The sequence below is a fragment of the Megalops cyprinoides genome, chromosome 3, assembly GCF_013368585.1.
Source record: "Megalops cyprinoides isolate fMegCyp1 chromosome 3, fMegCyp1.pri, whole genome shotgun sequence".
Taxonomy (NCBI): domain Eukaryota; kingdom Metazoa; phylum Chordata; class Actinopteri; order Elopiformes; family Megalopidae; genus Megalops; species Megalops cyprinoides.
Window position 1 is genome coordinate 15,720,973 of NC_050585.1, and position 142,792 is coordinate 15,863,764.

General features: G+C 43.9%; 7 protein-coding genes and 1 long non-coding RNA gene across 10 annotated transcripts in view; 2 read left to right on the forward strand and 6 right to left on the reverse strand.

The window, feature by feature from the left end:
- Positions 1–1,065: 1,065 nt before the first annotated feature.
- LOC118774713 (serine/threonine-protein phosphatase 5) lies at positions 1,066–21,133 on the reverse strand. Its single transcript, XM_036524154.1, has 13 exons — positions 21,033–21,133; positions 17,283–17,524; positions 13,815–13,962; positions 13,432–13,553; positions 13,235–13,300; positions 12,709–12,807; positions 11,352–11,457; positions 10,969–11,111; positions 10,792–10,879; positions 5,300–5,340; positions 4,722–4,900; positions 4,517–4,598; positions 1,066–2,237 (listed from the first exon to the last, which is right to left on the reverse strand). Exons 1-13 carry the CDS (start codon positions 21,124–21,126, stop codon positions 2,175–2,177), a joined length of 1,473 nt encoding a protein of 490 aa, XP_036380047.1. The 5' UTR covers positions 21,127–21,133; the 3' UTR covers positions 1,066–2,174.
- A 286-nt stretch (positions 21,134–21,419) lies between these two features.
- cbr1l (carbonyl reductase 1-like) lies at positions 21,420–27,871 on the forward strand. The gene is made up of 5 exons (XM_036524006.1): positions 21,420–21,494; positions 23,204–23,642; positions 24,864–25,044; positions 26,184–26,307; positions 27,263–27,871. Exons 2-5 carry the CDS (start codon positions 23,357–23,359, stop codon positions 27,500–27,502), a joined length of 831 nt encoding a protein of 276 aa, XP_036379899.1. The 5' UTR covers positions 21,420–21,494; positions 23,204–23,356; the 3' UTR covers positions 27,503–27,871.
- Positions 27,872–44,085: 16,214 nt separating this feature from the next.
- On the reverse strand, positions 44,086–57,989 carry LOC118774687 (transforming growth factor beta-1 proprotein-like). Its single transcript, XM_036524110.1, has 7 exons — positions 56,363–57,989; positions 50,940–51,209; positions 49,808–49,885; positions 49,452–49,599; positions 48,972–49,122; positions 48,083–48,193; positions 44,086–45,345 (listed from the first exon to the last, which is right to left on the reverse strand). The coding sequence occupies exons 1-7, from the start codon at positions 56,703–56,705 to the stop codon at positions 45,298–45,300; spliced, it is 1,149 nt and encodes a 382-aa protein (XP_036380003.1). The 5' UTR covers positions 56,706–57,989; the 3' UTR covers positions 44,086–45,297.
- A 2,009-nt stretch (positions 57,990–59,998) lies between these two features.
- On the reverse strand, positions 59,999–62,918 carry b9d2 (B9 domain containing 2). Of its 2 annotated transcripts, XM_036525481.1 has the most exons (4): positions 62,824–62,905; positions 62,403–62,491; positions 61,685–61,810; positions 59,999–60,696 (listed from the first exon to the last, which is right to left on the reverse strand). In XM_036525481.1, exons 2-4 carry the CDS (start codon positions 62,488–62,490, stop codon positions 60,383–60,385), a joined length of 528 nt encoding a protein of 175 aa, XP_036381374.1. In that variant the 5' UTR covers position 62,491; positions 62,824–62,905; the 3' UTR covers positions 59,999–60,382. The 2 variants fall into 2 exon arrangements, with proteins under 2 accessions (XP_036381374.1, XP_036381376.1); XM_036525483.1 differs by lacking the exon at positions 62,403–62,491 and having other exon boundaries at positions 62,824–62,918.
- A 4,714-nt stretch (positions 62,919–67,632) lies between these two features.
- LOC118774193 lies at positions 67,633–69,841 on the reverse strand. Its single transcript, XM_036523351.1, has 4 exons — positions 69,645–69,841; positions 69,258–69,291; positions 68,902–69,082; positions 67,633–68,481 (listed from the first exon to the last, which is right to left on the reverse strand). Exons 1-4 carry the CDS (start codon positions 69,839–69,841, stop codon positions 68,129–68,131), a joined length of 765 nt encoding a protein of 254 aa, XP_036379244.1. The 3' UTR covers positions 67,633–68,128.
- A 4,191-nt stretch (positions 69,842–74,032) lies between these two features.
- On the reverse strand, positions 74,033–76,958 carry LOC118773926. Its single transcript, XR_005004791.1, has 4 exons — positions 76,701–76,958; positions 76,387–76,554; positions 76,200–76,270; positions 74,033–74,227 (listed from the first exon to the last, which is right to left on the reverse strand). It is a non-coding gene; the product is annotated as an uncharacterized LOC118773926 (long non-coding RNA).
- A 1,316-nt stretch (positions 76,959–78,274) lies between these two features.
- On the forward strand, positions 78,275–108,039 carry LOC118774852 (tyrosine-protein kinase receptor UFO-like). Of its 2 annotated transcripts, XM_036524399.1 has the most exons (20): positions 78,275–79,121; positions 86,309–86,516; positions 86,658–86,758; positions 87,130–87,312; positions 89,226–89,306; positions 89,403–89,518; positions 91,321–91,516; positions 96,379–96,518; positions 96,797–96,935; positions 97,101–97,121; positions 98,171–98,300; positions 98,630–98,721; positions 101,318–101,413; positions 101,540–101,617; positions 102,104–102,196; positions 102,368–102,489; positions 103,870–103,979; positions 104,063–104,222; positions 104,464–104,600; positions 104,926–108,039. In XM_036524399.1, exons 1-20 carry the CDS (start codon positions 79,037–79,039, stop codon positions 105,365–105,367), a joined length of 2,730 nt encoding a protein of 909 aa, XP_036380292.1. In that variant the 5' UTR covers positions 78,275–79,036; the 3' UTR covers positions 105,368–108,039. The 2 variants fall into 2 exon arrangements, with proteins under 2 accessions (XP_036380292.1, XP_036380293.1); XM_036524400.1 differs by lacking the exon at positions 97,101–97,121.
- Positions 108,040–113,661: 5,622 nt separating this feature from the next.
- Positions 113,662–142,792, reverse strand: part of LOC118774323 (ryanodine receptor 1-like) — a 78,055-nt gene continuing 48,924 nt past the window's right edge. The window contains exons 73-106 of the mRNA XM_036523602.1: positions 141,145–141,315; positions 140,852–140,911; positions 140,582–140,716; positions 140,249–140,361; positions 139,996–140,092; positions 139,739–139,845; positions 139,432–139,483; positions 139,223–139,297; positions 136,326–136,425; positions 132,964–133,043; positions 132,708–132,784; positions 132,439–132,512; positions 131,023–131,040; positions 127,539–127,619; positions 127,056–127,144; positions 126,807–126,935; positions 126,299–126,403; positions 120,956–121,037; positions 119,555–120,858; positions 119,203–119,270; positions 118,933–119,101; positions 118,706–118,792; positions 118,039–118,293; positions 117,659–117,789; positions 117,525–117,567; positions 117,265–117,401; positions 117,012–117,072; positions 116,702–116,848; positions 116,191–116,325; positions 115,903–116,059; positions 114,876–114,940; positions 114,496–114,596; positions 114,222–114,273; positions 113,662–113,757 (exon numbers count right to left, since the gene is read on the reverse strand). Coding sequence (XP_036379495.1) covers positions 113,662–113,757; positions 114,222–114,273; positions 114,496–114,596; positions 114,876–114,940; positions 115,903–116,059; positions 116,191–116,325; positions 116,702–116,848; positions 117,012–117,072; positions 117,265–117,401; positions 117,525–117,567; positions 117,659–117,789; positions 118,039–118,293; positions 118,706–118,792; positions 118,933–119,101; positions 119,203–119,270; positions 119,555–120,858; positions 120,956–121,037; positions 126,299–126,403; positions 126,807–126,935; positions 127,056–127,144; positions 127,539–127,619; positions 131,023–131,040; positions 132,439–132,512; positions 132,708–132,784; positions 132,964–133,043; positions 136,326–136,425; positions 139,223–139,297; positions 139,432–139,483; positions 139,739–139,845; positions 139,996–140,092; positions 140,249–140,361; positions 140,582–140,716; positions 140,852–140,911; positions 141,145–141,315 — 4,653 coding nt within the window. The remainder of the gene's footprint in view (positions 113,758–114,221; positions 114,274–114,495; positions 114,597–114,875; positions 114,941–115,902; positions 116,060–116,190; positions 116,326–116,701; positions 116,849–117,011; positions 117,073–117,264; positions 117,402–117,524; positions 117,568–117,658; positions 117,790–118,038; positions 118,294–118,705; positions 118,793–118,932; positions 119,102–119,202; positions 119,271–119,554; positions 120,859–120,955; positions 121,038–126,298; positions 126,404–126,806; positions 126,936–127,055; positions 127,145–127,538; positions 127,620–131,022; positions 131,041–132,438; positions 132,513–132,707; positions 132,785–132,963; positions 133,044–136,325; positions 136,426–139,222; positions 139,298–139,431; positions 139,484–139,738; positions 139,846–139,995; positions 140,093–140,248; positions 140,362–140,581; positions 140,717–140,851; positions 140,912–141,144; positions 141,316–142,792) is intronic.

Below are 142,792 nucleotides of genomic sequence, written 5' to 3' on the forward strand. Positions count from 1 at the left end.
TGCCTATATCACGTAACCTTAACACTTGCCTACTTTAAAAGCACTAGTTTAACAACGTTAAAAGGTTATAGTGAGTTTCGATGAGGAGAGTGACCACTGTGAGATGTGTAGAACTGGTCAATGTTTCATTGGTGTTTGTGTAGTGGTGAATCAGGCGGGCAACCGGGTCAGACAATACAAATGGGGTCCAAAGTCAGAGAAAAGTTTGAAAAGAAAAGAAAAAAAAAATCAACACTTTACAAACCAGTATTATGGCCCCAAATACTACAACACAGAGATGTCACAGCTGTAATTGCTAAACATACTGTAGCTTGTTAATTGTGTAGCAATTGAACTTATGATCCTATGGACCCCAGTCATTTATCTCTCTGTCATGAGCTTGTTTAATGAAGATCTATTTGTGCATGGGCCACATCATTTTTAGTGAGTGACTATCTCACTGAGCAAACATAACATGTGATTTAAATAATTGGACTCGTGATTAAAACCACATCTATGACTGTGCATTCCTGTAATGCAAAATCATCTGTGAGCTCTCTATAGTTTGTCTTTTTTAGAGAAAAACATACACAGTTCTTTCATTTTGTCATTAAAATTTCTCCGTTTAGCACAATCTATACTCCATTGTAAACTGTGTGAAAAGAATCCTTATAGGAGGAACTGATTTGTATACTGTGTGGTTAAGGAATCTTAATGTTCAAACAGATGAAAAAACTATGAAAGGAAAGAAAAAGTCAATCATTCAAACACAACATACATTCTTACTGTATGGCATCATAGAATTAGAAAAAAATCAATTCTTCAACAAGCACAGGATTCTTCAAGGTTTAAAATCACTGAGGACCCATTTATTTTTTTCCCATTTGACATTTTGTTTTTTTCTTTCAAACATGTACACTGGAATCTTAAATGATATACAGTATATATATATACATACACATTTGTATAACATTATCTAAAAAGCTTGGGACAATGCTGCTTTGCGTTTTAGAAACAGGAAGATGAGTTCTAAAGGTCTGTGATGTCATGTCAATGTTGCTGTGCGCTTTAGAAACAGGAAGATGGGTTCTAAAGGTCTGTGATGTCATGTCAATGTTGCTGTGCGCTTTAGAAACAGGAAGATGGGTTCTAAAGGTCTGATGTCATGTCAGTCTGCAAGCAGACAGAGTCGTGGAGCAGACATGTGTGTGCGTGTGTGTGTGTGTGTGTGTTGGAGGGGAGGGTTGTCTGTGCGTTCAAGTGGTTCCCAATGGGCAGCCAGTGCTGGGGGTGTTAATGGAACCAAAATCAAAAAGGACAGTCAGTGATTACTCTCCCAGCACAAAGTCATCAGACCGTGTCATACCATACATAGCGTGGAGCACAGGGAACTGAAAAGCTGAAGCTGTTTGAGTGACCTGTGAGTTTCCTTTTCCACGAGAATGACCTCTGCAAATACTGATGTATGACAATAGAGTCCCAAAAAATACCAATTCCTTTTTCAGTCGATTTGAGTGGAACAGTTTGTCTTCTGAGCACATCTTGGAAGAGGAGGCGGGGATATGTTTACTTAAAAAAAAAAGACAGAGCTTGGCAGATTAACTTGACCATTGTAGTGTCACAGTATCACACGCACACAAACACAGCTCTCACCAGTCAGTACCACTGGCCGAACAGGAATGAATAATGGTACAGTATGCCAATGTAAGTCCCCCGCCCCAAAAGCCAAACTGCAAACAGCCAGACACTCCATTCTATTCTGTTGCAAGTCTTTGGTACAAACCAGCTCCCTGGGTCAAGCAGCTGGAGTAATCATTCATTTACTGAGCCTTTCAAAAACAAGCAGCTCCAAATTTCTGCAACAGAACCATATTTGTCCTGCCTTGAACAGAGGGCAGTGAGGCCCAATTTTAGTTTTCTCTGTGTTATCCTGCTTCAGCGGGTGCAGACCAAGCAACACCTCCTCCAATCAGCACTCTGTCCTGTGGCTAACCGAACTCATAAAAGATGGGACTGGGATGTGGGGTATGAGAAACAGTGGTGGAGTGTGACGGGTACCGTTGGTTGTGATCTGGGAACAAAAAAAGATGTTTGAGAGAACGAAAGAAAGACAAAAGAAGTCTAGCAGACTGACAGACGGGATGAGAGGAAAGGATGGGACGCCATAGCTGCAGACAGACGAGGTCTCCACATTGCTACATCATTCCCAGCTGCAACAGGGTGTTTGCGTACGCCATGGGCTTGACATTCGGATGAGGCTGCGAAAATGAGGGAGACACAGAGAGGGGGAGAGAGAGGTCACACATAGGAAAGTACTGCACCTTAACTTAAAATACTTCAATATAGCACTTGTTTGTTACAGTGGTCACACACACCCACACATCACAATTCTCAGAGAAACAGTAAGTCTGCCATCTGTTTTTTTTTTTTTTTTTTTTTTTAGAAAGACTACTACATTACTGTGTGAGGGTGAAAGGTCCATGCAAGTCAGCTGACTTTTTAACAGCAAGTGAGAACAGAGCACCACCAGAGTAGGCTGTTGAACAGTTTTCCTTACAATGGCTGATGGTGGGTCAGCACCCAGGTGCATTTTCAGCCTTTCCACAGCAACAAAAGCACAATATTTGAATCCTTCAGAATTATCAAAATCTAATCAGAATTCTGTAGTGGATTTTAGTTTAGTCTGTAAGGTTGAATACACATTTGCCAGCTGGACAAGGCTTTCCATAATTTACGATTTGTGGGCAGACTTCACCAGCACACTCGCTTAGGAAAAGAAGGCATAAACAGGGCCATTAACAGCCATGCTATACCCCGGCAATGCATTCATACTAGGTATGTTCCAATCAAACTTTTTTGCCCCCCATCCTGATCCGAGTCATTTAATATTGAGCATCTGCCGATACCGACTCCCGGTCCAATACTTGTATTTTCCTAGATGATACAGTTGCACGGTGCACACTTCAAGTACATTAAAGTTATTAAAATCAATCCAATGTATATGCTCGACAACTGAATAGCTCTGAAATGCATTAAGAAAGAAATTGCCTGCATCCAAGCTGTTCCTCAATGTTTTTTTTTACATAATAACAAAGTAAACAAACTAAAAATATTTTTATATGGCTCTTATCACAATGCCACTTAGTGCAGCCTTGGTTTTCATTTGTTTTTTTAACAAAATAACCATTGCATTGTAGTAGTAAAACTAGAACACTCAAAATGAGTAATATATTCACAATTCCACTTGTGGTGTAATAGCTTAACTTTACCATTCACAGTCACAACAAATAAAAATCACAATTCCGCTTGGACATGTAAAAAACAAAAACAAAATCAGTTTCTACTTATTGGAGTAGCAGCATTACAGTAAAACCTAAATATCAAAATAATAAAATTGCAAGGCACTCTTTTGTTATGAAGGAAGGCCAGTTCTTAAAGTGCTTTTATTGGAGCTGCTACAGGAGTTTTTCCTCTGGTCATCCAAAGCGATGAATTCAATTACCCTCTCTGTAATCTTTTTGGCCTTGTCACTGTCTCCAGGAAATTTCTCTCTCCTTTTAAAAGTATCCTCCAGTGTGTGCTGCTTCAGTGCAGCCTTTGCCTGAGTCATCGGAGTTCGTGCTCGATAAAGCCGATACCGATCAGTTAAAAAATTCCTTGATCGGCCCCGATACCGATCTTTGAGTTCAGATCAGGACATTATTAATTCATACACTTGATAGCTAAAAAAAGCAAATGTGTAATGGGGTCAAATAAAGTGACATGAATGAGAATTTGTAAAATTAGAATATTTTGACAGACTTTAACAAAGACATGAATACATCTGGAGAATACCAGGGTCTTTACTTAGTTTTCTTAAAAGGGGAAATTGTGTTTTTCCAAATGGCCAATACCATTTTTCCACTTCTCACTACATTTTCCGCCTTTTTCCCCCCTCAACCATTTTCAGCTGAATTGTTCTTAATCATATTCTCCCACCTGATGATGCTTTCATAATGACACAATTGTTCAAAATGTCCACTTTGACAGACTTTCAGTAATAAGTGCAAAATTAGGAGAGCCACAATGAGCATCTACAATTACAAATACATAATGTAAAAGTAGCTGTCGTTCAGTAAATTACATGAACATCTGATTACACATTGAGATGCAAAACTGCATTCAAAAACAGAAATTCCACTGCAATGGTCTCCAACAAAATGACAAATGCAACGTTATTCCAGCCCTGCACTTGTGACATCAGTGATGTGCGTACCCATTTTCAGTGCACTACCACCTTTTATTCATGCAAATCTCCACAAATCAAAATGAAGGTGGCCTTAGAGAGCCTGCTCCCAAAAAGTAACATGGGTCGTCAGGCCAGCCCCCATATTCATACTGTGACTAGTTACAACCAGATCAGTCTGGTCATTATACAGTTTTGGAAGGGAGAAAAATGGGCTGAGTGGAAGTGATAAAAACCCATGCGACAAAAATAGGAAGCCTAAGAAATAAAGCAATAGACCTGCATATTCACAATAAGGTGGATTGTACTGACCACAGCAGTGAACTGGTGAAATTCTGGCTTGAGGTCGGATCCCCTGAGGTGGATATACGCTCCTTTGTTACCCATCTGGTCACTAGGGGGAGAGAGAGAGGTGGTCTGTAACATGATACGTCCACTGAGTCCTTATTACTTTAATTGGTTCAGAGAAGCTGTGAAACACAGATATGGAGCAGTAAGGTTACAGCGGATGACATACCAGTAGTTGGGTGCTGAGAAGACGGTGATGCACTTTCCTGAGTGAGAGACCTCGTAGCCTTCGCTCTTCACCTCGTGACTGCGCACAATGTATTGCAGCTTGTTCTGTTCCAGGAAGCGCTCTGTCACGTCCGGACCAAACTGACAGCTCACCCCCCGCTTGCTGATTGACCGGCCATTCTGGGGAAAGGGGAGACAGGAGCAGATTTCATTGGTGAATTACGCCAAGATTATTCACCTGTTCATGGTGACAAGTGTGACGCAGGCTGAGTTTATAACCCAGAGCTGGCTCTGGCAGCTATTTCACTGGGAAGGCCAAATTCCCTTCAAGAACAGCAATATCTTGCCATGGGCTGAAATGCTTAGAGGGTGACAGTGAAAGTTTAAGTAGCCCTTGGCCCATACAGGGGCCCCAAGTAGACCCAAGCCTGTTGTTAATTTAAGAGGAAACTAACACAGCACATTTACACATGGATGAAATATATGACATCAATTGCACATTGCTGGCTGGCTGAAAAGGAGTGAAGACAATATGTTCGCTGCTGCCCTGCCACACAGATCAACAGGGCTGCCACTCACCTGGGGCTGAGGATCCGACCACAGGAGATCACACATGGGACCTGGCAGAGGGAAAGATGCAGAGCGTTGAACACAACCTGTACACCATCGGGTTGCCACCATTTACAACTGCACAGTGTACCAGTGGAACATAAAAAGGCCAATGATCCATTTTAATCCTCAACATAGCTCCATGAATTTAACTGCTCACGGTACGAACAATAAGCTGCTAATCTCCAAGTTGCATAAATGTACACAGTTTTTGCATACAAGATACAGTGAAACATAACTGCTAATATTCAGGAAAATATGGAAAATGTAACACAGCTGCACTTAAGTCATACTAGAAACTAAAACCATAAAACATGAAGCTGGTAACGGCAGAATATGACAAAAGTAATAACATACACCTCAGAAGTAAAGCAATTTAAACAAAAATATACATTCCTATGAGCATATCATGACATCAGGAGAACCACAAACTTCAGCCAGATCTTTCCATAACAATCAACAGCAGCACTAATAATTCATACAATGACAGGTCGCGTTAATTGAATATTTTCTGTCATTGACTGAATTTTTTTAACAATGACCGAAAAATCTGAAGGCCGTCCGTCATTTTGACAGATAAGAACACTGAGGGCGATCTACCGTAACTTTAAGTAATTCACACCCCTGTCCAGTTGGTGGCGAGTGTGCATATTAATTAGCTAATGTCTAGTCTTGACTTTGATCTCACGTGCATGACCTCATTGTCTAGCTGGCTTTAGCCATCGCATTGGTAGGCTATATCGCTACATACCACTGCAAAATGTCACGGCAGCTGAGTGTCCGAAGTTTCTTTAAAAAGCTCAATAATTGTGATGGCGTTGATAAACGAGGTGAAAAAAGAGGGATTGATGCGGTGGAGGATGACGGACGAGCAAGTAGGCCTAATACTAATAACGTTTATCAGCCAGCAGCAGCTAGTGTTACGGGGCAAGTAAGTGGCAGCAAGGAGGTCAAGAGGGAGTACCGAGTTCAATGGGAGCAGGAGTTCATGTGGCTGAGGAGGGAAGATTAGGGTTGGATATCGTTTGGGTTTTTTCCGATACTGGTGCTAAAGCGATACTTTTAAAATGGTACCAGTGCCTAAACGGTGCCTGAACTGATACTTAACTCTTTTGCGCGTACAGTCACACCGGGTGTGTGATTAGCTGTTTAGCGCGTATGCTAGTACCAGTGTGATTAGAACACAAGATTGGAAAAATTCTAGCTAATTCTAGCTTTGAGGAAACCGATTTAACATTAAAAAATATAGCAAATGGCCTCTTATAATCACCGGTATGCACAACCCTTTCAGTAAATAAACACCTGCCTCAAATAAACGCCGGGGAAAATTCTATTTACTTTTCATGACTATGAAACGAAAGAACAGTAGGTTAAAATGCTTACAGTAGTCCTATTTATTTTTTTGTGGCTAAAAACCGAAATAACACTGGTTTTGAAAAGGTAGCCCTGTTTTTCCAGGCTGTGGAAAGGAACGCACATGGGTTAAAAAATAAATAAATAAATAAATAAATAAATAAAGTAGGCTAATTTTAACATTACGGCATAGCACTGACAGCTGAAATGTTAAACAAAATTTGGTTTTTGTAAATTAAATTGTTTTGCAAGCATAATTTTAGCCAGTGTGTTTCCTATGTCTTTTGTTGGGGATGCTTTAGGCCTATTTCTTAATGACGTTACAGCACAAACAAATTATTTTTTACATTAGGCTAAATGAGGTTGTTTTAGTGAATTCAATTTGCCATATGCGTGTTCATCTGTTCCCAAATTAGATTAAACATAAACGAACAAAACAAGCTGTCTTTCGGATCACGGTAGCCTAAATTCACAGTGATACTGCTATTCTTACAGACTGTGCTGTCCCATCATAGGTTGCAATGACAATGTTTAACTTACTTTATTAGTGATTCCTGTTTGAGCTGCTACCAAAGAGAGCTGTATAATGTTTGTTAAGTAAGCTACTTAGGAAAAAAACATGGTGAATTTTCCTGGTCAGTTCAGATACCAATAACTTGCAGGAGCCTGAGGGCTTTAGGTGAAATAAACGCAGATCTCTTATTATCCCTGAGTCTCCAATAAACACCGGTAAAGTTAAGTAATTAAAGCAAATAAACACTGAGGCGTTTATTGGAAGTTTTACGGTAATAACGCTAATGAAAACATAACAAACCATGTAATGTAACACGCACGCTACATACCATAAAATAAGTTACGTGCAAAAGGGTTAATAAAAAAAAGCACAATACGATGGTCAACGACATTAAAGAACGGCTTTTTTTATTGCTAAGGCAAATCTGAAATTGAACAATATATTAGCTGTTAACAGCTTAAAGTATGCTAAAATATATGAATATAAATAAATACAAAACACTTAAATTTATATAACAAATTCACATGATAAATAAAATCTAACCCAACTACAATAATTTAACACTAAATAACACTTACAGTACTGTACCGTCCGTTTCGGAGCACCAGAGGGCAAATATTCCAATCAACAGCGCTCAGGCATTTAAGTGGCACCGAAATGAGGGACCGAAATCTGCGTTGCAATTCGGTCCGGTAGATACCGGTCATACAGGAATTGGGTTTCAGTACCCAACCCTATGAATCGTGTGGTGCTGACATGAAGAGTGACCGCACGGTCGGTGTCTCTGTTCATCTTTTCTCTCCATGCCCTTATAAATGCATAATCTATCAGCTTCTTCTGTATATTAATTATTAAAAAAGAGAAAATGAATGAATGAAAATTACATGCTATTAAATGCCATATTATCATTAAAAAATGAAACTTAAAATGATGGGTAATAACAGATTATGACGGAATTTGTACGACCCTATCCGTCGAAATGACAGACAACGAGAAAGTCTAACGCAACCATTGATACAATGACTATACCATAAAATGGGCTTCAAACCACACTGTCTCCAGAGATGAACTGTGCTGAATAACTATCTGTAACTGTAACTAAAATACGCTCAAACCTTTTAAGTCTATTAGCAGCTGACTCATATAAAACGAAATACTGAAAGGAAGATACAGCACTCTTTACAGACTACAAAAGTGGGATAATAATGGCAAGTATCAGGAACGCCTTCAGGAAATACTACGTTAGCACACTTCCTTTGGGACTGCAAAATGATAAAGTATCTTTGTAAACACCACAGGGATGCACCTCATCATAACACTATCATCTACACCCAATTATATATGGTTCCAAAAAACAAAAAAAAAAAAACTAATCATACAATACTGAATTCATACAGCTGATTTTAAGGACTTAGGGAGTGAGTAAATTAAACACTTAATCTAATTAAGATAAAAACTGGAGAAAAAGTTCCAGGATAAAATTAACCAATTTATTACAATCTTGGACTTCCTTGAAGACTACATACAAAATTTGTGCTTTTACATGCTACTATAGCATAAAATATCAGGGCCACACCTGCACAGTATGCATACGCATGGAGTCAAGAATTAAGGGAACAACTAGATGTGAAACTTGGTGCCCCGAGGATTAGGAAACAATAGGGAATGCACAGACAGAGGTATGAGTATGCCTAAAGGAGTATGAAGAGAGTGCTATATGTACAGATGTAGGGCTACTCTAAAGCTGCTTATGTTAATACAGAATCTGCTTCTCTGGTTCTTATATAATACTTTTCAAATTTCTATCACAATATGCGTATTTCCATATAGTCACAGGTCACTGCCACAATAAAGGAGACGCCAAGATAGAAGTGTCCTAATAAGCATTTGGCCACCATGAGTTGCTAGAACAGCTTCGGTCATATAGACTCTAGTGTCTGAAAGTCCATTAGGGGGATGCTACACCATTCTTTCAAAAGAAATTCCATCATTTAGTGTTTTGTTGATGGTGGTGGAAAAAAGCTGCCTCAGGCACTCCTATAAAATCTCCCATAAGCATTCCATTGAGTTGAGATTTGGTGATTGAGAAGGCCATGGCATATGGTTTACATTATTTTAATGCTCATCAAATCATTCAGTGACCACTCGTGCCCCGTGGTTGGAGTTACTGTCATTTTGAAAGAGACTACTCCCCACATGATAGGAATGCCTCACTGCAGGATGAAGGTGGTCACTCAGAATGAATGTATTTATTGGCATTTACCTTCCCCTCTAAGGGGTTGAGTGGACCTAAGCCATACCAAGAGAATGCACTCCACACCACAACAGAGCCACGAGAACCCTTAAGCATGGCAAACAAGCACTTGGGAATGTAGGTTTCTTTTGACAGGCACTATTCATGCACTCGTCCACTTGTCGAAAACAGGGCGACTCATAGGACCTTACAACTTTTTTCCGTTGTTCAGTAGTAGACCATTGTCTGTGTTCTCTGCACCACTTTAATTGCAAAGCATTAATCAAGTTTATGCACTACAACTCCGAACATGGTAACACTCTCTGTGAAGTTCTCGACAGACTGTTCTGGACTTTATGCTCACACCCTTGATTGATTATTTGCAGTCAAACTGATTCAGTTACTCGTCTGTTTTGTCTTGCATCTCAAACCACTGCACAGACATTATGGTTGAGTAGTTGCCCCTAGGTGATGGTGTCTATAAATCGGACTTCATCACCGTAGGCACTATCCCTCGTGAAACATCAGCAAGTTTAGCAGACATTGAAGCTCCTGCCAAATATGCCCCAGCAATCACCTATTTCTGCAAGTCAATGCAATTGCTTCCTCTAATCATGGTAGCCAAAACAATGGGTAGTTGGGCCTGCCCAGCATTTTTGTACATGACCCTACGCATGAGGGGATGGTAGTTGCTTAATTAACTTAGGACCACACCTGTGTGGACGCACCTGCCTTCAGTATACCTTGTTTGCCTCATTTACTCAAGTGTTTCCTTTATTTTGGCATTTATCTGTATCCATGTATAGGTACTTACACAACTAATTAATCACAGTATAATAATAGCATGAGGAAGGGGATGGGTGTCAGAAACCCTGTGCTAGAAAGAATCTACGGCATAAAATCTATGGCACAGTATTTATGATGAGGAAAGAAACAGAAATGTATGGTGATGTGGGCAGGATTTTCCAAACATCAGTTTTTGCTTTAGGTATTGTTCCTGAAAATTAAGTGTTAAATATTTAATTAAATAATTTTGCAAAATGTTTTGTTCTTGTTTACTAACTCAGCAAAATGCCATTTCAAAAGCTTCAAATGCTTTAAATGTGCTAATCCAAAATGACTTAGAATAAAGTAAGAAAAAAGTAAATGATGTTAAATGAAGATAAAAATTTTCCCAGATGATATTAATGATCTTAAACTTCCGATAGCACCTCAAGTCTAACACACGAGCCATCCTTTGCAAGCTTTCTGCATCCTGAAAAGTGGTAAGACATTTCAGCTTTACCCCGCAGCCCCAGCTGTGGGATTCACTTTGATGTAGTCCACCGCTGAGAGTGAATCAATCAGTGGGGAGGGCCCTACCCGAGTCAGGCGGCTGTCTGTTCCTGTCAATCTTGCGGATGTCATCGAGCGTCACCCCGTCCTCGCTGAAGAGGCCCCCATGCATCACCTGCAGGAGAAAAATCAGCACCTGTCACAACTCAGCTGAGCGAGGGAGCCCGTGGAGGGGTGGAGGGAAGCTGCGAGTGTGTTCCTCACCAGCACTTTGCCGTTGATGCACTGGGCCAGGGGCAGCCACTGGAAGACCTCACTGAAGAGCTGGAACATCTGGGCTGTGTACTTGGCCTTAACTTCACCCTCAAAGCCGTACATTTGGTTCATGTTGTCTGTCTCATGGTTCCCTGCAGAGGTATATCACACACACACACATACACGCATACACACATACACACACCAAAAACAAAAGGAAAAAAAAAAAAAAAAAAAAAAAAACACAGCTGCTCAGGTTTGCTCAGCTTCCAAGGTAACCCCAAATAAACATCGTCCAGGCAACCACGTGTAGCACAGACACAATCAAGTGAGGCTCTGTCACCTCTGGGACTAAACGAACTGGGATTCCAGCAGGGACCCTTGAAACTCACCCCTCAGGAGGTGGAAGTGGTCTGGGTAGAGCAGCTTGAAGCCGAAGAGCGTGAGAATGACCTCCACAGAGAAGGACCCGCGGTCAACAAAGTCGCCATTGAATAGCTGAAGCCTGCAGTTAAGTAGTTTAATTGGCTAAATAATTCCCACCTCCTTCAACTCATCTGATTTGTGGTCAGAATGCCAGCACAAAGTGGCTACCATGAATTACCCAGGTGGGTGCTACACCCTGCTGGTGGCTGAGTCACCTCCATCCCTTCATTGTAAAGTGTTCAATGATACTCAAAAGGCATTATATAAATGCAATCTATTATTATTATAGTCACTATTATTATTATTGCTTCAGTCCATGTGCTTCTGTTTAAAATGATAAAAAATACTGCTGCTGAATATAATGCATTTGTGTGCACTATAAATGTTTAACCTTTAAATGTCACAAAGGTCAGCAGCTTACCTTACAATTGTCATTCAACATGTATAAACTGTACACCAAGTCATAAAACTAAATACTTGCATGACAGACAATTTGTGGAACATGGGACAACTTGATTATAGTATCATACATACAACACATCATCAGTTTAATATCTTCCAGACCCCCCTTTAGCTTACCAATGGAATAACACCTACTAGGCACATTTCTCCACAGCCTGGAAGCATTATTGTAGCAGCATGTTGCACATATAATTTACAGCAATCTGTAAGGGGGTGTTCTAAGGCACTCAATGATGTGTTCAGGTTATATATCGTGGTGGTTCTCAACAGGATCTAAGTCAGGTGATAACCTTAATTCCCTGTTCCTTTTACCAGGCCTTCAACACTGCTGCCACAGTGACAAGCAGCAATATCCTTTTATCCTGTGCCCCAAACATTCACTGCATGCGCTAATCTCAGTAAAGGCTTCACATCAATCGCACAGTTCAGGGAAAAAAAACACCACTATTTATTACTATCCTGATCAGCGTAATTGAGGTGTAAGGTGTGTAATTATTTTTGATTGCCTGACCATTACTTGAGTATCCAGAAGTATTTAAAAACAAACCCCAATAAAGTATTTGATGGCACATACCAAGCCGACACCACGTCAATGTCATCCACATTGTAGGTTTAATAATTCTTGGTATGTTCATCCACACATGCTCCCTGTTTCTTTCCCCGTCATAAGACTACACTTGGTGCCGTTTAAGAGACACAAAATCGCACAACAACTGGGCAGACTGCAGTCAGCTGTGTGTGGCAGCCTCCATACATCGCTTTGCTCATTATGGCAAAGTTTATTTTCGGGCAACATTCTCCAGACGCTCCACCTCGGCCAAAACAAGCCCATTTGTTCACTGGGATTAAATAAAAGGATACATAGGGATTGGTCTCTGAGGGCAAACCATTCAACTGAAATATGTTGAGGAGGTCATAGTACTGGCCATGGGTGTCACCACATATAGTAATCTTCTCTGCCTGTGGGAGAGACACAGAGACAGAGAGAAAGAATGAATGAGGGAGTCAACAAGAGAGGGGAAGGAAAAAAAAAGACAGGAACATATCAGGTAGAATGGGAAATAAAGGGAACATTAAACAGAATAAGCTTTAGACCACACTGTAAGGCTACCTAGGGCTGGTTTCTGAAAATAATCATCAGAAGATCACATTGCAAGTATCATTCATAATACACATATTTTGCACCTTAACCTTAATGATGTTCATGTAATGCACAATATGCAAGGATGCTGATTTGTGTTCAAAAAAGCTAGTGACATACCAAGCACTGACCATATAAAAAGCCTTTGAAGGACCTCTGTCTAACTAAACACCTTCACTGGGTTTTATTTTCTCACGCCACCATTTCTGTTCACCATTCACAAATTCAGCACATGAAGCTTCTTACCTCTTTTAGTGTTATTTCTACAAGACTTGGAAGTTTGGATAAAACCTCTTTGACCTGGACCAAAATCTGAAAAGGAATTTTTGTAGAGAAACACCATAAGCACGTGTAAGTTACAACTAATCCATCCATACAGTGACCTTATAACATTTTAAATATGACAACCAATAAACATGAATATAAAGGTCACTCTGGCCTACCTGGTAGGCACACTTTCTGTGCAGTTTCTTCTGTTCTTTAAACCAGTCCATCATGTCCTTCATGAACTTCAGCGTCACCTTTCCTTCCTCCAGCTTAGGCCCGGTGTAGTCGTCCTCGATCACTGCATGTGAGGAAAGAGCTAAGTTCCGTCTGCATTTAAATCTGTGGATATGCACCTGTGCCTAGGAATACATACCCATGGATACATCTTTGCCTATGGCTGTTGTGCAATTATAAAAATGAACAGGAAATTTATTCATAATCTATATACCTCATGTATTTATTTACTGATTACCTTACAGAAAGGAAAAAAATCTCCATTTGTCAATTTGTCTATATTCCATTTAGTGCCGGTGGCTGTAATCCCAATGGCCAAACTCACTCATATTCTCGATGTCCAGGGAGTCCACCACTGACTTCTTGAGCTCGTCGCTGGCGATGGCTCTCTCGAAGGCCTTCTGCTTCACTATCTTATTGCACTCCTGGTACTTCATCTTGGCGTCCTTGTCATTGGGCCGCACCCTCACTACCTGCCTCCCACGGAGGGGAGAACACAGAGGGACACGGATTCAGAACAATACCCACTTCAGTGTCAAATCTCTTTCCACACACGGTTCCACACAGACGAGCGTACCTAAGAATTCTGGAAAGTACCGAGAATTCTGAGTGCAACGATACCCCGCACTGCATGGGGGGAAAAAACCTCTCTGAGGAACACTGTATTGGCTTATACTTCGATGAACCAAGCTGTTTTGACTCCCGATTTAAGTTCCGCATCCACAATCCCATGCTCTTTCTCTTGGGCTCTACATGTTTTCCATATTGTTTGTGCTACTAAAATGGTGTCATGAAATCGCCAAAGTCCACACTCACTTGACAATGGCAAAGTGATAGTGCCCTCCAGTGAACAATGCAGAACAGTGCCGCCTTTTTGTCCAGAATTGTCCTGCATCAGCCGCCTCCTAGATCATCTGCATCAGCTTCCGAACAATGGGAAAGCCACAACAAAAAAAAAAAAACACACACACACACACACACACACACACAAATCCGCGCGCACGGACAAATGCGCACACACACAGGGAGTCTGTCATCATTGTCATGCCACAGCTGCACCTCTGCTTTCATTGTGCTGAGCTCTGCGGGTATATTTATATTCTCTGCAATGGGGCTGGAATTGAAAGCAAGGAGGTCTAAATTAACTGTGGTATTTGCGGCGGGTGCTGTGCTGAAAAACGCCCTCGGAGTGGATCTAATTGGCATCATCACAGGATTAACGGATTATCTGCGTTCTGGTTCTTTTATAGAAAGTGCATAACTCGTGACAGTGCTGCTCAGAGGAGCGGGCAGTATCCTGATACCTCTCCCTCAGAACATGAGCCGCTAGTGGAGACAAACAGGCAGGAGTTGAACAGGGAAGGAGAGAGAACCGGAGTGACCCTTAATCGCTCGATATTCTACTGTTTTTCAATGCTACTGTTAACGGCCAACATCAGAATCAGAACCAGGCATACCTAGAACCACAAACCAAAAAGCTGGCCTGGCCAAGGCGCCAGTTCGTGCTTATACCACATTCCCCTCTCATGCTAACTGCCAGTCAGGGCAGGGTGAGGCGTTTCTTAAACAAGATGGCAGACATTCTAGCGATACAAACAGTACAATGGTAAATAGTTATCCTTTAAGAAATGTCTGCTGGAAGATTTGCAGATGGTAACCGCTTTTTACAGACTGAAGTAAAACACCATTCTCTGTCAAGTTCCCACTACCAGTAAAAAACTGTCTTCACATTATTCCAGTTACCGATTATGAAAGCAGAGCTGTACTATAATTCAATGAAAAATGTTGCATGCACCGAAAGCTGCCATCGTACGTGGGAATATGTCATCTTAAGTGGGAATATACTAGTCTGAGTGATCCTAATTTGAGGAACAGATCTGAAGAGAGGAAATCTGAAAAAACCCAGAACGCAAGATGACGGATGATCTGTGATGTTAGCATCTGCTGCACATAAAAAGAGAGAGGGCTTCAAAACAGCAGTGCTCTGGAAACAAAAATGCAAAGAACTGAAGAGGCACAGAACCGAGAGGGAAGCTGCTCTTAAGGCTGCTATTTTGATGGTTATCAAACTCTACACATGTTGCTACGCTACTTGTATGCCATCATATTAACAATACATTAAGATTACAAATATATCCATTTTTTAAAAAATATGCATTTCATTTGACCCTTGCTGTCACACAGATTCTGCACTGTGTTATTCTAGACTGCAATGTCTCAGCTGTGACACACTTGGCCACATGTCAACTGGCCATGATGCATATGGTGAATATTCTGTAGACACACATGTTTTTCCAAGTTGACACTTCAGCTAGAATTGACTTACAACCAAGACAAACAACTAAAGGCAAAATTCATCCATGCATTTGTCCCACATGGGCTGGAAGCCTTTCAGAGTGCTTACAACTTTTAGCTTTCCTGCATTTAACTATGCAACGCCCAATCGATAACCTTCATGTATCCATAGCCCACAGCCCACACGACCCAAAACATGTGTTTCTCTCAAATTCAAGAAAAAAGTAGGGAACAAAGGAAAAACGTTTTTTGTGAAACTTTGGGGAATGCTGGAAACGCGTTAACCGAAAGAATATACTTTTCAAAAAAGGGGAAAAAATCATTTTAAAAGTTTTAAAACTAAATAGTTAAAAACATATTTTGTAGCTTGAAGGCAGTCTGATCTGACATCAGATGAGCTGAATAAACAAGGCTGATATTGAAATTTATATTGAATATTGAAACTTTCATGAAATTGGATTTCATTTCAACTTAAACTCTACACATGGGCACAAGAGGGAGGCATTCAAGTAAAGTCAGCAGGCTACAGTAGCAGCCTTCTAAAGAATTCTCAACACTTGTTAGTAAATTTAATTGCTTAATATTCATTTAATTTATGTTTAACATTTTTATGTTTTGCTCAGAAGTTTGTCCTTAAAGGTCCATTTTGCCACATACTGTAGTGCTTCTGCGCTTCCTCATCCACCCCAGAGACAGGCCCACTGGTTTCTGCCATGTTCCTCTGGGCAAAGCCACAACTCCGATTTCGCACCACCGGTTTTGCATACGCGCTATCATTTCAGCTTTGAAACATAGCTGTGGTGGGCGAATTACATGTACTCCCATCAGCACAATGCAGGCACTGTCAAATTAAATTTATAACATTTTTTGCCCAGAAATACACTGCAGGTGTAGTTTTGGTCATATATTATTATTAAATCTTATATTGATCACTAGGCCATGTTCAGGGGTAAGCTTACTATGTACAGGGGCGGCAGTGTAGCATAGTGGTTAAGGAGCAGGTCTCGTAACTGAAAGGTTGCCGGATCGATCCCCGCTGGGACACTGCTGCTGTACCCTTGGGCAAGGTACTTAACCCACAATTGCCTCAGTAAATATCCAGCTGTATAAATGGATAACATTGTAAAGAACTGTAACCTATGTAAGTCACTTTGGATAAAAGCGTCTGCCAAATGAATAAATGTAAATGTACATTTTTATAAATTCACAAAGCACAACTTCTTCATCTTTTGACAAAGCCACATTAAAGTGGGTACTGTTAAATGCTGTCCTCTGAGTAAGAAGTGAGAAAAAAATTTAATTATTTCTTTGCAAATTTTAAAAGATTACATAATAATGCACATTTCTCCTAAAACTGCAAACATTCATTTCCACTGATGAACAACAGAAATGGAGACTGGCGTGAATTTTACACATTTCCTGTACAGAGAAAACAGGCTGGACACAAGTCTCATATCAGCCCGAGTGTGTACTGGGGTCCGGCTTTTACCCCACTCACCGTTTCATAGTCCTTGAGCGCCGCTTTAAACTTGCCCAGTGCCATGTTGGAGGTGGCACGCCGGTAGTAGCCTTTGACGTAATTCTTGTCGATCTCCAGGGCACGCGTGGCGTCGGCCAGTGCGTACCCATAGCACTCAGTGCGTAGGTATGCCAGGCTGCGGTTACTGTAGTAGATGGCATTATCTGGGTTCAGTTCCAGGGCCTCAGTGTAATACTTGATGGCATTCTCATAGTCTTTTTCTGAAACACACAAGCACGGATCATCTTTCAGTGAACCACAATAAACACCTAGCCTCCAGGTTACATCACCAATACATCACAGATCCAATATCACAGCTGTGGGGAAGGTCTCCTTTTTTATTGTACTTTTATTTTGATGGAAATATTTTCCCAGTCACTAACTGTTCAGTAAAGTGTAAACCCACAACATGTACTGAGTAAACTGAATTATACAAAAAACTCCAGTCAACAGTTCCTCCCTAAAAGTAAACATTGCAAGGTACGAGGCACAGCACAGACACCACTTATTCACTGCTGATAAATCATCTGCTGAGTTGCTGGTGCTGTCCTACGCCAAAAAAAAAACGCACATCCTACATGTCCTTTTATTCGTTTGTCCCTCCCAGCTTGGGTGAAATTTTTATTTATTTATTTATTTTATTTTCCTCACTTTCTCTCTTGGACAGGGGTGATGATGTACGCTTTTTCAGGGACTGCTGAGGACATGATCATGCCCAGAGGAAAACACAGCTGAACATCAGCTTGGCTGATACGGAAAGAAACGAATGCATGTTCTGATAGAAAACACCCATTTACATTACTTATATGGTTATGCAGGCCATTGGTGAGCTCAGGTCACACCTGTACCCAGAGGCCTAAAATACTAATATGGCCTTTGGTCATGTATTTCTGGGAGGACTGTTTCAGCTAGCTGCTTATCTTCCTTCACACAGACAAAAAATAGCAGCTGACTTCTGAGCAAAGCTATGAATGCATTACAATGATTACGGTGCATTAAAATAATTAAAACAACAAGAGGATTTGCTCACTGCCTGTGAGCCAGGAGAATTACGCTTCAGTGGAAGTTCACTCCGAAACCCAAAAGCAACAGCTCCAAGGAGCAAGCCGGCATTCTCAGATCTGCTGCCTGAAAATACAAGTACAGCAATGCTCCATCATTTGCTGCTTGTGTCTGGTGGATACCAAAGCCTAGACCCCATGCTCTTTGCCCTGAACTTTGTAGATTTAATGAAGGTAAATTCAGCAGCTGTTTCTTTTTTCCCATTACTTGCGTGTTTTTATGTCACCAAAGTCATAACTTTGATTAAATAACAAAAAAGCAGCGGTGCCTGGAAAAATCATTCAAGGTTAATTTCAAGTCCACTGTAATTACATTAAGTCAAGACCTGATCACTGCGCTGAGACAGCCCCAGAGTCCGAGCAGCAGCGGTGCTCCTCAGGAGAATACCCTCTTTCCTTTGCCTTGTGCCCTTTCATGCAAGTCAAACAATGATGTTCAGATAATATACTCAATCAAATCTACCATGGCCAAAGATGGAATCTGCTGTTCTGCATCATCTTTACCACAGGATATGGTAACACAGGACTCAAAAGAACTAAGACTAAACTCTCCAAAAATCTTTTTTTTTCTTTTTGGACACAGGGTCCCTTGCTGAGGTAACGAGCAATACATCACCAGTAGCAAGCATGCAATCAAAAGCAGTTCACTCCTACAGTTCTACATTGTGATTATTTGAAAGGACAAATAGGCTTTTGAAAAACTACACTACTGATGTGTTCATCTTGACAGGAAGGGGCACGCTGACACAAGTACTAGAGCGCTAGCTCTTCAACTCTCTCTGGCTGCAGAAAGAACTGTATTAAATGATTTCCCTCCTCACAGGCGGTTCCATTTATGCCCATTTCTCTTTTCTTCCTGTCCCACTCTCTACCTGTGCTGTAATTGCTAGGCCAATGGCCTCACCTGCAAGTGCACTGTGACAGAGTGCTGTCACTATGATTGAGTATGCGCTCTGACTGCCATACCAACAAGCCTGGCTCTTTGGCGTTGCGGTCAAGCTGCAGGTTTGCCACCCCATAGACCCGGGTTCGAGGCCGGGTGGGGTGACTGCTCTCGCCCTTCGCTACATGCACAATACACCCTTAAGAGGAATGCAAGAGTGACATTATGACTTATCATAATATGACTAACTCAACTGTCTTCTACTGCTATCTTCTTCAAAATAGGTTCTCCCTGTGGCAAGATAAACAGGCCCCAATAAAGAGGAACTCTGCTCGTCTCAAGAGGGGGGTCCATTTGCCTCTGGTCATGCTAAACCCTAAACTTCTATGCCACATACATCAGCTACATCCACTTGTCACTGGGGAGTGGGGTCACAGGTCAGTGTTATTTTCAAGGCTTGGCACAGATCTGACAACAGAACATACTGTCTATATCTGCTAGCTAGAGGCACTAGATGGGTGTGTCCACTGAAGTAGCAGTGATGTAAAACACTGGCACTTCAGATGTATTTGTAATTGATAAACATGTCACAAAATGCAGCAGTGGATATGCAATGGAGCAGCTGACTCCTGCCACGCTCATCTGCAACCTTTGAGTAAAACCTGAATGGCACATAATGTTAACAGGGGTTAACAGCTACTCTCCCTGGTCAACCACAGTCGGCCATAAAATTTATGAAAGACGGGAAAATAAGTTGTTACAGGCTGACAGACAACAAGTGCTAAACTGACTAGGGCAGGCTGATGTAACAAAAGCTTTGTCACCATGAGCTAATGAGCCTCTAGCCTATATACTGCGACTGTCTGAACCCACATTCACCGGTCACATTCTTAGCGGGAATAAATGTGCTGTCTTCATCGAGGGAAAGAGACATACGGGGAATCTTTCCGCCGTCCCATTTTGTTCAAATTAACCGTATAGTTACATTTTTAAACCGGTGGTTGTCTAGTATCCACATGGCCGGGAGCACAGTTGTTGAGTGACACTCCGCCAGCTATACTCTGCAGTTCTTACTTTTGTAACGACAGCTAATCTCTCTTAATTTATTCACGTCATAGCCATCTAACAAGACTGAGGTCTTAAATATGGTAGTCAGCGAGAATAACAAGTTAAGGTTCCTACTGCATACAGCCACCTAGGTACCGAATTTACAGCAGTATCTGGAACACGCCAAACCTAGCTAGCCAGCTAGCCAAGCTCTCTAAAATGTCAGGGGGATTTGTATGAGCATGAGCTAGACTCCATCGTGAGGTCATACAGCCAAGAGTAATTTCTGATGACAGGTGGCTCGCTAGTTGGTTTGGTAGCTAATCGCATCAAGGCATAAAATAATCTAAAAAAAAATAAATAACTCAGTCGTGACATCTAGCTGCCTTCCTAGCTAGCTACTGTGATGCACGCGCTGACGTTAATATTCTTTCCTGATGGGAGATCACCTAAACATAGGCTGAGTATTTTATACACATCTTCTCCATTCATTGCTAAATACGAAACGGAACCACTGATTGACATGCAAGAAGGCAGCTAGCAAACAAACGGCACTCCGTACACTGCAGGCTTTCCTCCCAGACACGCTTTCTCCAGTGCTACCGGCTTCAAAGGAGATTCACCAAGCAAGCTTGCTGGTTCTCCGTTGCCGTTGCACTTCTGTAGTCTCACACAATTCTCCTGCATCTTAACCACGTGCACAATCCATACTGAGAACTGGTAGCAGATTTATTCTACCTTTAAAGTATTTATTTGCCTTCTCCTTGAGTTCCTCGGCACTCCGCTCCCCCTCCGCCATCTTCACGCTGTCGTTATTCGTTACGTCCGCCATGCCTGTTTAGTGCACGGTCGCAAATCCTGAGTTGGTTTCACTTTAGCAAACGCTGCCGCAAACCGGCGCCTTTCTGACAAGGCCGATGCCATTACGGCTCAAATGTGAAGTTACCTCTGCCTGCGATGTGGGCATTGAAGCCATTTCATTGGTTTACTCACAGATATTTTAATTTCATTGGTTCTTTCTCAGCGGGCCCAGCTGAGTTATTGGTTATCAACCTGATTAGGCGGGACATGGATGCGTCATAAGAGCAGCAGAGTGACTTATTTCAGTCACAGTGCAACGCTATTGACTTCTTTTAAGTCCACGTTCCCGGTTCGTTTGACTGTGATTCCAATAGAAGCGCGGTTTAAAGTCGTTTGGAAGTATGTATGAAAACCTGGTAGTGACACGGTCGTATTCGTACGAAAATGCTAATTAAAACAAACAGATGGGCAAGAGAAGGATAGTTTTGTACTGTTCTGACGTGGACTTGGCTCTGCTGTGTTTGCGATTTTGGTGCACCAAAATGTATACAGCACACAAGTGAGCAGATTCATTTTTAATTGAGAACGAACTGCTCTAAAAGGGCACTAGACTGAATGCAATGTCTGCTTTAAGTGGCATGTTTATTTTTCGTAAGCCACCTGATGCTCTCCAGATGTCGCTTTTGAATCATTTACGAAATGAGTGTCTTCCAAAGACAGAAACACTCTTAAGAAGCCTATATTATGTTTCTGCTGCACAAGATTTGTGAATGCATTTGACAACACAGAGAAAACAGGTGCAGCATGCTGGGTGTCTATACCTGTGTACTCTATTGCGAATTTTAATTTTAAAGTACACAGCAGCTGCTATGAGAAACCAATAGAAACTGATTCAGAAGTGGGCCAAACAGACTTGTGTTTGTTTGCAGATGAATTTGTATTTTTCATATAGTTTAAGCTATCCTTTGGCTTAAACTAAAAGATACCAGTTTATTACCTTTGTTGTCAATCTGAGCACAGTGCCCGAAAACAAACTAATGTGAAAGCACCTTTGAGGATTAATTAAAACGTCGGTCTTACACTGTCCATACAGGGACCTGGATTTAAGCACTGGCCTGATACATAAAGTATAAGGGTTACCTTAACCGGTCTACTCATGGTTATTTCAAGGCACTTCGGGTGGTTCAACTTTAACTAATGCTAATTTTTAAATAGACCTTCTTACTGACAATACAGTTAAAGATTGATGCCAGTCTTCAGTTCATTCATGCATAAATGATAGCTGAGACGAGTAGAACGAGGATAAATGATTACAGATTCAGATCACATGATTTATTAACATGGTTTATTTCGCTCTTAACACGGGTTTTCCAACAGATGGTTACCTTCAGCTCCCAGTACGTTGGGACGCTGGTTCCCACGTATTTTACGTCGTTCTTTCTACTACCCTTACCAAACTGTCCTCCAGCCTAACATAACACCTAATCTTAACCTTAATGTTAACCCAAGGGGAACTCAACCTTGTGAAATGCATTTGACAACACAGAGAAAAAAGTAAAGTGAAAACAGCACAAAGTTCATTACTATTCGCAATGTCGTCTTGTACCAATTGTTACTTGTGCTGTAATAGGCCTGTCGTCAGCCAAAGTAATTTATGACAAAAATGACAAATAGTTTTGATGGTGATAAACGCATGTTGTCTCGCAAAACATAGCTGCGTGATCCCAGCACTGCGCTGTCAGAACTCAAGAATTAAAACATTGTTGTGGTATTACTAACTATACTGTACTTGGTTTGTCACAGTTTGTTTTAACACTTTTGCGATTTGATTCCCTGGCTCAAGTTTTACCTCGCTTAACGTTAGCAGTATAGCCTACATATAAGTGTAATGGCAAATTTATTGAAGGTCACTGTAACTTTTCAAGTATCAACTGAATCACTTTCGAGTGATACATTAACAGATTTGTCAAAATGCTATGAGGAAGTGAGTGTCCTTGGCTACAGGATTGCGCAAGATAGATTAAATACCAAACGTTATGCTAAATTAACTTTGATACGTGATTATGTAACTGCTGATTATGACTTTGCACATTCTTTGTTTTCCAAAGTTGCCATAGCCAATGACTGAAAGAGGAGGGATCCCCTTTCAACAGATGAGAACGGTTGGACGCGCGCACCACACGGTTGTCACACACAGTTCTCTGTGTAACACACGGGTATACTCTTAATTTTTCTGCTTTACGTCTGACTAAAAACTCAAAATGTCTAAAAAAGTGGCAGTGGTTACCGGCGCCAACAAAGGCATAGGGCTGGCGATCGTTCGGGGGCTTTGCAGAGCTGGCTTTCCCGGTGATGTGGTCCTCACTGCCAGAAATGAGAAGCTTGGAAGAGAAGCGGTCGAGATGCTGAAAGAGGAGGGATTTGAGACGGTGTTCCACCAACTGGATATCTGCGACCAGAGCAGTGCTGAGCGACTGAGGGACTTCTTGCAAAACAAATATGGGGGACTGGACGTACTCATCAACAACGCGGGAATTGCTTACAAAAGTTAGTTACTGCTTCATTTCCGCGTTTACTACAGGGTGCAACACTGTATGGCCTTGTGGGGTTGCGTGAGCAATGTTTATCAGAGTATTATATTATATTATATTTATTATATTATATTAGGGTCTGTGTACTGCGAGTGTTCCGATGTGTGTCTATTGGTAGATCAGATCAGATAGTTAGCAGCACCCGGACAGCGTCCGGCGCAGGTTCACTAGTACGACGTGGGTCAGCAATGCTATGAGCAGTGAATTAAATGCGCCACCTAGCATCAGCGCTGCAAACTATTTTAAAAAGGCGTAGGCCTGCTTTTGACCACACGTTCCACGGGTGATGAGATTACCTTTCATTTCGCCTGGGGTTTGTCTTCCATGATTTTGACCGTTTAAAAGATTTGTAAAACCTTGACCTGGATACAGTCGTGGGTCATGAAGGTAAGGATTATGGTGTTAGCAATAATACTTAGAGTACAGGTGTGGCAAGAAATGCATCATCATCCATGGGCGACCGGGAAGGTTTGACATTGCTTCTTTCCATGATCTTCGTGGAGTTTCGAGGTCAACATTGGCTATTGAAGTGGAAGATGTTGGAGGACAGTTTTGGAGGTTTTAAGTGAGGAGGTGTTCAAGATAGAATTTCTCCTTCGTTTAGTTATTTACAGAACACATGCTTAATTAAACGATGTCTTGCGCATCTTATAGCAGGTAGTTAAAATGCTATTGTCCGTATGATGTCTAATGTTACAGAGAAAAACAATCGAAAAAAATATCCAGTTGCTGTTCTTATTTCAGATGTGGAAGCTCATCTAAGAATGCATCACATAAACAGGGTCATTACTTTAAATTAAGCACTCTGATGTACGATTGATTTTGTAATTATCATCCATTTTTTAAGGCAATCAAAAATACTGGAAATGTTGGTCTGTAAATGCTCTACAGAGAAGGATGTTTTGTTTGTAAAAAAAAAAAAAATCATTTATTAACACAAGAAAACACAAGGAACCAACAGCTATTAAGCTCTTGTTGAATCAAGTGTGGTGAAGAAGTGATTTCACAATTAATTATGTTTTGATCTGAGCCTAGTTAGCAGAATGGCATTCTCCCTCTTTCCTACATGATATAACCCCTGTTCACTGTGTACACAGTGATATTGCAGCATATGCAAACCACCATTGTGTTCCTCTGTTGCAGAATGCACAAACACTTGTCTGTTTTTTTTCCCTAGAGGATGCAGTTGAACCCTTTGGAGAGCAGGCAGAGGTGACCATGCGCACCAACTTCTGGGGCACGCTGTATGTGAGCCGTGCACTGCTGCCCCTGCTGCGGCCCCATGCACGGGTGGTCAATGTGTCCAGCTTTGTAAGCCAGCGGGCGCTCGGACAGTGCAGCCCACAACTGCAGGCCAAGTACAACCCTCCAGCACTCTCTGCCATAGTACATGTCCAGGGGTGAACAAGGCACTCCCATTGAAATGCAGTTTAAGCCACTATAAGCCTTGCCAGAATCAGGTTAGGCTGAGGAAGCCACTAACAGGTGGACACAAACCTATTTCTTGGCCCAGACTGCCATGCATTGGGAGGGTCATTTCCACCCTTGATGTCTCTCACCAGTTTCTGTTTGTGCGCTGGTGCACATGATGACCTGCATCTCTGTTTTCATTTATGTTATGTTTGCATTATAGATTTTGTTGTGTGGATGTGGAGGGTCTAACTGTAATAAAATGAACTTTAAATTCAAGCTGCAATGTAGAAAAGCAGGGGGCTGCCCCATTATGAATCCTGAGTGGAATTCAAAATTAGGATCACTCCCCCTAGTGCAGCCTAAATGCCATGACCCCATGACCATCACAGACCTCAGCTTTATTTGGACAAAATGAGGGGAGCAGTGGTAGATTACTGAATGGAAAAAAGATATTTCTTGGAAGTCATACTTAACTGTGCCCAGACTTTATCATTCAGATTAACAGACAAAAGACGACCATGACAAAGGGAAAGTAAAATGGGACCAGCATATAGCTTTTTTGTTTAATACATTCACTGATGTTACATGTGACATGTTTCGAAATGGATTATAGACATGACTGCATGTTATAATTTAAAAATGTACAAAAAATCTTAACATCCTTCAGTGCGTACTTGCGGGACTAAGAGACCCTTTTTGCTTTAAATAAATCTGGTGACCTCAGCAGTTCCTGGAAGACTAAAAAAATAAACAAACAGCAATTGGATAAACATGGGACTGACCAGTGATAAGATGGTCTCCAGGGCTGATGTCTTTCAAGGTCTGTGTTCTTCATGAACTCCCATCCTCTCTCTCTCTCTCTCTCTCTCTCTCTCTCTCTCTCTCTCTCTCTCTCTCTCTCTCTCTCTCTCTCTCTCTTTCTCTCTCTCTCTCTCCTTTTCTCTCAGTCTTTCTTTCTCTTTGTGCACCTGTATGTTAATACGTTTCCCTCTGAGTTGACAGTTTGTGTGTGTGGATTTGTGTCTCTGCGCGTGGATCTTGCATTCCCTGTACAGATGCGTATCAGTGTGTTGGTGCTTCCCAGGTTCCGTGACACTGAGATTTCTGAGGAAGAGCTGTGCTCCCTGATGGAGGACTTTGTGAAGGCTGCCCAGCGGGGGGACCACCAGGCAGAGGGGTGGCCCAACACTGCATACGGCACCACAAAGGTACCTGCAGTGTGGTCTCTGCTCTAAGAGAAACTCTAGCAAAGTACAGGTTCACATTAGTTTTTGGACAGAAAAATAAGAACAAAAGTGGTCTTGATTGTAGATTTCTCTCACATACAGCACACTGTTGTGTGTGAGCTGTGCATGGCCTGGTGTAATTGTAACTTTGTGATTAAATTTGCATGATTTATTTACATGCACTGGTCGAGGCCAACTTAAATAGCATACTTTGTACTCTATTGTTCATTTATTCTGCTGGATATTTTATGAAGCAATTTGATGCAACGCGGCTACCTAAGCACCTTGATCAAGGGTACAACAACTGCGCCACAGCCTCATCTAATTAAACCTCCAAACTACTGGTTACTACTCAAATTTCTGATTCAAATCTTCTGCCACACAAACAGCTCAGATTTGAATCAGTGGACTCTTCTAAATGGTATGGATGAACACACTTTTGCCTTACTTACTCATCCCAACCTTCTTAATGTTTGCTTTTTCCAAAATCACTTGTAATTCATCATCAGATTTAGTATTTGACTTTTTTAACATCACCAGGAAACCCGTTTATTGAAAGTAGTCAATTATAGCTTTAGCTCTTTGTGTCTAGTTTTAAATCAGTTTTGTCATCCAGTAATACTGTGCTTAGCTGTAAAACATTGTGAAAAGTGGAGTGGTGTTGTCGAGGAACACTCATTATCAACCAACACAAGTTAGCAAATTTTGATTTTTGCCAACTGCACAGTTAAAAAATCACAGTGCTTTATTCTCCCACATGGTGGCGTCATTGAATAATATTCAAACCCTCTTATAAAATGGCATGCCAATGAATGTAATACATTTGCTTTGCACCGCTGAGGGGATATGAAGCAGGTTATACTATATGTCAGTAGAAAGACCTGCACAAGCAGCTGCGCCAGCCTGCAAGAAGTTGATGCCTGTGTGTCTCTTGCAGATTGGCGTCACGGTGCTGTCCAGGATCCAGGCTCGCGTTCTGTCCCAGACCCGGCCAGATGATGGCATCCTGCTCAATGCCTGCTGTCCTGGCTGGGTCCGCACTGACATGGCAGGGCCCAACGCTCCCAAGAGCCCAGAGGAAGGGGCGGAGACGCCCGTCTACCTGGCCCTGCTGCCCCAGGGGGCGAAAGAGCCACATGGACAGCTTGTCCAGGACAAGACTATCCAGGAATGGTAGCAAGGTGTCAGCTTTAGGGAGAGCTGATGTGCATTTTGTGTCTGTATTGCCCATCTTTTGAGCAAGTCTGGCAAACTCGGTGCTATTAATCATGTCTAAAAGGGTGTCTGGAAGGGAAACCTTACTTTACACCTTTCATGAATTTGGTTTAAAGGTATTCCATACAGAAAGTAATAATTAATATCTCCATGCTTCATTCTTGAATCAGATGTCTTAGATGTGAATTGACAAAATCTGTATTTTTATTTTTTTTTTTTTACTGTGCTGCTGCATCTATTGAATTGCTTTTCTATTGAATTGACTTAACCTGCTTGTCCTGTTTGTGTGAGGGTAGTAGAGGCTGTATTTCTGGTGGGAATGAACACAATCACACAGATATTGATTAATTGAATCAATAAACGATATTTCGTAAAGCATATTCTGTGATAGCTAATATTGTGAGGAAATTTCCTTTCATCCACTGTGCTGTAATATCCAAAGGGGGGCGCCAAAGATCCACTGAAGGCCTGCACCATTAATAACTTAAAAGTGATAACAATATTGCATTGCGTAACCGTTTGTGAGAAGACCTTGACTGCTGTTATATGGTGCTGCAGGCCTCTGTCAGGGAGCATTCTAATAGATATTAGCAGATTTTACTTTTTAGATGGGTAAAGAGGGGGGTGATTTTACGAGCTGCAGCTGGCAGTTATCCTGCTGCCCATAAGCCACATGTTTACCCTACGGCAGGAGTGAGCAGCCATGAAAGAGAGCCATGACCCCCCCCACCACCCCCACCACCACTCCCCTGTCCCCACCCTCACCCCCATCGTCTCCTCTCTCTCCCCCCACCGTTTGAAGTGGCTGTAAGCTTCCTGCCAGCTGGACTCACTCGGTGGACTTCTGGGAAGCCAGAGGGGAGGGCAGGGAGGAAGAAAAGAGGGCCGCAGGTGTCTCCATAAACTGGCGCATGCACGCAGGCTGACACACTCACCCCTCATTCACTGTCACTCACCGTGCCTCGGAAACCACACCGGCCCTTTGATGCACATCGCCGTCGCTGCCGATGACTGAATTGAGCTGACTCCACCTGGCCAGAACATGGGTCAGCCAGGCAAACCGGGTGTGGCTACGTTCATTCAGATCCCTGCCATCTGCGTGACACGTGTGTCACGCATGGAAGGCATGTTATTGTTTTGTTGGCCTGCAGCACGCAATCACGTGAAATCATCAGTTAACAGCCCTAGGGTCAGGACCCCAAGTCACAAAATGAATCACAAAGCCATAAAGATGAGTCTTTTTATGAATATGCTTTCCTTCATTTCTCTAGGTCTGGGTAGAGTATTTTTCATACAGATGCAGCCAAATATTTTCTACCTGATATACCAGGATATCCCTGAGCCAGCCAACAGTGTTGGTTATTGACTCATGATTGTCCATCCATTATCTTTTTGCTTCCGTGACTGTGTAGGGAAATAAGTAGAGAAACATAACTTTGGCATGTTAATTCTATAATGATTCCTTGGGATTTAAGCACATTCCTTCGGTGACTTCCTGCAGTCACCCCAGAGACTAAGTGACGATTGTGCTGCTGGATCTGTATGTCCTTCAAGTGGATTACTGTAGCTGAATCCATTTCAAATGCTGGAATTTTGATAACTGAACATCTTCAACATCATCACAAAGTAAACAGTACTGAAATGGAAAAATGTACTTTCCATGAAAAAATGCAGGAAGAGCAGAGTTTGATGCTCAGATCTAATAAAGAGATATACCAGTAACTTTATATTATTAGATTACAGATAGATAGATAGATAGATAGATAGATAGAGTACTTTATTTATCCCCAAGGGGAAATTCCAGTGTTACAGTAGCAATTCACAAAATGACAAAAGACACACAACTTACAGAAACACACACAATGAGGTAGATACACATACAATGAGGTAGATATGAATTTGTCTTTCAGAGTAACTTTCTTATCTTACACAATACACATCCATATATGCAGCTGGACCTTCAGCTGGAATTCAGGTGAATATCCATGCTCCATGCACTTGCGACTCAAATGTACAGTCTTTTGTTATAGGTAGTACTATCTATGCCATACTATACAGGTGGTCCCTGTTTTAACAACAAATTGCACTTCTGGAAACCACGGTGTTAACTGGCTCTTCAGTTATAAATTATTATTTTCCCACAGTTGCAATGCTATATGCAAGAGTTCCTCAACATTGGCCATAAATTACAATTTTCACCAAAATCACCTGATAAAAGGAGAAAAAGTCAAATAGTTAATGCTTTGTAAATATTTTTACATTGAGACACACATAAACATGAATTACAATATAATAAGTCTTATAATGTGTGCTGTAACAATTTGGAAATGTCAGGATAAGGAGAAAAAGCAGACAAATCATAGTCATCAAACAGGTGTTTATTTGCAGGGTGAGCAGAGACATCACACGCTCTCGAAGGATAAAATAAATAAATCTCCTTCAGCTCCCCCTCACTAGTTCACTGAACAAAAACAAACTAAAATAAGGAACACAAAAAAAAACTAAAATACGGACTCCTAATGGGAAAAAAAAACTTTCTTGCCTTTTCAAAATTGGTTTTCACGTTGTTACTTTCACTGACTTTTCCTCTCTCGTTTTCTCTCCCTGGCCTCCCATAGTAAATCAGTTTATTTGCATCATAAGTGTTCAATGGCACCATTTTTAAAACTTCATAAATGCAGGCGGGTGTAAACTGGATCATCATGAAACCAGAACTGCCTCTATTTTACATTTGTAAATCAATTGACAATTGACTTATTTTCCTCTGTCCTGCCAACAAGGAAAATGGCATTTGAGAAGTGGAGATAGAGACGGAGGTGATGAGACAGACAGACAGACGGACACAGGGCTGTCCTGTCTGGTGTAGCCTGACTCACGGGATTTCCCACATGCCTGATATGGGGTAAAAGGATGGCGTGACTCGCCCCGCGTATGTTACACTGAACGACTGAGTGAGAGTGTGTGAGTGAACTTTCACTCATCAAAGTCTACCCCCTGGATGACATCAGTCCTCATGTTTTATCTGTGTTTCATAGTGAGTTGCCCCAGGGGCTGAGCTCCTGTCCGATTGACCCCTTTGAACCAGGTACTGCGATTCCATATGTGGCGTCGCTGTGTGGTTTTGGGAGGCTAGCGCTCCAAGGGGGAAAAGTGGGAGAACTTATGAAAAAGGGGAATAGATTGTGAAAGACGAGGCAAGAGGAGCCAAAGACAAAGACCGAGAGGGAAGGCGAGTGGGTGTATGGTTGACAGGAAGCCTGGGGAGTAGGAGAGACGAAGTGGGAGGCAGACAGTGCGATGGGCTGCTATTCTCCTGGGTGTCAGATGCGTGGGCCGGAGGTCCTGAGAAAGTTTAAACAATCAGAGGATGAGGATCACAGATATATGACAGACTCAAGGAAAAAGAGCGAGATGAGCAGACAGACATGGGTCAAGGGTTCAATGGGGAAACACTGGCATGCCAAGACTGTGAACCGCTAAAGGGGGGGAGTGGATAGATCTGATCATGTCCCCGTCTGATCCACCTCATAACCACGCACACTCACTACCCAACTCCCTCACACACTGATCAATCCACACAGTGAGCATTACATGAGTGCCACCCACACAGTAGCTCCTTGGACCTTGTGTGCATGTGTGTCAGGCATGTGTCAACCCCCCTTGGGGGTTATGCCTTTACCACTAATGCTACCCTCATCTTTTCCTGGCCCCCAGAGTGCCGCCCCCCATGGAGGGATGTTGACGGACAAAAGTTCATAGCAACCAAATAGCACGAGCGTAGAGTCATCTAGTAAACACTTGCACCATATCTCTGTCTTTCTCCCCTAGTCCTCATTAATGTGAGGAGAGAGTTACGCAGGGGTTCTGGCACGGGAAACACATGTTTGTTTGAGTGCAACTGTTTCAAACAACATTTTCATTGCCCCAGTCCCTTAGCCACCGCTTTTCTCTCACTCTCACCTTCTCCCTGTCCATACCTCTTTATCTATGTCACAGTCTGTCTCTCACCTCTCTGTTTTCTTGTAGTCACCCCTTTCATGTTGGCGAGGATGTCTGATGTGGGGAGAAGCTTGCATTGTTCCTAATGGTTTTATGCAATGCTTTTTTTCCCGGTGATCACCTCCCTGACTCACCGTGGGAGACTTGTGCGCATTCGTGCCTGAACGCTCAGGGCCAGGATCCAGGTCTTACGGTGTGTCAAAGTGGAATTTCTTGCACTGAGTGGACTGCATCTTTAAAAATGTGGTATGGGACTGTTTGCTTGTTCAGGGAGGAGGAGGTGGAAATTCCAAGTCTGAGAAAAAAAGGAGAGTAATTCATACCTGACTAAATCTGTGACCTCTCTCTGCCCCTGCCCTCACCCTTCGATGTGGGCACTGTCAGAATGTACCCCTGTCCCCCTCCCCCATCTCCTGTCTCTCCCCCTCATTCCCCATCTGCACTTTGTCTATCAGAGAGGAGAGAGGGAAAAGAGTGTTTATATTATAAGGAGAAGCTGTTTATATTTCTTGTGGAACCGTTTCAAATATAGATGAAGGTATTTACCCCCAGTTACACCAATCCTCTTCAATAGTTAAACCCTGGAGCATCAAATAATGTGTCAACCATCTCGGCCCCTGACCAACAGACACGTGGACTGACTAGCTGACTAACTCTGTCAGTGGCTGTTGCTGCCAGATGCAAAAAGGTGCTCTGTGAAAGCATGTAGATATTTCTTTTTTCAAAGAAGACTTCAGCTGTGCAACATGACAAACAACTGTCCTGTGCCAACGAGCATCAATAATGGTGAACTTTTGAGCAAAAACTAAACAAGGCTTAAACATCCTTCCTTAACCCCAAAAGCCACTTAATGGAGGCTCTTTCCACAAATAAAGAATTCTTTCTGGTCTTGGCCAATCTCACCTCTGGCGCCATGGCTTAATTACATCGGCTGAGCATCGGTCTAAGTGTACAACCCCAGGTCTGACAGTGATGCCCCGAGCAACTATTCTGAGGGCACAGACCTATGGAGAATGTTATGGGTGAGTGACCAGACTTGGCTGGTCAGAAACGTTTGACTGATTGAGTTTTACAGGCCTAAACACCATAACCTTCTTCAAGGTAAACTGGCACCACAACCTCGTTAAATGGGATTAAGACAATCATTGTGTAAATGCATAATTGACTTAAATAAAATAACTTGAGTGGAAAAAAACAACCTTCGTTCCCGAAACCCAGCAAGGGAGTGAACCCGACCTCGTCATTACAGAGGGATTATACTGCATGATTTTCCTCCCAGTGTTTAAAGGAGCTATTTACACCAGCAGTCCACATGGAGAGAAAATGCACTGCAAAAATGATTCAGACCCCATCATCCCTGTGTCTGCTTTCTTTTTCTGTCCTTCTGTTCTCCCCCTCTTTCTCTTTCAGTTATTCCTGCATTCTTGCCCCTCCGAACCTCTGATAGCTTCCTGCTGTCATTGTACTCCCTATCTTTTCTCACTCTCAGAGCCAGGGCTCTTTTCTCATCCCTTTTGATGTGTGTTGGGCAAAAGAACAAGGGAATCAAATACACACCCTAAACAGGAAATGAGAAATTTAAGAAAATAGACCCATGTCTGTATGTGTACGAGCGTGTGTGTGTGTGTGTGAGAAAGACAGTGACTGAGACAGAGACAGAGAGAGAGGGAGAGAGCGATGGTATAAAGGAGAAAGAGATGGAAGAAAGGAGTGTAGCACAGACCCAGAAGAGGAAACAGAGGAGAAGTTGACCAGAAAGTTGACCAGTGGATGTGACCTACATAAACACAGACAGAATGAGGAAACCTCCCTCTCATCCCGAAAACTTTGCCCTCTGTTCCCTGGTGATGTCAGCCTTTGAACTGAGCTCACCACCACAGAACTACACACTCCCTATCTCACACTCTTCCAGCATGTTCCTTTTTGAACCTGCCTTTCTATTGATTCCCCCATCAGTCAACACAGTTTCCCTCATCATTTCTCAACAGATACATCTTGTGTGACTGTTTGCGGATACGACCCCTTGTGTGGGACTATATGTGCTGTCTAAGTCGTTGGGCAGTGCCTACACCCTGCCAAGCCGAGATCCCTCACCACAGGCTGACAGTAGCGGCCGTGCGTTCGCCTGTGGCCCACAGTGGTTTAAACAAAGCTAATAAAAACTCAGCCTCTGCTTTTCAGAAGTCACTGCGGGGCATAAAAATAAATAAATAATCGTGGGCCCGTGCATACCCTTTCATCTGGCTGTGTGGGCCACTGTTTGATGCTGGCTGAACAGGAGCAGCAATGCGCCTTCGTGGGCAATGTATTTACACAGCGGGCACTGCGCCTCGTGTTTATGAGCTATTAACTGTGGTATACATCGCATATGGAGGAAACCACATCGAGGTTCCTTTGTTGAGTGATTCAAGGTGTCTTTGTGCGCTATAATCTAACTTGGCGATGATTTCACACCAATACAAGGTCCAATGAGCAGCAGGGGTCAAGATAATTGTGACAGAAGAGCAAGCCCACCTTTAGGCAATCTGGAAATAGCCCTGTACTTTTTCTGGCATACATAGGACTGCACAGAAAAAGAGAGAGGCGGAATGGTCGGGACTGACACAGAATAACAGCAGAGGTAAAGAACACAAGATTAAGCCCTGAGGAGCCATCGGGACGTCAATTATAAAAGAGTGCAACACACACATGCATACACACGCACACACGCACGTTCCCAGAACAAGTCAGGTTACAGCACACAAACAGAGGCACTGCTCTGAATCAATGCAGCTGATGACACGCGCACAGACGCAAACAGGATGCTGTGTCAGAGTACCTTCACCTTCTGTTTCTTCTGCTGATTGGTCTCACCGTCATTACACTTTAAATCAAGTTATGTCTTCCCTAGTCTCCTTCAAGGAAGTCAGGACAGTGATAGCGTGGTTCGACATTGTGTGCAGCCATAGGTCAAGTGAATACGCTTTACTCTTTATTCAGTGTAGTGTTATATTTGATTTCTTCTTCATCTGAGTTCCCCATTACACTGCAACTTGGTACATCCTGCAAAAGTTCTCTTGCCTTAGCGATGCATGAGGTGAGGCGCAGATTTAGATTGGTTCTAAAGGGCTCAGCTCTAATTCTTACCAGAGCTGCGGTGAACCGAACAAACTGTCAAAGCGAACCATGTCGTCTTGAAACAATAGTAATTAAATGGTTTTGCTTGGTGAGCAAAGAGTCCAAATTATCTTCTCAGGAACAGTTATGGTTTGGCGTTCACAGCGCACTGCCTTTTCAAACCCTTAGCCTTTGCTGGCAACCAACTGTTTGGCAAATCTTTGTGAATGGTCTCATAAGTGAGCGTACCTTAGGTGTCCAACTGGTATAACCTTACAGCTCCATTACATTGCTCTTATTTAATGATAGGATACTGTCCCTCATTTTGTCGATCCACTTCCACCCCTGAAGTTCAATTCACTATGTGTTCATTCCCTATGTGGTTCTCCGTAATCAATGGAAACACACCTTCCTGTTCCTGCTGTAAATTAATGTGGGTCTCAAGTTTGTTTCCTCCATTTTATGGAACCCTGAGCTGTTGAATCTTTCTGTAGCAGTTCTCAATAACCCTACTGTACCATGCTGTTCTGAGCTTGTTAATTTGGCTACTGTACTGTTCCAGTAGTTATGAACTGTTGCAGACTGCTCTGTGCTGTTCAGTGCTGCTTTGTACTGATCTAGAGTAGTTAGTTTCTCCTCTGGTCCAGGTGTTTTCCATTATGTTCTTGAAGGACTGTGCTGCTCCAGACAGTTCAAAACTGCTCTGAGCCACTCTAGACTAATCTTAGCTGTTCTTGGCTTTTCTGTTTTGCTCCATCATGGGTCGGACTGCTGTTCAGGATCTCCATGCGCTGCTCTGGGCTCTGTGAAACAGTGCATCTCCAGCCTGGACCGCAGCGCCATAGCTCACAGAGAGACTGGATTGAATTAGCGCTCTGCACTGAGGTCTGGGTTCAGTTAACAGTCCCTCTCCCTTTCCATTTCTTTCCCTCTACATGTGTTTAGGGGGGATGGGAGTTAGGGGGTGCAAGAACACCACCCCCTTTCAGCCCCCTGTCCCCCCCTAGAGCCTGTGGCCCCTTTAGTTCTGGATTGGAGGAAGTGAACGTCTGGAGTGACTCAGCCACTTCTGACTACTCTCTCTACTGCTGCTTTAATTAGAACAGCAACCTATTTGTTTTACGGTGTTTTCAGCTCTCTCACTCTCTTGTTTTACACACGCACCTCAGGCCTGGTCATGAGTCACAGCCATTCCCACCCCACTCCCTGTCTCTCGTACACTCTCGCTTGCTCTCCAGCAACTGTATCCAGCCCACGCTTCTCCACACAGACGTCTCGTGTCAATCTCAGGTGCCAGACTGTTGAGACACACGAGAGCCTCCAACCTGTACACACACAGCGTTGCTACCAAGCTACAGAGAGTAAACAAAACAAACTGAGCAGATTATAACATTATAACACACACACACACACACACACACACACATACACACACACACAAGTCTTAAAAAGTTCAAAGGATTGTGTGTCATAAACAGAGAGAAAAAAAAACAGGAATGCGCTGTTCCATGGGGAATTTAAAACGGACAGGGTGGGGGTGTGGGGTGGGTGGTGATGAGGGGGGATGTTGGGAGTTGGGGGGGTAAGGGGGGGTTGTACTGACCTCACGTTCCTCAGTCTGCCATGGCAGCGTTGGAAGAACAAGTTACAGGCACATTCTCTCTCCGAAAAAATGTGATACAACCATCTCTATTACAGCACAGTTCTGTTGACAAGAGAAGTCCTAGACATGATGGAGGCTTAATGGGAAATAGGGACCTCTCACATGCCCCGCAGCGCTCTATCCAAGGAGCGTACAGTTACAGCTCCGTAATTTCAGGGTAGAAGCGCATTCAGAGAGATGAGAAAACAGAGCAAGGCACAGTGGAGCAGCTCAGAGTAAAACACAGGGATTGCATCAGTGTAATCTCCAAATTGAACTGAACATGGTGACATTGTTGTGCAATGAACAGACAATAGATGGACAGCATTGCCTTCGTGGGGCGTGTCAAACCTGCAACCTGCGAGCAATTTGTACTCTTACTGGTGACTCATTTACAACAGTGGTGGAACAGTGAGTGTCAGGCCCACAGGGGGAGTGTGATTGCATTTAATAGGGCCCAGCTCTGCTCCCAGTGGAAGGTCACTGGCCCAGTTAGTCACTGCGCTAGGAGGAGAGTAAGCAGGGCATGAGGCAATGGGGAAGTGCTCGACCCCTGTGGCCTTTGCTGCGTGCTGCCCCGTGGGACTGTGGGAGTGGGCCATGTATGGGCTGAATATTGCTTGAGATTTGGCTAAATATGCAGAGCCTGGACCCGGACCCCGTGGTTTGGATTCCTTCCCTCGACTGGGAGCCAGCGCAGAAGCCACACATTCCAGGTTGCTCCGTGACCCAGCATGAAGCTGCATGGCAGATTATGCCTGAAACTGTGCACGCTGCGACTGGTCTTTGTGAATAAGGAGCAACTGCGTCTGCATGTGCGCGCGTGTGTGCGTGTGCGCCTGTGCATACAGTTGGTTAATATGCTGATTTTACTTTTCGAAAAACATAAGTTGAGGCAGAGCAGAATGGAGAGAGAGAGCAACAGAGGGGACAGAGAGAGAGAGAGCGAGAGGAAGAGATGAAACGGAAAAGAGGATGAATTTACTGAGGAGTGAACAGGAACATAAATTAAAGGGACCTATAGAGAAGAGCTCTTATACAGAAGAAGCATGATAGAGGAGGGCAGGGGCTCCTCCCCCTGTGTGTCTCAGTAGCGGGAAGGTAGGGCGGTGGTGTGCTAGAAGCAGCATTAAACATGTAATTGCTACCTACCTTTCCTTTTTAGGGGGGCGAGCGCCAATGGCGCGCAGGCACTCTATTGTTGCTCCTCTGTTGTTGTTGTGGGTTTTAGAGGGGGGCCGAGCATCAAAGGCGCTGGAGCCTTATTGTTTTCGTTCCAGGTTTTTTATTATTATTTTTCTTTCCTGCCATTAAAAAATGCCCTTTAATGCCATTGTGGCTGAGAATTCTGGGGCTGCAGTTTAGGAAGCTGGCAGAGGGCCACTTGAAGTTCTGTCTGAGCAAACTTTGTACCGTGAGGTCGCATGATATGGCCGCCATCTTCAATTTTATTTGTAATTCTCAAAAATATGTCTAAAAAAGGACATGACGTGCAGCCCTCAGAAGCCTCAGTAAGCACACATAGACACACACACACAGTGCTCACAGGAAACACTGAGCACACTTCTGCTCAGGGTTCTCTGCAGTGCTGTATGCTTAGCATGCGGTACTACCGTACTACACAGTACTTTAAAGTCATTTTGCATTATATTGTGGTATTGCATGGTATTGCATTATAATATTATTCTGTATAATATTGAATAATAATTGCAAGTGTTGTTTACTGTAGTGGCGATGTGGAATACAGTGCTTTCCTGTGGTATGTTGTTGGCCAGGGCTGGATTATGTTTATGGGTCTGAGCTTTTACCTGAGAAGGCTGTGTTTTGCTGTCACACCTCTTTGTCACCATCTCCTTCTCTTCTCGTATCTCAGTGTGATGGGGTGATAAGGTGTTAGGGGGCATCTTCAAAGCACCCACCTGCAAAGACAGAACAAGAATCCAGATGAACGAGAGGGAAGAGAAAGAAAGAGAAAGAGAGACACGGTCTACTGACAAAGAGTGCGATAGCCATCCCTTCTTTCTTTACAGGTGTCACAAGAGAGATAGGAAGGGAGGAGAAGAATCACAAAAAGAGGACAGCTGAAGGAGAAGAGAGAGAGATATGAAACCCCCTATCTTGAATCTTGAATAACAACAAATGTAGGCCATTTTCCACCTCCAAACAACTGACATCATTCTCTAGTCAGCTTTTCACACCAAGTACAGATGCCACATTAACGCTGGTTAATTGCATGTGTGGCACCACTGAGGCTGCAGAAGGCAAGCCACATTTTACTGTCTTGTGCATGGATTGTATCTGTTCATTAAAACTATTTTGGTTTTTATCGTGTGTAAAGGGTCTCTGTCTCATGAAAGACTGTTTATAATGCTGGCACAATCCAGAGCATAATTCTATCATTATACTGGCATGCCCCTTCAAAGACAATTTGGAACAATATACAGTGCCCTCCATATTCATACTCTTGAATGAAGAAGAAGAAAAAAAAAACATGCTATGAATGAAAATATGGACACACTGGATTATTTTTTCTGCTTATTATTATTTTTTTAATGTCATACTTTAATCATAGTACAGAGTGAAGTCATATTGCCCACAAATTCAGGACTTTGTTCCAGAAAACACAAGGGTCACATTTTCTCACATCCCTGTAATTGGTATTTTTGTAAATCCTCTTCTGGCATGGATCACACTGACAAGACACTTCCTGTAGAGGTTCTGGCCCTTCTGAGTGGAATTTCTGCCCATTCTCCCTTGCAGAATTGTTCTACTGTAGGCCATTTAAATTGTGTAGTTTTCGCTTATGTACTGCTTCCTTGAGCTCCACCCACAAATGTTTGATCAAATCAAGGTCTGTAGATTAAGGTGATTAATTTGAGAACATTTATTTTGTGCTGCATTAACCATTTCTTAGCGGATTTGGATGAATATTTTGGATTATGTCTATGCTGGAATGTCTAATTTCAGTTTTGAGCTTCTTGGCAGAACAGTTTTTTTTTAGTCAAAATGTCCTGGTACATTTTGGAATTAATATCTTAATTATGGATGCAGGACCCATAGCCTCAAAACTTAATAAACCTCCTTACTATTCTTCACAGTGGACACGGGTTCTTTCACAATATAAGCTTCACCTCTTATGCCAAATGATTGTTCAAAAAGTTTGGTTTCCTTTTCATCTGACCATGAGCCATGCTTGTCTGACAGCCCTCATTCTCTTCATCATACTGCTGGTCACTTTGCAACCCAGCCAAATGCCTATGAGTTGCTCAGATGACACAGGAGTGATATTCCAGTCCTCTTAAAACCATCTGCTTCCTGGTGCAATGTGGCACTTGTAATGTGAAAAAATAAGCGCTGGCTTGTTTGTGTATTTTAGAATTGCAATTGTTGCCATGTGCTCTTCTGTGAGTGGGATGAACCTAATGTATGGGGGTCTGTGTAAACGCACACAGAAGATAGCTGTGATGGAACAAAATAGATAGATTCAATAAGTAACCACACAATGTAAAGGTGAAAATTTATTGGATATGACCATGGATATTACCAAAAAATGAATTACAGGAAATGTACAGTATAGCTATTTTATTTTTTGTATTTTTAATTAGTGATATGTTTTGATAATTGGCAAAAAAAACACCTCTGGAACATCAGATCCAAAACAGTCAGGCACCGACTACGCTGGTGGTGGCCCCCTTGGTGGAAGTGGTGCAGATAGTGCAGCATCTTAGCAACAATGGGGCTTTTACTACAGTTTGAACAGGGTTACAGTTCTGCAAGGGGAGCTACCATCTGTATTGTACTTTTCTACTGGTGTGTCAGAAGATGACCACAAAGTCCACAAAGACACTGAAGCTATCACCTCTATCACCACCTATTTAAAAAACAATTCCACTTTTTTGTTCCCCTGTCTCTCTTTCTCTCTGTCTCTCCCAATTTCTTTTTTCTTGTAAAATCCTCATTCTTGCTATTCCACTGTTTGAGCAGGGGGGTGTCACCACATGCCAAAAAGCCTGCAGTTACATGGAATAAGCAAGACAGGCCACAGTGAATGTCAAAGACATATACTGCAACGCCCCCCCCCCCCCACACCCCTACTCAAACAGCTCTTCATTGCCAGTTGGAGGGAACATCTTACTGGGTGGCTTGTGCAAAACAAACATAAGATAAAGTGTAGAGAATAGACATTGCTACTTTAATATAAGTTGATTGTGTCCAAGTTTGTTAAAGATGTATGTCAGAGGAAATGGAGCAACTGGAGTGCTTGAGCTCCTGGCAGATGTGCATTCTACAGGCTGCCAGCCATGTCCCTGAGGTCACAGGCCTGGTGTAACTAACATCAATTATACATGCTTGTTTTTAATGGGTACCTCCAGCACAAGATCAATCCAGATATAATTGCGGGTGTCATATCCAGCTCTGAAAGCCCCACCAGCTGAAATGATACAAACAGCTAATTATTTTTCAGAACCAATGACAGGGTAACCATACTGGCATTTAGCTGGATTTTATTTTGGCAATTTTATTGCTTCCCTGTAAACCATGTATGTAAACAGAAAAAAAAATCAACCAATACAGTAATGGTGTGCAGTTGTGCTTCAGGGTTCTTCCTCTGTCAGCACAGCCAGTGGAGGAGATGGGGAAAAAGTTGAATAAATTGTAACTGATCCTGATTATACAATTTTAATGTAATTGCTCCTAATTTATGCATAATATTTTCCAGATGTGACATGAGTATGCTTAAAAACAGAGCCATTTTCACAAGACCCAGCCCATGTTAGGATCCTAAAAATACTTCTTACTGGGGAAAAAATGTTTCGCTAATTCCTGTATTGGATTGGATGTCAAAATATGCCTGCTTGGAAGGCTTGAATATGCTATTGGCTTCAGGTTAAGTGCTGAATTATTATTATTATTATTATTATTATTATTATTATTATTATCCCTGCACCCAGGAGATGAAAAGATTGGCATGCTCTCTGGTTTCATGGCATGGGGAAAATAGGGAATAGGGTCCTGTTTCTTATCATAGCATTAGTCTCCTATGTAGACATAGATTGACAAGAATGATTTTTTTATATGGAATCAAAGGTTGATTAATGTCAGGTGGCTATAGTAGAAAGGATGAAATCACAATCTTCGTTTTGATTCAGATGTTTTTTTTATGTTTTGGAATAATATTTTCTAATCCTTAAAATTCAGGTAAGTGTTTCCTGTCAGTATGTCTGTTTAGGACACCTGAGTTGACTGAGTCTGAAGCAATTTCCAGATGATATACTTATTTTCAATTTTTTGGTCTTCTGCCTTCCCTGAGTCCCTCTTATGCACTGACCCCGTGTGACAGTTTAGTACAGGGAAATTCCCACAACTTTCCAGTGCCTTGGGAAATTTGCCTATCCCAGGAAAAAACACCTTGTTATTCCCCACACATTTAACTGTGTGTGTTTGTGCAACTGAGAATTTGCACAGTATGCATGAGTGTATTTATGTGACGGTGTACGCAGAATGTCAGGGAGTATGTGTGTGCGTGTGAGACAGTGTGTTTAATTTTCCATGTAGTCACCGCCCTCATTAAGTGAGGGCAGCACGAGTCAGGGCCTGCTCCGCTCAGCTCTGTTGGATAGCTCAGCGCTGGCCGCGGGAAGGACCTGTCAGTAATCTCCCTCCGTCACTCATGACTGAGCCCGCAGACAGAACATGTATCAGCCGACTCACACAGCTACTCTGTCCCTACCTGCTCCCATTTAATCTATCCCAGAACACCCTGGGGCAGAATTTCCTCTGAGTCTGGAGAGGGACTGCAAGACCTGGAGCTGGGAACAATATTGTCCCCAGTATTGGCCAGCAAAAGCCTATAAAATAAATGACTATTTCCCAGAGCATTGTGTACGCATCAGTCCTTAAGCTTATCTCACCATGTCAATGCCTGTGTGTATGTTTTTCACACTGTGTGTGCACAGCAGTAAAGTGGGTGGGCAGTGGAGGATTGCAGAAGCCCACCGAGTCACAGGGTGCTGAGAGAGTGGTGTGTTGAGGGAACCCTGACTGACCTACACATTCCTATCCCAGAGTCAGTTTGTTATGCTGTTGTGGGCTACTGGCTGTCGTTGTCATCATATGACATGGCTTGTTTTGATCCTGGGCCATAGGGCTCAGCCTTCGCTAAAATATACATTTGAAAGGGTGTATTCACCCTTCATCATCATAGACAGAATTGCTAATGGTAACGCTAGTTGGCAAAAGAGTGGGTGAAATTGGGCAGAGTGCACATTCAGCAGTTGTGATGTGTAGAATAGCGATAGTACAATGAATAGGAACATCTAAAGTGACAATGAAGAAGTGAATCAAATGCTGGGCAAGAATCAAAAGACTTTAGAAGTAGTCTTATTGCTAATTAAGGATAATTCAACAGCAATTTTAGGAATAGATGTTGTTCCTCTCCTCCACTAAAGTGGGAATCCATAACAGAAGAAAGGTTCATTTTTATACAAAGAAATAAAAAGCTACTTTCAGATTCTTTTGTGGTTCCATGAACAACTCCATAGCAATCAAGGTCTCATAGAAATGTCATAATGAATTTTATAATACCCTGTGTACCTCTGGACAATCTAGTTTTGCATGCTGGAGACTGGAGGCAGGCAGGCCAGTGTTAAAGATCATGGTAGTTAATAACAAAGAGACATCGAACAACTTTTGAGCAGCTATGGTGCCACCAAAAATATTGTGAGACAATGGCATGTAATATGTGAGGATTTACAGAACTTGCTTTTTACAATTAATGAGGAAATTACATATTTGTTTCAATTGGCATATTTGATTTCAAAACCCCAGAAGCTGTTGCCGGATAAAATTAATTTTTCCCACTGATCGCTAGTAGCACATTTTTTTAGTTTAAGAAAGTGCACTTTCATTTTGTAATGATAAAAAACTCCATCTCTGAAAAGAGGGTCCCCCTCCTTATATTTGTGCCAGTTTGGTGCTCTTCACCTGTATATCTCCGCCCTCGATGAAATGCTGACGAGGATGGGGCAGGGAGCTACCACTCAGCCAAGCTTGTCTACACAAGGCATGAATTACTGTGCATTTATCCTTTGGTGGAAAGGAGCAGCACTCTTAAAGCATTACATATGTGCAAGTGCAAAATGCTGATTTATGAAAGCCGGTGTAATGAAAGTAGTATGATCCCATGCTATTGTATAACCTTTCCTTAGAGGATGTTTCAAAGCAGGACAGGGAAAGGCAGTGTAAAGACTCCACAATCAATCAGCTGTCTCTCTTTTTTAAATGTAGATAAGCATAAAGAAACAAATTAATTACTTATTTATATATATGGTGCATGCCATATCCTATAATTACATGAAAGGGTGCAGCATTTTGGAAAAAATAGAGTGGTAAACAGATGCATCTATATTTTACCCTCTGCAGTATTACTAACTAGTAGGACTGTAAATAAAAATCAATCAATATAAATAGTTAAGGAAATAGTGAATAGTGCTCTACAGTGCATGGACACAAGAACCATATATCACTTTCAAACCAGCCAGACACTGTAAAAAAGAAAGCAAAAATGCTGTTACTCCAATACTATTATTAATGGCATTCATACCATTAACATTACATGATGCTAAATGAAACTTTGGACAAGAAAGGAGATCTTACAGAGACATAATAATGATAACACACAAAAATAAGAAAGCCTAAAACTTAGAATATAAAACTGATTTGGAAAACAACAACAATGAAATGAATGAGAGATCCCAAAACAGCAAGGCATCAGCAGTTGGACCACCTACGCCAGTGATAATCGGTCAGATTGTGTGGGGATGATTTCACCATAATACCAAGCATGCCAAATGTTCCAGGCCCCAGCAGATCTGAGTGCTTTTAGCATCAGAGCAGGGCTGTGGGGGGGGTTCAAACTCGGCACTGTGATCCATAACCAAAAAACAGGAGGTTTTGTCAAGATCAGATTGTGACAGCCCAGCAGCTCTCACTCATTCAAGAGTGCATTGCTGCTGACAGGTGGTGTACATTTCCAGCGATGGCTAGTGCTACTTTTCACCATTCATTAACGTGCCACAGAAGAGTAATTCCCATACACTCACACCTGTTACTTTGTGCTAACGTGCACGTGTCCATACAAAGGATGTCCACTGATACGCCGAGGAGCAGAATCTGAACCATGTGGCCAGCTCTTACGCATATCCTTTTTTCCTTGACACAGAAGGGTTGCTGTCCTTTTAGGGGCATGACGGTTAAGCACTGTTCAGAGGAGAATAAAGGGGTACTTTCCACTCTGGCAGAAACAATTTCACTATGTGCCATTGTCAAAATGGCCATCATCCATCCCATGAACACATTTGTATCAGCATGAACCTTTGCAAAGAGATTGACTTTACGGTGTAACAACTTAATGCATCATGTTCTGATTGAAAATGTGCATTCAGTCTTTATTGATGCAAAAAAGGTGCCTGTAATGTAGCACAGTGGAAAAAAATGGAACAGAAATTTTAGCTCTTTTGGTCCAAAGCTTTTTGGCATAGGTTTTTTTTCGTGGACCAGTCCAGTATTTATAAGCTCCTATTGACTATGGCTCCTCAAATCTAGTACAGTGATCTAAAGCTCATCAAGCTCTCCTCCTCATCATCCTCTACAGACTGCACAACTCTCTGACACCCCCCACCCCACCCCCTAAACTCTGAGTTCCCCAAAACAACCTCAGTATAAAATACCATTGCACAAAATAAATTAATTTAAATCTATAAAAAAATCACACTACTGAAAAAATAATGAAATATGTCATATAAAATCAAGTCATTTCCCCTCTTGCCCCCTTTCTCTCCCATTCTCCACTTTTCACTCTCAGTGTGTCCATCCTGCTCTTCGGTTCGTTGCAGTGTCCTGTGATGTGTGACATCCTACTCTCTCTCTCTTCTCTCTCGCTCTCTCTCTCTCCATATTGTGCAGACAGCAGAGAGATTAGCAGGAGTCAGATGGAGTTTGACGAAGGTGGCAAGCTGGCTTTAGCTGCACTTGCAGGTCCTCACAATCATATTGGACAGCTGCTCCACCTACATTGATCGAATGAGATACAGTGAAGACAGTTCAGCGACAAATGAAAACATTTAAACTGAACACTAAACAGAAAAACGGGAACAAGAAAGAAACATTAAAAAAAATGAGAGAATGAAAAATGAGCGAAACCAATAGCAGAGTTATAATCAATTAGTACTTAGATATTAGCATAATGTGCATTACACATTAAGAGAGCACATACTACTTAATAAAATAAAATATCAGTTAGCTACATTAGCCATGTTGTAAATGCATTACTGAAGACCAAATTGTTATTACTAATTTATAGAGTTCATATATATGAATGATAACCAAAAACACCATAACTGCACCATACCTGTGGTTTAATCCATTGTTGTTAATGTCATTAACATGTAGTATATGTAGATTTACATGATAAGCATATGCTAACATATGTCTAACCTCCATGACACTAACTGGGCCTAAATGAAATCTTTCAAAACTATTATTCAAACAGTAATGTCCACTTAATTCTATTATTTACTTTTTAATTGACACAACGTGTTGAATAATAATGGTCTAACTTTATTTCCTATATGTAGTAAAGTCTTACATGTCACATGTATATTGCGAAACAATACCAAACAGCTTGTTCAAAAGGAAAGTGGCCCACTGTAGAGCATAAAAACAGGGAATAATGCACATAGAAGCAGTCCTCAGTGATATATGCTGTCCTCAACCACCAACTGTAAATGGAAAGTTTATTGCAAGGTGTGCAATGGAACAGTTTAGCCCCCAAAAGCCCCATTGTTAGCATGTTCATTTCTCCGTAGCCATTATTTGTGCCTCTACAGAAGCTAGTGTCTTGTTAAAGAAAAGATATAGTGTTATTATGTGATTATAAGAAAGGATGAATCAGTCTTATAATGCTGATAATATTTTTTGGCTTTGAGTCATTCGCTAGAGTTCAATCAATGTTCATTGTTAAGATATGATTCATGACTACAGAGGAAATGAAACACTATTACATCTAGAAGTGTGTCATGTCAGATGTGTTCTTTTCCACAGCAAAACAGGTCATTGCTTGGAATACCCCCTTAGACAGTATTGTTTTTATTTTGAGACTCCCTCCAACTGATCATGTTAGCAGCCATTTACACAAGGAATGTGTGTGACACAATTGCCTTGTTCAGTGGCTCAGCAATGCAGAGTCCCCAACAGAAATTGACACAAAAATTTCAGTAATTTTTTTGTAGTGACCACTTTAGGACTGAAACTTACAGTCATAAAATGAAAGCTAAAGAATCAGATCAATGTGTGTGTGTGTGTGTGTGTGTGTGTGTGTGTGTGTGTGTGTGTGTATATATATATACATATATATATATATATATCTTTGTTTGTATATACACTCAGTGACCACTTTATTAGGTACACCTGTACACCTGCTAGTTGATACAAATATCTAATCAGCCAATCATCTGGCAGAAACTCAATGCATAAAATCACAAAGACATAGTCAAGAGGTTCAGTTGCTGTTCAGACCAAACGTCAGAATGGGTAGGAAATCTGATTGAAGTGACGTTGACCGTGGGATGATTGTTGATGCCAGACGGGGTGTTTAGAGTATCTCAGAAACTGCTGATCTCTTGGGATTGTCACGCACAACAGTCTCTAGAATGTATAGAGAATGGTGCAAAAAACAAAAAAAACGCCCAGCGAGTGGCAGTTCTGTGGGCGAAAACGCCTTGTTAATGACAGAGGTCAGAGGAGAATGGCCAGACTGGTCCAAGCTGACAGGAAGGCGGCAGTAACCCAAATAACCACATGTTACAACAGTGCTATGCAGAAAAGCATTTCTGAACATACAACACGTTGAACATTGAGGTGGATGGGCTACAGCAGCAGAAGACCCCTCCGAGTACCATTCCTGTCACCTAAGAACAGAAAACTGAGGCTACAGTGGGCACAGGCTCACCAAAACTGGAAGGTAGACGATTGGAAAAACATTGCCCGGTCTGACGAATCTCGATTTCTGCTGCCACATGCAGGTGGTAGGGTCAGAATTTGACGTAAATAACATGAATCCATGGATCCATCCTGCCTTGTGTCAAGGTTCAGTCTGGAGGTGGTGGTGTAATGGTGTGGGGAACATTTTCTTGGCACACATTAGGCCCCTTAATACCAATTGAGCATCATTTAAATGCCACAGCCTACATGAGTATTGTTGCTGACCATGTGCATCCCTTTATGGCCACAGTCTACTCATCTAATGGCTACTTCCAGCAGGAGAACATGCCATGCCACAAAGTACATGCCATCTCAACTGGTGCCAGAAACATGACAGTCACCCGATCTCAATCCAACAGACCACTTTTGGGATGTGGTGGAACCGGACATTCGCAGATAGGATCTGCAGCAACTGCGTGATGCTATCATGTCAGCATGGAGCAGAATCTCTAAGGAATGTTTCCAGCACCTTATTGAATCCATGCCACAAAGAATTCAGGCCGTTCTGGGGGCAAAGGGGGGTCCTACCCAGTATTAGAGAGGTGTACCTAATAAAGTGGTCACTGAGTGTATCACATAGCTAGTTTAATCCATGTAAATAGTAACTTCTAATATTGCAAGCTGTTACACCTTTAATTGTAGGCTTTTTTAACACAAAAGAGATGTGCCCTGCCATTTCAGTTCCTGCTTAAGGTCTCTAATGAGTTATTATAGGTTTACCAGAACATATTCATTACAATGATTATGCCAGCATCAAATACTGACCTTGTGTTGCCTTCCCACATAGTAGATGATGGGGAGAGGGTCTAGAACCTGGGGTACACAGCAGGGCTGGGCAGAGGCTCCTGGGTTATGGTGCTTATACAAGGCCAGTATCTGCAAAAGACACAAACAGGGGCTTGTTGTTCTCCACAGTGCACAGTTCACTGAGAAAAGAGGAGAGAGTGGGGAAGTGTGGAGGAACGCAACATGGCTACCATGGAGAGCATCTTTGGAGAGTCACTTCCCCTTCACAGTAAAGTCACGATATAAATGCAATCCATTATTAGTATTACCACATTTGGGAGAAATAGGAAAGGAGAGAGAGGATAGAAAGAGGTAGAAGAAGAAGAGCAGGAGAAGGACGCCTCATCATTTGCTCCATGAAAACCAAAGCTGCTTTTCCCCAACTCCCTGAGCACAATGTATGTACTTACACAGACCACAAAGCCTGAGGGATGGGCAAATTAAAATGATAATGGAATCCCCCAAGATCATCATTTGAAAATCACCTGGAATCCCCCCAAACTCTACACCTGTGAGCCTCAAAACAGAGACATCTGATCACCTCCAACAGATGAATAAATAAACTTGTGAGAGCCCTAAAAATCTCCCTGCTGTCCGAGGAGCCTGACATCTGTACTAAAACATTCATTTCAAAGGCCAAAAAGGATCCCGCATTTCACATTTGGAATGCACCCTTTCAATATGTGCCTCATGTGTGTATCATGTTCTTCTGGACCATTGCCTTATTTACCGTATTATTTCAAATAATTGGTCCCTTAAATAAAGGCTGCCTTCAAAAAGGCAGCACACAGATAATGAGGGTTTTAAAATAAAACCTGCAGTGATCGTTTGTGCTCTAACCTCTACACCACAAGCTGTCTGGCAGTACCTGGGAGTACTTGTTGTCAGTGTTCCAGATGTAGGTGCAAGAGCCCATACAGTAGTTAGCATAGTAGCCTGAGGGCTCGTGGATCCACTTCCAGCCCAGGTCCTTCCTGAAGTCAATGTACAGCCTCCGTACACAGCAGCTGTCAGACTTTCTGCAGCACACAGGAGCACAAGAAGGGCTGTAAAGAAGTGCTCTGGACCACAGAGTGCATACAGCTTATGGTTTGGAGAGGGGGAAAAAAAGAAGAGGTTAATGATATCAGCTTTTAAAAATGAAATGGCATTTGGTCAAGTTTTTTTTTTTTAATTTTTATTTTTGTTTTGTTATCTGGCACTGAAAAATAATGATATCCTAACCAAAAATGTTCAAGTTCCCACAGAAATAAAAGGCCTGTGGTTTAGTTAGCTGCACTTTTAACTGACTTCTGTGCTTAGTGGTGATGACAGCCTTGAGAGAGGGGGGTAGAGAGAGGGGCCTCACTCTGTGCAGAACTCGTCTGTGCTAGCGGCCCGTTTCCGGCGTGAGGTGCCGTCGCTGGACAGTCGCTCGGAAGTTGACATCATCAGGATGTGGGGCTTCTGCATCTTTGTGGCAAGGGGCCCGGTGTCCCCTCTTTGATTTTTCATCCCTGCGTAGTCGAGGGAGGGAGGCGGTCAGATGGGGAGACTCCCATTAAAGGAGATCATGAAAGTTTATGAGCTTGTCGTTTGCCGTAACAGCCCGCTATTATGCAAGCGTAGGAAAAACACCGGGCGTTCCAAATGTCTATTCGCCATCTGTTTGTCAGCTTCACAGCCCACACGGGGCATTCCTAGGGATGCGCAGGCCTGCCATACCTGAGATTGTGAAGCGGAATTCCTCCTTCTGTTTACCGCAACCACAGTACAGCTTCAGCTGGAACCACTGCTCTTGATCTGCGTGACACAGACAAAAAGACACAATGGCGCTTCAGAAATCACGCTGTCACGTGCGACAAAGGCACATGCTGCAGAAAGGCTTCTTCTCGCCCTGTAATTACACTCTAAAGACTGTTACAAGTGCAGCTGCAGCATTGTATTGCCACTATTGTAACTACAACAGTAACCTAAACTCTAAGCTTGGTGTTACCTGTCTCCTGTGTGTAAAAGAAACCTCTTTAATTCTGTGTTGCAATGTGCACTTATTGCATACAGCAGTAAAGACTATATGAATACAGTGTATTTAAACTGGTATTAAAGTCGGTCAGATGGGGCCTCATGCATTCTTATGCACCTGATATGTTTTTAAACACAGTCACACATGTTTAAATTCATCTTGGGAACCTTGTAGAGATTTACTTATCTCTATGTGCCAGGCGACCCACTCTGCGAGAATACTGCCATTGGTATTGTAAAATTAAAAAGGAAACCATACATGAGCTCTTAGAAAATCCCCTCCTCTGAATGGAAATACAGAGCCAGTCAAAAGTTTGGACACACCTACTCATAGAAGGGGTTTTCTTTATTTTTGCCATTTTCCACATGTTAGAATAATAGTAAAGACATCAAAACAATGAAACAACACAAATGGTACAGTGACCAAAAAAGTGTTAAACAAATCAAAACTATCCCATATTTTTGATTCTTCACAGTAGCCAAAAAATATTTTTTAAATATATTTTTTTGAAAAGAAATTCATGCATAGGCTGCAACTTCACTATTTATATTTGTCTAGGAAAGGTTTGTCCAAACATCTACTTGACTGGTACTGTACATCAAATGGATAGTAAATTCTATTATTTCCCCCTAACAATTGTGCATGACAAATCTGAAAGTGGAAGCAACATGATTTTGACAAAGAGAGGATGCATACAGTTGTGTCACATGCATGGGGCCCCTTATCACTGCTGCACCCAGCTGTATCAGATTGTGAGCGTGATGCTGACGATTGCAAGAGTGCCATTGGCTGTAGACCTGATCACGTGTGGTCACATGTGCAATGCTGACTGACCGGGCCCCTCCAGCCACTCTTTCAGGGTCTTCGTGACGTCGAGGGACAGCCAGCGGTTGTTTGACTCCAAGGAGATGAAGTGAGAGCCAAGGTAGCGGGCGTGGTCTCCCAGGCCCCTGTACAGTTCCAGTCTCTGCTCGACACCCTGGGGCATGTTGAAATTCTTAATGAGCAAGCGCAACTCGGCTTGAGAGAGTTTCTGCCCGGGCCCCAGCTTGGCCCGCATCTCGCTCAAGTTGAACAGCATCTGGTCCTCAACGCTGATGTTGCCTGAAAAGAGCAGGACACAGAAAGGAAAGGTTAGGAGACAGAGATGCCCGTACCAACGCACCGTTACTCCTCGCTGTGTTCTGTAATAAGATCCGTTGGTGCGAATATGGAAGGTGAACTTTGCACCGTGCTTATTTTAATAAGAAACACCTGTGCATCTGGCCTCTGAAGATCTGTATGTGTACCATGCACCTGGTGTGTGTGGTGCAATTTTCTGCGCAGCTGCTACATAAAACTGGCATGTAGACTGCAGGTATATCCGTGTAATTTGCCCACCGGCAAAAACCACTACAATTAAGTGACGTGTCCCTGTGAAAAGCGCATGGGGATGTTGTGTCAGCTGGCTGCACACATGGACACATGAGACTCTGCCGGGAGACTTTACAAGGACGTGAAGAGGGAGGAGAGTGAGGCCCAGGCAGCGTGTGGGTAATGAGGGCACCGCGCTGCAGGAGCGCCAAGCAAAGACACTTCGTTTTTGTTTGTTGTGTTTAATTACAGGACTCGTCTGACATTGCATCACTGCATCGCGGAACAGAGAGAGAGAGTGGGAGGGAGAGATTTGGGGGGGGGCGGGAGGTAAGGTGGGGCGGAGTGAGGAGGAAAGACAGGAGCAGAAAGATGGTGAGAGAGGAGAGCAAGGGGGAGAACGGAGCAACAAGGGCGATGTCGGTTAGGGAGGAAGAAAGAGTTAAAGGGAGGCAAAGAGATAGCGCTCTGCGTGCGTTCAGATCCCGGGGTCTGGCTGGGCCCCAAACACCGCGTATACGTCTCTGCCTGTCTGGCCCGAAATTATCCTGGGATCTGCGTCAGTAATTACACGCTGACAAGGAGACTGAGCGAGAGAGAAAGAGGCCGCTCTGGGAGCCAGGTCGTACCAAGCTGTACCACCGCAAAGCACCACACTAAAGTGGGGGGGGGGGGGTGGATGAGGCTTGTGATTCCAGAGTCCCTCAGCCCATATAATCTGCTCGCAGTGCACTGGGAGTTTTGAAGTCAGAGAAATGCATCTGGAGTGATTCACTTAGACTGGAAAAGAATGAAAGGGAGAAACAGGACAATGACTGAGAACAAGGGAGAGGAGATAATGAGAGAGCGTGGGGGGGGGGGGGGGGGGGGGGGCTGGGGGTTGGATGGAAAGAAAGAAACCTGTGGAAAGGCAGATAGGAAGAGGCAAAAGGTTGAGGTTATAAGTGGTTTCTTGCAGAGCTGACAAAACCGAATGATTTCAATCGGTTCTGCAAAACAGCACCAGAAACAGCCCGCTACATGCAGCAACTAAATCTGTAGGTCATAATTACTGCAAAATACACCCTAAAAATGTCCCTTGCACGTCTTCCGTCTTAATTGGACTGTTTCGGTATCTGCAGCTCAGTTTCCACTGGTTTCGCCCCTTTCAAAGCAGTGTCTATCCATGCCAACGCCACAACATGGATTGAAACCTGAAAGTGTCCTGTAGTTTTTGGGCTTTCGCAGTTTGGTCACATTGGATCTTTGAGGTACTAAAAGAACATCCTCACAAAACCAAATGGAGGAACGCATTGCATAGCAGTCAAGGAATGAAGGACCATGAGAAAGAATGGAGAAAATGTCATAAACCAAAAATCAAAATGACACCAGGAGTCTGGCCCTTGTGCAAACTGGGGCGGCGGAGTGGTGTAATGGTTAAAGAGCTGGGCATGAAACCCAAAGATTGTAGGTTCAGTTCCCAAGGGCTTTTATGGCCAGCAGTGTAGCATAGTGAGAAGGAGCTGGGCTTGTAACCGAAAGGTTGCTGGTTCAATTTCTCACTGCTGTGCCTTTGGGCAAGGTACTCAACCCAGAACTGCCTGAGTAAATATCCAGCTGTATAAATGGATAATATGTGAAAAAGCAGAAATGTAACTGGCATGAAGGAATGCAAGGGCAAGGGCAGCACAGGAGAGCAGGGTACACAAGCCCAGTGACTGCATCAGCCTGGCTGGTCCCTGCCCCCCTTCTTTGCCTGGGTGTGGGTGATTTGTGAGTGTAATCAGGGGCCTCGCCACAGGTAAGCTCAGGACAGCTGTTGTGACAGGCAGAGAGACAGCTCTGTAATTACAACAGGGAGAAACGGGATTCCAGAGGACTTAAATACCTGCCTCCGCTCACTGCACCTCACCCTACTCCCTCTTTCTCTGTCTGTCTCCCTCTCTCTCTTTTTCCCCTCTCCATCTTCTTACTCCCCTGACATCCCTCTCTTTCCCCACCTTCTTTTATCTCTACATTCTCTTTTCACTTTCTTATTGCTTTATGTGTCACCAACCTCTTTTTAAGGCAAAACGCCTATGTGAACATGGGCCATAGTGTCTGCAGCAGTAGAACAAATAATGAGGTGCAATAGGCAAGAATGCATCCCCTGAGGCCCATTAGAATTAAAAATGGAAGTAGACACATAAGACAAAAATCCCCAAACTGCCTTTCTGCTGATTATCTGGTAATGATGATAAATGGCTGCGGTTAAGTCATCTACATAGAACATTTAATGCTTTAATGGTGCATTTCATCAGTGTCTCTGTGCCCCTCTAATGCTAAAATAGGATTTATCAGCTGACATTCAGACAATAAAAAAAGGCTCAACCACACATACAGGCATGCACACACTTGCACTCCCCCACACACACACACAGACACACACACACATACATGCACACGTGTGTGTATGCACGTGCATGCATGCAAGTGCATACACACACACAAACACACACATACTCACAGGCATGCACATAATTGCACCCACATACACACACACACACACACACACACACACACACACACACACACACACACACGTACACACATGCACATCTACTAGTGATTTGACAGCGTTCTCTTCAGCTCACCCCTAATTAGGTCAGAGATGATGTGATATCAAACATTTCTGTTGTATCGTAGGTTACTTGGCTCTGCACAATTGCACAAGTTAACTTGTGGTAGGGCTCAAATACTGCTATGCTCACACTTGCTGGCCTGGGAGTGTTGTTACCCTGGTCTGAAACTGTTGCTTGTATAAATTGAATGGATACACTTATGCTGGTAGTCGCTCTGGATAAGAGCGTCTATAAAAAGCATGTAATGTAATGTAATTTCAAAAGTTATTATGCCTTCATATCTATACAAATGGACAGCATCATTCAGCTTTGCAATAACAAAATTCATTTGAATTTGCTGTAATGTTTTATCTTGCAGCTGAAACAGGTTATTGCAGGGTCTCTCTCTCTCTCTCTCTCTCTCTCTCTCTCTCTCACACACACACACACACACAAATAGATACACACCATAATTTTCCTGAGTAGGCCCTGGGGACCAGCACAGAGGTAACTCCAGTCTTTGTTAAACTGATAGCAACTGTGTTAGTACTGAACTTCATGATCCCTATTCAATCAAACCTGATGACAAAATGACAAAGGAGTGCATTCCTATGAAATCTGAACGGGGGGTGGGGGGGGGGGGATTAATACGCTGCAGAGAGACTGAAACAGAGAGAATAACCTGAAGACCTCCTTTTTCCCATACTGCATCCAGAATTCTCCTTTTCTCTCTGAATTCCCCCCCCCCCCCCTTGTGATAAAGGTTAAAAGGAGGGAAGACAGAGGCACAGCCAGTGAGCACAGCGGGATCTCCATTTCAAAGAACGAAAGTGTAGACACCAAGCACGGCACTGCAGAGACCCCACCGTCACCCCCTGTAGACCATGGACACATGGACCTGCTGCTAAACCTTATTAGGGCACAGAACTGTAAAATGACTGGGGACAGAGTTGGGACAGACGCTGAGATGTGTTGAACAGAGATAACAGACTAAAGCTTCCTTCGGGGTGCTATTTTTAAAGGGCCTGAGTCACACGAGAACACACTGACTGCCGGCCTTCCTTCCTGCCTGCCTGCCTGCCATCCAGATAGCCCCAGCTATCCCGTCACAAACACAGCAGCCACTGGCCTGGAGAGAAAGCAAGAGAGAGAGAGAGAGAGAGAGAGAGAGAGAGAGAGAGGGGAAGAGATAGAGAGAGATATGGAAGGGAGGAGTGCAGGTCTGGTGCGGAGCTCGAGTTACAGGAAGCCCATAAGGGGGAGAGGAGGGGTATGTGTCCTGTGCGGTGGTCTCCTCATATAGTCCCCCCCCCCCCACAGTCCTCTTTTTCAGAGTATCTTTGCAATGTGCCTACTTTCACCAGGTGTACCTCCCCATATTCCCCATGGCCCTCTCCTTTTTTCCCTCCAGATGCCTCCAAACAAAACCATCTCTTTCTCCCTTTCTGAAGACGGGCAGAGGAAAATGGGTTCTGATGAAACGAGAGAGGGTGACTTGGAAGTTGGAAGGTGTCCGGTATTAAATAGCACAAGTACAAAAGAGTGGAGCACCTCACGCTTTTTGGTCAGATGTGATATCAAAAGCTTGGCTTCAGCAATTTCATTATCAGAGCCAAAACGGCATTAATAGGCCTGAGAAGCAAGCCAGAAATATTGACAATGCTACGATAAAAATACCATGGATGCCAACAGAGTGATGTAGCACAGTGTAAGACGCCACACAAAGCAATGGTAACTTCTAACTTTTGTCTCAACAAAATAAAACTGACTGAGGACATTTTGAATGGCAAAATGCAGAAGTACATGGGGATTCCATGTGTGCCATGATAACGTTGCAATCGTCCAACATATCAGTGTGTTAGGCTTTGAATTTGTGTTTCCTGATCTCTGTTAAGATACTGATACATAGATGACCCCTCCGGTCATATGTATGTTAGCATGTGCCATTGTGTCAAGACTTCCATGGTCAATATACTGTATGATTTCAACTCCTAATAAATTTTTCTCCTGTGACCATTATAATACCATGAATAGGGTAGAATACACACTATGGTAGGTGTCATTGTTCTCCACAGAGTCAAGAGAGTGTGTGTCCACAATATTTGCACAGTGATTTACATGGCTTCTATTTTTACACACTACCTTTACACATAACACATAACATTTATACCCTGGCAGTTTTGTACTGATACCACTGGAGTTAAGTACATTGGGAAAGAGTACAGCAGCAGTACACCACCTCGGAATCAAACCACAAAGCTTGTGTGTGTGTGTGTGTGCGTGTGTGTGTGCGCATTCTCATGCACCATGCCTGCCCTTACTCACTCTGCTTCATGTTGAACTTGTGCACCTCCTTGGCGAAGTACTCCTCTTCCTCAGTCTCCTGGGAGGGCAGGGAGTGGCCCTGCTGCGCCAGCTCCTCGCTCAGCTCCACCGTGCTGTTGTAGACGGACATGAGGGCGGTCGGGATGTCCTCCCCCTCCCCCACCTCGTCCGGCTCGGGCTCCTTGGGCAGCCTCAGTTTGCTCAGGATCTGGCCCCTGATGGCCTCGATGCGCTTCCTCTTCACCAGCTCCAGGTCCAGCAGCTTGCAGGTGGACATGCCCATGCTGGGGCAAACGCTGCCCAGCACCCACAGGGCCATCAGTGCCACACACTCTGGCCTCATGGCTGACTCACACGTGCTTTGGGGGGCGACGATTGAGTCCCTTCTCAACTGCAGGCTGGGTCTCCGGGGAGACTTGCGAGAGGTGTGGAGGGTTTAGGATGGTAGGCTTCACAGCTCAAAACTGCACTGCTGCCTCTCAGTTTCCACTGCTCTCGAAAGCTCCGCTGCTTTTCACACCTGCCTCGACACCTTTCTGACACCCACGTCGCCGTGTCACTGGGCCACGCTTGGGGGCAGGGGCCAGGTCACCGAGTGACGTCCTACTCTGGGGTGGCTGCACACAGTCCTCGGCTGCAACTGAGTCACCGTCTCACTGGCACGCTGCCTCACACAGTCTGACTCGCGACGCGTTCTCTATAGCCCTCTATAGATATGCGGATACAGCCACATAGCAAAATGGCAAAAAAAAGGCACTAAAACAACACACGTGCGCCTGGCAGGCAGCGTAAGCCCAAGCTGCAGCACATTGCCTCTCCAGTTCCTTCCTAAAACACAAATACAGCAGTCTGCCTCTGCTCGCAAACCCTCTCCGCTTACTTTGCTCCCACAGAAGCTCACAGCAGCCACCCAGCCAATATGACACCGAAGCACGCTGCCTACCTGCTCCAGGAAAGCCTCTTCACACTAAGGACGTATTAAGCATATAATGACAGAGCGAGACCCAGAGCGGTTCTACGTGTACCACAGACTGGCTCTTGTGACTGTCCCCTTTCACTTTCTCCTGCCTTCCTATTGACGTGTTCTCCCTGTCTCCCCCCTCAGCCAGCTGGGTTCACCTCTCAGACTCCGTCTTTGTCTCACTGTAATTTCTTCACATTCCTCCTTTGACTTTGACGGGGGTTCCCTCTGGGATTCTCCTCTCATCGATTCAAAGCAACAGATCTTGTCTCTTGAAAACGTGGCTGGACCCCCAACCACTCTCCGTCTCTAACACTCAGCGTCCAGGACCAACAGTGAGAAGAAGAAAGACAAGAAGGGTGATCTGAGAACCCCACATTTCCTGTGCCAGCTGGATAATTTCCTCACAAGATTTGACTCAGCCCTAGGTCAATCAGATAGCGGAAAAGCTGATAGTGACTTTCACATTGACTCTGCTGTGTTGGGGGAAGGCCTTGTCACACCACATTCAGACATACACAAACACAAACTCTTTTCTCACAGCCAGCTATTAAACAAAATGAACAAAATATGACATGAAAATGAACTACAAATAAACACAAATGCCACTGAATGAAACTCTTCTAGTTCTGATCAGTCGGCAGAATGAAAACTATTAAAACTATTTTTAAGCACTAACAGCCTATGCTTTAAATGGAAAGGGAGATTTATATGAGGCAGACTGTAAACATTCTAAAAACGCTGTTAAAATGTCCAAGGTGCCAAACTCCAAAAAGGAGATACAGTTCCCAGAAGCAGTTTCCTCTTTTTAAAAGCAGCAGAGCACACCCCCATGAAAGCAGAAGTTCTCCATTCCGCAGAACAACAGAGAAAAACCTTAATGACAGAGCAGCTGGAAACTCACCTCTGAAAAAAAACCCTACAGCTTAGATTAGGGTGCTCCTCTCTGCGTCTCTTTTTCTCTCTCTCCCCCTTCTCACCGACATACACGCGCACAGGCGTACACACCCACAGATGCTGTGTGCCAGCCTCCGGTCATTCCCTCAACAGGAACTGAAACCATAACAGGACAAGAAACGGACCCGGAAAAAAGCAGCCCCCACCACCTGAGATGCTGCTGCAAAATAAAAAGCAGCCCGAGTGATCAGCGTTTCTAATCACAGCTCAGAAAAAAACCCGTAAAACTGACACAGCGGAGGAAACGGCAGGCGGTCCTGGCAGCGCAGCTGACTGGTCAGAAACTGCAGCGGTAGCAGGAGCGCCGCGCTGAGCTCGTGCCGTGAGCCTCACGGATCGGGTTGCAGCGCTGCTATCGCGCTCCGTCTTTCTGCCTTTGCCAGACTTTGTCGCCTCTCTGTGGAGCCGCTCTCCGCGCTCACTCCTCACTTTCTCCTTATCAGACAACGCACCCCCCTGCCCGCTGTGTCAACAGCTTCCTATGCCTTAGTAGCTCCCTCTCTGCCGCCCTCAGAGTTCCTGCTTGTCATAGCTTGCTGGTGACAAAATGATTTGTGAGCTTTACTCTGTATGTTCCTAACTGGCCCCCCCTCGCTCTTTCTATAACTCTTTCTCCCCTCTTTCTCTCGACCTCTTTTTTTCCCTAGTTCAATGACTTGACGAAAGGCTCTCCACCCAGGAAATGAGCAAAACTGCCCTAGTGTAAAACATCTGTATTTTAAAGGGCTGAGTTGCACATCCCAGGGTTCATGCTTGGGGTGTAAGACACAGCAGGACTTACTGGCTGGCTGACTGAGTCCATTAACACCATGAGCATACTTTCGAGCCAACAAGTACCAGCACAGAGCGCCAGTATGAGACAATATGAACTGAGATGCTAACAGTATTCTCAACAGTGCCGTCGCCAGTTTAGTTTAGTTTACATTTGCTTACCAGACAGCATGGCGAGTGACAGAGTCACTGACCAGCTCACCAACAGCGGACTCACCACTAACCGGCAGTCTGAATGCACAAACACTTACACAACCGCAGATGGGAAACCAAACTAACCAATGTTTCCACGAAAGCTCAGAGATTGGGAAAGACCACCAGCACAAATATGCAACAGGCAGACCACAAAGAGACACACATAAATACGAAGAAAGACACTAGGGATGTTCAGCAGCCTTTGTCCCTGTCTGGTTCTCATCATATTCTCTTTCCTTTTTTCCTGACAGATAGGCACTTGATTCAGACCCCGTTGTCTTTCTGACTCCTTCCCGTGTGATTTTTTTCATTCTTTCCGAGTAGCTGTAAGCGACCACGTACGCATTTGTGTTTCTTAAAGGATTACATAAATTGCCACTGAAAACTAGTCACAGCCATTTCAGATCTGTTCTCAGCCCCTTTTCTGGGAAAGGAAACTGAGCAGGCTAAGATAAACCAGCTACGGAAAGTCAAACCTGCAATGCGTTGTCTTACAGAAGCTCAAACACTAATACAATCAAACTTAATATTAAGTAAACACAAAACAAGTTTGGAGACAGCTGGCAGACACAGACAGCAACATCACTCAATGGCTGAAATGTAAAAAGCCTTTAATATTCAGTGAAAATCCCATGACACACTACTAAAGCAAAAATCAAGATCTAGTAATAAAAAAGTATAAAAAATAACAAATGAAAGTATATAAAATGTGCATTTATATTAGTTAACAAATGCTAGAGTCAGTTGCTTTAAGTGTGTTGTGAATATTATCATGAAGGCTTACTCTGCCCCCTTGTGGTGACAAATTGAAGGGCATGCTTGTGAAGAGCATTTTCCTGTCCACCTCATTGGAGGGGTATTTCTTTGTGTGCCTGCAAGCTGACTGATGGATAATGGCACAGTCACTGGGTAAGAGAAGTCCCAGTAGAGCATCAAAGTGAGTTTTAGCCAGAGACCCACACCAGGTCTTCTCCACAGGTCTCCACAGTGTCACAACTTCACCCAGGTTCTCCTCTACCCACAATGCTCCTCTCTGTTGTTTTCCATCCAGTTAAACCCCTTTTTCCTCTTTTTTCCCCCTACACTTCTGTCCCCTTGTGCAATGTCCTCTTCATCTGCCCAGGTCGTCCCCCCCCTCAGGTCTCCACTCCATATTTGTCGAAGTGCCGCAGTATGATGCCCAGTTCCAGCTCCACGGTCCCCATGGCGACGGTGTGCAGCCTGTAGCGGTCTGCCCCGCTGTAGATGAGGTCCGGGGAGCGTAGCTGGGGCCCTCCGCCCACAAAGCTCTGGGCCAGCTGCTCCTGCCAGGAGCCCAGGGGCTTCCAGGTGACGCAGTGCAGCCGGTGGTGCCCGGGGCTGGAGGGCACATGGCAGTAGCCGTAGCCGAAGAGCTGGCAGCGCCCAAACGAGTCCTGGTGCCAAACCTGCAGGTGCAGCTTGGGCCAGCCTGTAGGCAGTTGGAAAAAAGGGTTGCAGTAAGATGCAGAGCTCACTACAGTAAATTCACCTTTACAATAAAGGCAACATACTTCTATAATTGTCAATCAATGTCAATTTTAAAGACCAGCTAAAAATATTCCCTTCAATAACTCTAAAAAACACCCAGTTTGTGTGACCGTTGTGAAATTTGGCTTACATCTTTTCCAATGGTGCTTGTTTTGTGAAAGTGCAGTGCAATCAACCGAATTAAGGACAACTGATGGCCAGTAAGCAGTGCAGGGACGCACAATAAAACAAGTAAAGTCCACACACAATTGCTGCAATTAACAACCTGATCTTGAGTGTGTAACAGGTGAAGATCTGAACGGGGTGTGACAACACTTCATAAATACATTTTGGAATTCTGGTACAGTGCGGCCCTGTTACTGTCTGCCATGTTCCGTGTGGCACTGTGTGCACCTCGGTGGCCCCTTCCTTCAGGCAACTCGGAGAGGCGTTCAGTTAAGCACAGGACAAACGCTCCAATGACACACTGTTTGATCAGTGTTGGCGGAACGTTTTGAGCACTGCTTTTCAATGTCGCCAACAAGAGCATTGTCATAGGCATCACAGGGAAAAAGGACATGTGATTACACATTTATGATTACATTTATCACGTGTTCTTGTAACGCAAATGATTTACGTGTGAATTTACGCATGTTGCATCAAGTGGCTAAAGCACAAGCCTAACATTTCTCATTAAAACATGCCTATATGATATTGTCAGGAAAGGAAACAGTTTTAAAAACTGAAAACATGGCAATAAATATATATAGATTTCATCCTTCAGAACGGAAAAAAAGAATCCTGGAATTCGAGTGATTTTTTTGCCTGCTGTAAAACTGAACTATCTGTTCTATTAGAAGAGTTGCCATCTGCTCCCATTAGTGCAGGCTGGGCCACCCCTGAGCCCTGTGCAATCTTCTGGAAGCAGGCTGGAGAGGGGCGTCTGTTACCTTGCAGTCCTTTAGTGGTGTAGTGCACGTCTATGGGGTGACTCCAGAAAGCCATCTCCCCATTCTGGGGAGAGTCCACCTGAGTCTGCCCCTCTCTCAACCCAGACAGCAACCTCCACGCCCCACCTGCAGCGCACAGAGAAACCAACCGCTTCACACACTCGTCTGGGACTCATACAGTCGACTTAAGCTGTCCTGGTAGCGACCAGAACCTTTCAATCCCGTTGTATTGTCACACTGTCTTATCTCCACGTGGAGTCTACTCCAACTTTGATTGGGTCAAAGATGGTGCTTTCATGAAAGCTTCTTAGTGTTAGCTATGTGTATGCAGCTATACTTGCTCAAAAAGATAAATGTTGTCTTGAGCACGCCGTCTTGAGCACGCCATCACAAGTACCCCATAGTAGTTTAAGATGTAAGCATTACTTAATGCCTGTCAATATACCTATTCTCTGTACTTCTACCACGTTTAGTCAGAGATAGTTAGCTAGCTTGCTACCCACTTAACCGCTGGGTTAGTCGAAAATTAATGTGAATTCAATAAAACATCTGCGCAACCCTCAGAAAAACGGGTAGCCGAGCTTTTCCCATTGATCTGTAGGAAACTGGATGAGACCAAACTGGTTTTCAGTTGGTTAGCTGTGTAGCTAATACCAGCAAAAAAGCACTTTTAACACAGCACAAACAGACATTAGTTAGCTAGATAGTTAGTGAATACCTGAGTGAATGCCCCACTTGCAGAAGAGAGTACTCTGAGGAAATCCGCTAGCCCCCACGATCTGACCAATTATATGTAGCTCGGCCATTCTGCAGGAAACAGTACACATCGCAAGTAACTTTGCCCTATCTACAAGATAGCAAGCAAGTAACGTTGGAATATTACAATTTTTTACAATTCTGTATCAAAACAGTCAGCTAGTTTAGCCAGACTAGCTAAGTTCCATATGCTTTCGATACTTAGGTGGCTAATGTTAAGTAGCTCTCCAGCTAGCTAGGTTATCAAATTGTGTTCTGGCTCATAACAGTCTAGCTAACTAGCTAATTTGAGATTTGCTTCCCAAGGACGACATTTAGCAATAAAATAAAGATCAGCTACTTATGAAATTATAGGAAAATGGCGTCGATACTTAATACCATACCTCGAGCTTCCAACGTGTCGAACTTAGAATTGTAATTCATTGACAAAAATCAATCCGTTGTTTACGCTTCCTTGCCGTCGCCACGGTCCCAGCAAGGCGAGAAACGTCACTTCCTTGGCAACCAAACACCACAGCACGGACGATCGATTTATGACTGTAGAGATAATGTAGTACGTCTTATTTCCTTCATACAATTTTAAGAGTTCCGGTTTTTTTCTTATAAAACAACAAAACTAAAAGTTCCGGTTATGTCACGTTCGTCTTCAGTGTGAGGGGAATTAACTGATAACGTTAAACGCCAATATTAAATTACCTTGCTGACTTGGTGTATCTTCGACAAAATGCCATCCTATTGGCGTTACGCGTCACATGGTATTATTGTAAATTCAAGCGCAGAAAGTGGTTGATGTGTAGTACAGAATATGTCCGCTGGAGGGAGCGCTATTGCCATATTCTATGAGCGGAATACATATAACCCCGTGCTACCCACATGCACAAACTTTTATTTATTTATTTAAATGGCTCTTATCTCCATTATGTACAATTTTATATGTAGTAGATTTATTACAGGGTATGTTGTAGCTTTCTGTTTGGAATGGAGTAGCGCTGATGTAGTGTATTCCGTGTTCTACTTGAACCAAGTATGCACCTGTGATCTTGGCACTGTGTTTGACACTGACACATGTTCAAAAGTGGGCGGTAGTATCCTGCTTGTACAACATTTAATGTCACTTTCTATGATCCATCATGTATTCACACTGTGAAACAGATTGAATACTAAATGATGAAAATGTAAATTTATTTGAATTAAAAAAAGCATTTCATACATTAATTAACTGCATATGCTGAGTATGTAGTTTCACTGTTATGAAATGTTCCCCTCATTATCATTTATAGCCAAATATATTTGGTCTCATGGTTTGGTTCATGGAGATGAGGGTGGGGTGGGTTTGGGCATGAACTGTAGGAAGTGAACTGATTTAATCCCAAAGACATTTTACCCAGAGTGCACCCTGACCTTGCCCTCAGCCCAAAGCTGTAATAAGCAAAGTGACTGACTCATCGGGAAATTTCTCTCTTAAGAGATTAAAAACGCATTACAGCAAGGACCTGGCAACAGAATGCACATTTAACAAAATTTTCAGTCACAAATGATGTCAGTCTCATCTTTTGCATCATCAAAGTTACCTTACAGGATGCTGTGGAGGCCTATCATTGCAGCACACAAAACCTTACTATTATTATTACTAATAATAAAAATAATAATAATAATAAGTTCTGAGACATCCAATGTTTAATATCAGGGAAAAATCACTGAAAAATACAAGTGAATGTTGTCTACATAAGAGTGAAATGTTTACTGATAATTTGGCCAAAAGGCATTAGATAAATTGAGAATAAAACTGGCCCCTAAAGGGGGACTCTACAGGTAACAGGATTTGTAAAGGACACACATTTCTCCGATACTAAAACTGCATCTCCGAAAGTTAAGACCTAAACCAACCCTGAAGGACCCACATGGGTTTGTAGGAAACTGATTAAATTAGCATGAGCCACATATGCCACCACTGTGGCACAAAAGTGTTAAAACAGAAGTCAGTGTTCATAAACAAGTCAGTTGCTACTGTGAAAAACTGTAAATGTTGTGTCAGGACTTCAATCAGAGCAAAAGCCCAAATACATTTTTTCAAAGAGGCTATTACAAAAAAAAAATCACTGTTTAAAACCAGTTTTGCTTGAAATATTATCAGGAAGAAATATCAAGATTGGTTTACTAAATTTTTTGTCAGAACTTTGGTGTATTTAAAATAAGTAGGAAGAGTTCCATTAGCAAGAGAGCTATAAGAAGAATATCACTGAATACAGCACTGAACAATTCTGTTAGCAGCCTTGTACATGTCATTGAAAGAACAGGATGAAGAAATGTTATAATATGCATCACACTTTCAGTCAGCTATTACCACTGTCACCATACTGGAACACCCAGGGGGACAACATGCATAATCCATGTGGATTGAAAGGACATTTTGGACATTTTGTCACTTGAGGTTCAGTTTTTGAGAAGGATCAAGAATCTAGAATCAAGAGGTGAACTTTCAGACAATCCCTACACAGTTGACCAAACCTAGACAAATGGGTCTGCTCCACAAAAATAAAAATCAAAAAAAATCTCTCCTTTCCATGTCAACTGTTCACAGCATCCCTCCTCCACCCTATCTCCTCTTTTCCTTTCCCTGTTTATGATGCCCAAACAGTGGGTCAGCAACCCCAGCCCGTGTCTAACTCAAAGCCAAATAAAAATACCGCTATAACCATGTCAAACCTTCATGCTTTGATTGTATGGGCATTCATATTTACTGAATTGCCCATTCTACAGACCACCATGTTTTTAATTTTGACATAGGGCTTTACGTGGCTGACTGGTCATTTAAGGGCATATATCTGAAATTATAATGGCCTTTTAATGTGGTAGAGTTGCTTTTGGGGATTTAGGGGAATACTATTTGCAATATATATTTGTATTTAGGAAGAGTATCGTTCACCTGGTCATTTACTATTCTATGGAGCTAAAGAGAAACACAGGAAGATGAAATCTGCAAAACACTTAAGGGCAAAATTCCAATTATCCATTTCAACACTGTTAAGGATCTCCAACAGCCACTATAGGGGGTCTTTTAAAATGTCAATTTAAAGTGGTTGTTGGAGCAAAGATCCTACACCTTAATCATGTCATCGTATTGACAGCCTGAATTTTTTGATATAATATCCTATTTTTTTACAGTAAATAAGTTATTGAAAATATTTACCTCAGGGTGAAACACCACTGTGCACAGATGGGCAGACCGCTGGCCTTTGATGAGCAGAGGCAGACTGTCTTAGTCAGAAATGGGGGTTAAACACACCCTTGCAGAATGTACAAAGGCAGGAGCTTTTGATCCCTGAGGGTGGTAATGTAAAGCAGTGGATTCAAACCCTGGACTACATTCAGGATCCTCATTTCCTCTAGAGGCAGTCAGCACGCCACAGGCAAGCTGGTAAAGTACTCTTTACTTTTAGCATTTGGCATTCATCAAAGCAAAAACATACCATATTTTTAATTTTTTTTTTTCATTCTTACTCTTTCAATCACCTAGTATAATAAGTGAAGTCTAAGTCTAATATAAAGCATTTGCATCAGTTATATTGAAAGCACAATCATTTTAACATATACTCATGATTTTTACTTCAGACAGGTCTGGCTTGTGCACTGTAAAATTTTCAGGAGCTCTGTATTGTATCATAACTGAGTAATGTCACATAAGCGGTCAGAAAGGTGCAGTGCAGGTTGACCTGTGAAATATAATCCCTCATAACACCTAAGTCACAGGCACTGCAGTTGATGTGACAGCATAAGCACAGCTGATGAATTGCCCCAGCATCTTTCTGATGCGTGCAGGGTTTGCTCTCCGAGCCCTCGGCCCTCGGCACCGAAGGGACAGGGAGCTGAGGCAGTGAGTGTTTGTGCACACTTCTGACATGTCACACCCACCTCCTGTGCTGCGAACCTCAGCTGCAGGCCCAGGGCCAGCTGAGCGGAGTCCAATCAACACACACGGGCTCTCCAAGGAGAGAGGTCTCCCCCACGCAGCGATAAATTTAATTCTCCCCAAAGCTGCTTCGCGCTTCCGATTTATTCCAGTGAGGATGTTTTGTCTGTCTGGGTTATGTGTGTGTGTGGACAGGAAGGTAAACATGCCTGCCTTTAACATTGTGTGCATGCGTGCATGTGCGTGTGTGTGTGTGTGTGTGTGTGTGTGTGTGTGCAGGGCGCATGTTACTGCGCTAACACTGGGGGGCGTTGGGTTTAATCTTGTGGGATTACTGTGTGACAACATCTGGCCTTTGCATCCCATCTTAGCATTGGTGCACAGAGACATCTGAATGTCTGCAAACAGGCAGGCATACACACGCACACACAAATACGCACACACACATGCAAACACACACACGCATAAAGACACCCATGCACTCATTCATATATGCACCAACACATGCACACACAGTAGGCATGAGACAATGTACTCAACTTACAATACAATGTGTTTCATGAAATGGAGTTCACAATAAAAAAAAATTTCACCCAATGACATTCCCCTGAGAAGTAATGCTGATTGGGAATTGTATGGTTTTAGCAAGAAGCAGTTCTAATTGCTAAAAAAAATGCAAACAGCATTCAAGAGGAGTAATGGACAGAACAAGTAAAATATCCACTGACTTGATTGATGACTTGATGAAAAAAATGTATCTTACATGCAACATGCAATCTAATTGATCTGGTAATTTGATTTCACGGTATGTTCTCAAGGCCACAAAACATTTTGTCATTTGTTGAGTTTGCAAAATTTTATATTACAGTATTTCATCTCATGCCAAATGTACATACCCACAAACACACGCACAAAGACACCCCCTGCACCCACATGCACACATATGGTCACAAACACACACACACACGCGCACACACACACACACACACACACACACACATATATACTGAGCCTCATGCGTCTCCCCACATTAGATGTGGAGCTTATACTCTGGCTGATCCCGCTGCTCCCTGTAAGCGCTGTGGGATGTTTAGCTTATCATACTGAGCCTCATCCAGCACTGCGGATAAGCGCTCCCCTATATCACCACATCTACGTGACATCAGCGGCCCACCACACAACAGGGAGAACTGTGGACAGACACAGACTCATTACCACTGCCATCTTTATTCCAGAGATCACCTCTTTGTTTCATTTACAGAGAGAGATGTGTTGGGGCAGGGGGAGCATGAGGGAAAGCTGGGTTAAGATGTGAGGACAAGGAAGGCAAATAGGAATGAGATGGTGGAGACAGAGGGTAACTGAGAAGAAAAGCATGAGACTGGAAGAGGTGTAGGTTAGGGTTGGGAGTAGCTTGTAGGGCTGATTTACAAACACAGAGGGAGGAGGAACGATAGACTCGTGACACAGATGGACAGAGTACAAAAGTACAAAAACTGACTTCCACGTGCAGAGGAAATATCCCCAGGCACACATCACTACTGTGCCAACCGACATGGGGACAGGCATGACCACCAACCACTAGCATGAGCACTGTCATGGTAGCATCATAGCAAAAAGAACATCTCAACAATGTGTTTTCCAGCCATGTTGGGGGGGGGGATCAAATTTGCTAAAGTCTTTAGTTACAGAAGGGTCTATAAATGGGAGGTACTTCTGCTGAGGGGGCGGGGCTTCATCACTTGGATTTGAGCATCGGCCGTTCAGCCTCAGTTCCCCTAGAACGCGAATCCTCCGCAGTCGAAGGCGTCAAAGTCGGAGTCCCCCTCAAAGTCGAAGCTGTGGAAGTGCGGCGAGTCCACGGCCTGGCTGCAGGCGTGGTAGGCCCCGCCGCTCCCCAGGTCGGAGAAGTCCGAGGTGGGGGGCATGTGGTCGGGAGGCCTGGCGTCGTGGGGGGAGGGGGAGCAGGAGCCCAGGTAACCCAGGGCAGAGGAGGCAGCCGCCCCTCCCATCAGCAGGTACACCGCCCTCACCGCCCGGGCATCGCTGCTGTTGCCGTGGCGCAGGCAGCCAGCCGAGCGCTGGAGGGTGGGAAGTCCTGGGCTCCTCAGCGCCCGCGGGGACTTATTTCCTGCAGGGGAGGGGAAATTCCAGAGTCACACAGAGGCTGGAATGCAGATGCATGCACACACACACACACACACACACACACACCCTCACGCACATGTCTTCTATAAACACACTTAGAAATACACACTCACACTTAGACACACACATACACACACACACTCACACACACATATACACTCATACACACAAATACAGACACTCACATACATAGAAACAAACCTACACACACAGACACACACACACAGACACATGCACACACTTATTCAACTACACTACACACAGTCATACAGAAACTGTAGACTGACAGTTACTGCACATATATTCACTCACAGAGAAGAACAGGCAGTTTAAATTCTCAATTCATTCATAGAATGAGAATGAGCAAAGATAAGCTTGACTGAAGGTAACAGACATCTCTCACCTTTTTCTTTGCCATGGGGAGCATCTTTGTCACTGTACCCAGGGCTCTGGGGCTCACGATCACTCATGCGACGGCTCACAGGCTCTTTTTCACTGATAGGATCAGGGAGGGGGTCTCTATCCGTGATGCAGGGGGTGGGAGCCTGGTGTCGTTTACAGGAGCGCAGGGGGGAAGAAACACTCTGAACAGGACAACAGAGCACCTCCATCAGTCCATCGGGATATCGACATGCGCAGAGCACAATCCATTCATACAGGCAACTGATCTGTTGTCAGTCCAGTAACACATGCATTGGTCAGCACCATAACAGGACAGTGTGTATGCAGTGCAGAGATGAAAAGAGGGTGTGGGCTCACCTCTCTCACTTTCCTCAGCATGTTTATCCATTGGCTGTGGAGAGAAAGCAGCAACGTTAACGCTGCTATCACACTGACGCACACCGGGGCACACCGGGGTAAGAACAGAGGGAAATGGTATTTCCAGGCAGTTGTAGATTTTGGAGCTGACAGATGGAATAATGTGGTAAACTGAACTTGGGAATACTGGGAATGTGAACTGAAAGTTGCATTAAAATGTTAGTGAAAGGAGAGGGAGAATATGACTGTGAGTCACTATGATTCCCCTGTTGGACCGCCACCCCCGCCACTTTCCCTTGCCCCAGATACAGACATGCTCATGAACAAGCACAAACAGGTACACACAAATACACACACACATATCTGCACAAACAGGTACACACACACCTGCAGTCACTGGGATCGTCAGCCAACAGTAGCAGAAACTTGTCCTGGGGGAGGATCAGCGCCAGGCAGCAGTCCCTGCGGCCCCCGGGGGGCAACCGGGGCAGATCCAGGATCTCCTTGCCTTCAACGATAGCCTCACAGCCCCCCTGCAGTGCCACCACCTGGTCTGGGGGAGACTCTGCATCGCGACAGACCATCAGATTGCCCTCTGTTGTCAAAATAAGGTACCTCTCCTTCCACTGTTTGAACATAAATCCACCTGAGTGAGAGCAGAGAGACAGAGGAAGGGGGTCAGCACTTTCATAAACAAGGCAGAGGAGAGGGAAAATCAGGAGAGAGGAAGCAACCACAGAGAGGAAAAAATGGCATGCGTGGGAGGGAGAGAGAGAAGAAAGAATAAAACATGGGGAAAGCAGAGAGGGAGCTTCAGGATTACAGTAAATAAGTATCAGAGAAGCAGGGGAGCATTGGCGCTTTGGCGTGCGCTTGTGTACTGGATGATTGCATTTGCCTCGCACTGCTCTCCTGCGTAGGCACAGAGGTTGTCTTGGTGAGATGAGCCTAAAGTCTCACAAATGGCCATCTCAAAAACAGGCGGGTGAAAAGGGGGGAAAAAATACAAATAAATCATCACTACAGGGACAGTGTGGACAGCAACACTACTCATTGTTGTGAAACGCAGTTGAGTCAGGACTGGAAGCCACGCAGAGGTAGGATGTTGACTAAGAGGAAAGAGGCAAGGAATTATCAGTGTTATTGTCATCTTCATCACAGTGATGAATAAAACAGAGAGAGAGAGAGTTGTTTGTTAGTAGATTAAAATGTATGCACTCTTTCTCTCTCCTTCCTCTGCTGGGATTAGTGCCGGTCAGATGGATAGTGGATAAAGGGAGAGCGGTGTGGGGGCGGCACCCAGCTGCCAACCTTGACCGATGTGGATGAGCAGAGTAACAATGCTACACAGCACACCACTTATAGCTCACAATGCTATACAGCACACAGCCTAATGTAGAGCAAGGCAAAGGGCATTTAAAGCCTGTTTACAAGAGCTCAGCAGGTCTTCCATTAGCTGCACTTCAGGACAGTGTCCATGAATGTCAGTCCTCTCCACCCACATAGCCACAACACAATCTCATAGTGCAGTGATGTGGCCCTCTTCACCTGTGACTGACTGCAGATTACAGCAGCCTTGTATGAATGTATACAAAAAATGACTCCATAGAAGAACGCCATGTATGAAGCAGTTAAGGGGATTCATTACAGTATGTAATATTGACTTTACTGCAAGCACTACACAGAACAACAGTGCAGTTACAGGTAATTACATGCTTTTCAGAACACAAAAGGATTGCATTTATTCAGACCTCTGAAAACAGCATCCTTAACAGACTGAGGTGGTGCTTTATGTAGTCTTTAATGAGGTTCACACTATTTCTGGGTGGGATTTTGGCTCACTCCTTAACGTTGACTATCTGCAGCTCCCTGAGATTTGTTGGGTTTTGTATGAGAGCTGCTTTCTTGTGTTTGAAACATAAATGTTCTACCTCATTGAAGCCTGGAGAGTATGATTATTGTGATTGGTTTGCGCAGTCTGGATGGCTGGTTTTATTCATTTATACATTTTGTGAGTGCGCTCAATCATAATCATGCTGGCACAAGGAATGTTCATTTTCAACCAAGACTGAGCCTCTTAGCGGAGGTAAACAATGTTTCAGCTAAAATGTTCTGGATATATTTGAATCCATTGCTCCCTCAATTCTAATAGGTGCATTAAGGGTATTCTCTGTTTCATACAAGGGATGTTCTTCTCAAGCTGAGCTTCATATTTTATATATTTGCTTCATTAAAGGACAAAAACTAACTCCATGTGTCATTAAGATTCAATTAAGTCAGGCAAATTTGAACTTCTTCCTTGTTCAGATGTGTTACGACCTCACAAAACGCTTCTTCCTTGCAGCTGTGCCATGCACACCAGATTCATGCAGGTGATGGTGTCCCATGGTAGTTTTGGAGACATCGTATACATATGATGTCATGTTTTTGTAGTGACCTGTAAGATGGCTAGTGTTTGGCCTAACATTTGAATTCTCCATACATATTGTGGTGACATTGCTGTTAGTTTCCTCCTGTCAAGATATCAGCCTTCCCAGTGGTTTGAACCCCTTGATAATGGATGCTGCACTGGAAACTGATAGGGTAAACTACTCTTTTGATAGCAATCACCCAGTTTACTGTCAGCACCCCTGCTGTTTGCTTGAAATTTACAGAAAGCTCTTTGACTTTATCCACGATGATGACTGCAATTAATGGATTGCTTCTGTCTCTAATCTATTTTTGATACCCCCATGGTGACAGGTGCTGGGAGCTGCTACAAAGGTCTAGAAGCTTTGAATAACTTCCAAACAATGGAGACTTAATGGAGGATTAAATTGAAGGGATTTCATTTTTTGATCATTACAAGGTATATTTGATCACTTTATTTGCCTTAAATGTGCAATTTTGTGCACTTTTACATAATGGTGAAATTTTATGTGCTTTAATTTATTCATGGGTAGAAAAACTACTACTTGCACACTTCAGTTTTTTTATGTCAAATAAATACATAAATACATAAAAAATATATATTTTTATGTCATATTTTTGTGTTTACTAAGCATCTGAACGTATAAGGAGGCCACTGGTGAATGTGTTCCATGACTTGCTGAGAGTACCATTATCTGTTCTGTTCAGTTCATGCGTGGATGTCAAAGCACTGACCTCTTGCAGCTTAATACAGATTGGTGCCTGCATTTACCTTACAGCACGGCACTGCATTGGAGACAAAGGCCCCTCTGGGTGGGGGTGTCCTACTTGCTCGGTGAGAGCTGATAAGGACAGCTGTCTGCTCAGCGCACAGTCAGACAGCAGGGATTTCAGGTGCTCCACTTAGCCCATTCTTTATTTATTTCTGCCTAGATCCCGGGTAGTGACCCGCCTCCTTTCAGGGGCATTTGCACTGCTTTGCTGTCAACTGTGGTGATGTTACCAAACCACTCAATGCCACTCTTTTACCATGACCCCTCTCTGGGTTAACATTCACAGGATTGCAGCGGTTACCTACTCACAAGTAGGTTCGGAGCTTACATCTGAGCTGAATCAAACCAGGGGCAGTGAAAACATCATGTTACATGGTGTGCAGATGCCCTTATTAGGAGAAATTTACATCTCTTACTTGATGCATACATGACATTTTATAACATTTTCCATTACTCTTTAAAGCTTTTTTTCCTCTATATTTACTGAAACTGTATACGCTAAACGCCTTTCCTCAATAGTGCAAGAGCGGCCCTCCACGTGGTATTTGACTGTGTAACCCTCTAGTGCCCATACCACTGCACTACAAAGTACAAAAGTATACAAAGTATCTGTCTGTCTGAATTGGCACTCAGCACAATTTGGGTTAAAGGCTTTGTGGTGCCCTGACCTCTTTTTGAGGGTTATACCTCTGCATTACATTACAGAGTTCACCATAATCATAACCAGTACAAATCAACATTTTCTGGGACTAAACATGAAGCTCCATATTGCTGCACTGTCTTTACAGTGCTTTGGCAAAACACGACCAAGGTAGCAGGATGCACCCTCCTTATCTACCCACACAACATGCTGCTCCCACACAGCAGCCCCTGCAACTCAGCCGAAGCTGTCCCTCACCACCGTCAAAGTGGGATACACGATGCTTGATGCATCATCTGGCAACCTCCTCAACATCCGATCAACACTCTGCCCCCAGCCAACAAGAACCATACATCCGTCCATAAACCCCATTGTCTGAAAGCACATGGAAAAAACATTATCGAGATTATACATAACATGCCTTTTCTGAATACACAGATTAATCGAGGTCATCAAGACGACCTCTCTTAGAGGCCATCTTGAATCCCGTTGATTCAAATAATGGCCATAGTGTGTTCGAGAAAGATACTATAGTTCAAGCAAGAAAAAGACAGACTTTTAGGTGCTTGGCTGTAATGTGTATGCTTATAGTCTGATTTTTCACATGAATACATATTTTTAAATAAAAAAAGCCATTTAATTTCTGTGGTACAAGTACAAGTACCTTATAGTAGCTAGTACTTTTATTCAGAGAAATAAAAGAACTAGACGTACATTCCCTGACATTCACTGGCTGACAAAACAAACAACGGTCACTCACCATACTTCCTGAGGAATCCACGGTGTACTCCCCCGACACTCATGTTAGCGGTCAGCCTCCATCAGAGTCCCAGAGCGACGGAGAGAGAGGGTCTGTAGGAGACAGACGGCCAAGCGCGTGTTTGCTAGTGTGAGGGAGGAGGACAGTGTTTTGTATATATGTATGCGTGTGTGTGTGTGTGTGTGTGTGTGTGTGAGAGAGAGAGAGAGAGAGAGAGTGAAAAGGAGAGAGAGTGTGCGAGTTCCGTAGCGGCGAGTCGTAATCCCCTCTGAGCCCGGCCTTCCCACCTCAATCCCCTGGTCAGCAGCTTGGGATGGGATTGGGGCGGCTGTGCGCCGGGACGCTAAGCGCACGCCGTAGCACATTCCAAATGAAATGAGTGGAGGAGCTGCAATCATAATAATAACCATGAAAAAAAAATCCTACAAGATCTTCAATCAGGATTTTCAAAATGACATTACACTCACCAGATGTCAAACTCCCTCCCCCACTCTCTCTTTTTGCTCACGCAAACATACATGAACATACACACACACATGTTCACACACACATGCACACACATACGCACATGGACATGAATGTCTCTCCCTAAATCAATTTGTCTTCTCACTAACAGAAGTGACCACTCGCTAAATTATTCCTTCACACAATAAAGGGTGAACATGCTGACTTTTGCATATCTAGAGTACATACTACTTCACATGCACTTACACAAACACACCCACCCACATATGGGTGTATGCCTATATGTACACAAGGTGCACATGCACTCACCCACAAGCGTGTGCATGCACACACACACACACACACACACACACACACACACACACACACACACACATACTGCACACTGGCAATTCACATGAGGGACCCCCATTGGCTGTTCCCTGTGCAATAAGGCCCTGGCTGCAATACCCCACTGCCTTTTTCGTCTCCATCCCTGGATTACTGGCAGTGAGGGATTGCTGCTTCTCCACAGCTGGCTTTAGGGAAGCAGAAATGGCAGGACTCATCACATCTCCTCTAATCTGCAAATACCCCCCCCCCCCCCCCCCACACACACACACACACACACACACACACACACACACACTCCACTCCTCCACTCTCAATCTGCTCCATACATTGATGATTTGTGAACTTGAGCCTGGGAGATATTTTTATTCTTCATCGTGCAGATTGGAGGAACAATTACGTAACTTTCCGAACATAAAAGTTAAGGCTCTTCTAAAACCAGAAACAGTTGAAGACCAGTCCAAACAACAGTGAGTCAATACACCAGGTCAACCACCACTGGGATTATGGTTCAAAAATGACTCATCTGCTCCAAAGTTCTAAACCCTTTTTAAAAATAAAAATAAACTATTTTAGCACATATCATGCTTACAAATATTTTAGTGAAGTATATATATTTATTGTTTGTAACTGTCAGACTTAAACATGTTTATTTATTGTGTAAAGATAGATAACTAAAATTAAGATAAAGATGATGCTTATAAATGCTGTCAGAATGGGGTGATCTGCTGAAAATGTGAGCCTTGCTTTTATATTACATTTGCTTAGCAGATGCACTTGCCCAGAGTGACTTAAATGTTATCCATTGAGACAGCTTGATATTTACTGAGGCAAATTTCCTTCCCTAAGGGTACAACAACAATGCCCCAACTGGGAAATCGAACCTGCAACCTCTGGGGTCGAAGCTTTACCACTACAGAACTGCCTTTTTCAATCACATTGGCCCTTATAAGTAATCAGAAGCTTCCATTCAGACTAGGTGCTTTTCTTCAACAGGGTTTTGTAGGAGTCTGCTCCCATAAATGGACAGCTGTGGCTGGTAGGAAGGCCGATGTGTCATCTACTGGAGGAGAATGGTCAACCTATAAGCTTCCAGGGTGTAGTCTGGAATACTCAATCATGCATGTAAATATTTGAAACATATCTTGATTTATCATTTTGATCATTGTTGTATTCAGTTTTCAGCTTCCATATTTACTGCATACACCTAGTTATTCCTTTAAGTATTTTCATAGTTAATCCTTATATTTACTTTACTTTATATATACTTTATTTCAACACATATTAACATAAGGAAGGTTACCTTTTTTGCAAGCAATTTTGGCTGAAATGACGTTGCTTCCATTTGTCAAAGTTTAATCTGTATGCACATACAACATTCAAAACATATACTGCAAGTAATTCACAAAAAGAATTCCTGCAACCTGAAATTCCTGAGAGAGGGTAGGCATGGACTCTATTATTACTACTACTATTTTTGCTGAGAACTGATCCTGGATCAGTCTCAGTTTATGTTTAGAGCCAGGTTTGCTGATCCTGGATCAGCTGTTATTAGTAGGACTTACCATGAGCCTGTGTTGTTTGGCTTTGGTTGTGATGCCAATGTCTGCCACATGGGGGGGGAAGTGCACAGGACCTGGGAGGATCATGAAAGGAGCACTTATATTTCAAATGCATACAACCCTCCCACTCCCCTTCCCTACAGACCCTCCCATTGTGGTACTCGCTCACTTAACAGTTTCTTAATCACACCTATGAGAAGTACTTGTGTGCTGGGTTCATGGCAGCAGGAAGCAGGACCAGATGGTTGAGAGGTGTGGGCGCCTTATTTTCACAACCAGGTTCAGCAGTGAGAACAGTGCGAAAGCACCTGGTGGAGAACACGCTGTTAACTTCATCTCCCGGTCGCCGTCAGTCACTCTAACGCAACGCAAACAAAATCAAACAGGATTACGGAAATGAAAGCATGGCATATGCGTTAGTGCAGCATGTTAGATGCAAAAAATATAATAACATGGGAAAATGAATGCAGACACAATGCACGTGACAAAAAAAGGATTACGTACAGTCACAATGTTCATCATGATTATCAGTTCATCACGGGTTCAGTCTCTCACTGTCCCGCAGGCTGTTGAAATATGGAGCTGCGAGCGTTGCATCACTGTTCCCTGCGACTGGGCCGTGCATTGAGATGGACGAGCTGTGCTGCCCCTGTCCACCTGACATCTCCCTGTCTCGTCAGCGGGGAGTGGGGAAAAAAAAACACACTCCAAAACAACACATGGGAACAGCCAGGCTGAACCAGTTCTGCTGGAGCTGGAGGAAGAGACGACCTCGATCAAAAATGCTGTTATCTCGGTTACCGCATCTCTGCCTGATACTCTGGCTCTTACCCAGCAACTCTCACTCCAATACAAACACTGCACAAAAAACACCTCTCCCTTTGGGTGCCATTTCCAACTTTAGGGAAAAAAAAATAGAAAAAGTTCCTCTCTGTCTATTTCTCGACCCCTTCCTCTGTGTCAATGTGTCTGTACAAGCCCCACTGTGCCAGCCCCATGGAAAAGAGTGGAGACACAATGGGGTCTTTCTCAGCCTCAGTCACTCCATCTCTTTGAAGAGACCCTGGGAAATCAGCAGTGTCCCTAGACACTTTTAAAGAGCCAGCGTCGGCCTACATTGACAACCGGCTTGTGCTGCACTTAGCAGCAGCATCCATCCTACCAGCAGCTGTGACACAGTGCTCGCAGGCAGGAGTCGCATACTCACAGTGTGAATGTATACTCTTACATAACCTAACCTGCAAATCCCCCCCCCCTCCCCCACATTATCCCAATCAATACAGCAAAACAAAAGCACAACCATACCATTTGTATTTTACACTACACATTTAATTGTTTTTTTTTAGTCAAGCTCTGCTGATAGCAGAAATCTATGTGATCCACTATGCACAGAGGGCTGCCTTACTTCGCAAAAAACTCCATGTTATGCATAAGCATGTTATATTACATTATATTATAACAGCATCTTCCTATAGATGTTATAGCAACTAAATCAACGTCCCCCAAACACACAAGCAACTAGGATATGAAAGAGTCACGGTAAAATACCTGATATCTCTGAGGACCTCTGTACTTATGTTGGTGCTTATCAGTGGACGAGAGGCTGCTCACATGCAGTAGGAATGCCAACGTAAGCATTACACGCCACCTGAGAGGAACACTACTGAATACTGCAAAGACGCCCTCGTTCAAATGAAGGGCTCAGTTGTTTTAATGAGCTTTATATCTGTGTGCTATAAATATGGTTTGGCTTTCATACCGCCGCACAAAATACACCGAAAGATAAAAACAAGCAAGAAATAACAGAAGTGAACGTTTATATCGGACGTCCTGGGTCATATGTCTCTTCTGAATCGACATCGTTGAGCTTTACATGACAGAATTTTAAGTTGGATTATTGGCAATTTTACGCTAGTAACTTACATAACTGCGCATTATAGATGACACATCTGCTCCAAGTTTCTTTTAACGTCCTGCGAGAATGAAAACGGCAAAAGAGGGGGAGGAAGAGAAGGAGCGGGGCGGGGGGGGGGGGGGGGTGGAGGGAGGAGGGAGCCGGAGAATGGAAATAAGTGCTGTCAAGGAATTTGAGTCCTGTTTAAAGGGGGAAAGAAGAAAGAAAAATAATTGGGGTAAGTCTCCGAGACGGAAGAGTAGATCGGGGGAAAAGAGAGGGAGAGAGGACATGGAACAGGAGACTCACCAAAGTCTTTGAAACCGAAAAACCCGTCCATAAACAGCGTTTTTTATAGACTGATTTGAAACTGAAAACTTTGTGCGCCTTTTTCCGCTCCCGTAAACGGAAAGAAGTATCTAGTGGAATACAGTATTTGTTTTATTTCCCAGCCTTTTAAATGTATTTTTCATGCAGTCGTAATAGCGATAAAACGAGAAAGTTTTCCTAATTTAGGAGCAATTCAAACTTGTCAGATTTAATATTTGGATTAAATTTAAAACGAGTCTGAATTATTCTGTCACCAATTTATTTTGATATAGTCTAGTCATTAACAAGCATTCTAAATTCGTTTGAATGCTTAGAACAAATTTTGTTTTAGAGAAAAGGGAAAGATACTTCGTGAATAAATCGTGAAGTGCCGAGAAGATTACCGAAACGTTGGATGGAAGCTCGCTATACCTGTCAATAAACGTACAGTGCTCAACAGCTGCCGGACTTTAACAAACAAGCTTTTCGCGATTCAGCTTTGTTTTTCTGTTGGACTTGTGCAGCCTGGCAATGCGGTGATACGGACTGGACAGCACTGGTAACTGGTTTAACAGGATCCTAAAACGCACATCACACAAGGAGTTCTGATCGAACAGGACAATCCAAAAGGAGGAGGATGAACGGAGTGTCTTGCTACACGCTGTTGCTGACGGTGTTTGTATACGTTCTCGGGAGCCCAGGGAGCTCCAAGCCTTTGCCGGGTAAGAAATCAGAATATACAATAGCAGTAGTTTGTTATTATTACTAATACTACTATTATCATTATTTTAATCGTTGTCGTCTTTGGCAACTTCGTCATCACCACCATCATCGTCATCATTGGCTTTCAAACTGCATTTTCACTGAAAATGCCATGTAACTGCTGGCAGCTGTTGAATTGAAACGCTGTAATAACAAGATAATAACAAACACAATACAACAACAAAACCATTGTTGTTATTTACACTAATGTAATTAGAATTTGTGCCAGCTAAACTTGGTAGAGGCAAAAACATGCTCTGAAGTCATAATGGTGTGGTACCAGAGTTCAGTTCTTGGAATGGATGTGTGTATGAGTCATGAATAGACACACGCACACACATGGTGCGTGTGTGTGTGCGTGTGTGTGTGTGTGTACGGCTAGCTGGGTGGGTGGGTCATGCATGGGTGTGTATGGACATTGCTCTGAACAATGATTAAAGGTGTCTGGAGCCATGGGGTCAGAATTAATACATATATTTACATTTACATTTATTTATTTAGCAGACGCTTTTATCCAAAGCGACGTACAAAAGTGCATACAGTAAGTATAGCGACAGTACGGGGACAGGATGTGTACAGTTCCACAATGAGACAGTAGTTCTCAGCTGAGAGCAAGGTCTGTTTGAGGAAATAGTACTATCCAATTTGTACAACTGCAGGGTATAGGGCAATACCACACACCACTATCTTTAAGTGCTGTTCTCCATGAAAAACAGCAAGACCAGCTTTTACAATGATCTTTATTCAAACCAATCACACACTAGCACAGCATTTCTTTTAAGGAGAGTGAAAGACAGAGAGAGACAGAGAGTATAGATGAGGAGCAGGCAGACTCATCTCAGTCCTATGTCAATTTGCTCAAACCTAGGTGGCCTCCAGGAGACCTTTCAATGGCTAGAACAAAGACCTTTGTGAAGCTGAAGTGCCTCAGTGTAGCGTGTTGTGAACCTGTTATGGCATGAGTCAGGCCTTTTTGGTGTGTCATCATTAATCAAATATACTGACAGGGAAATACTTTCTCCTTCCTTTATTTTTTCTCCTCTGACATGAAATTGGCTCTGTGAAACGTATCACCTTACATTGTACATTGTGCCAGTTGGCTGGCCCACAATGGGTGGAATCTCACGGCAGGCTGAGAATACTTGTTTTCACTTACGTTTTATGCATTTATTCAGATAATTTACCTTGCTCAAGGGTACAGTGTCCTGTCAGAGACTGGAACCCACAACCTTCTGAATGTCAGCCCAGTTTCCAAGCCACTGCATTAATATTTCATGGACAGTTCACGGTGTGTATAGAAATCTGTATCTGCAGCTGACTCTGCAACAGTTTTTCTGCATTTGTGGTTATTACTGTGTATCTGGGCATGTCTGCACCTGTCTGGAAACCAATTCCTGACCACTGGTCTCTCCAGGAAGCAGCGCACTGAGGCCCAAGCGGGCCGGAGTCACCTTTTCCTCTGGCCCACTTGGCATGCACACAGCCTGATGGGATTTCTTTTTGAATTTTAATGAGATTTTTCCAGCCAGCTCACCTATATCTGCTAGATTGGAGCCACATCAGCATCTGTTCCAGGTTCCCCTTGAACAAAGGAATTGCATGAAGTAAGAGAGAGGCAGAACAAGCAGCACAATGTACCTTTCTCCACGGGGGCCGTGGAATAATTAGACACACGTGTTACTTCGTGTGCATAAGCTGAACTTCAAAAGGCCCCTGCTGCAGAGCCCTGGGCCGAGAAGGAGCAGCACTGAAACTTTGATGGCTGTGTTACTTGTTGCACTGAGAGAGAAAGAGAGTTAGCAAGAGAGGGAGAGAGAGAGAGAGAGAGAGAGAGAGAGAGGCAGGAGGCAGAGAGAGACTGTAGGGAGAAGTGAATCAGGGCTGAATCAGAGTGGAGAAATGACATAGGAGACATGGGAGAGCTGAGGTGCATGTAGCCATCCATTCTGAGGAAGACAGCAAAGGGAGGAAGAGTATGAGGGAGACACAGCAAATGGGAGAGAAAGCAAGTGAGGGCCCACCTCACCAAAGGAAGCATAATTGATAGGGGGAGGAATAAGAAGGAATGGTGGGAGTGAAGGGGGGCATAGTTCTCCTATTGCAAACATCTCCAATTTATTCATGAGGGGAGGAGGAATGTGTCCTGGATGCACTAGAGGCGAAGAGAATGATGGGACAATGCTGAAAAATGTACACATGGATGCCCCATGTGGATGTTTTGTCAAAATTGCCTGGTTGTCTTTGTTGAAAAAACGCTGTTTGTGAAAAGGAGACTTTATATGTTTTAAGGGAGCCACCTGGTTAAATAAAGAAAAGATCAATGAAAAATGTTTTAGCAGAAGGACAGCATATTAATATGATTCCAAAGCTCACTTGTGGGTTTTATTTTGTGGAACATCCAACACTGATATGTGATACAACCCCTGAAATGTCTTATATTGATGCCTCACTCACCTTTGACAGGTGTCATATATTGATTTTTGGGCTATAATATTACACTGGTTCTCATTCTGACTTCAGTAGGCTTATGCTCTTTTTTTGAGATCAATGAGAACTTGAGTACTTACATGGACTATGATTTGTGCATGGGGTGAAAGGTGGACAGGAAGTGCAAAACATTCCTCTGCTACTGTAATACTGGCGGTGAGGGGACAGGCTGGAACCAAATGCACTAACATAAACACAGGCACATATAGTACATATCCACGCACACACACGCACATGCTTACAAACCCACGCGTGACGCACCCACATTGTTGCTATTCATGTATGTCAGCTGTCTCATACTTTCAGAGGTACCTGTTACACTGGTTATGACTATGAAATATTTGAACATTCAAAAGTGGGAGGGCAAAGGAAACAATCCTTTTGATTAGTAAAGACATAAGAATTCAATTGTTTGGCCCTTGAAAGGAAATTAGCCAAAAGAAACTAAAACACAAAGTGAAGCTAGAGAAAAGGCAGAGAGAATGAGAGAGCTAGGCACAGAGGCAGAGCGAAAGGCAGTTACAGGGCCTCCTTATTATAAACATACCATCTTGTGAGTTTCTGTTCGCGAGCATATGTTTGTGTGCCAGTTGGCATGTTTGCTTTAAGGATCCCTGCAATTTGTCTGTACCCAGTCAAAAATAATCCGTGGGTAGTTCTTATTCCCTCTTTTAATCATTCACAATTTTTCTATTGTGTCTGCAACAAGACCACAAGTGTAAATTTTTGGTTTGTTGATGTGAGAACTAAAGAGTCAGCTAGATGTCATCACAGTGATGAAGAGATTCCTCTGCCAGTGTTTGTGCATGTGTGGCCATGGGTGTCTCGACTTTGATGACTGGATGATAAGAAATGATCTGCTCTGCAGGGGTCGGGGTGAAAGGTCAGAGGCCGAGCTCTGAGACAGAGAAGGGCAGCGGCTTAGCAAACCTGAGGAATTTCAGAAGCAGGGTTGGGGGTAGAAGCAGGGGTAGGAGAGAGAAAAAGAGGGATAAATCCTACATTTTTGTGACGTTCACCCCTTGCACTGGTATGGCAAAAGAAATAAATCATTTGCAAACATGTTTAGGTCTCTCTCTCTTCCTGTTCGCCTTATTGTTCAAGGTTTGGCTGTTATACTGCGCTTTGTTAAACCAGCATTTCTGGAATTTGCATTCCAGAATGAGAGCAAGAGTAAGTGTGTGAGGTGGAAACAAGGCGGAGAGTAATGGAGATTTATTTTTCCCAATTGCATAGTTCCCTTGGCAGTGAACAGATTTGTAAAAGCCTTGGCAGACACAGCGTGATCTTGTACTTCCAATGAATATTGCACTAAGACAAGAGAGAAAGATATCAGGAAAGAGAAAGTAACAGGTACAAACCCCAAAATCGTATGACATGTGCAGGTCTGGTGGGCAGGCACAATGAGACAATCACAGCATCGCTGTTTGCTTCTTTACTGCATTATCCTTTTTTTCATTTTCATTCTGGTTTGTTCTTTGGTAATTACTCCCCACCTTCTTACATTGGGAATTGGACGCAGAGTCACTGAATGTTCAAGACCAGGCTTGATACTGTCCTAGACACACTCTAGACCAGCGTTTCTCAAACCTCTCCTAGAGTACCACTTGTCCTGCATGTTTTAGATCTCCCCCTGCTCCAACACAGCTGATTCAAATGATCAGTTTGTTATTAGGCAGCTTCAGGAGTTCATAACAAGTTGATCATTTGAATCAGCTGTGTTGGAGCAGGGAGAGATCTAAAACATGCAGGACAAGTGGTACTCCAGGAGAGGTTTGAGAAACGCTGCTCTAGACCATTGACAAAATGATGACACTAGCTGGGCTGGATGACCTATTCTCCTCATGAAACCTGTTATGTTTCATAATGTTCTTATTTAAATACAATAACACAACAATTCTTCAAAACTTCCACAGAGACCGACTTTCAGTAATAAAGGCAACATTAAATAAGTACACACAATTAAACAGCTGGTAAGGAACTGCCTTCCTCCTGAATACAGACTCTGCCAAGTTTTGGGGGGGAGACACCATGTCCTGACTGCCCAGCTGTTTTAGCTCACTGAAGCCAAGTCAGTTGGAAAATTGAAGTCATTTTTTTGCAAAACAACATGATAATTATACCAGTGGTTCCACACCAAGCACAGACACAGAATACATTACTTAGACTTAAATAATTTAGAATAGTAGTAATTTATAATAATAATTTAACGCTTCCCTGCCTACAGTACCCTCATCATCCCCCATTTTTTTAGGCTAAAAATTAATCAGCACCCCTAGTTAACAATATGATATTAGTTGCTATGTTGTCAATTGCATGGCTGTAGAATTAAAGTGATTCGATGTGATTATGAAGTACCAAATTACACTCTGTACACTCTTAAATTCTGTTTCTGCAGCTCATTTCATTTCTTCTCATAATCATCAGCATTTCCATCAGTGATTATGTAATCATGTAAAATGTCTGCGTATGCTGGATTCCTATTCAATCAGCATCGATCATCATTATCTTTTGTGGTCTCTTCCAGTCAGAGATAACATAATCATGGGCACTACAATTTCCTCCTCTATAATGGCTAGGAAACAAATACACTAAATTGGCAAGAACAGTCCTGCTCATATATTTACAAACAGATATAATATAGGCAGTGCTGGCTGTCTCAAAAAAAAAAAAAAATTCAACCGTAAAGATGTCCCAGGCTGAGCAGCACTTAAACAGTAGGTGAGACCTGACTGATGGAAATTCCTCTGCCATACTGGCTTACATTAGAATGGCACACACATAGATAAGGCAGGTCAGTAGACATTGAGTGTAAAGAATAGCACAGCTAGCTGCCTATGGTCTACATCTCCTCAATAACCAACTCATATCTGAAACAATGCGGATCCTTTCCTACACATTTCCCTCAGCCCAAACAAATTACACTAACTTGTCTCCTAGCTTCCACAGACATCGATGCAGAAGATGTATGTTGTGCCAGGCACAGTTCAGCAGACTCTGCGTGGCAAGCAGACGCTGTTATTGCACTAATAGCATTTCACAGATGGCTAAAATGACTTTGTGTGAATGTATTTGACTTGTTTTGGTTTAATGTTGTACGATATTTTGGCATGAAATCAGGTTCATGGGGCATGCCAGTGAGCCATTTTTGGATTGAGTTTGCGGAACTGCAAGTAAAGGGGGAGGTTGAGGAGGGGGCTGGAGAGAGAGAGAGAGAGAGAGAGAGACATAGATGGGATAGCCGAAACACAGCTTGAGTGTTTGTGTTCAGGCCTCTCCGTGTGGAAATATGCTGAAACATTCTCACTAGTTTGTTATGAGTCCACTTGAGATAAGTTCTCAAAGAGTCCATTGTGCATGTGTTTCCTCACCCTCAGCTCAACTCTATTATCAGTGAGGGATAGAGCGTCACAGACTAGAGCAAACGATGACACACAGATGGGCACACAGCTGTAGCTAAACGCCACGGAATTACTTGGATATAATTCTGACAATGTTGTTCTGAGATTCAGGCAAGGTCAGCCCCCCCCCCCCCCCCCCCCCATTCCATTCCACTGCATTCCACTGTGCCAAACTCCAAGAAGCCGAAAACATAGATCTCAGTAGTCAATCATGTAAATTCTATACCATGCCAGATTGAAGGACTAGACTGAATGTGGTCTTTGAAAGACTCAGTTGGTTTTAGCTGTTGAAAAAATTCTGTACCTGGAGAATTTTCCATCAGTGTTTATGTTTAAGCACAAACACATGCATGGTATCATGGTCACAAGATGGGTCAGACATTGCTATCAGCATTGCAAGTCATAAATTGTACTCACAGTCTATATTCTTGCAGGTTTTCCTTTTTGAAACACTGACTCTCCAGGAGTTGGAGAGGCAGTTTAGATCTGTTCAGTCAAGATTATGATTAATTAAATGGTTGGTGGGGTGCAGGGTGGTTAAATACCTATGTTGAATGAGTGGCAGCAGACGCTGCAGCTCTGTTGTGGATAGAGGATACATTAGACAGCGAAGACATCCCTTCTTTGATGTATCTAGCTCTAGAAACATTAGCTACCTCTGCTGATAGAATGTGCATCTACTTTGAAACACTTCTTGTGTTATCTGTAACTGCACGGGAAAATGCAGCAAGGTCAAATGCCATGAACAGAGGGGCACAGAGAGAGGAAAACTATTCTTGGAAAAGTGCCACGTGCTTAGTGGTTGTAAATCACACCCATAAGATGTACAGATGTACCAGGTGATAGAGATAACATGGTACATATGTAGGTCAAGAGGGGTTCACTGGTACACTATAAACAGTGCCCTGTCACATGAGCAGTGTGAGTTATGTGTGATGCAATGATCTCTTCTTTAGGGAAACAAAGTGATGTGTTACACAATTCAGTAATGACACGTTCGGTGGCCAAATTCGGAAATTAGGACACAGATCAATCAAGCAGCCAGATACTTTAGGATATGGTTTAGTCAATGTGTGTTATTCAGAGGATGAATTTAAAATATTACCACAAAGGCTAAGTTTGGGGTCAGGCCCTCCAAAGGATATGAGTGGCTATTCGATTCAAGCCAAGATTCAGGGCGTGAAGATGATGCCGCTGAGTGTTGATGTTTAACACTACATGTCCTATGTGTCACGTGTTCTCGCCCTTCTCAAATCCAGGGTCACGCTTCATCGAGGGCCCGGGGAATGTGACCTCATCCCTGGGCAAGCCGGTGCTGCTGAGGTGCTCTTTGCAGAGCAGGGAGGGAGAGGAGGACCCGCCAGATGTGGTGTGGCAGAGGGACGGACAACCTCTGGACTTCGCTGACACCAACCAGATGCAGGTGTCTGTTAGCGAGGACAACTGGCTGACCATCAGTGAGCTTAGGTGAGGGAATCCAAGCATTCCTTTGGTCTGTATCCCTGTCCGTCTGTCAGAGGGGGACAGATCCTCCCTGCCTTATGACACAGAGCTAAACCCGCTTGTGTGTGTGTGTGTGTGTGTGTGTGTGTGTGTGTGTGTACGTAGGATTGAGGAGGTCCAGCTGTCTGACATGGGGGGCTATCGCTGTATGGTGATGGAGAGAGGACAGGAGACGGTGTCTCAGGAGGGACACATCCAGCTGGAGGGTGAGTGTGTCACCAGCGACACTGTTATACACAAGCATTATAATCCAAATCCTAATTATCATTACAACCATTATACTAATAATTATAAGCAATTAGAAGCAAAGCCTTTGGGATTTGATCAAACGTCAGTCTACCAATCTCTGTTCATGTTGTCAATACCAGGTGCAAGGTTTTTTTTGTTTTATTTTGCTTTGTTTTTTAAACCATCCTCCCAATAGTAAATGACATTTACAGTATATATGAAGACAAATTAAGCGGACAGGCATACAGTACTGCCATTACACACGCTGTCACTTATATATGTGCTTATCTTGAGTGCTGCAAGCATTCCTCAGGGAGGGTGTGTTAACGCACTCTCTCCATTGTCTCAGGTCTCCCTCACTTCTCTGTGGAGCCCCATGACATGTCGGTGCCAGCCAATGGCAGCCTGAGCCTGCAGTGTGTGGCCCACGGGCCTCCAGAGCCTGTTTGGGTCATCTGGCTGCAGGATGGCGCCCAGCTCACCAACCTGCAGGACCCATTGTCCCTGTCACCCTCCACACTCAACATTACAGGTGCTGAACTGCTATTGTTCATCTTAACATTCAACATCTAATGATGTCACTGATGTGACTGTCTGACCTCAAAGCTGAATGACACAGGTACTGCACTGATCTCACTGTCTTACCTTAAAGCTCAACACAATAGTAACTGTACCGGCATCATGTACCTTAATGCAAAACATCAAAGTTACTGAACTGATATCACCGACTTCAACACTGAACATCGTAGGTCCTGAACTGCTCTGCTGTCTTACCTTAATACTCAGCATGACAGGCACTGATGTGGAGGTGGAGAAGGTAGAGCTGGAGTAGGTAGTAGCACAGTTTGGAGAAGCTACAGTTCCCTTTCATCTTGCTGTGGTATGTTTTTCGTAAGATGTTCCAAACTTTCTCATGTTAAAAACAAACAGTCTTGTAAAGTGTCCCTTCCCCTCTGTATTAACATATTAACATATAACAAGGATAGATTGTAGATTGTCCCAAAGTAGCAATTACTGCACATGTATTTTTGAACCTCTACAGAGAAAGTCAGCTGCTTAGCAGGATGTTGACAGAAGTGCACACCATATAAATTGATGATTATGGCTGTCCCTGCTTCTCAGCTAAGTTCTGTTTTATACCATACCCCTTCAATAACCTTCAGAACTAACCAGCAAGTCACACAGATGGCAGTATATACGAAATGTGTGCCTGCTGTTTCAAAGACTACCTCTGTCTGGAGTCCTACTCCAGTGAGTCAGAGCAGGGGAGTGTGAGTGTGGGAGAAAAGGACCACAGAGCAGGGTGGAGTCAGAACCTCCCCTCTGAATCATCTGGGCTCACTGACCACCAGCCCTTTATTGGGATGATTTTCAGGCCTGAAATGAGCGGGTCAGCCTCCCTCGGGGCTCGCTAGAATCCCTCAGAATTGTGGAGAGGGGCAGCAGGTGCATACAGATACACACAACCCATACATGCACACACAGACACACACACACAACCACATATACACACCACCCACAGATGTACACACGCATGCACACACATACACCCTCACACAGATAAACCTAAACAGACTGTGGCCCAAACACAGGCCGCTAGGAGCCTCTCTTAGTAGTCACAGTGAGAAGTCCAAGCAGCAAAGTAAACCACTACGGGCTGAGCGACGGAAGGAGGGCACTGGGGTACTGTGTGTTACTGTATGTCTCACCGGGCCCCCGTGGCTGTCCCCTCTCACGCCCCCTCGCCCTCTCCGGACTCTGACCCCTGCCCCTGTGTCCTGTGTCATACATGACCCAAAGGGAGCGCAGTGCATGCCGCTCCACAGTGACTCATCTGTCAGCGGAGCATGGCCAGCTGCTCACAGTCAACTGCATGTCCTTTGGTATGTGTGGATAATGAACAGAGTGTCTGTGTGTATTTGTGTGCATCAGTGCTCTGCGTATAAGGACCATGTTTGTTTGGGAATGTGTCTGCCCATCTGCAAATATGAGTTCTCAACATTAGGGGTTTGTGTGTGTGTGTGTGTGTGTGTGTGTGTGTGTGTGTGTTCCCCGCCGTGGATCTCCAGAAAGCAGAAGCAGGACTGTGCTACTCAGCTCTTTACAAACCAGATCTGAATCTCAGTCAGCAGATTGCTTCCTGTGCCTGCTTACACACACACACACACACACACACATTCTCTCTCTCACACACACAGACACACACACACACACATTACCTGTAAAACACAATAGCCTATCCTTCTTATTCATAAGAAAAACACACACTTGTTCACACACGTTCGACCTGGGAATCAAACCTTTGACTTCCACTCATTCTGACCTCGGTTCCAGAGTCATAACCACAACTACATGTCACAGCCCTCAGTTTTGCAGAGCTGATTTTACATTTACTCTCAAAGCTCCCTCTCTGACTGGCCTCCCTGTCCTTCTCTCTCCCTCTAGGCCTCAACAAGACCAGCACTTTTTCCTGCGAGGCCCAAAATCGCAAAGGTGTTGCGACATCAGGCTCAGGGACTGTGACAGGTATATGTGGGTCATGGGGCGGTCAGGCATTGGTCATGCTGCAAAATGGGTCATGGCCTCTGAAATAATTGCTTCCTTCCCAATTTCTCTGCACAGTCATCCCGACAAAGCCACAGAAGGTGCAGGCCATAGAGGTCAGCAATGCCAGTCTGCGTATCACCTGGGAACCTGGGTTTGGAGGAATGTACCCTGTCACGCTGTGCTCCGTCCAGGCAAGACATTTCAGCAATTGATCACTACAGTTACATCTGGCAAAGTACTTCATTCAGATACCCTTTTTTCACAAATTTTGATGTTACACAAAGAGGTAATGTTAGTATTAAAACCTTTCTCTCTGAAGTCTTCTTTGTTTCTTTCTATACCTCTCTCCATCTCCACCTCTATCTTTCCATTCAGCCCACTCCTTACCTCTTTAGTTTACATCTTTTTTCTCTTTAACTACTCTCTCCAGCATTCTCCTCCCTGTCTTATGTCTCCCCCTGCTTTTCACTTTCTTTTTTCTCTATTGCTCTTTCTCAGTTTCTTTCTCTATGACAGTACTGTAGATCAGGTTTCACACTGGAAAAGTGGCCCCTTGGACTTAACCCTGGTGTCACCACTCCCTCTGCCTCACTATGTTGATGAACTGGCTGGACACACCCACTGAGATTTGCCACCTGAAACCCTCTCCTGCAGTCTGCCCCACCCCTGAGAATCTGTTTCTAATAAACCCTTTGTTACCCCTCCCCTCCTCCCCTCCTCCCCTCCTCCCCTCCCCCTGAGCCCCTCAGACAGTACCCCATGGAGCTCATCTACAGTGTAGCTACAGGAGAGGAAACCGTTTTTCTTGAAATTGGATGATATGTAAAGCTTACAAAACAGGCTTCAGTATGCTAACGCATTAGCTGGGCATTAGCTGCTGGTTAATTGTGCAGCAGCCATGTTATCACATGCTAGCCTAAGCAAAACTGAAAAAAGGGAAATGAAGAAAGATGAAGGTAAAGCAGACAGTGAGGAAGGGATTTGGTGGGTGTGAAATGAAAGGCGGATTCCTCCTGGGAGTGACTCAGGAGGGAGCTGGAAAGCTCGCTTAGCAGAGAGGATGCTGGGTCTCTCAGTCAGGCGTGGCTCTGCGACCCCAGCCTCCCCCATGCAGGCTGGCACTGTGCCAGCTCACCATGACAGTATAGTTCCCAGCTGATGTCCCCCATCAGGGGACTGTGCAGGGGGGGGTGGGGGGGTTGAGTATTAGATACCCGGATTACCAGAAAGGAGAAGCAGAACAGATCACTTCCCCTTCGGTTCAAAATGAAAAGCACTGCTGAAGGTCGAGAGAGGGGGAGATGGAGGGAGGGAATATTAGTGATAATAACCCCAGCAGCTTGACTTAGCTGTTACTCAACATGTACGTTAGACTGAACTATAATTTACACTTTAAATGGACAGGGTCATTAGCCAAAAAGAGTAATTTTGTCCTAGATCAGGGTCTGTGAACCTTTCTCTTAAACCCCCTGCAACCTTCACATACTCACATGCAGAGATCATTCAGATTTTCTGTTTATTCAGTATGCTCAGTGTTATACTTCCTTGGGCATGGACAGTTTGGCTTTCTTTGTGGGACGTTACTGAGAAGATAACCTTACATTTACCATTTATTTTTATTCAGAGAAAATGTTTGTATTGGGAAAGGAAGCCCAGGTTGTGTTTAGTTGGATACAGCAGTCACGTAACGTCAATGACTCCTGAAAAGCGGAATTATAAATGCCTGGCACATACACCTGGGGCACTGCTGTTGTACCCTTGGGCAAGGTACTTAACCCACAATTGCCTCAGTAAATATCCAGCTGTATGAACGGATAACACTGTAAAAACCTGTAAGAGCGTCTGCTTAATGCCAGTAATGTAAAGTAATGTACAGCTGTTCACTACTTGCTGACAGTGATTTCAAACCCCGTATGTCATTTAAAACAGCAAATGTATGGAACTGAGTAATAATAACTTTGATTGTGTGTATATTTTCATCACCCTTATCTAGGCTGCACCCTCTGATGCTGAGCTCAGCACAGTACCCAGTCACATGATCCACAACCAGAATGTCAATGTGCCGCCTGCCAGCCACCTGATACCCAACCTGGAGCCCTTCACTTCTTACAACGTGAGGGTGGCCTGCCACAGCAGCCAGGGTGCCTCCTCCTGGACTCCCTGGGTAATGATGCACACTGCTGAAGGAGGTAGGCCTCCTCTTAAATCATTCATTCACCAGAGAATGCCTTTGATAGCTCATCACTGGCAATACACATCCGTCTCTTTGGTTCAATTAAAATGTGTTCTTGGCATGTGGTCAATACAGATGCACTGCACATTGTCAAAGTGCTTAAGCCTAAGTATCATTGGTGTCGCTATTCAAAGGTCATGTTATTGCTATCAGACTCGGCATGCTTGTGGTAATGGCATCTAATCTTAATAATGATTATGAGTCTCTGACCAATCACAGCACATTGAAGCATTTTCATGTCACACATCATTATACATGAATGTCATATATTGAGTCAGATTTAAAAACAAGCAAAAAATTGAGCAAAGTTGCATGCTTGATGTTTGTAGCTGATATGGTCAGGAAAAGAGATTTTCTGTGGGCATGTTTGGAGCATGGCAGCATATGGCTGGAGGTTCAGATGCCTTTCGTTTCTGCTTAAAGTGAACAAGAGGGGCTAATAATGGCACTCTCCCCATCTCTCACCGTAAAATGCAAACTGCAGAGGCTGGGAGGGAGAACCTGTGAGGGAACGAGGGCCCAGAGAGTGAGATGGAGGAGCTCTCTAACTGCTTTGGCGAGGCTGGCGCGGCCCTGTCGCATCCATAAAGCTACAGTGTGTTTGACTTTGAATCCAGAGGGAGAGAGGAGGCGGGGTTTTTCCGTGCCAACTCATGCTTTCCGTAACCTGGGATTAAGCCATGTTTGTGGAACAGGGAATAAACCAAGCAGAAAGAGTCTGAGAGAGGAGGGACTGAGGGAAAATGGGGGAGAAGTCTGGGTGGTGCAGGGAGGTGGTGGTGGGGGGGTTGGCATTCCACGTCAGCTCACACCGATGTTTCAAAATGTGTCTTAAACGGAAATGGAGAAGAAATCCAACAGGAGGAGGAAAAGGTGAAAGCAGAAAGAAAAGGGAAGGCAAGGGGAGGGAGGGAGAGATAGAGAGAGGAGGGGGCAGTACATCTTTGGCAGGCTTTTCTCTCCACACGGTTGGCAAATGAGGTAGTTTGGATTGGACAGGAAAGAGAGAGAGGTGGTGAAAGAGGGCGGGAGAGAATTGGGGGAGAGAGAGAGAGAGGGAATGAGAAAAAGCTGGAAGAAATGGAAAGAGAGAAAAATTGATGACATCTGAGCTATATTTTCCATGTGCTTGTTGCTGCGGTCACAGAGACGCACTGCGCTTTGACTGACTCCCTGCGTTTCAGCCGCCTCACCCCCGCCTAGAATTCCCCTGAGCCTGATTCCCAGATTTTTTCCTCTGTCACCTCTTGGCATGGGTCTCCAGGCACCAGCAAAGGCACTTAAGATAATAGCGCGTGCGTGTGGAATTTGTCCAGCCGTACCCCTTTTAAGGTATCATAAACACTTCCTCAGAACCCAGGAGGAAAGCATTGTGATGTCACAGGCAGACTGGTCTGGTCTTGTGTGCCAGTGCATTGGGTATTAAGAAGTCATGTTGAAATCACCTGCATTAAAAAGTCCAACAGCACAGGCCAATTAGGATGTAGACAGTTTACAGCTGAATGATATATGCTCTAGCAAGAGTCCCATAGGACTTTGTGTTCACATGTACAGCACTTTAAAAGGAAGTGAAAGACAAGAGGTCGACAAAATATCTGAAGAAATGGGGGATGTGAGATGTACAACTGGTCTTATCTGCCGATAGTCCAGAAGACACCTGTCTCTGGAAGCAAGTGAGCATCTTTAGTGTTTGTAGTATAATCTGTAGTCATTGTGTGAGCCTGACATCATGTGTAGGCTGACATTCCCCTTTTCAGATTACCACTTCCCTGTGGGTGTTTATCACTTCCTACAGTCCTAATCTCCCTGATAGTATCCCCCCATGTCCCATGCAGTATCTCAAAACACAGCCACCACGTTCCTGTCCAAGTTGTCCCTTTCCAAGTTTGTCTGTTTCTCTCATTCAAGTTTAGCATGCATCATCAGTTTACAGTTCTGCCCTCTCCTTCTCCAGACCCCCCACCCCTCTTCCCCACCCTTTATCACTGTCTGCCTCACTGTCTCTCTCCCCGCTTCCCTCTAGATATTCAAGAAATCCCAAAGAGTCAGCCCAGGAATGCATTTCCTGCTGCCCCGATCACTGTGCCCCCCTCTCATCGTGCTGTCTGTCACAAAGCCCCCTCTTCTGTCTCCCACCTCTTCTCTTCTCTCTCTGTCCCCTCGTCTCTTTTTCCTCCTTGCTGCCCCTCCTTCTCCTGACCCCAGATGACCTGCGATTTCACCCTTCCAAAAAAAGAGATGAAACACAGCCGAGCACTGTGGGAAAAGGGAGCCAGTGGGAGACATGGGGGAGAGTCCAGGGGCCGGGCTTTTGGAATAAAAAAAACATCCTTTTCGTTAAATTCCCAGACCCCACTTTGTCCCAGAGAGAGCAGGAGAGGCACACCCCCCTTGGCGTGCCTCAAATCCCACAGCAAACAGTCTGCATTCCCTGCAACACAACAGCCCAAATCTGCCCAAATCCTTTTTCCTGTGCTGGCGAAGGTATTAGAAACATCTCTGAAATTAAGTAAATGACAGACAAACCCATCATTTACAAATCTGCCTTGTAAGGGACACAAGGACAGCTTTGGCTTCCTTAATTCGGTGTGTGTCGGGCTGAGCGGGGCAGTGTGCTGGGATACTGGGAGGGCCACAGTGCCTTTAAGAGGCACATTCAGTTACTGACTGCTGCCATGGGTTGAAATATTTTGTGGGGGCCAGGTGAATTTAGGTGGAACCAACCCCCCCCAAAATGTCCTCCCGTTGAACTGGACTTGAAGGACTTTTGCTTGATGATTGCCAGGTACATTACACAAAAACTGCTCTAGGTTTCATTTTCAAATACTTTCCTATACCCTGAAAAGTTAAAATTCATTTCAAGCTGCAATTAGATATATTGAGTGATCCTTTTAAGGGACACTACTGATTTGCTCCTAAAACAGCTCAAGGTGATTTTTAATCTATATTTTTAGGACACCTCCATAATGAAACATAACATTTGAGTTTTTACTTCACACAACCACTAAAGGTTCACTTGTCCACCACTAACTCCCTTTGAAGATGTTATTGTACCATACTCCTCTCCTACTCTTCAGCTACACCCACCACTTTGTTATAATATGGCTTCAGGTTTACTACATCCCCATGTGATGAAATAACTTGATATTGGGCTCTGAAGGAACATAAATGCTGGAATGTATTTTTAGATTGGCTGCTTGGCGCAGCTCTGCAGAGGCCTTTCCTGTTCTGTTTCAGAGAGGCTATTACTCTCCGCTGTGCTGGCTGTTCCACTCTACCTTTCCAGTGACCCCAGCTCTAACTGTTCTGACAGAGCTTGGCTGCGACGTGTTGTTCTCTTAAAACGTTTTTGAACTCAGCTGTTCTCCCCCACCCCCATCTCCTCCTCTCTTGTCTGTCCTCTGAATGTAGCCGTACCTTTCTTCAGTCTTCCTTTTGGCCATAGATGCTTCTGTTTGAACAATCAGTGGGGGAATGATAGTGGGGGGATGGGGGGGGGCATTGGGGGGCAGACTTGCAGAGGCAGGGTTGGGGGGGCAGAGATGAAGTGATGGAGAGAGGGAAGGAGGGAGATTGTTTGTGTTGTTGTTGGCAGAGAGAGACTCGGATGGAGAGCCACATGTGGAAACGATCAGCGAAGAAATACTTCCTGATAACATCACCAGGGTCCAGTGCAGCTCAGAAAGTGAGCCAGGGCCTCACGACACAGGCAGATTGCACCCCAACTCACACTGTGGCACCACTGCAGAATTCACAACATGGCAGAGGCAAAGCATTCTGCTGAAAACTTACTGTGTTTGCAAACTGGATGCTTCTCATTTTCCCAGGTATCACTGGCAGCTGAAGCAACAGAGAAAAAATAACTGCACACTGATTTCTGCTATTACTGAAACACAGTGTTCCCCTCTCTCTTTCTCACACACAGACACACACAGAAACGCTCACACATTCTTGCTGCAATTATCAGCTTGTTTTTCGGTCTGTTTGCAGCACTCTTCCCCTTTTTTCCTGTCAGAGGGGTTTTCTTGTTCTCTCGTTTCGTGAGAGTCAGAGAGGGAAAGAGGGCAGGACTGACAAATACAGAAAGACTGGGACAGAGAGAAGGAGATAGAGAGGGACAGATCGGTGCCTGTGTATGTCTCTGTTCCTCAGACGTGCCCAGATGCTCAGAATGCTGAGGCTTCCAAACATTTCTGCTCTCCTAACAAGTTTTTCCAATAAACCCCAGATTCTCTGCATTCTCGGGCATTCTCGGGCACCCCCTCCTCCCTCCCCAGTTCACACAGCTGTCCAGGGTGCCCTCGCAGCCCCTGCATGTCCGAAAAGCCTGGTCCTATCACAGCCACATCCATCTGGCCTGCCCCTGTCTGTGCCACCCACCCCCATGCAACCCCGGGACAGGCGTTGTTGTTTTGCCTGCTCCATCTAATCCCATTTCTCGACTAATTCATCAGCTAAAAATGAAATCGCTGATTCTCTGGTTCTGTGATAAGAGGACCTTGTGTGACACAAGATTGCGTGTGCAGCTCCAGCCATACCACAGACTTGGCCCCCACTGCCTCTCTGCTCACCAATTTGCTCTGAGGAGATGGACCGGGGCAAGGGATAGGCTGGTGTCCTGTACTGGGAGAGAACTACAACAGGTTGCTCCGCACCACAGGAATGATTGGAATGAGCACCTTGTGAAGCATCCAAACTCCAACACAGTGCCATGGAAATGTAATGGCATTCAGAGGCAGGTGTGAGGAAAGGTCAAGCAGGGTTATCTCACCCTGTGTGCCCAAGTAACTGTGTAACTATTGGGATGTTGTGTTGCAGCCCCAGATTCCCCACCGGAGAACATTACTGCAGTTTTGAATGGGACGGAGGTGACAGTGAGCTGGACAGAGCCGTCGGGAAAACTGAACGGTCAGCTACTGGGATATAAACTGGAGTACAGTACCCCCAACATAACTCAGGTAACACACACTAATGTGCTATTGTTATTCAGGGCACTGTAAAATTTTCGTCTGTCAATTTCACTGTAAAATTTTGCTCATATTAAATGAATTGTGAAGTCTTCTCTGCACATCCAGTTTGACCATCCCAATGTGAACAAGGCACTGTGTCAGATATTCAAATTGAGAGATTGATATTGCCAACACCAGTGTAATGGTTCTGGGGCATTTAGTCATACCACAGACTGCACAGAAGTGTGAACGCACAGACAGATGCGGATGTGTTCTTTTTGACTCAGGTTATGCTGGATGTGGGCTTGTCCACAGAGCTGTTCATCAACCTGTCTGCCCCTGTGTCCAACGTGTCTCTGCGGGTGTGTGCCTACACAGGGGCGGGGCCTGGACCCTGGAGCCACACCCACTTTCTCACACAGCCAGGTGAACGAGAGGAGGAAAGGAGGGGTGTTGAGAGAGAGGGGGGGTAGAGAGGGGTGTGGAGAGGGGAGGGAGGGGGGCTGGTAGGGATGGAAGGGAGGAATTAAAAATGAAAAGCTGTAGCTTAGTTTTAGTGATAATAACACAGCTCTTTTTGTCCTACCGCAGTGGAAGAGCCTCAGTCCAGAGGTATGTGCCTGTCACAAATCCTCAAGATGCACGTGGATGTGCACGCACACAACCACATGCACATTAACACACTTACACATGGGTGCACATGCACGCATACACTCACCGCATGCTCCCACACACACATACACAGGCCATGCAGGACTGACAGGGGGAAGTGATGTCACAGCACCATATTTCTGAATTCAGATGTGTTCCTTCTCCTTTTTATTTCTAGTGTAGCGTCTCAGTGCATGTGATGGCATGTATTTGTGTGCCTGCACATTTCCTGAAGTAAGACAAGTGAGGAGGACAGAACAGAGGAGGAGAAGAAAGGGACACGGGGGCAGAGGGTTCAGTCAGCAGTTGGACAGACATGTCATAAATATTTATATTAAACAGCAGTGCCACATCGCTTTTTGCTTAGTCTGAGCTCACTGTTAAAAGAGCCAGATCCAAAATGAATAGCTACTAAAGAGACTGTTGGCCACCAAGAGAGAGGAGAGAAAGACAGATGATGGGGAAAATAAAGGACAGAGAGATGAGATGATCATGAGAATGAGAATTAACGAACGCTGCAGAAGAGAGAGAAAGAGTGGGGAGAAAAAAAGAGCGAGGGATCAAGTGAACGAGTGAGTGTGTAATAGTGACACACCCAACAGCACATCTGGACAGCTGAGGTCATTGCACTGCGCTCCTTTAGTACAATAATAACAGCACACACTGCAGTCCCACGCTGCATAAACCGAATTCGTCAGCCGTGGCTCTCTCTCGGGGCCTTTTTCTACTTTGTTTAACTCCGAAGCCACATCTTTCGCCTTGACCATTTCATCCACTTTCTGTCCCATCGCCACCCCCTCTTTCCCCCCGTGTTAACCTCATGTGCCCGGCAGTAACCGCTCTAACTGAAACTTCACTTCCCTGTAATTTTTTCCCTTCCCTCCTGCTCTGTGTGCATGGAGTGACCCCGTGCTCTGCAGTTACCTCTCACCCTGTATGTGTTGTCAGTATTGGTGTCGGGCAAAGTGAATTTCCCTGCCCACACGCCCCGCTCCGTTCTCTCTTTTCAGGTCTCTCCTTCCTCCCCGCGTTTTCCTGGCACTGGTGGTACGTGGTCATGGCGATCGCCGTTGCCGTGGCATTGATGGTGCTGACCGCCGTGTACGTGGCCAGACTGCGGCGCAAGGAGACTCGGTTCGGGTGCGTAGGCAGGCTGCAAACGCTGCCATGAGATGGAGGACCACATGGAGCAGAGCACCATTTTAAGACTCCATTTCCTTCCTCATCATCAGATTTGATGTTTATTTTGTTTCGACTTAATGCCACACCCAGTTTATTGGGTTTGTTGAAGTGTTGGGGTTCATGTTGATTTGTGCAACAACATTTTAGTTCATGCATGTATTTTAGTCTCTGGGTATATGTGCCCATAAAGAGCATTCACAGTGTGTCTGGATGTGTGTTTGGTTAACTCTGTATTGATGAAGCTGTATTGGTGTGTGTGGGTGCTGACCTATGTGTCTGTCTCTCAGAGAGGCGTTTCAGCCGATGATGGATGGCGGTGAGTTGGTGGTGAGGTACCGCGCACGACGCTCCTATAGCCGCCGATCTACAGAGGCCACATGTAAGTGCTTCTGAACACGCACAAATAGGCCTCTCATGCACAGGAACTGTACACAGAGCTTCCCTTTACGAGCATCAAAATTCACGCTCACTGATCTGTATATAGTGTATATAGTACCTTGTATTTTCAGACCTGTATTTAGAACACATTTATAAGCCTTTTATGCAGACCTCACGTTTTACAATCCAGTGTGTGTACTGTGAGTGTCATTTACACACCTGCACATACAGTTTACACACCCTTGCACATATATCCTAACAGGTATGTACACCAGGTAATGAAAACCAGTTTCCTTTAACAACGAGTCTAATTCCTCACAACAGATGTAATCAAACAGGTTTATCCTTGCAGTATGCTGGAAGCAACCAGACGTCCTGGCACATGCGACTCAGTGACACCCATCAGACAGCCCACTGATAATGCACCAGCAGCAGCCAACACACATACACAAGTTCACTTATGTCATATGATATTGCCCTCAGTGGAATTGGCTCCGCATGGTTTCACAGTATATAAAGCAATTATGGAAGTATGCTCATTCAGAGATGATGTGTTTATTGAAGATGGTCTAGATAGGAAGTCTGGTATGAGCACTACAGCAGCGCTTGTTGATGTCTTGTCATGGACAGTGCACCATTTCCATGGCATTCATTTCTGTCTGAATTAGCGCTGCTGTCTCTCTCTCTCTCTCTCTCTTCCTCTCTCTCTCTCTCTCACACACACACACACACACACACACAGACGCACACATACACACACGTACGCATTTGCCCATCCGTGAGTGTCGTGTTTCAAAAAGCCATCGGCAGACTACTTTTAGCAGTCACTCCTGTCACACATCCCTTCTCAGGAACTCTCCATCACGTCTCAACCTGCAGGAACAATGGGGGACAGGGGAGAGCGTGTGTGTGTGTGCGTGTGTGCAGCAGAATGGTTAAATGTTAAAAAGGAGGAAAATAGGAAAGTGAGGCAAGAGGCTGGGAGTTTGTCCAGTTGTAAAAGAGCTCCTCGTGCACTGATATAAATCATCGAGTGAAGGCGTCTCTGCATTACGTATTCACATGCCTCAGGGCCGAACAGCTCCTGGTCCAGTTTCGAGGCCTGAAAACAGCTGCAGAGAGAGAGAGCTCCCGATTGCTCAATGTTTACGCCGTAGCGGTGGACCCCAGATGTTCAAGCATCACAGTTCTTGGAGCGGTTGCCCCTCTTAGCAAACACTGACCGCATCAGCAGGCCGAGCGCACCACAGCGAACGGCCAGGAGGGAGGGACCAACGCGCCGTCTAGACCGAGTCAGTGCTCGCGACCTCATTTCCTGTTGTGCTTCCAAAACTCCAGCAAAGAGTGATGTCATGTGTTTCTGGATGGGGATAGCACCGCAGTGATGTCGCACAGAGAGGACACACCCTTTGGGTTCACAGGGGGCTATAAAGGGTGGGGGGGGGGCAGGCTATGATAAGCCCTCTGGTTTGCATTACCTGGAGTACAATAGCTGGACACGTGAGAGAGGGTTTATAGAGAGAGAGTTTAGGTCTGTTTTTGCTCTGGCTTGTGTTTGCTGGCAATGCTTCTTGGTCTCTTTGAAATGCAACACTGTTATTATACAGTATTGCAAAACTATTAAAGATACAATTATAGATGCCATAATCATACTCCTCAGACTAGCTTATGTGCCTCCCCTGCTTCTCTCAGCCTCTACTGTGAATAGTCTGTGTGTGTTTGTACTTATTAAAGAATCCATTTCCTCAGTCGATGGTCATTATTTTTTTCTAATAATAATAGAATCCCTCTTTATAATCACCATGAAATAACTGCTGATGTATCATTCATTTCATTTAGTCTCCCTGTCTGAGATTGTGAGAGAACGGAGATCTCTCCCTGAGGTAAAACCCTTATTTAGACAGATATAAATGCAGAGTCATACAGTGTTTGGAGGGGACTGAACTATTCAACCCTGCAGAATTTTTCATTCAATCTGGCTAATAAAGATGCTATTCATTGCTTGTGGTGCGCATCTTCATATGGCATATTGAGGACAGGCAAGAATAATAGAAAAAAAGAGTAGGCCTACTGAAAATGAGAAGGGCCTGGTGGACTGGACTCGTGCTTAGTGAAGTGGGACCAATGAAGGAGCAACAGAGGGGTGGAGGCATAGAGGAAAGTTTTCATGCTGGTGGAGCTCAGGGAAGGGTCTGACTATAAAAAGCCTATGGACACAGGAATCCAGAGCTGGGAAAAGTAGGGAAAATGGACACCATGGCAAGTTACTGATTATAGTGGGGGCACTGTAAATGTTTATGTTAGGGCACAGCATATGATCTGTCAGTGTGTGTTGTGTGGTGAGAGTGGTGTTGTTGTTAGGGTAGCTGGGATTCAAGATGGCAGGTTCAATCACAGATGGGTGCTTGCTGATATGCCTTATAACTTCAGTTCCTCCAGTGAGTATCCTGCTGCATAGATAGAGTAATAGCTCATACTGCTACAGATAACAGTAAAAATGTTCAGTGTGCATGTCACCCTTGAGAGGGGCGCCTGCTGTGCTGCTAATGTGAGGCACATGTGTGAGGGTGACGCTCTCTCACGCTCTGTCTCCACAGTGAACAGTCTGGTGATCAGTGACGAGCTGAAGCAGATGCTGCAGGATGTGATGGTGGACAGACACAAGCTGACCCTGGGCAAGACGCTGGGTGAAGGTGAGACCCCGCGGCACCAACCCCTCCAACCCCGTAACCCCAGTCAGGTCGCCTCACGTCCTCTTAAGGTCTGACATTGCGTGTGTGTGTGTGTGTGTGTGTGTGTGTGTGTGTGTGTCTCTGCAGGTGAGTTTGGCTCGGTGATGGAAGGACTCCTGACCCAGGAAGACTTTGTGCTCAAAGTGGCTGTCAAAACTATGAAAAGTGAGTGTGCGCGCTGCTGGATCGAGTTTCGTGTGGACACCATCAAAGCCCATTTCAGCTCTCCTTTCCTCACCCATGTGTTGTTTGTCAGGTCATGTATACGTGCCTTTACAGAATAGCAGCACATGTTGAAGTAGCCTATAAATGCCGGTATTTGCATAAAAATAGCGGAAAATGTCGTGTTTATAATATTCCTACTTTTATGTCATTTTATGGATTTTAGCATATTATTTAAAAGAGATTTAAAATATAGCTTGGACATTCTACATGCAAAGAATTATATATATGAACAATGAAACAGCTGATATACTGTACTTGTAAAACCACACATATGTATATTTTTTTGTTAGTTTCTTGTTTTAATTCATGTTTTATGCCTCAACTTACATTAATATTTTTGTAAAGGTCTGTCTGCATGTACATGTGCACACATGAGTCAGTTAACTCTCTCCTCTTTCTGCCTTTCTCTGTCCATCTCTTCACCAGTTGCCATCTGCACTCGCAGTGAGATGGAGGACTTCCTCCGAGAAGCAGCCTGCATGAAGGAGTTCGACCACCCCAACGTTATGAGACTCGTAGGTGAGACAGGGCCCAGGTGCCCATGCAGGGGAAACAGTTTTGCATCACAAAGAGATTTATCTTCTTAGGAACTCTGGAAATGGCAGGCGGCAGATGAGTAACCACTCACTGATGTCCCACCCAGATTTAAAGACCTCCTTGTCAACCTGTCCCGTTTCCCTCTGCGCTCAGGTGTGTGTCTGCAGACGGTGGAGAGCGAGGGCTACCCCTCCCCTGTGGTCATCCTGCCCTTCATGAAGCACGGAGACCTGCACAGCTACCTGCTCTACTCCAGGCTGGGCGACTGCCCTCTGGTCAGTGCACTGTGCTGTGAATGAGTTCGTGAGCGTAACTGCAAGCGTTACGCCTATGATACATGGATCAAAGTCACGTTAACTGAAGTTCCAAACTTTTAGACAATCCCCACGCTATCAACAAAGCCATCCTGTCATCCCATCAAAACCCACTCACCACCTCCCTCTTGTGTTAGGTGTTCATGGCATCCCTCCTCCACCCTATTACCCCGTAATGTCTATTGCCATGTTTATTGTCCAATACAAGGGGTCAAAAAACTTGGCCCACGGTAAGGTGCGACCCCTTCCTCGGACTTCAAGCCAAAGATCTCTACCCCTATCCCCTCATCATCAGCAATGCCCCTTATTGTATTAAAATTCATACCTACTAAATAAAATATTTATTAATTCATTCATACCTTTACACATGCATTGTCCGCATGCTCTGATTAACAGCCGCAGACTGCCTTACAGACATTTTCAAATACACAGAATAACAAGAAATTAGATGGCAACACAAAAAATGCTTTGCCGTATTTTTTCAATATTCCGATTAGGGCTTGCAGTTTTTCATGGTTAATCACAATGTTAGCACAAATCGGAACTTTGCAAAGTTATTCATTTCACACACTTGGAGGCACACACACTTGGAGTTGGAGTCTGCTCCCAGAGGGTTTGCTTTAACTTCTGAAGTGTTTTTTTGTAGTTGCTCCCATAAGGACTTATTTTCAGACGTGTCATAATTGCACATCAGAAGTTGTGCAAGGCATCTTCACTTCCATGTGGCAGGAGGGTCACGCTCAGTCAAAGCACTCTGCATGTGAGCACAAAGTACTGTTGAAGGCTGTGCTACCTAAAGGCCGATTCTCCTTTTTTAATTCAATGCAGATTAATTTTTTAATGTTGAATGTTTTTGTCCTTTTTTGCAACAGTAGGCTAATGTTGCTGCACAATATTTGGCATACACAATCCGGTACCTTCAAAGTATAGGTTCCATATGGATAATGATTATCTGACAGTTGATTGAAACACTACGTAATAGCATGAAACTATGAAACTATTTAACTCAGTGTCAATGAGGGGACCTCATATTGTCAGCCATAAAAACCCAAATACTGCTAGGCTTAAATGTATATACGGAGTGTCATTTTGTACAACCAGTTAAAATACTGTAGTCCCTCACCCCCATACATTCACACAGACCTCTGCTCAACAGTCAGGGAACATACTGTACTGGCTCCTCGCCACACACAGTAACTATTTAAGTCATAATTTATGAACAAATATCCTCTGACTTCAGACCTCTGGAGAGCAGGATTACAGCTCCCTCTGTTGGAGAAAATGGCAATTCCAACTCTGAGGAGCATTCTAACACTTGCTCTGTCTCTTTCTACTTTCCAGTACCTGCCTTCACAGATGCTGGTCAAGTTCATGACAGACATTGCACGGGGCATGGAGTATTTAAGCAGCAAGAACTTCATCCACAGGGACCTGGCAGCCCGAAACTGCATGTGAGTAACCCCCCCCCCCTCCTTTCCTCTCTCAGATCTGTGCTCTGAGCCCCTTCCCTCACCCCTCACTCTCTGTGACCCAGGCTGAATGAAAACATGACAGTGTGTGTGGCTGACTTTGGCCTCTCCAAGAAGATCTACAACGGAGACTACTACAGGCAGGGCCGCATCTCCAAGATGCCGGTCAAATGGATCGCCATTGAGAGCCTCGCAGACAGGGTGTACACCACCAAGAGCGATGTGGTGAGTGTGAATGTGTGCGTATGTGTGTGCATGTGTACTGTATGTGTCTATGTTTGCTCATCTTGAACCAAAACCAAAACTTTTTATGTGAGCTAGATAGCCCAGATCATATACCACGACCTCCCCCAGTGGATGCTTAGAGCTAGTCAAGGTTGGTGTATATGTGGAAGACTGTTTTTGTATGTCTGAGAGGTACACCTGGAAGCCATGGTTGATTTCTGATTCTTCCCATCTCCCTCAGTGGTCCTTTGGAGTAACGATGTGGGAGATAGCCACTAGGGGGCAGACACCCTATCCCGGGGTAGAGAACAGCGAGATCTACGACTACCTTAGACAGGGCAACCGCCTCAAACAGCCGCCCGACTGCCTGGACAGCATGTGAGTGCCTGGTTACCTGGATATGAGTCATGCTGCAGCCAGCAAACCAAGTACCGAGTACCAAGCCGTTAGACATACCAAGCTCTCACCAACTCAAAGGCCCTTAGAAGAATAAATAAACACTGGTACTTTCCTTGGGTTTTACTTTTTCATAGAAGAGATTGATTTTTACAGTCTTTATTGAGACACCCATAAAGTACCTGCTGTTCTTGAGGTGGAGTATTAGAGGATATTATTTTTTCTCTAGTGGTTTCATAGCATTGTTGTGATTATTGTACAACTCCCTGAAGGTAAATGTCTTTCTTTGCTTCTGTCTCCATAACAGCTACTCCCTAATGTTCTCCTGCTGGCTGCTGAGCCCTAAGGACAGGCCAGCGTTCGAGACACTGCGCTGTGAGCTGGAGAAGGCCCTGGAGGAGCTGCCCGACTCCTTGGAGGCTGACGAGATTCTCTATGTCAACATGGAGGAACCGGGGTCGGAGATGGGTGCTGTGGGTGGCCGGGACCCCCCTCCGCCTCCCCCGCCCTTCTCCCTGAAGGCCTTTGACTCAGTGGCCACGGCCGAGGTGCACCACCCTGGCCGCTACGTCCTCTGCCCCCAGCACGAGGTCCAGAGGCCATTCACGGACTCCCTGGAGAGCCTCAACCTCATCGCCTCCTCTTCTACCCCCACCCTGCTCCTGCAGCCCTCCCCCTGCTCCACCCCCCTGCCGGAAGACCACACCGAGGACCGGAACAGGGGGTCCAAGAAGGTCCCCTGGCACTGACGGCATCCCCTCATCACGGGCTTGATGCATAACCGAGGGTGGGGCTATTGAGCACGGTTCATCCACTTTGAAAAAGTGCAGGAGGAAGAACTGAACATCATTCTGGAGCTCTTCCACACAAAAATCTCTAGGCTGACTCAGCCGTGAGACTAAGCCCATTGCAACATTCTCATTGATAAGCCCGTGCGCCCACTCAAAACAACACTCTCACCTATCACAATGCTGGACTTGTTCACATCAGTCTTAATCGTCCTCATTGCAATAGGGTATTGTCCCTCTTACTCCATTACATGCTGTATCAGTGCAGTGTGGGTAATGTAAATTGTTACAAGAATTGACCAAATGACCAAAATATATTTACAGACATTGACATTCCAGCATATATTTTTCAATCGAAAAGTGTCACATTTGTCATGATGGCCTGAGCTTTCTTAGCTGGGATTGGCTGTGACTCCAGTCTTCCAGGCCAGCACAAACAATATAAGTGAAGCAGTACCATACTGCCTACACCAGCCCCAAAGCACACACACTGCCAGCATGGCACTAGTCTAGAGCACAGTCACTTCAAAACTAGCACAGCCAATATCAGTGTGGGGTACTGAAAACCAGTACACCTCATATAACTGCAAAATTAAGCCAAACCCGTGCTACACCCGATTGGATCCAGCATACCAAAGCAGTGCGAGCAGCATGGGTAAACCCGACGGACAGTGCGTGATGTCACAGAACCACACCCCACTCTGCAGCCACAACAAATGAGGCACAGTGAATGGATGTACCCAGAACTGAGCTAAATAAAGCCTGTCTGAGACTGACCTATCGCAGTGGCGTACAGGTCATGTTGCCGTGAACACACCCAGTGTTCCCAGTCTGTTCCAGAGCTGATTCTGCAGCAGATATGGAGCTTTCTCACATCGACTCTCATTAAAGACTCGATTTGTGTGCACTCGCTTACTCGTTCTACCGTCAGTGTTTCTAGCAGCTGCGCTGTAGTGAAAGAGGATGGGTGCGTTACGGTACAACGGAGCAGGCCTGACATTTAACTCATCACAGCGCCAAAATCAGACATCCTCTGTGTCAAATCAACAATGTCTCCAAGGCGGAGCCGAGCAAAAAGACATGACGTCACAAAGAGAAAAAGGTGGAAAGGTGGAGGGAAGAGAAAGAGACAAGAGGAAAGAAGGACCAAGGAAAGGAAAATAAGGGAAAGGGGGAAAAGGGAGAGGAAGAGGGGAAACACTTTCAGATGTTGAAAAACCACCAAGAAGCGGACAGTATTGGTGAAGGAGCCTTGTGACCGTGCTTCCGAGTCAAGGTCAAAGGCCACCCTCCACTGTTTTGATTCAGATTGTAACCAAAGATATTGAACCATGTATGTTTGGCATTGAAAATCCTGACAATTACATGGAACAGTACATTTTGAAAACCCAACCCCTGAATAACTTCAATAACAAGCAGAACTGCTTATCCAGGCTATCCAGGAATGTGAAGCGTGTAACCTCTCAGATTAACGATCTCTGTTTCAGCTCAGGGTCCAGAGGAAGGCTGTGTTTTGCCGAGGGAGGGGAACTGCACAGCACTGAGGCGCTCACTTCTAGTCATGTCTGTGACAGCTCTGTAGGCGAACGTAGCAGTTGCAAACCTAATGCAGTAGCATTTCGAGAGGGTTATCCAGGGCTGGTTAATGTCACACAAAACACTGTTGGTAGCCAACAGAACAGTGACTAAAGCACAGTGTTACTGTTACTATAGTGTTACTATTTGTTCATCTTGTTTTCTACGTATAACCCTGAATTTGTATTTTTGCACTAATACAATTTCCCACATGAATGAAGTTGTACAGTATCTACGTGTTCATACATATATATTCATACGCCATTTGCTTTTCATGTAGCCGCTTAGGTCTTCTCGCATTAATTGTACTGTCGTTTTGTGTTTTTTCCTTTATGTCAGACAGAATGTGTACATTCCACAGCCAAGAGAGGAGAAGCTAATTGCTAAGGCTTTTAAAACTAATGTTATGCTAATGCTGAAGATAGCAGAGGAATACAGCTTGGAGTGGTGACAGGTAATTAGCAAGGGCTGACCCAAAGGGCCAGGCTATTTTAAACACACCACACCCCAGAGTCAAACTCTGCAGTTGTCTCTGCCAGCGGTACACTGCCATGGTTTTTAACAAGCCGAGTCTCCTCTCCCTCTGACAGTCTAAACGGGTTTATTTAGGCAGGACACTGAGACTGTCCAGTCACTTCTCTGAATGTGGAGAAGCAGGTTTACATACAGTGCACCCAAGGAGGTGTATTCCAGTGGACTGTAGTTTGAGAGAGGGCAGGAAAGAGAGAACATGCAATACCACAGGGGGGTGGCAGGGTTTTCTTTCAACCCAAAATCTGAAAAGAAGACCATGCTCTGTATATTTGCTTGTTTAGCTACTATTTGCTGGTCTACCTGCATTTTGCCAATTATCTCCTAAATCACATTTCCCTACTAACCACTTATTTGGAGTTATTATTTTACAGCCATCTTTGTGGATTTACAATGGACTGGTTATTAACAACTTTACAAAGAGCAGAAATACTAAGTGCAATACACAATGTGTTCATTTACATGTGAAAAACCAATCCTTGATGCTTGAGCAGGAAGACCAGCTGCAGTAAAACTACTATCACACATATACAGACTGTCTAAGAAAGTCATGCTTTGTAGGGTAAAGTGAATTATTACCATGTAATTGAATTGTGATTTATGATGTGAAAATACATATCTGAATCATGGCACTAATCTGGTTATTTGGAAATGTGTGTTTTATTAAAATAGCTGCAGATAGCATCATATTTTTGTTTTTGTAAAAAAAAGGCAAATAGGCTGAAGATTACCACAAATCATGATTTATGGCAGTGTAGCTTTAAGAAGTGCCCTTCAAAAGTGCCTCCAGGAAGCCAGTATTTTCTATTTGATTTGTGAAACAGAACAGTGTAGTGTTCAATGTAATCATTGTGCATCTCTGACTTGGAGAAAGCAGCACTTTGATTCACAGTAATGACTGTTGTTTGCGTACGCTGAAATGTTTTTTAAAGACTTTTGTATCAAATAAATTCATGTACAGATGCAAATTGTTGGGATGTATTTCTATGCTGTGGATCTATGTGTTTGCAGGCATATGTGCATATGCATAATCTACAATATCCCGTATTAGTGCAGACCCAATGAACATTAGCAGTGAACCATGATGTCTGTTTTAAAAATGAGATGAATGTGAGCCGAGCCTCTAGCACAACAGTAGTTTGATGATGCAAAGGAGGAAGAATGCAGCTTTCATTAGGAGTTAAGGGGAGTTAAGGAAGGGGTGGGGGTGTGGGCAAGAGATAGCAGGCACAGGGGTTGCGAGTTATTCAGAACTGAACGTAGGCCTGCGAGTTCCTCAGAAGTGAATGTAGGCCTGCAAGTTCCTCAGAAGTGACCATAGGAGAACAGAACATCCACCTGGATCTTCAGTGTGTTGATGTGAGCGAAGGGCTGGAATCGGTGGAAGTCGTTACACAGCTGCCCGTTCACAAACACCTCTGTGATTGCCGCAGCACGCTGAGATCTGGCACCCAGAGAGGGGAGAGTGGGGGGACAGCGAGTGTACATGCACAACGAGTCACTGAGGCCACAAGTGGTAAGGGCACTGCAATAGAGTTTTGAGAATAGGGCTTTGATCTGAACACCTCACAGTGACACAGACAAAACAGGCAGGTGGGTCAAAACTAACTACACGAACATAGCAATGTGAAGGAAAGAAATATATCCAAGCCTAAACAGACGGTTCACAAAACAGTCAGCTGCTCTCACTCACATTGAAGTGCCGCCCCTCCTGGAAAGGCTTGCGGTTGAGCTCCCTCTCCTCCTGCCCCCAGCTGCTCCCTTGGCAGCTGTTCTGCACCACCACGCCCTCCGAAACTGGAGGGTTCATGTGGAAGGCAATGTCCTGCAAGTTGCTGGCAAAACTGAAACACACATTGACACAGCCTGCTCACACACTCATGTCTGCGCCTGATGAAAGAATACGGCTTCACCTTTTAATCCTGTTTACAAAGGCAGGAATGGTATTTCATTTGGTGTCAAAACTCCATCTCAAACAACGCATCAGGAAATGCCCCCTTGTGTGAAGTCAGAATCATAGGTCACAGAAGGAAAGGAAGGCTGAGAGATGGATCGATACAGTACCTGACTGTTAGCAATGTATGAAAGTGATTTGCAGGTAGAAAATACTAAGTAAAGAGGACAATACAGTGATGGACAGATAGTGGCAGGAAGACAGATAAACCATTAAGTTCCGTATGGCAAAATTCCTCTGATGATGATAGTCCTTTTTGGGAACATTACCCCTGGGATGATGTCAGAGTAGGGCATGGCCTAAATGTAGAAAACACACATTGTCTCTATATTCTACGTCACGCAGGGAATGACTCCCTGGATGTAAACAGACATCCCCACTCTCAAACCTCCATAGATGGGTCCAATGTAGGGCACCTGCTGCACAGCTCATAAAACACACATGCTGTTATCACCAAGCACGCAACACAACATCCATTTTTACACAGCTAAATACTCTAGTACAAAACTCCAACACAGAGATCACATATTTAATGTCCACAGACTGACAAATTTAAAGACATATTCATAAAATAAAACATATTGCATTGGTATGCAAACACAATAATGAAGACCAGAATATACAGCAACACACCCAGGGTCCACACTAACCCATGCAGATAAATAGCAACAGACATTTTCAAAGCAGGGACGATCTCTTACACACTGCACTCATCAGGGATTGTACAGAACCCAGGCCACTATGCTACAGTGCAAAACTCAAAAGAAAATAGAAGGAGAGAGAGACAGGAATCAAGACAACATTGTACAGAGAGGAGGCGGAGAAAGTGTGAGAGAAATCAAACTCACAGGACTGTAGACAGGTTGGTACCCTGGAGAAGCTAGGAAAACCATGGTGAGTGTCACACTCAGATAGAGGGAGGGACAGATAGAAGCCAGACAGGCAGTGTGAGCCCTCCCAACTGTCCAGTTTTATACAACTCACACTGAGAAGGGCCAGAGCTTGGGTTAGGATAGCTGGGTGTGTTTGCATTGCATAGTGCGAGGGAGGGGGGTCCACATTGACAAAAGGGGGTGCACTCAGCTGAAGTAAGTTTGTGAATCATTGCACTATTCCTCTGTTAATGTGAGCTGATCCGTTTATGAGTAAAAGGGAGAGTATGATTTAAAAAAAAGAAAATGAGATGAAGCAATTTATAGAAAAATGATTAATGCTGGCACACTGTTGTAGCTCCATTATTATTTCCTTGTGAGGAAAATTTAGAAAAATGCAATGTTTCAGCCATTGTGGTCTGGGTTTATCAAATCCCAAAAGCCTTTCGTAAATGGTCTCCTCAGCACTCTGATTTTTTTCTTCAGTAATGTTGGGTCAAAACCAACAAAGATCACATAACAGACAACTGTCCATAGTGAAAACTGGGAAAAAATGTTGTGTGAATATAAATGTTAGGTATGTGTGGAGGTATTGTGAGGAGCTGGCTTGAGCTGATTGGTTTCCCTGCCATTGTAACAACTGCCTAAACTATCATTTCCATCAACACGGGTACATTAAGCTGCTGAGGTTTGTGTTACCTGAGCAAGACCTGAAGCATTCCGAATGCAAACCATTTAGGAATGAGAAGCAAAAGCACCTACTTCTCTCCCATCAAGGCAGCAAACGCGTGTCCTTCTTTTGACATTCTCTGGAGAAGAAAGGGGACACAGGACAGGAAGGGAGGAGCACTGGGACTGAAGCGAATGGGAGGTCTCAAACAAACGGATTTGTACCTGGAAGGTTGATTTAGGTGTGTCACTACCACTGTATTCTTGAATAAACGTGCTTAAACTGAACTGCATCGGTACAGTAGATGTGCAGACGTTCACATAGACAACACGTGAAATGTTGAATGATTATTAATTCATTCATTAATTCATTAATTCATTCATGTTACTAATAAAGGAGAATTTCACCTGTGAAAAACAGGAATAATACTTAAGCGCATAGCTGAGCTCCCCTTGTGGACCTTGTTGGTAGGGAAACTCATTCTGGCTGCTCACTCTCCACCATTACTCTACAGAACCTACACTCCACAAACACTGACAGCAGGTCCACAGGAGACGGCATGCAGTGCTTTTAAGGCACTCCAGAGGCATTCACAATTTCTTTCTTCAGTAATGTTGTATGTTCAGGTTTTTATGGGAGGAGTTTAAAGGCCAAAGATATAGTGCTGAGAAAAATGTGGGTGGAGGCCATGACTCATTGTGGAGAGGGGTGTAGCAGCAGGGCAGTACAGGAGGGGCGAGGACTTGTGCATCACTACAGGGGGGATCTTATCATCCCATACTATTATTCATGTAGGGGGTTAGATTACATTTAAAATACACTAAATCAACCAGATACTGCACTCCAAACCTCAAAATAATATAATCACAAGTGTCATTTCGATTTAAGAGAGTACTTCCCCACACGTGAACACAGCACCCCGCATAAAACAAGACAGACAGAAGAAAGAGACTTTAAAATATCGAAATAATTTTATTCTGCACTGAAACACTGGCTTCAGTCAAAAGATATGCAGTCAGATCTCAAGGAATAAGTGATCAGTTTCACTCCCCTCCCTTGGTTAGGTGTGCACATTGTTCATTTGTAACTGGCAGACACACAGCATCCAATCACATTCCAACACATGTAGTACAAATATTTCCAAACACAAAATAAACGGCCGTTTTATAGGTCTGTGTGTGTCACACCTGCCAGGTTAGGGAGTGCAATTGCACAGCCATCTGAGATCTAAAGCTCACCCGTGACTTTAATGCACTGGGCTGAGAAGAACAGATAGCAGATTCCCTAAAAACAAATATAATAAAAATCTAAAGATTCAGAATCAACAAATTTTAATTACTGTTTGAAAATTAATATTTTACCCATTGTCTTTTCAACAAAAGTTTGACAACAAAACGGCTTGGAGCATTTGATCATTCCAAAGCTACAAGGAAAAAAAACATGTTGTTCAGAGGTAAAATCTTTTCTTTCCCTATTGTTCAACCTGACTCTTGGTTGCATGTTGAAGTAGTGCAGCGGCATAATAACATGTACAAGATTCACTAATGAGCTGGAAAAGCTTGAGCAGAAGATGATAAAAGCACTGATTACACCACTGGCGTACAGAATCAGGCTCTTTATGAATGAAGAAGTACAGAGAAAAAAAATGACGTTGAATATACCTCCCCATACTAAAATGCAGTCCCTTGTACAGGCTGTTTGGATTTCAGACATAGTACCTTTGCTCCCAGAAAAAGGGTCAGAAATACAAATGTCTCAAATGCATGCTACTGACAGTGAAGTTAAAACTAGAAAACTGAGCAAGTGGAATATGAACCAAGGACAGTCCTTCCACGGGCATTACAGTGTGACCACAGATGGGGAGATCTGTGCCAGCCCTCCAGATTATGGGGATGGCATTACAATACACGATACAAACAAGGGTTTTGGGGGAATGGATGGAAGATTACATGTGTAATCTCATGGCAAAAGTATGTTGTAGGCACACCAAAGCATTAGTGATGTTCACATTCTTCAGCAAACAGATAAAACACAATCAGGGATAAATAAATAAAGATATAAATAAATACACAAATCATGAATAACACTAGTGTCATCACTAATACTCACACTACGTTTACTGATAATAGTAACAGCAATAATAAAATCAGCGAAGCTCTTCCCCATATTACTTTTGTGGTAGTTTTGATGTGTTTTAGGCACTGTGATTTGCTTAGATTTCACACAAACTCAGTCGCACGTCTTCACTCATTACACAAAGAAACAGGGTGGTGTGTATGTGTGTGTGTGTATGTATTAATGTATGTATGCACATATTTCTGTGTCTGTGTTATTTGTCAAGTCCAAGCCAGCACAATTGTTTCTTACTCATTTCTCTCACAAAGGAAGGCCATGGAGTGTATTTACAGAGTTTCAGTCTCAGTCAGTGTTTCTCTCACTTTTGTCTTACATGTTACCAATCAATGCTACACACAGTACAGAAGCTGTATGCGCAGGCTTCTATTGATAACTTAGTTTTGAGTGACACATCACACTCAGACAGAGCTCCATTGCTAAAACAAAACAAGCCACTACTTTTCACTGTTCTGTCTCTCACACACACATACATACACTCACAGATGCACACACAAACACACACATTGTGACACGCTGTTTATCCCAGCTGATCCTCATATTGCTTCCTGAAACAGTCTCCAGCGGGGAAGAAATCCCAGCATCGCTCCTGGTACATCTTCCAGACATAGGACTCCTGGAGGGGAGGAGAGGGAGGGCAGCGGATGAAAAGAAGAGGACAGGAAAAGAGAGAGGAGAGAAAAACAGCGAGGACACTTCAAGTGCAGGCTGAGCCCTACAGTCTGGGTTCTATCCCAGCTGCATCATCAGTTGACAGTGACCAGGAGACCAAGGTGGCAGCACAAATTGGCTTTATTCAATTGGAGTAGAGCTGAGTCTGGGAGGGGTTGACAGGGTCTTTACGTCTCACTGTTCATAGGCAGCACCCTATGAGCTGTCAGGAGCCTGCTTTTTATGATGTCATGTTGATTTCACTGGAGTAGCACCTATCCTCCAATTGACAGTCACTTCACTGGTGCACTGTGGGTCTTGTAGTGTGTGTGTACTATGCTGAGGAATGGACTTGACAATTACATCAGTGAGACAAAGGACAGAGAAGTGAGCGATTGGATGGATGGAGAGGCAAACAGACTGACTTACCTGTCCAGTGTGCTCCGTTTCATCTTTATTGATCAAATACATAAGGAAGAACCTACAGAAGACAGGAGAAGAGACAATGCAGTTAGAACACCATGGAGAAAGGCCCTCTCCACTTTGATGCCAACTCCTTTAAAATATGGCATTGCCTTGTATGGAGACATATCGTGAGTGAGTCGGCTACATGTAGTTTGTTATGTTGTTGGATTACTGACATGTAGTTGACTAAGTTGTTAGGTTACTCACATGTAGTTGGCAACATTGTTCAGTTACTCACATGTAGTTGGCCAAGTTGTGCTCCTCCAGGGTATGGGTTTCAAAGCCATGTGGGGTTGTGTCAAAATAATCACTCCCGATCCCACAGATAAAGCACTTGGTCTGAAAAATTCATCAAAGATAAACTGCATGTCAAGGAAACATATGCAAAGAAGCGTACAAAAGTCTAAATACCTTTCCCCTGAGAGACTTTTCCTAGATTTGTTGGGATTATTCATCGAGATGGCAGGTATGCACACTTACAGCTACATATACTCCTTACAAATACTTTTTGGGCTTTCTCATAGAAACACAATGACCCAGCGGTGCAAATGCAGGGCAGTGGCAAGTCATACTAGACAGTGTTATACACTGTGTCAGAGGCTGAGAGGAGCACTGTACCTCCATATCCTCCTTGACCTGCTCCTGCTGGTCTCTCAGTTCTCCAAAGGCATCGATGATCAGACCTGCACACCAAAAGCAGCCAACTTTAGACATCAGGGCTATGCTGCATGTAATCAAATAAGACAGAAAGCTGGCTTGAACTGACAATTTTTCTAACAGGTCATGACCTGAATAGCTATAATAAACAGCCAGCTATGTACATGTACTCACTCAGAAAATGTAAGAGTATTCAAGGACGCCCTATTGATAAAAGAAACATTTTAAGGGATTATTTTTATTGTTTCCTGTGAAATTCAGAACATGTGGTACTTTCTGGGAAGCACTACTTCCAAAATATTTTGTTTTCGCAAGTTCAAATTCTTGGTGATGTTCTCGGCAGTTAACAGTAGTTACCCAGGACTTTTCATGGGTTTGGTAGTGGATTTAATGTACAATACAAACAAACAAGACAGACAATTTCTTTGGAATATCAGTGCCCTGACACTACTGAAGTTGGATAAAAATTGCAACTGCAAAGTAGTGAATTTGCAAGAAACATTTTGATCACTGCAGAAGAAAAAAGTGAGAATGAACTAGATTTGAACAAGGTTCCATGACTTTTCATGATATGACTCAACAGTGAGCTATTTGACCACTTTCAATGACTTAGCAAGATAAAAATATTTGTTCAGGTGCAGTGGGAACTAAGTTGCTCAAAGCCTATGTCTCATGAGCAAAATAAATGTCTAATATGTCAAATAAATGTCTAAAATGTCTAATGTCTAAAATGGCGTCCACGCTCCAGGCTCATTAATAACCCCTTTACCATTTATGCACTTGATAAGTGCATTGACAAAGCTTATATTTACCAACCAAGAAAACACCCAATGACCCAAAGTTGCTGAAATTATTCACTCATAGTTTCTTCCACATGACTCACACTACATAAGGTTAGGAGGCCTTTCCCTATACGCTGCTCAAGGTGCGTTCAAGGTCATACGTGGATGTTAATGTGACACCGGAAAGGGGTGCGGGGGTGCTTTACCCTGGATGATGGCCAGCAGGATGACGATGACGAAGAAGAAGAAGGTGATGTCAAAGACCACGCGGTAGAGCTCGTACTCGTCTCCTGCAGGGTCCTCGATCTCATCTCCTATGCCCCCACCGGCACGCACTCCCACGTACATGTGGAAGAGGTAGCACTGGGAGGGGAGAGGAAGGGCACTTTGGTACACTCACACACAATGCCACTTGACAGATAATTGGCAGGGTAAAGTCACACACAGACACACACACACAAAAATGCGCTCATTACAGCCCCTCCCACACTCACAGTCATCATATCGTCACACTTCATATCTGGCTCATCCTCGTCCTCGCTCTTGTTGTAGAACTTGCGGAAGAAGTTGAAGGCCACCACAGTGTAGAGGTACACGACCACGGCCAGCAAGCCCACTGTCATCATCAGCTGAGACAGAGAGAAAGAGAGAGAGAGGAAGAGAGATGGAGGGCATTAATGCATTCACAAACACTGTGCTGTACCTAACTGTAACCCTAACCTTCACCGTGAAAGAACTGGAGCCACACTCAGAGGATGAGGCTACATGGCCACCGGGGAGAGCCGTGAGTGAATCTGGGAAAGCTCAGCTGTATATCAAATTAGACCCCAGAGGTTAATCTGTGGCTATATCCAAAGCAAGGCACTACATGACAAAAGTGAGCCTATATAGAGAACAGAGTACAGAGTTGTGTATAAGAACCAGAGGGGTGGATAATTGATCAGCCATTCAGAGCGGTCAGAAGAGTCACAAAGAGTCATGCCATTTGTGAGAGCACAAGGTTACCTGCTTGCCATTGTGGGTGACAGAGGACAGAATGGTGCGCAGGGTCTTGACGCCCATGGCGATGTCCAGTAGGTGGCAGGCAAAGAAGAAGTTGTTGTAGTGCCCCAGCAGGGACATCACCGTGTACCACACCAAGTAGAGGAAGGTCTGAAGAACAGGAGCACAGAACAGTGTGACCAAAGTAGCACTGCACCACAAAGGACAAGGGAGCAATCTTGGATAAGCACGCACACATGTGCACATACATGGAGGAGCTGACTCAATGACACAAACAGAATGCACCAATACAGTGAACGTTCTCTTCACTCACATTGTCTGTGAACACCACCCCAAACTTCCAGATCTGGTACTTGATGTCAATGGATGTGACCCTGAGGAGGAAAAATCAGGTGTTTAAATTTAAAAGGAAGATCAAATGTTTTAGTAGATGGCATTGTCCCAAAATAGTAGGAGAATGCACTCCAGGAAAACAGTGACAAAAAAAAAGCATTTAAATCGTGTAAGACTCATTAATCAGTGTGTGTGTGTGTGTGTGTGTGTGCGGGCGGGTATGTGTGCAGTACCATGCAAACATGGAATTGTCGGGCCCTCCTGGCTTCTTTTCGTGCTGTTGGCTGCTGACGTCCAGCGAGGCCAGGTCCATCCCAAGCAGCTCAGCTATCCTCTCTCTGCCATAGATGTCCCCATACTTATCCAGCACCTGGGCACAGAGCAGCACCGTTTACATTTATTCATTTGGCAGACGCTTTTATCCAAAGCGACTTAAAAGTGACACCACTGAGCCCAGTCTTACTCACACAGAGCCAGCGCCAAGATCACTTACCTTCCTCTTGACAAACTTGTCCCAGTAGTTGTTCGGGAATGAGCTGCAATTAGAATATGTGTGTTAACAGATATCCACAAAACTTCATTCATATCTTAAATCATGTGAAGGTCTGGACAGTGACAGCCTCTTACGGTGTGTTGAGGACCAGTCTGTCCCACTGGCCCTTGATGTCATCATCCTCAGGCTGTTCGGTAATATACAGGCCATCAAACTCCAGCTTGCGAGCCAGCTCCTTCTCCCGCTTGAAGATGACCAGCGGAATCTGGGAGACACCAATAATATTCTAACACTTGCACATGTATGTACGCATGTACCATTTCCATTGGTTTTCCATTGTAAGTGGCAAATCCAGACACTTCATCACATGAAGCATACTGACAACTAACAGACTTTCACAGCAAAATCAGAACATATGAATATTAAGAAAAATTCAAAATAATGTTCATGATATAGAATAATATCCAAAATACTCACAATCTGCTGTAAAGCTCTGTGCGACCGTGGCACTCACCTTCAGGCAGTTGTAGCCGATGATGCAGATGAAGGCGATGACGGTGTGCACTATAGCGAGGAAGGCGAGAGTGGGCTGCATGTAGCCGGTGCTCTCTTCCAGGAAGTAATACACCGGGCCCTCTTCATCATCATCATCCCCTCCGCCATCCTCTGTCCCAGACCCCTCAGGCTCCTCCCCTGAGCCCCCAAACATGCCAGAGCCCTCAAACATCCCAGAGCCCTCAAACTCCTCTCCCGGGGGGCTGTCTGACACCTGTGATTCAGGTACAATCAGGTGCAGGCAAAGACAGACACCTTATTAGTGAGGGAACATGGAGGAGGGGGCTTACAGTCAGAAAAAGCAAAATCCTGGGAAAATTTAACACATTACATATTTCCTTCGCAGAAGCCCTTATCCAGAGTAACTTGCAAGGATTACTCTTTACATGTTACTTTTTAACTTAACTTTTAACACACTTGGATATTTACTGAAGCAATACAGGTTAAGCATCTTGCTAAGGGCAACAGAAACAGTATAGGAATTGAAGTTGCAACCCTTGGGATTCAAGTTCATCCCCTTATACACTACATCACATTGCCGGTCTTAACACACAAACACTTGTGCTAAGATAATGTAATCCACAACTCCATGGGAAGAGGAACAACAAGTAATATTCTCTGATGACCTTGTAGAACAGTAGAATGAAGTTCAGGGCAAAGGCAATGAATAAAGCCAAGAAACGCAGGTTGTAGAAATTCCGAGAAAGGTAGTTCTGTGAAGGAAGGAGAGGGAAAAACGTCACAACTTCTGTACAGTTTACAGTGCGCAATATTGTGGTGATACTCAAATGCAGATAATGCGTTTGAGGTTTTTATCCAAAAAGGAAGTAAATGATATGTTGCACTCCCTTACCAAGAATTTGTTCCTTTGAACATCCAGCTCATTCCAGAGCTCGAAGCCTCCCTCTTTGGTGGGCTTCTTGCCTTTCGCAGCCTTTTTCATCTTTTTCTTCTCAGGCTCCTCCTCTTTCATCTCTGCCTTGGCCTCAGCTTCCTTCTCAGCCTTCTCTCCATTCTCAGCACTGAGGCAGGCACAGACATGAGGAAGGTTGCATTTTAGTCATGGATGGTTAGTTAGACTTTAAAGAGAGAGACAAAGTCAGGTACACACAGCGATACTCACTCAGCCTTCTCAGGCTCTGGGGGTGGCTCTTCTATAACCTGGGGTTCGGGTTCAGCTTCTTCTGAAGTCTGCTTATACATAATGGAACAGACAGTGGGTAGTTACCATGTGTAACAACTGACAGTGCCTCTAAGCTATGAGCGTACAGGTATTTAGTTAATAACCTTCCACAGTAAATGCACATAAACTTGGTGTTTGATTATACAAAGCTATACAGCCATTTATTCTGACTAAAATGATGAAAAAAGTATGTGCATAATTCACTGTGGGCCGTTTCAGGTGAGCTCATGAGTTACACAAGTACAACAGCTGAGCTCTGCTACGCTTTTGTTTGTTCAGGGAAGTGTCTCACCACTTTCCTCTTGGCCAAGGGGGTGCCCTCTGGGGTCGGGGGATCCACAGGAGCTGTGTCCCCCATGTCTCCCAGGCCCCCAGGGGCATCAATGCCAGGAACCCTGCCTCCTTCCTTCTCCTGGTTATCCTCTTCCTCCTCCTCTCCTCCCCCGGTGTCCATCAGGTCAGCAGCCCCGCCTGCCTCTAGCTCCTCCCCAGCCCCCGGCTCTCCGGGCAGGTCTCCATGTACCTCATCCTGAGTGGGGTCCGGCATGCTGGCCAGGATCTCCGTCATGGTGATGTTCTTGGCCCCCTCCACCAGGCCACCGCCGAAGAGGGTCTGCCAGAGCAGCAGGAAGAAGCCCTTGCAGATGCTGTAGATGAAGCACAGGATGCCCATGAGGATGGTCCAGAGGAAGGTGGCCAGGCACACCACGATCTCCTTGAGGGTCATCTTCCTGACCCGGCGGTACTGCCGGCGCAGGTTGCGGAAGGTGAACATGCTCAGCAAGTTGAACATGCTATTGAGGAAGTCTACAAAGGCCGAGGTGGACTCAGGCTGGCCCTCCTCTCCATTGCTGTCTTCATCTCCTCCTCCTGATCCCTCCCCTCCACCGTCTGTCACCTCCTCCTCCTCCTCTTCCTTCTCCTCCTCCTCCTGCTCCGAGATCTGCGAGGCAATGTTCATCTCAAAGATGGTGTCCTCGCAAAAGTTGACGAAGAGCTCCATCTTCTCGGACTCGCCACCCTCGTTGACCACGTCGAAGATGAACTGCCGTTTGGACTCCTTCACCTGGGGCATCTCCCACTGCGTGCGGTTGGCAGCGCTGATCTCGAAGTAGATGCGCTCAATCTTCCTGCTGGCGCCCATGATCTCAATGCGGCCCAGGAAAGGGCGGAAATAGTTGAGCACGCTCTCAGCCTGCTCCAGGAAGTTTTGCAGCCTGGTGTCGTGGGGTACATGTTCTGACAGGTTGGTCAGCAGCACAGCGATGTTGAAGCCGATGTCCTTGGCTGGCTCCTGGAAGCGGTTTGCAAACTCCTCAAAGTTTATCATCTCGTTTTCGTCAGCCTCTGAGCAGGACAGCAGGAACTGGATCTCGGAGGGTGTGTACTGCTTCTGGCTGTCCATAGCCTTCTGGAAGTCCTTCTTTGAGATCAACCCACGGGGGTCGGTCACGTAGTCGCGGAACGCATCTGAGGCCACGATGTCCTTCAGCTTGAGGAACATGTCGAAGAACTTGAGGATCATCTCCACGTTGCTGGATGACTCCACCAGCATGTCAACCATCTGACGGGCGATGGTGCCATTGACGACGTTGCCTGTGAGAGAGGGAGTAATAAGAACAGACAGAGGAGAGAAGGAAATGGAAGAAGGAAACCCACAAAGAGAGAGATTCATCAATTAAAAAATGATTACCCTCCAGCAGAGACAGCAGCATGACCACCATGTCTTTCTGAAGATCCAGCAATTCCTTCAGCAGTCCAATCTGACTTGAGTCCTACAACACAACACATACACACATACAACATGACAGGACAGCGACCCCATCTTGTTAACACTTCAACATTTCATCTGTGTTCAAAGGTCACACAGAGAATTACTGACCTCTACCCACCAAGTGAAGAGTACAGTGGCTTACGGGATGATTATAATGTCAAGACGTAAAACAACAGGGACTGTGCCAGTGCTGGGATGTATAAACATATCAACACAGAATAAAATAAGTTATTTACTGCTCATGAAAGGAGAAATATTGGTTGATGGGAAGTTATTGATGGCTATGTAATGGTGAAAATAGCACAACAGCAAAGTGCTTCTTCATTAGTTAAAAAGGGTGACAAAAGTTTGGGGTTGCTCAGTCCATGATTGGACTGAGACAGGCACTAGGGGCTTGTTTTTTTTCTTTTGGACTTCAAAGTGTGGAAATGGTGAATGGACAGGGAATGGAAACCTTTTGGTCTCTGCCTTTTAGAGTTAAAGTGGCTATTAGTAATAATAATAACCTACTGGCTGACAGTCATTGCGCCAGTATTTCACTAAGTATTCAAGGGCACTTAGGATAAATTGTTTTTCTTTCACTCATAGTTACACTAGTTACTCATAGTAATATTAGGCCCTTGAGTGGCTCATGGTTCTGAGCAATCGGCCCTAGGCAGGGATGCTGGACTTAGGGCACCGGAGACAGAAGGAGCCCCCAAGCAGAGCTGGCCTACAGCAGAGAGATGGGAGAGGATGGAGGTGAGCCAGTGACCACCTTACCTCCGAGTGTGCTCTACTCCAGAAACGATCCTGGGTTTGCATTTCAATGACAGACATGCATTTCAAACATTGCATCAGTGCAATATTACAGGTCAGAGACACAGGGAGGCACATACAGAGCAGGGGGTGATACAGGAGGGGAGCAGGGAGAGAGAGCAGTGGACAATAATGACTGCACACTGCAGCTTCTGCGCTCTCTTCACTCTCACACACACGCACGCACGCGCACACTGGCTGCTCGATGGTTAATCAGTAGCACACTCACTGACCCCTGCGCCACCAGCCCAGCTGGTTGCCCCCTCATGTTAACTGCACTCGGATAAGAAGCTGGCCGTGGCACAGAGCTGGGTGAGGCAGAGTGTTACCCAGGGATGGGAAAGCAACAGCTACCAATCTGAGCACAGTGGAACCCCGCTGCCTGGCTGTCAGACAGCCCATAATATTCAAAAACTGATATCAAAGAGATACAGATAGTTGGTGCCTTTGGAATTAAACAGAAGTGATATGTTTTGCAGAATTAGGTATTCTGCCAAATTTACAGTCTAAAAGGGTTTGGTGGAGACTTCCACAGATTATAGCTCAATCATGACAGCATCATTTCAGACTTTGGCTTCTCAGCTTCACTCTGGTCACCATATCACTCTTCAAAACTACATTAAAATTACATTACTATAGTAAATATGGTAAATAGATAATTCTAAATTTGACCAAAGTGCACAAATAGCTCAGACCCTTTCTCTGTCCCTTTTCTTTTTTCCTTTCTTTCATCCTTTTTCTCCCTTTTACATCTTGTTATTTTCTTCTTATGTCATGAATTACAATATCAAAACTTAACAAAACTGTATAAACAGTATACTGTAAGTATACAGAACTAGTGCATAAGTGTTCCGGAGAAAGGATCATCTGATAATCTCAAAAAGAGGGAGAAAAAGTGAGAAAAGACAAATAAGATGGAGGCAAAGGAAAAGAAGAAGGGAGAGACCGAGAGTAGGAAACAGCAGAGGGCTATGAGTAAGCTGGCAGCTGAAAAACAGGTTCTTACTCCATTTCGAAGTCCAGGATCGGAGGGCATCTGGCAAGGTTATACATCAAAGTAAAAATGTTATTCACCAACATTTTTAATTCATTTTTGTATTCTTTAAATCTCACCTCTGGGTGTATGCATACTTATTTTAAATTTAAATTTTTTTTTATTACTTTCTCTCAAGCTTCTGTGCTTTGTTAATTTTCGTCAATGTTTTTTCCTGTCATAATATTTTAGTTCCAATAACCCTAAAATGAAAGGTTTTCTGTGTATGACAGTTACTATAAGAAATAAATTCTCAGGTATTATGCACTTCAGCTTGATTGCATGATCATAAAATAATTTTAAGCAACTGCAGAGGGAATAATAAGACACTTAGGTCTGATATATAGGGAATCTAATGCTATTGTCAGAAAATGGCAGAGGTCCAATGTGGCACCTCCTTTTTTATATTCTACAGTAGATAGTGTTCAGAGGTAAAAATGGCTGGTTGAAAACATTGGGACACCATTCTAATTACTGCAAACAATGTTTATCAAAGATAATGTACCAAACAGTGAGATGATCATCTACGGAGAGGGGTTTGTATTTAAGCTCTGGTTTACCTCTGCAAAGAGAGTTTGCTTAGGGAACATGTGACCATGGATCATTGTGACTCAGCAGTTTTAGAAGAAATGTGTCAGAATGGAAGCTACAGCCACATCCTGTAGTGTCCAGCTTTGTGTGAAGATCAAATGTTCCAACTAAGAGGTAAACCAGCACACTCCCAATTAATTCTTTATCTGTGGCTAGAAGCTGGATACAAAGTGGATACAAAAATGCAGTTTAAAAAAAAAAAAAAAAAAAAAGGATCAGATCAGATCAGATGTTCACCAAACGATTTGAAGTAGGGCATTAGAAGACAGAGAAAAACATGCCAGAAATGTAAAGGAAAGAAAACAATAACCACATAAACACATATTAACATAAAACTACACACAGAGTAGCAGAGATAAGTATGTCCAACCTCTGTTAAGTTAAATGCAGGCTGAGTGAGCAGAAGATTAAGGCATTTATTCCACCAGGGGAAGTTAAATCTAAGGTAGGCTGGTCCTTTTCTCAGGTTGTTTCTTCCACCTGTTTTTAAATGCCTCACACATGTTTTAATATTAGTTAAAAGTGTTAAGTCCATTAAGAACGGAAGTCTGGAATGAGCATTTTCCTTCTATATTTATCCTGAACAGAGGAATGGGAAATTAACTAATCCCTGACTAATTTCATATATCTGCCAGACCTGACTTGTAGGATAGGGAAATGCCCTCCAGTACCGCCTATGCTGGCCTTAAACACATCATGGCTAATTTTCATTAAAAAATAAATAAACAATTAAACTGAACTGATCTATCCCAATAATGTATTCTAAAGAAATGTATTAAAGGCCATCAATTTAAAATTACATGTCCTCAGAGCATAGACATCAGAGTCAATTCCAGCTGTTGAGTTTATATTTTAAATATACTGTAAAATGCAGAACCATTTGGATTTTTCCAAAAAATCCATTGGTGAAAAAAAGCAGATTTGAAACCAGAGTCGAATGCTGCCCTCAATAACTGCTGACCATCTTTGAAGTAATGTGAAAAAATCTTGTCATCAAATGGAAAATGAAATCTGCTGAAATCTAAAATGAATTCTCTTGGTTCCCTTGTCTCCAGATGTCTCATGCTAATTCCAGCTTTAAAGACAGGCAGAAAAACAAAAACAACCCAAAAAAGGATTCAGCCCATTCCCAGGGATGAACAAGGACCAAACCACTTCAACAGAAGAAAAAAATTAATACCTACTTTACCCTGTACAGATCATGTGAAAGACAGTTCATACAATTAATATATCATTACCGCCTTCAAGAACAATAGAGTCTTAATTTTAATACCAAACCACAAAGCTCTTATATCTGCCTTGTTTGAAAGAATAGGCAGCAGATTGTAATATAATAATTCTGTTTGCAGCATCTTGTCAAATAAAATTATATCAATTTATTCATGAGAAACTTGAAATAAAAGGGCTAGGGAAATAATAAAGCTTCTTTCAAGGTAATTTTAAATGACATACTAATTACAATGCACCTCAACTGTCAACACAAAAATGAAAGGAAAAAACAGGTGTGGGGCAGAGAGATTGAGGAGCAGAGCAGCAGGTACCACACCTCAGAGTGAAATCAATGTTGGTGTAGTGGGTGCTACTGCAACCTGGGGACAGGTGAGTGGAAGGTGTGTGCGTGTGTGTGTGTATGTGTGAAAGTGGGAGCAGGAGAGACGGGTTTGCATGTACGAGAGGCATGTGTGGATGTGGACCATGTGTGAGTGGCCATCTGTGTGCTGTGTGGAAGTGTGAAGGCATCTGGATAACTGGGGGTCACATATGACAGTAATACTCAGTTTGGGCCACTCCGGTTGACTGAAGGCAAAATGCCAAATGTACATACAGATGCTGTGACAAGTCACTGATTTTGGATTTTAGACGTTATTATACTATTTTAACTCAGACACCTTTGATCACCAATGAAAAAACACCACGTGTCCCATATATTGTCATTTAATTCCCTGCGCTGACCATCAGTTATGAACAGAATATTTAACTGCAAGGAAATAGCCATTCTTGACAAACAGGCATTCTGAAAAAAACATAGACACATGAATACCTGTACCTAATAAACTGTTAATATATATTTTCCTTTACTTCTTAAGAGAAAAGTAAAGTATAATTTAAGTCAACCAAAGGACACAAAAACAAACAAACATTGGCTTTTGGGGTTCACAAAACGTGTGCTCGGAAAGTGCTTCTAGTTTTGGCATACAGTATTGTCATTATATTATATTAATAAATGAATTAAATTGATAAAAAATGTTTTCACTAGGTTTTCACTACAGTGATTCAAGCTAACCTTTCCACATCAAAGTGCATCACAGCAAAATTTCCAAAACCGTCACAGTAGGCCCAGTAAACTAGTCACTACTCCACACTGTGGCTGAGTACATGACTGTAAACTATGTACAGCTTGTAGTGTATACTGTACATAGCATAGTTAGTGCATGTATACATGCATTTATACATGTTTCTGTAAAAGAAATACAGCAGAGTGCCCAGTCTGTTTACAAACTGTATCTTTTTCTTTAAACAAATGTGCCCACCTTGTATTTATGAGCAAAGAGTGTTTCTGCAGTGCTAAATGTCTCTATAAACTGTGTAGGCCTTCAGTAGATTAGAATCATCCAGCACATACATCCAGCATGTCTGCAGAGTGTGAGGTGTGTGTTTGGAACTGAGAGTCTGCATGGGAAGCATATCTAAAATATCCAGGTGTAGTGTGTATGCATGAGGTTCACTGCGTGTGAGATGCAAATTGTGTAAATGCAGAGCAGTGTGCAGTGCCGTGAGGAGATGGGAAGTGTGTAGGATGTTCAGGCAGTGTGTGGGAGGAGGCTGCATGTGGCTCGTACCTGCGCCAGCTTCATCATCATGTGGGCGAAGACATGGAGGAAGCCCACCACAGCGTCCCACAGCCTGCTGTGTGCCAGGGACTGCTGATTTCCTGTGCAGGGGCCCTGGAGGGACACAGAGACGGGGAAGCATCGGCATGTGGGAGAAGCATTGAAAGAGGATGAGTTTGATGATGCAAACCTTATCATTTAGTCCAGCTAGGTTCATTGTTCTGCTATATACTATATCTAGCACTCTGTCAAGCCTGGTCTAGACCTGGTAATCTATTCTATGCATTAATAACTCTGAGTGAAAAAAATATCTCATATTATCTGTGTTATATTTATATTTGACAAATTTCTACCCTTGTCCTCTGTCCTCTGCTGATGGAACTCAGCTTGAAATAGCTTCTGCAGTCCACATTATTAATTTTTAATTTTAATAAATTAAAAAACCCCATTCAGTCCTCTTTTGCTGAGACCAAAGGGACAAAATACAGCAGGAACACAGTGGTGTGTGCTCCCTCACCTGTATGTACTCAGTCAGGCTGTTGAAGACTTGTTTGGCTACTGTCATGGCTTTGGAGAAGTTCCTCTTGCCTGGCTCGTCAATGATCTCCTTCCCAGAGTAATACCAGTAGAAGTCACTGATTGATTCCTTGAGTCACGGAAGGAGGGAGGAAGAGGCAAACGGTCATATACTGTAGCTCTGATGTCACATGAATGAGTTCACCCAGGAGATGCAACAGCCTGTGTGGCAGTGGGTGAGTGGCCCTACCTGCAGCCGGAGCAGGTAGTCGACAGTACAGATGATGATGTTGATCGTGGTGGTGCTGCCTGTCTGGGTCCGCAGATAATTCTGGAAATCTGTCAAGGTTAAAAGACCAAAATGGGTCCTCACTCACATGGCTACATCAGGGCATCTCTCCCAGAGCAATCAAAATAAAGTAGCAGGATCCCCTATGATCTTCAATTCACTAGTACTGTTGCCTCATATCAATTTCAATGTTATTTTATCCCTGACTCCCTGTTATTATGACCATTGATTCCACATTATCATGGCTCATTACTCCATGTTAATGTGACCCCTGACTCCACATTATTGTGTGCCCTGACTCAGCATTATGACAGCTGACTAAACACTACCCTGACTCAGCGTTATCATGACCCCTTTTTTAATGTTATTATGCACCCTGACTCAGCATTATGACAGCTGACTCAACGTTACCCTGACTCAGCATCATTACAACCCTTGACTCACCATTATTATGGCCCTCACAGAGCAGCTGTAGGAAGCGGAAGAGGTCGCAGGTGAATTCATCGTCAGCCATCACTTTCTCACCTGCGCAGAGGGAGAGTGTGGAAGAAAGTGTGAGGACAGCCAGACAGGGCCCACATGAGGGAGTGTCTCAGAGTAACCATGTGAATGGTACTGTTCTGTTTGCATCTGTGAGATATAGAGAGATAGACAGATAGAGGGTAAATGCATATACAGTACCACTCAAACATCTGGACACGCCTGTTCATGAAGGTTTTTTTTTCTGAAGGGTTCTTGATTTTTACTATTTTCCACATTTTACAATACTAGTAAAGACGTCAATTAAAAAAAATAAATCATACAAAGGTATGAACTTCACTATATTTGTCTAAGAAACAAATATCAAGCATTTAAGCATGTCTTTAGATCAAAATGTCTTTGAATGCATGTTTACCACTAGCTTAATCAGGTGTGTCCAGACTTTTTACTGGTACAGTAGGTTTGTGTATGAGAGATGCAAATAGTCAATTACTTTTACAATCAGAAAAGATGGCTTCAGGTTTTGTTCATGTCTAATGGTGTGTGCCTCTAAGGTGCAGTGTGCGGAGATTTGAAGCGCCCATGTGAAAAGGGGAGGGTGTGTTTCATAATGTATGCTGAACAGTGCACACATGCGTCCAGGGGTAAGTGCTGTCATATCATCTCCCCCAAAACCTCCCTCCTGCGCCCATTAGCATGTCAGTAGGAACTACCCTGCGGAACACCTTTGTCTGTCTGTCCGTCCATCCAAAAAAGACTGTCAAACTGATGAACAGTAAGACAGAAAAGAACACTGAACCCAGAAGTTTGGTTTTAGTCTGGTTTATGTACCCCTTCCACACATGCTGAGTGGCCATGAAATGGCCTCCAGTTTGGCACATAGAGAGCACACTAACAGGGACCAGCACTCACAGAGATGTACAGGAACAAAATCCACTTTTACACGTACATACATATACAGACACACGCACACACACACACATACAGTGTGTACCACACATTGAAATACCCAGACCACATGTAATGGAAACACATAGAGACGCAAATGGAGACACCTACAGGATACACATGTGAAAACACATATAGAGTCATACTCATTGACATGTGGTCGCATGATGAACATATATATTGATATATATATATCATGATATGATATATACTGCACATACAAGGAAAGGTGAGGAGAGCTGGTCAAAGCTTGAAATCTGCCATCCCAGAACACACACACTGTGGACACAGCCATGCTGGACAGATCTACTGCAACTCCACAACATGTGGAAAGTGCAATGAAGTGCAAAAACTAGAGGGGGCATTCTGATCAGTACAGAAGGGACAGGATGTGGGGGCCAGGGGCTGGGGCTGGGGTCTCAGGGAGTGAACTGCAGAGGGTGATGAGGGGAAGGTTACAATCATTTTATTAAGGGCTTTTTAACTCTTACACATACATTCCTCATATTAGACTTGAGAAGGGGGCACAGGGAAAGGTATCTCACAATGATACATTCTATACATATTATGCAAAGGGAGTACTCCTCATTTGCAGGAATAATGGTCCTTCTCAGTAAATATTACTGGCATTATTATTATTTGTTAGTGGCAGCCACACAGGTTACACAGATTGGCCTGTTAGCAAATGAAACAGATTAAAACAGTACTTAGTGCCATATCTTTCAGACTACAAAACCAGGTCATGGGTGATGTATATCTGAAAGGCAGATCATTCATTATTTCAAGGACCTGTAAAGATGTAACACAGCTATTACCACTATTTGAATACTTACCATTGGTTTGGAATGATAGTAAATATGTAAGTGTTCTATATATTACTTAAAATTTAATTTAAAGACTGTGAATACAGAGAAAAGGCAAGAAATATCTACTTCCAACTTAATTTGTCAGACAGATATCTGACCAATGTATAATGTTCAAGCTCAGCAGTTCACAGCTCAGCTCAGCTATGAGAGCTATGATCTCTCTTGGTCTTTTATAAGAAAATAATCCTTGATGCCTCAAAGATTCCACATAAACGCACTAGAAATGCCTCTCATGCTTGTGAGCTATATGCAATGCTACTGCAAGATTTTTTTCAGGTACAACACTGCCAAGACAAACATAGTTATTGACAAACATAGCATAATACTTGTTTTGCAAGGCCTCTTTCAAGTATACACATTTTCTATTTTGCATCAGTGTGCACCACTGAACATCTGTTCCTGTCCTTTATTTCCTTCTTCTTGACAGAAAAAGGTCCAAAACGTATATGTGTTGACAAAGACATTCACACAAACAAAAATATGATACTCCACTCCACACTATATGCAGAGTTCTGGAATAAATAAGTGTTTTCACAGAACCTTTCCCCTGTATTACTAGATGCAGAAGCAGATAATTATAAAGTGCTAATAACAGAACTTCAAAAAGAAATATACACAAGCTCTTAGAACTGAGCTCATGTCATAATTATTAACAGGATTAAGATGAATATTTTTAATTATTATCATGGTGAGAATGTCGGTTAGATGTGATGCTAAGCTCCATACAGGTTGAACTCTATCCAAAGGCATGTTATTTTGTGTGAATAACCTTTACAATGCGAAGACATTATAAGAATCACCTTTCTACAAAGGCCTCTTAATGACTTCCTGTGAAGGTTGATATTAATCTGAGGCTTAACAGAAGAGGACATTACTGATGACAGAGGAGATTTGACTGGAAGAGGTAGCATAAATTACAGTAACATCAATAACAGCGAACTGACTGTTGCTCTTCGGTCATATTCTTTTCTTTCAATGAATGACACATCTAGGGGATCTGGAGTTACAGTAGATCTGTGATGAGGCACTCAAGGGCAAAAAATACTTTTCAATCACTATACACAATTAAGAGAAACAAATTAGTTGTAATTGTAATTAATTAATTGTAATTATATTTATCAATGAGGATTCAGGATATATACGTAAAGGGGGATAAATAACAATACCTGATTAGGTTAGCTCAAAATTACACATGAAGTATTACTGGATTAAAAGACAGGAAAAGTGCTATACCAAATGTGTTATTATTCTTAAAGAAAATAAACAGGTAAACTAATTTTCACACATAAATTCCCTGAATAACAGTATAATAGTAATAATGTTTATTTTCAGGGAGTCTGTGTGCAAAAATATTTTTCAAAGCATATATTTTACCTAAAATAATAGTACAAATACTTTTATGAAGTGATCAAAAAGTTTTTGGTTTTTTTTTTAATCATGTTCTTCCTTGAGTGCAGAATGAAATCAAGGTGGATTCCATGACATATGTTAACACAAAACAAGAAGTGAACAAGAAGTTAGCACAAAAGTAAACAAGAGCTGGACAGAGGAAAAGAGAAAAAGAATGAAAGAATGGGACAGGGGAGAGAAAGAGAGATTTTGGAGAGCAAAAAAAGGACCGAGGCATTATTTACCACGTTCTAGCTTCATGTCTGAGGACCGGGAAAGGAGGGAGGAGGGAGAGGAGGCGTGAGGAAAGGGGGAGGGGTGGAGATGACGGCAGGGGAGAGAGAGAGGGACTGTGAGTGGAGAACAACTGTAGACCAGGAGTGGCATGAGGAGATTAACACTCCACTGAAATCAGGAAGTCATTCATCAGCACTTCATACTGATCTGTTATTCATTTCATACCACTAAACTACATTATTACATTTATGGACACTGCATTAAAAAGGTGAGAATAAACTATACAAATATTATCACATCAACAGACAATTAATGCAATAAAACTCAAGTAGCTCAAAGTATTTAGGAAAAACAGGTTAGAGCTAATCAAAATAGATGTAAGGTAGATTGGTCACTTGGTCAATGCAACAATTATTGACTGTGGACCACCGTATGTTGCTGGGAGAATGATTACTAAACATTAGAGGGATGGGGAGAATGTAGGGGATGGCATTCAGCTGTTATGACTTTACATCCAGCAGCACTGCCCTTCTCACACGTTTTTACACATTTTAAAAAGCCAACACAAAATTCAGCTCTTCAACAATTAAAACATATTTTGCAGGGTTGGATGGAGCTCTTGAGCCTTCAATGGCCTACATGCCAGCGGCTTGTTTTACATTAATCTCCATCCATCCTTACACTCTCACCTATAACCTCCATCCTTGTGATCCACAGGTTCAGCTCAAATGCATGTGTTGACAACCGAAATCTAATCCCATCACTATGGTTGGCACAGTTGCAGTATACTGAATGGTAATAATTATTGTTCAGAATTATATTGAATAATTACCATAATACTATGGTTTTCAATTATGACACCCGCCACACACACCAAAAACATTAATTTATTGTCATGTTTTTGCGACTTGTACTCAATCACAGACATGTACATGATTAACAGTATTATGTGTAATAACTTCAATCCCAAGAACTGTATGACTGAACATTTCCTTAGGGAAATTCCCAGAAATCAAAAGTATATATTAATTATGTTTTACAACACAATTCAAAACAGGCCTTTTGTTTTGAAAACCACTGTGATGTAATTAAACTATGGCAGCCTATTTGGTTACAGAACCCACTCCAAGAAAAGAACTGGCAGCCTTAAAATCAGGAGGCAAATACTCAGCATCTCAAATAAACAGTTCTCAGGATTTCTATCACCCAATGAAGACAATGAAAATCATTCCTGTAATAAAAAAGTAAAATTTGTAGTATGGCCAACTCATAGAGCAGGTCAATGAAATAAAAGTGATTGTGACACTCAATTTTTTGGCACATGGTGTGGTCTACTGGCCTTCTGGCTTGCTTTGTGGGTCATGTGCTAGCCCCAATGTGCCCCAATGTGTCGGTGTGCAGGGTGCAGTGTCTGTGGAACTCACTTGTGCCCTCCTCTGACACCATGCCTAGCCCTTCTGCCTTGTTCTGTCTCTCGAAGGCATTCAGGTCCAGAACACTATAAAAACAAGTAGACACATGCTGATTCTTTCAAATGTACATTTTCAAATGTACAAGGTCACAAATAAACAAAAATACTCAAATAATGACCACATGACACTATCCTTTAGTTCAGAACGCAGTGCTTTTATCACTGGCAAATAGTGTCAAATGAGTGCCTTCAAAATATGCATGGTTTAGACCAGTCACCAACCTGCAAGTCTGCATTAGAGCCTGGACACTAAGGAAGAAGCCCACATCCTTCTTATCCTTCAGGTAGTCCAGCATTTTCTAAAACAGGAGAGCAGAAGTTGTCATGAAACAGTCACCTCTTGAAAATCCATGAGAACTATTTCAGGTCACACAGAATACTGCTGATGATAATTTTGTCAATGCTCATATGATAAATGGACCACCGCCCGTCCATCACAATGCAGTCTAACTCAACACAGAGCATCAGCTGTACTCACCTGTTGAACCTCGCTGTTTCCTCCATTCAGGATAGAGATGCCCAGTTTGAGAGTAGAAGACACCATGCAACCTGTCTCGCCTGAAAGAGGAAGATGGCTTTCTTTATACTTTCTATATTTTCTACTCAAATGCAATTTGACTCAAAATATTTTGGTTAAAATGCAAGAGACCACATCCCCTCCTTTCTTCTTAAGGCAATTGCTATTCATGAGACTAATGTTATTAAATACAGTCAGCCAGGGAATTGTGATTGTTGCTCACTGGATCTTGGGGTGCTACTATGCACAGTTTTGCAGCTGAAGGTGTTCATATCTACAGCGCTGCAGTTATGGGTGATGATATACACATTGCTGTAGTTATGGTTGATGATATGCACACCGCTGGATTTTAGGTTTTTATATGCACAGTACTGCAGCTGTGTTGATATGTGCTGTCCTGAAGCTGTGAGTGTTGATCTGTGCTGTCCTGAAGCTGTGGGTGTTGATATGTGCTGTTCTGAAGGTGTGGGTGTTGATATGTGCTGTCCTGAAGCTGTGGGTGTTGATATGTGCTGTTCTGAAGGTGTGGGTGTTGATATGTGCAGTACTGCAGGTGTAGGTGTTGATATGTGCTGTCCTGAAGCTGTGGGTGTTGATATGTGCTGTCCTAAAGCTGTGGGTGTTGATATGTGCTGTTCTGAAGGTGTGGGTATTGATATGTGCTGTCCTGAAGCTGTGGGTGTTGATATGTGCTGTCCTGAAGCTGTGGGTGTTGATATGTGCTGTTCTGAAGGTGTGGGTGTTGATATGTGCAGTACTGCAGGTGTAGGTGTTGATATGTGCTGTCCTGAAGCTGTGGGTGTTGATATGTGCTGTCCTGAAGCTGTGGGTGTTGATATGTGCTGTCCTAAAGCTGTGGGTGTTGATATGTGCTGTTCTGAAGGTGTGGGTATTGATATGTGCTGTCCTGAAGCTGTGGGTGTTGATATGTGCTGTTCTGAAGCTGTGGGTGTTGATATGTGCTGTCCTGAAGCTGTGGGTGTTGATATGTGCTGTTCTGAAGGTATGGGTGTTGTTATGCACAGTACTGCAGGTGTAGGTGTTGATATGTACTGTCCTGAAGCTGTGGGTGTTGATATGTGCTGTTCTGAAGGTGTGGGTGTTGATATGTGCTGTTCTGAAGGTGTGGGTGTTGATATGTGCAGTACTGCAGGTGTAGGTGTTGATATGTGCTGTCCTGAAGCTGTGGGTGTTGATATGTGCTGTTCTGAAGGTGTGGGTGTTGATATGTGCTGTCCTGAAGGTGTGGGTGTTGATATGTGCTGTTCTGAAGGTGTGGGTGTTGATATGTGCTGTTCTGAAGGTGTGGGTGTTGATATGTGCTGTTCTGAAGCTGTGGGTGTTGATATGTGCTGTCCTGAAGCTGTGGGTGTTGATATGTGCTGTCCTGAAGCTGTGGGTGTTGATATGTGCTGTTCTGAAGGTGTGGGTGTTGATATGTGCTGTTCTGAAGGTGTGGGTATTGATATGTGCTGTCCTGAAGCTGTGGGTGTTGATATGTGCTGTCCTGAAGCTGTGGGTGTTGATATGTGCTGTTCTGAAGGTGTGGGTGTTGATATGTGCAGTACTGCAGGTGTAGGTGTTGATATGTGCTGTCCTGAAGCTGTGGGTGTTGATATGTGCTGTCCTGAAGCTGTGGGTGTTGATATGTGCTGTCCTAAAGCTGTGGGTGTTGATATGTGCTGTTCTGAAGGTGTGGGTATTGATATGTGCTGTCCTGAAGCTGTGGGTGTTGATATGTGCTGTTCTGAAGGTGTGGGTGTTGATATGTGCTGTCCTGAAGCTGTGGGTGTTGATATGTGCTGTTCTGAAGGTATGGGTGTTGTTATGCACAGTACTGCAGGTGTAGGTGTTGATATGTGCTGTCCTGAAGCTGTGGGTGTTGATATGTGCTGTTCTGAAGGTGTGGGTGTTGATATGTGCTGTTCTGAAGGTGTGGGTGTTGATATGTGCTGTTCTGAAGGTGTGGGTGTTGATATGTGCTGTTCTGAAGGTGTGGGTGTTGATATGTGCTGTTCTGAAGGTGTGGGTGTTGATATGTGCAGTACTGCAGGTGTAGGTGTTGATATGTGCTGTCCTGAAGCTGTGGGTGTTGATATGTGCTGTTCTGAAGGTGTGGGTGTTGATATGTGCTGTCCTGAAGCTGTGGGTGTTGATATGTGCTGTTCTGAAGGTGTGGGTGTTGATATGTGCTGTCCTGAAGCTGTGGGTGTTGATATGTGCTGTTCTGAAGGTGTGGGTGTTGATATGTGCTGTCCTGAAGCTGTGGGTGTTGATATGTGCTGTTCTGAAGGTGTGGGTGTTGATATGTGCTGTTCTGAAGGTGTGGGTGTTGATATGTGCTGTTCTGAAGGTGTGGGTGTTGATATGTGCTGTTCTGAAGGTGTGGGTGTTGATATGTGCTGTTCTGAAGGTGTGGGTGTTGATATGTGCTGTTCTGAAGGTGTGGGTGTTGATATGTGCTGTTCTGAAGGTGTGGGTGTTGATATGTGCTGTTCTGAAGGTGTGGGTGTTGATATGTGCTGTTCTGAAGGTGTGGGTGTTGATATGTGCTGTTCTGAAGGTGTGGGTGTTGATATGTGCTGTTCTGAAGGTGTGGGTGTTGATATGTGCTGTTCTGAAGGTGTGGGTGTTGATATGTGCTGTCCTGAAGGTGTGGGTGTTGATATGTGCTGTTCTGAAGGTGTGGGTGTTGATATGTGCAGTACTGCAGGTGTAGGTGTTGATATGTGCTGTTCTGAAGGTGTGGGTGTTGATATGTGCTGTTCTGAAGGTGTGGGTGTTGATATGTGCTGTACTGCAGGTGTGGGTGTTGATATGTGCTGTTCTGAAGGTGTGGGTGTTGATATGTGCTGTTCTGAAGGTGTGGGTGTTGATATGTGCTGTTCTGAAGGTGTGGGTGTTGATATGTGCTGTTCTGAAGGTGTGGGTGTTGATATGTGCTGTTCTGAAGGTGTGGGTGTTGATATGTGCTGTTCTGAAGGTGTGGGTGTTGATATGTGCTGTTCTGAAGGTGTGGGTGTTGATATGTGCTGTTCTGAAGGTGTGGGTGTTGATATGTGCTGTCCTGAAGGTGTGGGTGTTGATATGTGCTGTTCTGAAGGTGTGGGTGTTGATATGTGCTGTTCTGAAGGTGTGGGTGTTGATATGTGCTGTTCTGAAGGTGTGGGTGTTGATATGTGCTGTTCTGAAGGTATGGGTGTTGATATGTGCTGTCCTGAAGGTGTGGGTGTTGATATGTGCTGTTCTGAAGGTGTGGGTGTTGATATGTGCTGTTCTGAAGGTATGGGTGTTGATATGTGCAGTACTGCACTTGTCTGTACCTTTGCAAGCGCTGATCATCTGCAGGACCATCTCAGCCGCCCCGCGGTTGTGCAGCCGGGACTGCTGGTACAGCAGCCTCTGCTTCTCCATTTCCTTTTCCTGGGAGAGACACAGACGCTGTCACTGTGTCCCACTGCACACACTGTCCCCCTCGCACACTCCACAGTCACAGGCTCACACACATCTGACTGGCTTTACCTGCCCATCAGAAGATCTGTTGTAATTAATCTCTCTTTCTCTCTACCTCCATCACTTTCTGTTTGACAGAAAGTTTGACAGTTCCTCTTCTTGACTGAATCCATTTTCCTCCCTTCACCTTTCCATACATTTCACCTGTTGACTTTTAGTCTTTTGGTGCTTTCACTTTCACTATCCTTGTTCTTATTTCCTTGCCTTTAACTCTCTCTCTGTCTATCACTAACCCTGTCTCTTCCTCCCATTACCAGAGAGATCCAGCCGTTCTTGTGTCCCTCACATTTCTCTCACCAAGTCACTCCCACATTCACACCCTCTCTCTGCCCACTCTCTCAGCGTTCACTGCCTTCTTTGCCTATCTGTCTGTCTCACTCACTCGCTCTCTTTCTCTCTCCCCCACGCCGGACATATTAGTTATGGAGTAGTTATTCTACCTCTTCACGTTTGCTGACTGGAGCAAACGTTAAGACTACAGCAAACAGCCCTGATGACCCTGCACACTGCAGGATCATGGAGTGACAGCCCTCACAGTGGATGAGAGTAGGAGAAGCCTCAATATCTGTAGTCTCTCCCATGTGGCTGGGTGCTGCACTTTCTCATAGGTTTCTGATAGGCCCTATAGTCACACTGAGGACAGCAGGGTCTGCTATGAGAAAGGCTGTTCTGATGGCATGTTACACATCATCAGACAGTACCTACAGTGTATGTATAATTCAAGTCACCAGATATCTCCTACAGTGGAATATTCTACCTGTTACATTTGAACAGCATTGATTTTTTTGGGCTTGCTCTGAAAGAATTTGGTCAGACTGCTTAATGTCTAATATTGTATCATACTACAACAGCTTGCAGTTACATGTAATACCATCCAATACCAACTGTTATTGTCCTGTTGACAAAAGACACATGATACAGAAACACAGCATGTTTACTTAACTATGCAAAAACCCACCCACAATGCATGCTCTGCCATACACCCACCCAAAGCATCCCAGAATCCTACACCCACCCCCTCCCCCACCCTCTAAGTACCTCCCCCCTCCCTTGTAAGCCTAGCCATGTTTTCCCAAAAGTGTTGTGTGAGATCTCTGGCATTACTTTCAGAGAATCTCCAGAAAATTGTGCATGTGATGCGCATGTATTTTGTGTATGTGCATGTGCGTGTATGTGTGCGTATGTGTGTGTGTGCTTGTCTGTGCGCGCAGGCTTTCACTGTAGTCCATTTGTAAGTACTAAGTAAATACGAAGAGGGGGATTGATTAATAAAGATGAATTAATAAAGGATGACAGTGGTAGGAAAGGGGGGGGGGGACTTGAAAAGAGTGGACATAACAAAGCGATCCAATCAGGGGAATCAGGGTCAGTAGGTAAGCGAAATAGCTGTGAGAATCAAAGTGGTTTGATTCAATCAGAAAACCAAACAAATGACGCTAAAGGAAAGGCCATACAAACAGGTTCTGACTGGGAGAGGAGGGCCAGTTATCACTGGAACTGCCACAGGGGACACAAAATTCTGTCTGCTTTCACACATATCCCTATTATCACACTCCTTAAAGTAATCAAGCCTCTTCAGGAAATATGGGCATCATATCGGACTCCTAGATACACATCTAAAGGGTTTGTCGCACACGGTGTGATTTCAATAACAGTAACAATTTAAAAAAAGAAGCTGATAAAATTTGAAAGAATAAAGAATTATCAACAAAACAATAACCACAAAACAGCCAAGAACGATAATCAATGCTATTGTTTGGTTCCCTTTCAGAACCATTTTCTAGATGCAGCACAAATTATAAAATATTGATAACCTCAACACTGTAAAAATGTTAATCCAATCCCATTGTAATGACCAGTCAAAGAGGCAGAATGCACAATTTGAAAGTCTGAGATGGAATCCTCAAAGTGAAGGAGAAGACCCATGCAGTATGACAGGCTCCACTCTGACTATGTCTTGAAGCGAAGAAATGTGACTGTGGTACTTCACTCCTGGAAATGGGTGGCAGTTGGCTAAGTTACTGTGCTGCTCTGCTCACTTCCACTCTCAACTGCACAGGGAGGAAGCTGTATGACCAGTACAGGATGTTGAAAGATAAAACATTTTTTGTGTGACTATAATTTATTTTATACAATTTATACTTATTGTTATTTTTACAGTTCCCACTACGGTTCACAAGTGTGACCTGAAGTCTTTCAGTTGAGCAAAAGACTCTAAATTAATACACTCACAGCCTCACAGAAAATTTTGCTGATGTTCTTCTCCAGAAAAAAGGTGAGGCACCTCTGGGCCCAGAAAACATTAAGACATTTGTGTCATTACAATGTCTATGTTAATCCCAAGTAGGGACTTTTCAATCGATTTTGGACTTCCTCGCTCTCAAAGTCAAGGACCTGTGGTTGGCACAAGGCTCATTGCTTTGATTTGGTCAGTCTGGTTCTAGGCCTTTCATGCAATTGTGACCAGTCACTTAACACTGGAGAACAGGGCAACCCAGTACAAGGAGGGGAAAGCCAAACAGTCTGAGCAGGACTCAAACAAGAGAGGGAGAGAACAGAAATCCAGGGACAGAAGTTTGGGCACAGGAGAGGGGGGTGTGCAGGGTGCAGTGGTTGGTGTGGACACTCGATGCGTGGGGAGCGGCCGCTCCAGTGACTCCCCTGTCCCCAGCCCCCGGCCCCCCCATACCATCTCTGTCTGTCGCACCTCAAAGGACATCTCATCATCGCCCCCCTCCACCTCCTCCTCTCCCCCTTCGTCTTCCTCACCAATATGGCAGCTCTGGGAAACGACGTAGACAAAACACGGCATGGTGAGCCACAAGGCAGAGGCTTCTACGATAAGTATAAAATGTAACAAAGACTAGTTTGATTTCAAAGTGACACATTTTAAAACAAAACCAAAAATAAACTCACCTTGGCCATAATATCGGCATACGCCATGTATAGGTAATCTTCATCAAGTTTACTGTGATAGAGCAAGAACAAAAGAGAGCAGGAATGGACATACGGTACACAAAGCAAAGAGATGTGTTTGTCTGAACATTTACCAATCTCAGTCTAGATGAAAAGTAAGATCAAGCTGAGAAAATGAGACAGTAAGGTAACTGTTTATCTCACTCTCTCCACTGGAATATTTTGTCCTGCTTGAATTTGTGAGACACACCCATGTCTCACTCTCCCAGGGTGCACCTGGGCATCATACAGCAGCAGATGGTCTCACCTCTTTTCAGTGAGGGCAGTGCGGCTGAAATGAAGGATGAGCTGGTGAAGGGGGTCAGGCTTTGTCTCTGTCTCTTCCTCCTCCTCTTCCTCTTGCTCCATCGCTTTCTGGGACAGGAATACAGGAAGGATTCATACCCTTTTCACAGCACTGTGAGCCTTAGGGTCAAACCATACAGTGCGGTGAAAGCACAGAAGTACACAGCAGAGCAGGGAAAAGCAACACATTGCCGGAAAGCCCGCAGATAGCCCGCGTACCGACAGGTCATCAATCATTCTGTCTTCAAAGGAGTAACCTTCTGTGTGGATCCAGTTCCGCTTGTAGCCATCCAGGAACATATTGGATGCCCTGTGCCTAACAAGTGAAAAAACATTTCAATAAGCTAATTTTAATTGACAACAGCTCTCCTCATAGTCGTTTGTCATAGAGCTCATTTGTATGTGTTCACATGTGTCTGTATGTGTATCTGCATGTAAGACATATACGGAAGAGTGCAGGGGTATGTTCTACCTGGGTAGGTTGTAAAGGGGTGTCATTCTGAAGCAGGCCACCACTGCCCTGCGGCGCTGTTTGGAGAGCAGCTTGTGCCACACCATCTTCTTGGACTTGAAAGGGTGCTCAGTCTGACAGACAGAGAGAACAGCAGTCAGAACACCTGACTGCTTCTGAACACGTGGGGTCACTGGAGTGAATTTGGGTGAATGGTGCTTTCAAATGAGGAGTGTGCATATTTTAGCAAGCAGGATTTTTCCAGTGTGTCTTCTATGCGTATGTGTGTGTGTGTGTGTGTGTGTGTGTGTGTGTGTGTGTGTGTGTGTGTGTGTGTTTGTGTGTATTACTCACCACCTCAATGTGATAGAGCACAGCAGATACCTCCTGCACTCTCTTCACCACCTTTTCGGGGTCATCAGCATCCTCTGCCTTTCCTGACATCTCTTTATACAGAGCCATCTGCCAGCGCATGGAGGGGTTCTCCACCTGTCTCAGAGAAAGACAGGGAGAGAAAAAAGAGAGAGAGGTGCACAATTGAAGAGAGGCACAGGGGTTAACACACTAAAAGAACTCTTGCTTCCTCTCTCACTGTCCACCTCTCTGTCTCATTCTCACACTGACCTTTCCCTGTAGATGCAGGTTGTTCTGCAGGAACTCCCTCACCTCCTCATCAGTGTCTTTCTGTCGGAGCGAAAAGACACACAAGCCACATAGTCATCAAGAGCAATACTATCAGATGGGGTAATACACAGGGATACAAACCACTTTCAGATAGAGAATAGGGGCTCTAATCAAACCATAAAAGCAATAGAAGTATCAAAAGTTAGAGAGGAGGAAGGCTGATTTTCAACAGGGCAAACAAGCCACAGATGAATAAGGCTGAGAGTTTTCCAAGAAGGCAGGGAGCACTATACCAGAGAGTAACGTATCTTGGCCAGGTTGATGAGCTCCTGGTCTGCGGGGGAGCACATGTTGAGGCCAATGGGGAGCATTTTCTTCAGGGCAGCCACGATGAGAGAGGTCTGCACCGAGTAGCGGTCCCCCCGTCGCTTCTTTTTGGTACGCTCCACATCTGAGCCACCCGCCTGTGGGGAAACAAAATGCTCAGAAGGCACCATCTCTGTATTAAATTTCGGGGGAGAGCAAGATCAAGGGACAGGGGATAGACATACACCAACAAAACCTCAGTGCTAAAGGCTAAAGGAATAAAACACTGCTTTGCATTGAACCAATGGTGATTCAATGACACAACACTCGCCATCAAAGCATTGCAAAGGCTGTACCTCATTCCATATATAAAAAACGGAGCATTATATTTGTTGATTCTATTTTTTTATTTCAGTTATCACTGCTTAACTCCTGTCTAATTTTTAGGGTGGAAAAGGGTGTTCTGTTGCTCCACTGTACAGTGTGAACAACAACAACAAAAAACATGCTGTCTTCACAAGTCTTCATCAGTCTGATCCCAGAAGGCCTGTCTAGTGACTGAAGGTGTTTTGTGTCTCTGTGGGAAATGAATGGCGAGCCCTCTCTGCAATCTGTGCAGGAATGATCACCTTACCCATGTGTCTGACTGGACCCTTGAAGTGCCACTGTTTATTCCCCATAAAAAATGGGGTTAAGGAATCTTCAGCCTATCAACTTTATTGTGGTAAGTTGTGGTTTTACCTGGTTTCAGTCCCAAGATACAGATACAGCTTAAGCCGAGACGTCATCAAAACATCAGATCAAATTTTTAACAAAAGAGGACCTCTCTGTGCAGACATATCAACGTGATTTTTGTAGCGTTAACAGAATGTTCATGAACAAATCTGTTTCCCCCTTCCTGTTGTTTGAATCCGTTGTGATTCCCTTTGGACTTCCAAGTGCTCCGGTTCTGTGATTTTACACACAGACTTCCATTCAGCACTCATTAGCAATTGTACTATTTACCTCAGCAGTTGGTCAGAGAGGGGATAAGTAAGTGGGGTAGTTTTTAATGTGTCATACTTTGTAAGACAGAGGAGAGAGGAGGCAGGGATGGGGCATAGGGGTTGGGTCAGCCAAAGGAGAGGAAAGGGACAGTTGTTGGACTAAATTATCTCTAACTGAAATCTGAAAGAGGAGAGGTAAACGATTAAGCCGAAGAAAATAAGAAAAGAACATGCTGGAAGGGCAAGCGCTCCACTCAAGCGTACTCCTTGAGTCCCACTGCTATCGCGGCTAGCATCACTAACACAGCTACAACATGTATAATGTATATGCAGGTTTCTAGGCTTACACCTGCTTGTTTAAGAATCAAAGTGCAGCCTGAGGTCAAGGAGTTAGCAGCATCTGGGGAGGAGTGGTTAGGGAAGATGGTGCTGCTGTGGTGTAAACCTCAAGCTGAGCACACACTGTGCAGCCCGCGGTTAGTTGCACAACGTCCACACAGGGCACCTGTGCTGGTCAGAAGCTCTGCCCCCCCCCCCCCCCCCCCCACGCACCACACAGCACAGCACACCAGGAAAAACACACATCTATAGGATCCGCTCTATCGCCCCTCTGGTCTCCTCCTGCTCTCCTATCCTGATGTTGTGAACG

Excerpts from the sequence above, each read along its gene's own strand:
- LOC118774713 (XM_036524154.1), bottom strand. The coding sequence starts at position 21,126 with ATGGCGGACGTAACGAATAACGACAGCGTGAAGATGGCGGAGGGGGAG. Across the intron at positions 11,112-11,351 it reads CCACTTCCACCTCCTGAGGG|GGAACCATGAGACAGACAAC; the intron begins GTGAGTTTCAAG and ends ATACCTCTGCAG. Across the intron at positions 4,599-4,721 it reads TTCTCAGCACCCAACTACTG|TGACCAGATGGGTAACAAAG; the intron begins GTATGTCATCCG and ends CTCTCCCCCTAG.
- cbr1l (XM_036524006.1), top strand. The coding sequence starts at position 23,357 with ATGTCTAAAAAAGTGGCAGTGGTTACCGGCGCCAACAAAGGCATAGGG. Across the intron at positions 23,643-24,863 it reads CGCGGGAATTGCTTACAAAA|AGGATGCAGTTGAACCCTTT; the intron begins GTTAGTTACTGC and ends TTTTTTCCCTAG. Across the intron at positions 26,308-27,262 it reads CTGCATACGGCACCACAAAG|ATTGGCGTCACGGTGCTGTC; the intron begins GTACCTGCAGTG and ends TGTCTCTTGCAG.
- LOC118774687 (XM_036524110.1), bottom strand. The coding sequence starts at position 56,705 with ATGAGGCCAGAGTGTGTGGCACTGATGGCCCTGTGGGTGCTGGGCAGC. Across the intron at positions 51,210-56,362 it reads CAAGTTCAACATGAAGCAGA|GCAACATCAGCGTTGAGGAC; the intron begins GTGAGTAAGGGC and ends TGCTCTTTTCAG. Across the intron at positions 49,886-50,939 it reads AGAGTGGCTGGAGGGGCCCG|ATCAAGAGCAGTGGTTCCAG; the intron begins GTCAGTCAGCAT and ends TGTGTCACGCAG.
- b9d2 (XM_036525481.1), bottom strand. The coding sequence starts at position 62,490 with ATGGCCGAGCTACATATAATTGGTCAGATCGTGGGGGCTAGCGGATTT. Across the intron at positions 61,811-62,402 it reads CAAGTGGGGCATTCACTCAG|GTGGGGCGTGGAGGTTGCTG; the intron begins GTATTCACTAAC and ends TGTGCGCTGCAG. Across the intron at positions 60,697-61,684 it reads CACCACTAAAGGACTGCAAG|GCTGGCCCAAGCTGCACCTG; the intron begins GTAACAGACGCC and ends AACTGCCTACAG.
- LOC118774193 (XM_036523351.1), bottom strand. The coding sequence starts at position 69,841 with ATGGTCTGTCGCGATGCAGAGTCTCCCCCAGACCAGGTGGTGGCACTG. Across the intron at positions 69,292-69,644 it reads GACGATCCCAGTGACTGCAG|CCAATGGATAAACATGCTGA; the intron begins GTGTGTGTGTAC and ends TTCTCTCCACAG. Across the intron at positions 69,083-69,257 it reads TGCTGAGGAAAGTGAGAGAG|AGTGTTTCTTCCCCCCTGCG; the intron begins GTGAGCCCACAC and ends TGTCCTGTTCAG.
- LOC118774852 (XM_036524399.1), top strand. The coding sequence starts at position 79,037 with ATGAACGGAGTGTCTTGCTACACGCTGTTGCTGACGGTGTTTGTATAC. Across the intron at positions 101,414-101,539 it reads GGGCAAGACGCTGGGTGAAG|GTGAGTTTGGCTCGGTGATG; the intron begins GTGAGACCCCGC and ends GTGTCTCTGCAG. Across the intron at positions 101,618-102,103 it reads GGCTGTCAAAACTATGAAAA|TTGCCATCTGCACTCGCAGT; the intron begins GTGAGTGTGCGC and ends TCTCTTCACCAG.